This window comes from Aristolochia californica, unplaced genomic scaffold (assembly GCF_029961685.1).
Source record: "Aristolochia californica isolate CCGP_79_NKW_82.1479 unplaced genomic scaffold, dmAriCali1.0.hap1 SCAF_12, whole genome shotgun sequence".
In the NCBI taxonomy this organism is placed as follows: Eukaryota; Viridiplantae; Streptophyta; class Magnoliopsida; order Piperales; family Aristolochiaceae; genus Aristolochia; species Aristolochia californica.
In genome coordinates this window covers 17990417-18110449 of record NW_027181793.1, presented here as the reverse complement: position 1 = coordinate 18110449, position 120033 = coordinate 17990417, and the positions used below count along the sequence as shown (strand labels likewise).

General features: G+C 40.0%; 2 protein-coding genes across 2 annotated transcripts; both read left to right on the top strand.

Annotated features, from left to right (window-relative positions):
* Positions 1 to 861: 861 nt before the first annotated feature.
* LOC137946116 (uncharacterized) lies at positions 862 to 30896 on the top strand. The gene is made up of 6 exons (XM_068792305.1): positions 862 to 964; positions 1495 to 1864; positions 13879 to 14075; positions 14233 to 14381; positions 14742 to 14800; positions 30040 to 30896. Exons 1-6 carry the CDS (start codon positions 957 to 959, stop codon positions 30661 to 30663), a joined length of 1407 nt encoding a protein of 468 aa, XP_068648406.1. The 5' UTR covers positions 862 to 956; the 3' UTR covers positions 30664 to 30896.
* Positions 30897 to 42178: 11282 nt separating this feature from the next.
* LOC137945749 (splicing factor SF3a60 homolog) lies at positions 42179 to 112481 on the top strand. Its single transcript, XM_068791747.1, has 12 exons — positions 42179 to 42435; positions 42565 to 42678; positions 55277 to 55381; positions 68529 to 68671; positions 68801 to 68897; positions 79019 to 79183; positions 81141 to 81212; positions 89966 to 90124; positions 93970 to 94047; positions 102245 to 102373; positions 107841 to 107987; positions 111936 to 112481. Exons 1-12 carry the CDS (start codon positions 42262 to 42264, stop codon positions 112080 to 112082), a joined length of 1530 nt encoding a protein of 509 aa, XP_068647848.1. The 5' UTR covers positions 42179 to 42261; the 3' UTR covers positions 112083 to 112481.
* The last annotated feature ends 7552 nt before the right edge of the window (positions 112482 to 120033 follow it).

The following is a 120033-nucleotide window of genomic DNA, read 5'->3' as shown; positions in this document are numbered from 1 at the left end:
ATTAGGTTTAGAAAAAAAAAATTTTATCCTTATACAAATATGCTAAGATCCTTGATAAAATTACAAAAAATAATTAAAATTCTTATTTTAAGTTGTTAATCACAATGATTGATCACTTAAAAAGTTTGATAGCCTATCTTGATCGGATTGAGACTCAAAAGTCAATTCTGTTGTGTTTCAGGGGTTGCACTATTTGAATGTCAAGCCACCATTCAAATGCTTAGGGCTTCTGTTTTTTGGCATTCAAATGGCAAAACAATGACCTTTAGATACCAGGCTATGGGGCATTTGAATACCGCTTTGGGTATTCGAACGTTGTCTTTCTAGGCAGCATTAGGCATTCAAATGTTATCTTAAAGAACACCTTTTGCAACATTTTCTCTTCCTCGATTCAAGTATTCATTCATTCAAATGCTCTAAGTTTGTGAGGCATAGAAGTTATTTGAAACATGTCTAAGCTTCACTAAAAATACATGGTTAGTGCCAAATATTTATTATCATAAATAGTTTGGTTGAAATAGGCTAGGTCTACACATTTGATATGAGATCCACTAACTCTACACTTTAGTGGGCTTATAATCTTGCTTTTAAATTTATTATATAATCTATTATATTTATTATATTATAAAACTTATAGAACGGTTTTTTATTAATTTATATTTTAAATTATTTTATTTTTTACATTTATTTTATTATAAATTTATAAATCTAGCACATAAGTTTTTTTTTAATATAATACACTATAAAATAGTTGTTACCCATGAAACGTCTTTACAAGAATATCTATTCGTGAAGGCCTGGTTAAAGGGTGAAGCCAGGCTTCTGTGAACAAAAAATCAATTTTTTCGAGTTGGTGACGAATGCCCTAATACTTTTCAGGCGTTTGCACCTTGCAGGCGGAAAGGTTAACTGAAGCTGAAGACGAACATCATTCGCTTGTCAATTTGATTGAAGCAATGACCCGGTAATCCATTTGGCTCTCTGTAGTTTGTATTGTGTATTTTCTTACTGTATCACAGAAATTTGAGGTCTGAGTAACTGAATTTGAACATCATTTCGTCATCTCCATCAGCTTAAGTGGCAACTGTTCATCTCCTCAAACATCAGTTTGTGGTTTTGAGAATTAGGATTGTTGTTTAAAATATCTGCCGCTCGGCGTTGAGGAGTTTGACTTACATCGATGCAGCGCCCTCATCGCTTGGCATTTCTCTACTGAATCGAATCATGCATTATTTTATAAATTTTCTAATTTTCGTGAGCCCTTGAGTTGCATACTTTAGTTCATGCAACAGTTGTACTGCTATAGTTAAAAGCTTTCCTACTTTGGAAGTGAAACAGTCCATCTTGGGTTATATTCCTGGAGAAGTCATCGTCTAGATTTTGGTTCATACATAAATTTTCGGTGTGTGCGGATGACCAAATTACTTTCTCTTAGTGTGAAAGAATAAGCTCGTAAATGATGTGGACATTGATTTCATGTTTCCATCTACGCAGGAGTTTGAGAGCTTTTAAGCGTTGGATGAGATCTCAAGAGATAGATTGTAGTGATACCCTTGCATTCAAGGAAGACGACCAAGGGATATTGGTCCAAGCTGTTTGCGATTTGAAAGAAGGGGATCTGGTGGCCACTATACCCAAGCAAGCTTGCTTGACTATTAAGACCTCTGTTGCCAAAGAACTGATTGAAGAAACTGGTTTAGATGGTTCTTTGGGTCTTTCTCTGGCATTAATGTTTGAGGGAAGCTTGGGTCAGGAGTCTGCCTGGTATGGCTATCTTCAAGTTTTGCCTGACAGAGAGTGTATCCCTCTAGTATGGTCGTTGGAGGAAGTTGACGCACTTCTTATGGGTACTGAGCTTCACAAGGTAGCTAAAGTTGATCCTTTGAATCTTAGCGATTACCTGTCGTTATTTGTTGTACATATTTATTTATTTGTTAATGTTGTTATGGATAACATGTTTCTTTTTATACAAATGGGTGAAACGTGAATGCGAACATTGCACTTTCTATCGGAATATTTTGGTCAAAATTATTGGAGAACTTGGGAATATGACATCATTATTGGGATTTTATGCATTTGGTGGCCAACTGCATATGGTCGGATCCATGTCTTCAATGATCGGAAATATTAAAAAAAATAATCTTTCATAATTTGAGGAAAGTTGTTGCTGAGTGATGCAGCAGCATTTCTCCGTTTTTTGGGTTGAAAGAGTTGGAACAAATTTAGGCCCTTTCAGTTTTTCTTTTTTTTTTTTTTTGAAAATTTTGAAAAACCTCTCTGTTATTTGACATCCTTCTAAATATAATATTTTATAGGGGTTTATTACACTCTCCTCTATTGGACCCCAAAAACTCAGCTCAGTTCACCACCATTCTGTGTAATCTGCTGCTGTGCAGTTTCTCTCGTGCCTGGCTGCCCTTGCATTGAATCTAAGGGTGCCTGATTGGGTACTTCACTTTGTATGAACAGCTAATGAGAAGATCTCCATGTGTGACAAGCTTTACCACGGGCCTGCAAAAAATAATTTTTTCTTGAAGTTTTTGTGGCGAAACTTCAGAGTAAGCACATTGTATTGCACTATCTCTTCAAATCAACATGGAAAGCTATCCTAAAAAAATCATCATCTGTACACGTTTTTCATTCTTCATATCATATTTTATTTGCCAGCACCAAACAGGTCCTAATTGGGTAGACCTAGCTTTTGCATCTGTCTTGTTGCACCTTTGGGAGGAACACTACTCAAGGACCTTTAGTGCCACATAGAGATCAGTTTGACATGCACTTGGATTGTTCCTCTCTCTTCCAAGCAGTCATTGGCACCTACATGCGAACAATATAAACCATGTTCCTCCCTCCCTCTTGGTCTTGATGGAACCATCTACCTTGTCTTCTCTGATGCAGGAAGAGAAATGTTTGACTGCACATCTTACAGTCTGCTAATAGTGTTTTGGACTTCCTTACTAAGGAAGGTGTTTCTCTCTTATTTTATTTTTGTTTTTATTTATTTTTAATTGTAAAAGACTTTCTCCCCCTTCCCTCGAGTCTTGAGGAGTTGACTCTCTCTCCAAAAGTTGTGGTATTCTATATCATTTTTTTTTACAAATGATGTTGATTTTTATTAAGACAAAAGCTCAAAAGAGCAACTTACAAAGGGGGGAAGCCTTCCCAAACAATGAGAGATTGTTGGGAAGTTCTGAATTTTGCCAATTTATCAGCCAAAGAGTTGGCTGATCTAGTAATGAGATTCCAATTACAATGGATAGATGATACAATGTCATCAATACAATCTGTGATAGGCCAGTGGTGCCAAGGTGGGGAGATATCTTTGGAATACCAACTGATGACAATCTTCGAGTCTCCTTCAATGATTAACTTGCCATGGAGACGCCCTTGAAAATTTGGAGGCCGAATAGAAGAGCACTAACTTCAGCAGTATTAGAATCAACAATGCCCATTAGTCCAACATAAGAAATAATAGAGTCTCCATTGTGACCTCTGAAAACACCACCTGCTATAGCCGGCCCAGTATAGCCAATAGTACTACCATCAAAATTGAGTTTGATGCAGTCCCAAGGGGGAGAATCCCAGATGGCCATAATCGGAGTCCTGCAAGGGCCAGTCATATGTGCGATCAAGCTCCAATTTTTCCAAAGGGAAACACTTGATAGAGCGGCAAATTCCTTCCTCGTATGAAGCCAGCTCGAGATAAGGCCAACGACATGTGAAGCCGTGTTGTCTGGGGTGCAAGCTTTAGAGTTAAATCTCTGGTTATTTTGCTCGAGCCAAATGCATGATGGAACATGCGCAAGACAGGCCAAAAGTATTAACTTGCCCAACTGAGGAAGGCGAATCCCTCTAACCATCTCAAAGGTGCCGAAGAGGTCCTGATGTAGCCCCATTGGGAGCCCAATCTTCTTAAAAACTTCATCCATACATGCCAAGAAAATCCACAGTGTAAGAGGACATGCTGGACTGTCTCATTGTACTCACCACAAAGGGGACAAGAAAGATTAGGGGGGTGAAGCCTCTTCTATGAAGGTTGTCAGAAGTAAGGATATGTTCTTTGATAGCCGACCACACGAAAAATTTGATTTTGCTTGGCGTTGATAGTTTTCAAGCCAGATTTGCCTTGTGCTCATGTATACTGTAGTCTTGCTTTTTGATATGAGAGTAAGCAGAAACAACAGTGAATCAGCCATTAATACTGGGCTTCCAAGTCAATATTCTGTATCATTGAAAGACCCTCAAGATTAAATATATATATTTGAAGAAGGATGTATAAACTATACAAACCTAACTAAGTGGACCTTCCTCCACAACAAGGTGTTGGAGTGAAACGCCCAGCTTAGCTTGAGTGTCTGCCAAATGATTGGCAGACTTAGGGATGTGGTTCCAATTACAATTTAAAAGAGAAATTAAATTACATATTTCAAAATACTTATCCCAATGCCGCTAGGGAGGAGAGGTTGACTTTGCACACCAGTCAATGACAATCTTGGAGTCGCCTTAAATAAGGAGGGGGCACATGAGATGGCCTTGGAAGATCTGAAGCCCATTGAGTAATCTGGAGATTTTTGCAATGGTAGAGTCGGAGACTCCCAGTGGAGAAAAGCAGACGACAGTTTTCGTCATGGATTACCCCGCCAAATCCAGCAGGACTTGGAAATATATTACCCCTCAACCTAAGAAAAATTAGACAGACCATGTTCCTCCCTATCTCTCAAACAGATCCCCTCCCCCTTCTTTCCTCAAATCGGTTGGTTAAAATTAAATTTGACAAGAGCTATTTCTGGACCCCCAAGCCTATGGATATCAGTGGGATCATTAGGGATCAAGAAGGAATCATCTACTTGCCTTCTTTGGCCCAGTAAAAAAAATGTGTATTATCAGAACTTGTAATCTGCTAATAAATATGGATTGTCTTGCTAAGGAAGTTGTTTCTTTTCTCTTTCTAACTGTGGAGGACTCTCTCCCTTTTCCTTCTGTGTCTTGAGGCTTCAATTCTTGCTACAAGGGGGTAATATTCTTTATCAATAAAAAAACGTAAGTTTAAAAAAAAATTACACTTACCCCTTAGAAAATTGTGAAATTACATGCATTCCTTCAAACTCAGTAGTTATATACATCTTGTCAATTTTGAAATTTTTTATGTTGACTTTCTTACCCTCATTTTCTATTAGAAGAAGATAAAATACCTTTTTAAAGGACACTATCATATCAGTTAGGGGGAACAATCCACATGAGTTGGAAAAATCCTCCTAGCTTTACATAAATATTTTAGGATGGACCTAAACCCAAATTTGGCATGGTATCAAATGAGGGATTCTATTCAATTGGGTGTAGCTTGTGCCTATTTAATTTGTATCATGTTCAGTTATCACCAATTGTTTGTTTGTTTAGGCTCAGACCTTAGATGGATTGTTAGTAGAATAATCTTATATAGGTTAAGGTCTGAAATAATCTTGTGGACTTTCTAACTTCGATTAGTTCGTATGGAATGGATCTCATTTAGTTCATTTGGAAAGGATTTGGACCCAACTTTTTATGGGAATTAAAGCAAGGTGACCATTTTGTTCGACCTAGTTTATATCCTATTTAGTTTGAATCCCATTATGTTGCCCATTTTGTTTTTTTAATGTTCAGATGTGAGTGGAAGTGCTAGAAGGAATAGTTCCTAGGTTAGTGTTGAGAAAAAAATTGATAATTATTAGTGGAGAAAAGGTCTCTTATCTTCGGCCAGTCATTTTGGGATGGACCTCGACCTAACTTTAGCAATATCTCTTCTGTAATATGTGTGAAATTTGGGTTTAAGGCTTATCCCAAAATGATTAGCCAAGTTAAGAGGCCTTTTAAGTAATAACATAAGATCTTTCTGCTCATTCATTCATGTGGGACTGTTCTTTAACGATATGAATGGAGAGAACATAATTGGAAACCTAACTAACAAGTATTGCATTGATATAGTAAGGCCATCTTTTGAAATATGCACTCTTTTTGTGGGATTTGTTTAGAGTTCCCTTCAATCATTTTTTTTTTTTTTTTGAAAAGGATGAGATTTTATTGTAGCAAACAAGATAAGTGCTCCCTTAACAACAAGAGATTGGAGGGAGGCTCCCTGCTTAACCATCACATCAACAAAGGAATTTGCTGATTTACGAACATGGGACCAGTTAAAATACTAGTTTGAGGGTATTTTGGTCATTTCATACATTACATTTTTCTCTTAAATTACGGCTGTTAGATAGACAATTTCTTATTTATCTATGTTTCAATTTTCATTCAATTTAGACTTGTATTTTAGGAGATATGTAATTATGAGTATCGAGGGGCATATTTGGCCTTTTGTAAAATATCACTTAAACCCTGATTAAAAAGAGGGAGAACATGCTTTTTTGGCACGTTCTCGAAGGCAGCAAAGCTGCTCTTCTCCCAAGTCTCCTATTCTCCTCTTTTCCCTTCTATTTTCTCCCCAAGTCTCATATTTTTCATGGTGTCAGAGCAGTAACACACATCTTGGGCTGATTTCTTTCAATTTTGTGGACCTTCTCTCCATTTTCAGTAATCTTCTTGAAGGATTTTCCTAGATTTCTTGACTGGTAGGGTAAATTTTTTAATTTTTGCCTTTTTTCTACTTGTCTTAACCTCTTGGCTAATGACTAATGTTCTATCTGATTGATTATTGGGATTTAGAGGTGTTTGATGATCCCAATTTGAAGAAATTCTTCAAATTTGCTTGAATTAACCCTAATACTTGCATCATCATTCATATGTCCTACATCATCTTGGTTTCTTGCAATTAGGTCATTCTTTCATTGATTTATGGTTCAATTGCTGACGTTGATCACTGTTGCTTTGAAATTAAATGAATTGGGTATTGAATTGCCCTAATTGACTTCGTTGTGGGACCGATCCACTTGAATGTGGAAGTATAGACATTTGGGGTTGTCGCTCTAGTGTACTGAATTGTGGTGGTTTGTGATATTTAATGCCTGAATCCAGCACATCAGTTGCTATCCAGATGACTACTGACAGCTCAGATGTGAAATTCTCTCAACCTATTTAGATAACTACGATCCAATTGAATAGATCGAATTATGTTAACTGGTCTAGATCAGTTTTGATGTATTTGAGGGTTAGAAGAATGGTCAAATATATAACAGATGATTCCCCTATGCCTATTACTGAAGATTGGGTGGCAAAAGATAACTTAGTAATGACCTGATTAGTCAACAGTATGGAGTCTAGATTTAGTGACCAGATTTTGAGCTACAGTACTGCTAAGGCAATGTGGATTTCCTTGGCTTCCATTTTATCTCAAGAAAATAATTTGTCAATGATCTATGAGTTATATGTGAAATATTTCAATATGAAGCGTGGAGGTAGATCAGTGACGGATTATTTCACTGAGATGAGAGGGGTTTTATAGGAGATCATTACATTTCATCATTTTACTACAAATGTTGAAGACATTTGTAAGAAAGAAAATTATATTTAAGTAGGTCGGTTTTTGGATGGTTTGGAGTTTTGAGTACTATGAGGAAACTCTATAGTCACAGATAAGGATGTCTCTTCATACACTGGATCCTATGAGGAAATTCATTAATTAGTACAACGACAAGGTCTACTGACTACTCCATATACTACTTCTCAGACTACTGAGACTCCTCCTTCCTCAGCGAGTGCCATGATGACTAGTACAAGTATGACTGCATTGAATGTCCCATTCCTCCTCTTGGATGATTGATTTATGAGCCTCTACACACATGTCAGATATACCCTCCTTATTTTAGTCCATTAATCCATCTCATTCATATCATCAAGTTACTTTAGCTAATCGATCCACCTCTCCCATTTAGGGGGAGGGTATAGTACACATTACTCCACAAATGTCCTTAGACTCTGTTTTATTTGTACCAAAGTTTCTAGTTAATCACTTGTCTATGAGTCATATTACTAAATCCTTAAACTGTTCAATAACCTTTTATTGTACTTCCTGTGTTTTCCAAGACATGCAGACGAAGAGGACGATTGGCTCAGGACATGAGAAGGGAGGGATCTACATGTTGGATAATGTATTGGTTTCTCGAGCTATGGCTACCACTATTGTAGATTCTTCTTACTTGTGGCATGAGTTTGGGACATTCATCACTAGTTAAGTTGTGTCAGTTTTTTCCTTCTTTGTCAGCAGATATTTCATTTGATTGCGAGTTCTGTCAGTTGGAAAAATTTCGTTGCTCCAGTTTCCCAGTTAGTTCTAGTCGAAGTACCAAATTGTTTGAATTAGTTCACTCTGATGTATGGGGTCTGTGTTGGATTCCTAGTCCATTTGGTTTTAAGTATTTTGTGTCATTTATTGATGATTTCAATCGAGTAACTTGGGTGCATCTCCTATGGAAGAAGTCCGAAGTATTTGATGTATTCTTCAATTTTTTCAATGAAATAAAGAATCAATTTAGTACTTGTGTTAATGTGCTTCGTACTGACAATGGTTTGGAATATCTTAATCATAAATTTTCAGTGTTTTGTGCTTCTCATGGTATGACCCATCAAACGTCCTGCCCTTATACACCACAACAAAATGAGGTGGTTGAACGTAAAAGCAAACAATTCCTTGAGGTTATAAGGACATTATTACTGCATATGAATGTTCCTAAATCTTTTTGAGGCGATGCAATTTTAGCTTCATGCTACGTAATTATTCATATGCCCTCATCTGTTTTGAGTGGTCAAGTTCTTCTTCATGTTTTAAAGTTGAATTGTAAATTGTTTAATGTGGTTCCTCGTGTTTTTGGATATATTTGTTTTGTTCATATATTTGGAACTTCGGTTGATAAGTTGTCACCTCAGTCTGTCAAATGTGTCTTTCTGGGATATTCTCGTCAACAAAAAGGGTATATGATCCTATTCGACGGAAGACATGTGTCAGCTGATGTATTTTTTTTAACATACTTCATATTTTGCATCCTCTACAAATCTTCTTGTCTCACCTGAGTCTCCTTCAATCATTCTTGTTCCTATTGCAGTTTTGGATGTACCACCTTATCGAGTTCTTCATCACGTCTTTGTGTTTACAGTCGTCATTCTCGTGCTCCTATAGTGCCTCTAGCAGTTACCTCTACAGAGTTTTTTTCTCATGATCCACCAGCTTCCTCATTTGCTTGTAGATCCTATTGTCTTTGATTTGGACTTGCCAGGTACACGATCTTGTATTTCTCATCCAATATCCAAATATGTGTCTCTTGATTTTTTGTCTCCATTCTTCAAGTCCTTTGCTATGTCATTATCTACTTCCTATGTACCTCGTTTAGTGTAGAACACCTTGTGTTCTTCGGAATGGAAACAAGCTATGGATGATGAGATGAGTGCTTTGGTGTCTTGGGGAACTTGGCGTCTCAGGAAACATGGTGTCTATGTGATCCACCTACTGGAACAACTATTGTGGGGTGTTGTTGGGTTTATACTATCAAATATAATGTTGATGGTTCTATTGAATGGTATAAAGCACGGTTGGTGGCAAAGGGGTATACACAGACTTTTGGTATTGATGTCTTTGAGTCATTCTCTCTTGTGGCCTGACTTACTTACATTCTCTACCGGTTTAGCACCTAATAAACCATACTCCTGTAACATATCCAATATATATTTTCTCTGAGAAAGAACAATACCTTGCTTGCTACAAGCGACTTCAATGCCAAGGAAGTACTTGAGAGAGCCCAAATCCTTTATCTGAAAATGTGTGGCCAGATATTGTTTTTCTGTAATACCATCAAGATCATCACCAACTAACACATTGTAATCTACATATACAACCAAAACCACCATACCAGTCTTCTTTTTAAGTAGGAACATAGAATGATCACAATGACTCCTATAAAACCCAAACTGTAGTACCACATCACTAAACTTTTCAAACTAGGCCCATGGATTCTGTTTAAGTCCATAAATAGCCCTCTGCAGCTTACACACCTTTCTTGTCTCCCCCTGAGCAACATACCAAGGAGGTTGCTCCATATATACTTCCTCATGTAGATCACCATATAGAAATCCATTCTTCACATCGAATTGAAAGAGAGGCCAACCCTTATTAACAACCACAAATATTAAGATACGTACGGAAGTAAGTCGGGCTACAGGAGAGAATGTCTCAAAGACATCAACTCCAATTCGAGTTTTGTATCGTTCAATAGAGCCATCAACATTATATTTGATAGTATAAACCCAACGACACCCCACAATAACCGCTTCTGCAAGTGGATCACATAGACGCTATGTTCTCTGAGACACAAACACTCATCTCATCATCCATAGTTGTTTCCATTCTGGAGAGCACAAGACTTCCTGCACTGAACAAGGTATGGGAAGTAGATAATGACATAACAAAGGACTTGAAGGATGGGGACAAAAAGTCAAGAGACATATTTGGATATCGGATGAGAAGTAAAAGATCGTTTACCTTTTCGTAGACTAATAGGTAGGTCCAAATTAGAGACAACAGGATTTACAGGCAATGAGGAAGTTGGTAGATCATGAGAAGAGAGCTCTGTAGAGGTAACTACTGGAGGCACTACAGGAGTATAAGAGCGACGACTGTAAACGCAAAGAGGCAATGAAGAACTCGATGACGCTGGTACATCCAAAACTACAACAGGAACAAGACTGTCTAAAAGAGATTCAGGTGATACAGAAAGCTCTGTAGATGATGAAAAATATGGAGTATGTTCAAAGAAGGTCACATCGGCTGACACATGTTTTTCATCGAATAGGATCATAACATTTGTACCCTTTTTGTTGACGAGAATATCTCAGAAAAACTCATTTGATAGATCAAGGTGACAACTTATTGACCGAAGTTCCCAACATATGAACAAAATAGGTACATCCAAAAATATGAGGAACCACACTAAACAATTTACAATTGGGTTTTAAAACTTGAAGAGGAACTTGACCACTCAAAACAGATGAGGGAATACGATTAACCAAGTAGCACAAAGCTAAAACCGCATCTCCCCAAAAAGATTTAGGAACATTCAAATGCAGTAATAGTGTCCTTGTAACCTTAAGGAGATGCCTATTTTTATGTTCAACCACCCCATTTTGTTGTGGTGTATAAGGGCAAGATGTTTGATGGGTAATACCATGAGAAGCTCAAAATACTAAAAATTTATGGTTAAGATATTCCAAACCATTGTCAATACGAAGTACATACAAACACCAAATTGTTTTTTTATTTTATTGAAAAAATTGAGGAATACATCAAGTACTTCAAACTTCTCTTGTAGGAGATACACCCAAGTGACTCTACTAAAATCATCAATCATGACACAAAATACTTAAACCAAATGGGCTAGGAACCCGACTTGGACCACATACATCAGAGTGCACTAATTCAAACAACTTGGTGTTTTGACTAGAATTAACTGGGAAATTGGAGCGACAATGCTTTCCCGACTGACATGATTCGCAATCAAATGAAATATTAGCTGGTAGAGAAGGAAAAGACTGACACAACATAGCGGGTGAGGGATGTCCCAAGCGCAGATGCCACAAGTAAGAAGAATCTACAGTAGTGAGAGCTACAACTCGAGAATGGATACATCATCTAGCATGTATTGCCCTCCTTTCTCATGTCCTGAACTAATCGTCCTCTTTGTCTGCAAGTGCTGGAAAACACAAGAAGTAGGATAAAAGGTTACTAAACAATTTAAGGATTTAATTATATAATTCACAGACAAGAGATTAACTAGAAACTTTGGTACCAATAAAATAGAATCTAAGGATATTTGTGGAGTACTGTGAACTATACCTTCCCCCTGAATGGGAGGGGTGGATCCATCAGCTAAAGTAACTCGGCGATATGAATGAGATGGACTAATGGACTGAAATAGGGATGGTAGACTTAACATCTGTAGAGGCTCTTGAATCAATAATCCAAGAGGGGGAATGAGACAAATTCAGTGCATTCATACCTATACTAGCCATCGTGGCACTCACTAAGGAAGGAGTAGTCTCGATAGTTTGAGAAGCAGTCAGTTGACCCAGTCACTGTAATAACTGCTGAATTTCCTCATAGGATCCAGTGTGTGAGGTGTCCTTATCTATGACTATAGAGTTGGCCTAAGTAGGTTTACCAAAGTTTTTCCAACATTTCTCAGAAATATGATCAGTCCTACCACAATAAACACATTTCCGATCTCCCCAAACATTTCGGCCACGACCACAGGCTGTGTAAGAGCGACCTCTACCTCTATTATTACCACCATGAAATTGATCATCAAGTTTACCAGTAGAAGATTGAAAGTTAGAGCAGCTACTTTTGAGAGGGTTCCACCTGACTCATTCTTATTTACAACTGCACATTCAGCTCGAAGAACTCTGTTAAAGGCTTGTTCAAGAGTGGTCACATCTTCATTGACCAACAATTGGGCTCTAATCTGGTTTTCTTTCTTACGAATGTCTTCAACATTCGTAGTAAAAGGATGGAATGTACTAATCTCCTATAATACTCCCCTCATCTCCGTGAAATAATCTGTCAGTGATCTACCTCCACTCTTCATATTAAAGAACTTTACATATAACTCATAGATCCTTGACAAATTACTTTCTAAAGACAACATGGAAGCCAGTCCACGTTGCCTTAGCAGTATTGCAACTCAAAATCTGATCACTAAATTTTGATTCCATATTGTTGACCAACCAGGTCATTACTAAATTATCTTCTGCTACCCAATCTTCAGTAACAGGTACTAAGGATCATCATTTATATATTTTGCCATTCTCTTGGCTCTCAAATATATCAAAATTGATTTATACCAGTTTACATAATTCGATACATTCAACCGGATCGTAGTTATCTGTATAGATTGAGAAAAATTTTCATCTAAGCTCTCAGCAATCCTTTGGACTGCAACCCGTGTGTTGGAATCAGCCATTAAATATCACCAAACACCACAATTCAGTACACTAGAGCGTCAATTAACCAAAGGGAAGCACTTTCCCCAAATTTCTATGCTTGCATAGTCAAGTGGACCCCACACCGAATTCAGTTAGGGCAATTCAGCACCCAATTCATTCAATTTAGAACCAATAGTGATCAATTCCAGCAATTGAGACCATAAATTGATGAAATAATGGCCTAATTGCAAGAAACCAGGATGACATAGGCTATATGGATGATGACGCAAGTATTGGGTTGATGACACAGGCAGATTTGAGAAATTTCCTCAAATTGGGATCATCAAACACTTCTAAATCCCAACAATCAATCAAATAGAAGCAGTAATGATTAGCCAATAGGCTAAGATCGGCAGAAAAAGGGAAAAAATGGAAGTTTTACCCTACCTGTCCGGAAATCTGGGAAAAACCTTCAAAGAGATTGCTGAAAATGGGAGAAAATCCACAAAATCAAAAGAAACTTGCCCAAGACTTACAAATCTAGCTCTAATACCATGAAAAATAGGTGATTTGGGGAGAAAATAGAAGAGGAAAAAGATTTCTGGAAGAGGATCAGCTTTACTGCCTTGGAATCCAAGTTAGAAAGGTCTTGCTTGCTTCTTTATAATCAGGGTTTAAGTGAAAATTTACAAAAGGATAAAAATGCCCTTCAATACTCAAAATTACATATCTCCTAAAATACATGTCTAAATTGAATGAAAATTTAACTAGAGATAAATTAAGATATTCTCTATCTAATAGCCATACTATAAGGGAAAATTGTAATATGGAAAATATAGGAAATAACCAAAATACCCCTGAACTTGTATTTTTACAATATGAGTTTTCTTCGGCTGATATATGTGCACATTTTAACAGTTATATATTGGAAGTTTTATTGCTCTAATTCTTAACTGTATCTCATTTCTTGGATGTCTCTCTAGGCAGATAGTAAAAGAGGATAAGGCACTTCTTTATGAGGATTGGAAAGAGTGTATTCTGCCCCTTATCACTTCTGGTTCTTCAAAGCTGGATCCTAGTAGTTTTGGAGTTGAACAGTATTTTGCTGCCAAAAGTCTTGTTACATCTCGAGCCTTTGAGATAGATGACTTTCATGGTTCTGGAATGGTGCCATTAGCAGATCTGTGAGTACTGCATGACATCAGCTGTGGTTTTGTGTCATTGGAAAATCTCTGAGTGGTACATAACCTTAATTTAAGTAATCATCCAGAGATGATAGGAACAAAATAATTAGAAACTCTTCCAACTAATGAGCTTAGAGTTACTTCATTGTCTGTTCAGGTTCAATCACAAGACAGGAGCAGAGAATGTTCATTTCTCAGTGTCTTCCAGTTCTCATTCTGATGTGGAGAATGAAGATGGAAATAATGATGTGCCAGAGAATAATAATCATAAAGCATCAAGTGAAGATGCAATAACTGACAGTTCAGGTAAATTCTGAGGACTGACCTGGTTGTGGACATTAGTAGGGGCCAAAAGTGATTGAGATACTGTTTCTTGTTCAGTTCACATGTTCTCCATCCTACCTTCTTGATTTAGGCTTCAAAGCTTTCTTTTTGTTTAAGTGTAAAAGCTTTGTTGTTTGAAGATGTTACCTATACCATTGTTTGCTGAACATCAATAGGCGATCTTTACAGCCTTCTTGTGCAGTTCTGCATTATGTTCCTTCAAAGCAATTATCCAGTAGTTAGGGGTCGCACATTAATGTATCTAGACAGCACATTCGTAGAGAAGTATAAAATCTGTTCTCTATCTGATATTTAATCCTCTATATCATTCTTTGTCTTCAGATGATGATCAAACTCCTCTTGAAATGATAATTGTAAGAGAAGTGGAAGCAGGTTCTGAGGTCAGTGGTTTGATCAGTTATTTCCAAAAAACGTTATCTGGTTTGCTTTTGTTAATTTAGTTGTTTGCTAATCAATGCCATTGCTGTTTCAGTTGGAAAAGAGATGTTTTTGTTTAATCTCTCACTCAAGTGATTTCATTTTATTGGATCCTCCAAAGGAGAGTATTTCTCCTTGTATTATTGTGGTGATAGTGGCTTTTCCTGCTTTATATTTTTGTACATTCTTCTTCTTAATGCATTTCTTGCTACTCTCACAAAATAAAAAAGAGAGTATCCTCCTCGTCATGCCAAATTAAGGCAACGGAAATTCAATTTTGGCATCTCACAAAAGAGATGTCATCAAGCGGTTGAAATGTATCATTGTGTTAAAGTCTAGGAAAATTTGTGGCTTATATCTTATGTATTCAGTTGGCTTTTTAAAACCTCTTACAATGGCAAGATTTAGAAATAAGAACTGCTGTTTGTGCCCAAATCGCAGACACGGCATTTTATGTCTGCTCTATTTTACAGCTGGAAGGAATTTCTGGAGGGTAAGAGATGAAACCTTCATATTTCCCAGAGTCAGTTGACCTATAACTGAACTCATAGACGAAGTCTTAGGCATTAATCAGATTTAGAAAACACTTCAGAGTCATGTAGATAATAATAATCTCAAATCTTTTTGTTGAAAATTCCTTCAAAATTGACTTCCTAAATGGTAATTATTGTCCTTTGAAAAAAGCAAATTTTTTAAATTGGTTCCTGTTTTGACTTTTAAAAAATAAGTGACTTCTACAAGTCCTAATTCTCCACAGAGCTTTGATGAAGTTGTGTGCTGGTGAATTAGTGAATAAACATATAGAGGATGTTCTTTTGAATGATGTGACAATCAAGGTTTATGTGTTATATCTGTTATATCTTAATCTTCTGCTTTTGCAGTTTTGTTTCTCTTTGAATTAAAAAATCCAACAAGAAGAAATTTTTAAGTGCATCCAAGCCATGGCAGTGTAAAATACAGCTACAGTGAAAAGCACTTAAAAGAAAAATTATAATAATGGGTATAAATTCTGATGTAAAATAAAGGAAGAGGTGAGATCAGGTGAAAAAGGAAAGCAATGTTTGAAACAAAAATATTCAAGGATGATCTTGTACTTTCTCAAAAAAAAGGGATGATCTTGTGTCGGTCTAATAAAGACTGACTTGGTAAAGTGACCGGTCTAGTTCAATCGGGTTAGACTACTAGATCATAGTTGCTAGAGTAATTTCTTGAGAGATTACTATGAGAGAAAGAGGGTGAGGGCAAGAGTAAGTGAGAGGAGGAAGAGAGCGAGAGCAAGGAGGAAGTGTTAGAAAATCTATTGAAGGGCAATTTTGTCATTTTACACTTCCTACAAAGTCCAACACCTGCACTATCCTATTCTATTCTATGTTTAGTTTCATCTCTATTAATATTTCATGTAATTTGAATAACCATGTAAGGAGATATAAGGGTTTTTAAGTGCTTTTAAGTGACTAGGGGCATTTTTATAAATGTTTTTCAAGACTCTATAAAGGCCCTGTAAACTTGACCCCCACATAGAGACATTCCAGAACTCTAATTTCTTTCTCATTTTTCTCTCTCCTTCTCCAAAATCCTAAAGTTCACTCTTTTTCATGGTATCAGAGCTAGTTAAAGTCTTTTAACTCTCTCAGTACCTTTCATCAAAGCTTGCGGCTTCAGAAAAGAGGATTTCACAAAATCTGGCTTGACTGGTTGGTAAAAATCTGTACTTTTTCTTTCCTATCCTGCCATAACCCTAGGGTTGATGGCTTCTACTGTCTGCTGAGTGGTTCTGAACTACTTGCTGGCCTATGGTTGATTGTTGAACAATAAAAATCACTTTTTTGGACTGTGCAAGCCGAACATTGTGTCCTCAGCCCTATTTTGTGTTGCATTGATTTGTGTCGCTAAGTTCTTAATCCTGGAATTATACATTAAAAGAGAGTTCTTTACTTGAATTCTCTCTTTTTTCCTTGTCGAGCGGCCCATTACTGGGCCGAACTGCCTACGTCATCACAGGGTTAGGTTATGTCAGCCTGAAAAAGGTGAAATTACCAAAGGATTACCTGCAACAGCAAGAATTGAGTGTTAGGGTGAGATGGGTCTTCCAATTTCTGGAAAGCCAAATTTTTCCTTGCAAGGTGGGGCCCACAACACCTTTGCACATTGACTTGTGTGCTGTTTTTGAGACCATTTAGGGGTCATAATGGCTGATTCAAGGGAATTTTTTACTCCTTCAAGGGGATCTGTAAGTTCAGAAGGAAGGGATACTATTGTGTTAATTACTGAGAGACTGAATGGCCATAATTACTTAAGCTGGTCACGATCAGTTCTTTTATTTTTGAAGGGTCAGAAAATGACAAAATTCATTAGAGATGACCCTCCTGTTCCATTGAATGAAGATTAGGAAGCTGAAGATAGTTTGGTTTGGATACTTAACGTTCTTGAGTCTGACTTGAGAAATCAGGTTATGAATTTTGGAACTGCTAAGGAAATGTGGAATTCCTTAGAATCTGTTTATGGACAAGAGAGGTTAGTGTATTATGCTAAGGAAATGTGGAATTCCTTAGATTCTTGTCCCGTGTTTTTGAATCATACGCCAAGATGGTTAACCTCAAGAGAGGTCAATGGTCTGTCACTGCATACTACAATGAGCTTGTTGGTATATTATAGGAGATCAGTGTTTTCCATCCCATCACCATGAGTGAAAGGGAAATAAGGAAATAAAATGGACAAGTTCACATAGCTAAGTTCCTGGATAGGTTAAGACCTGAATTTGACTCTATTAGGGCTCAATTATTGGCATCGGAGGATGTTTAGTCATTGTCAATAGTATATAGCCGAGTGTTGCATGCAGAAAAAGTTGTTGTAGCACCAGGAAATGTTGATGTGATCGGCACCCCCAACATCAGCCCTAAACACTCTGGGTTCCTTAGAATCATCTAAGGGCAGAATTGGAAACATTCGAGGAAAGGGTGAAGATGTTCAAGGAAGAGAAAAAGGCAGAGGTGACACTAAGCCAAACAGAAAATGCATTCACTGTGGCCGCACAAACCACTTCTCTGAAAAATGCTAGGAGAAGTTTGGGAGACCTGCTTGGGCCAACTCTCTAGTTCATGAGAGTATTGACTCATCCACTAAATCTCCTATTCAAGTTGTAACAGGTGCCTCTGATGAAATGCAACAACTTACTCAATGCATGGCACAATTAAATGTTGCCCCCTCATCGATATTTTTTACTCAATCTTCCACTCCTATAGCCACATTGGCCAATTCAGGTATGCCAACTTTTCATGTGCGTCCATCCTCCACTTGGGTTCTTGACTCACAGGTGTCCTTTCACATGTTAGGTATGTTTACATTGTTTTCTGATTTGGAGTCCACTTCCATTAAACAAGTCACCTTAGCGGATGGATCTATTTCCCCAGTACAAGGAATGGGTACATTAACTCAATCCACTCTTATGTCACTGCAATTTTGTTTGTCCCTAAATTTTCTCTCAACTTGGTGTCAGAAAGTCAACTCACTAAATCCATGAATTGTTCTATAACTTTTTATCCTTCAAATTGTGTTTCTTAAAGGTCTTATGACGACGAGGATGATTGGTTCGACGTGTGAGAGAGGCAGACTATACTATGTGGAGGACGATTCACAAAACTCTCCACAGGCATTACACATTGTGGTTTCTCCTCTACAGTGGCATCTACAGTTAGGCATCCGTCTCCTTCAAAGTTGATTCAGTTATTTCCTACATTTCCATCAAGTCTATCCTTCCAATGTGACTCGTGTTAGTTGGGCAAGCATCACCGAACATCCTTCCCTCCAAGTCAATCTCGAAGCGGTTGGTCTTTTGATATTGTTCATTTCGATGTTTGGGGCCCTTGTCTGATGCTTAATAGTTTTGGTTTTAAGTATTTTGTGTCTTTTATAGATGATTACAGTTGATGTACTTGTGTGTATCTCCTATAGGAGAAATTTGAAGTATGTGATGTGCTCAAACGTTTTTATAGTGAAATAAAAAATCAGTTCAATACTTCTATTCGTGTACTTGCATCTAATAATGGTCTTGAATTTATGAATAAAAAACTTAACTTCTTTTGTAAAGATCATGACAGTATGAACAAGTCTTCATGTGTTTTTATGCTACAACAGAATGGTGTTGTTGAACGTAAAAACCGCCATCTGTTAGAAGTGTCTTGTACTATGCTTCTTTATATGCATGTACCAAAATCATCCTGGGGCAATGTTGTCCTTATTAATCGAATGTCTTCTTTTGTTATTGATGAAAAAAAATTCCGATCTAGACATTACTACCATCACTCACCTTGTTTTCGATCACCCCTCGAGTTTTCGGATGTGTTTGTTTTGCACATGTATTTGGAGCCTCTAGAGACAAGTTGTCACCTCATGCTGTCAAGTGTATTTTTTTGGGCTACTCACGCACACAAAAAGGATATAAATGCTACTATCCTTCTACTAAGAAAACGTTTATCTCTACTGATGTGACCTTTTTTTACGATACTCCTTTCTTCTCTTTGTCCTTCATTGAGGTCCCCCCACCTATCTCTATGCCTGAAGTTGTTGCCCCAGTTTCTGTGGATGATATCTGAGTCCACTTCTTGATGCTACTACAGAGAAACCAATACAGGTATATCATAGACAGAAAGCTAATCAAGATGAACTTGTTCCTTCTCTCCCGTTAAACCAAGAACCCCCATGTCGACGGATCCTGAGGTAAGTAACTTACACCTACCCATTGCTCTTCAGAAAGGTGTTAGAAAAGGTACACGTTATCCACTGTCTCACTTTGTATCATTTGAGTCTTTTTTTTACCGATACAAACAATTTGCCTTGTCCCTATTCTCCCGTATTGTTCCTTCATCTAAGCAAGATTCTCTTTCCTCTCCCTGGTGAAAAAAAGCTATGGATGTTGAGCTGGAGGCACTATTGGATAGGGGCACTTGGTAGCTATGTGATCTACCCGCTGGTGCCACGGTTGTGGGTTGTAGATGGGTATACATAGTGAAGTATAAACTAGACGGTTCTATTGAAAGGTACAAAGCTAGGTTGATTGCCAAAGGCTATAGCTAAACATCTGAGATTGATGTCTTCGACACTTTTTCTCCTATGGCACGGCTATCTTCAGTTCGGATTTTAACGTCTGTTGTGTTAGCCAGGAGTGGCCATTGTATCAATTTGATATTAAAAATGTTTTTCTGTATGGTGATCTGGCTGAGGAGGTATATATGGAGCAACCTCCTGAGTATGTTGTTGAGGGGGAGAATGATAAGGTATGCCGACTGAAGAAAGCTATATATGGTTTTAAACAAAGCCCCCGGGTATGGTTTGAGAAGTTTACTCAAGTGGCCATGTCAATTGGTTTTGTCAGGAGCCATTGTGACCATTCACTGTTTTTTATGAAGAGGTCATCTAGCATTGTTGTGATATTGGTATATGTGGACGACATCATTTTATCTGGCAATGATGCCCAAGGCATTGAGAGGACAAAAGCCCATCTAGCACAACACTTTCAGAAAAACCTCAACTCTCTAAAATACTTTCTCAGAATTGAAGTAGCTCGAAACAAGGCAGGTTTGGTACCGACTCAAAGGAAATATGCCACTGACATGTTACATGAGTACTATTGGGTGCAAAGCTGATGGAGACTCCTATAGAGGTTGGACACGACCTTCATGATAAACTCCGAGACAAGACAATGTATCGTCGGTTGGTTGGAAAACTCATATATGCTATTGTCACTAGTTTTAACATATCCTTTGTTGTGAGTGTTGTTAGTTAGTTCATTGAGTGTCCTCACAAGATTTATCTTGAAATTGCCCAACGAATCTTGAGATATCTGAAGGGGGCATCTAGAAAGGGACTATTCTTTAAACCTCACAATCACACGAAGATAAAGGCCCTCTCAGATGCTGACTATGTTAGATGCGAACTTGACCGAAAATCTACTATTGGATACTGCATCTTCTTGAGAGATAATTTGGTTAGCTAGAAAGAAACAAAACAAAATATTGTTGCTTGTTCCGGTTTTGAAGTTGCGTATAGAGCCATGGCTCAGACAGTCAGAGAACTAATGTGGTTAAGGTCTGTGGTCAGAGAATTGAAACTACAACAAGAAGGGCCGATGACTATGTACTGTGATAATCAAGCTGCTATATTCATTGCAGGAAACCCCGTGTTTCATAAACGGACGAAACACATTGAAGTTGATTGTCACTTCATTCGAGATGCTATGATGAAAAATGAAGCCATCACCCCCTACGTACGGTTTGGCGATCAGATTGGAGACATGTTGACTAAAGCACTAGGCAAACGTGAATTTAGTGTGTTTTGTGGCAAACTGGGCCTTATGGATATAGGTGCTCCAACTTGAGGGGGAGTGTTAGAAAATCTATCGAAGGGCAATTTTGTCATTTTATACTTCCTACAAAGTCCTGTTGCTACTCTATCTTATTATGTGTTTAGTTTTGTCTCTGGTTCAAGTTTCATGTAATTTAATATGTAAGGACCGCTTCTATCAGCCGGCGCATCGACATGATCAAGAGACATTTCCTGTGGCGTGGCACTGGAAGTGAGTTTCATTATCACCTTGTCAGTTGGGATGATGTGTGTATGCCAAAGTTGTTGGGTGGTCTCAAGATCAGACGCACCAAGGAAATGGGGCACGCTCTGTGACTCAAATGGTTTTGGAAATTCAACTCCTCCTCGTGGACTTTCTGGAAGCCAACGGTTGCCTTCAAGCTTCGGCGTCTCGGAGATAGATGGATTATTGACGGCAGTTGTCGTCACCTCTCCTCCATCTGGAAGGCCAAGTTCCATCTGCTCTCCACATTCCACACTGCCATTTGGTTCTTTGTTGGGGATGGCTTCAGCCTGTGTTTCTGGACAGATTGGTGGTCCGACAATGGCTCTCTTGCCTCATCATATCCACCGCTTCTTCAACTCACCACTTGCTGCGACATATTTGTCTCTAACGCTTGGGGAAATGGCTCATGGGATCTTCGTCTTAGGCGTAGCCTTATTGATGAGGAACCCATTTTTGTTTGCAGCCTGATTGATAGTCTTGGTAGTATTAAGGTACATCCCCAGACAGCTGACCGGTTGATTTGGCTCCCTGACGACAACGGGCGATTCTCGGTCTCCTCGGCCTACCACCATCTTATGGGATGGACCCGGCCTTCTACCCGTCACCCGGGCACCTTTGCTTGGCGCCTATTGGCCCCGACCAAGGTGAAAAATTTTCTTTGGAGTGCTTGCCGCAACAAGATCCTCAATATCGACAACCTTATTAGGCATGGCAATACTACTCCCGATCCTCTCTGCCCCTTCTGCAGGACGGAGGCCGAGATTATAGCCACCTTCTCCTCCAATGTGACTTTGCCTAGAAGGTCTGGACTTACATGATTGATAGTATGGGCCTCAACTTCTACATCCCGCTCGACCTGAGCACCATGTGCCGCTTCTCCTCTGGGACCCACCTTCCCAGCCTTGGCAAGTTTTTGTTAGTTGCTTGCCTTGCTTTCGTCCCTTGGTGTCTCTGGAAGAAGAGGAACTCCAGACAGTTTTGACTGTGCTTTCCGCTCTACTGCTGAGGTTTCCTGTACTGCCACGGGGCTCATCTCTACCTGGATCCACACTCGAAAAGAATTCACATGTCTCTCTTGTGCCCCTACCCGCACCAACTGGAAGCTTATTGCTCAGATGTCTATTCCCTCTGCTCCCCGTCGAGTTTCTGTTTGGGCTCCTCCCACCAGTTATTATAAGCTTAACTTGGACGGTAGTGCCTTTGGGAACTTGGGTTTGGCTGGTTTTGGCGGGGTGATTTTTTATCCTAGAGGCACTACCATTATCTCTTACTGACTCGACCACTGCAAAGCTCTTCGTCTTCTTCACGGCTTGCGCATATTTCTAAATCGCTTCAAAGGTCCTCTTATCGTGGAGGGAGACTCCATAGTCGTCATCAGATGGTGCTCCACCTCATCCTTCCCCCCTTGGCGTCATTGTCAGATTTTTCTTGATATTTTGGACATTGTTTCCACTATCTGTTGTATTTGGTCTCATGTACTTAGATTAGCCAATTCGCCTGCTGATTTGTGTGCTAAATTGGGCCCCCCTTCAATCTCTTGTTGTTAGGGGAGGCCTTCTTGATGTATCATCTTTCTCTTTGAAATAAAATTATCACCATTTCAAAACAAATAAGTATGTAAAGAGATATAAGGGTTTAAGTGCTTTTAAGTGACTAAGGGCCCCGCCATCCTACCTGTCATTCAAGCCATCTCCACTGAAACTACCATATCTAGCTTCATCTCCCCCTTTCTTAGCCCCACACCTCTTTCAATCATGAACCCGAATTCTACATTCCCAACTGAGATTACTAGTGATCAGCCAGATTTCCCCCCGCGCCGCCACGCCCCCCCCCCCCCCCCCCCCCCCCCGGCTTCAGCTCAAACAGCCACCTAAACATTCTACATGCATAGGGGAAAAGCTCACCAGTCTCGTCCTCTAGCTGGAGTACTTCTCTCCCCACCAACTACCTTTCCGAGTGATCTTGTCACTGGAAACCTTATTCTCCCCCCACTTGGAGAGCGCTCGCGGAAGTTTGTGGAAGCATTACAGTCCAAGAAGCGCACAAATACCGTGCTAATGACTGGGAGCAAATGATGGACCTTGCAGCCAGATTTGGAGCAGTTTATTCTGGACCCTTACCTGGATCGGATGAGGTTGCCGAAATCACTAAACCACCCTCTCAATGATCATCTTATCTTGGAACATTCGTGGACCCTGTGCTCGTTCCAAGCGAGTTATCATCCGATGAACACATGCTTCTTACCTCTATTACCATCCTTCAAGAAACTAAGGCTTAGTCCATCGATCTCGCTATCATCCACGAGCTCTGGTATTCTTCTGATTTTGAGTGGTCTATTGTTGATGCTATTGTGCACGCGGGAGGCCTCCTTATCATTTGGAACCCAAACCACATTGAAACCTTCCAGGTTGTGCTGGCTACATACTCCACTAGACTTCCACTGAAAGACCAGGTATCGGGCCACTGTTGGGCCATTGCTGGCATCTACGGTCACAATTTATCAGGACCGTGCCAAATTCTGGGATGAACTTCTGAGCATCTCTCAGCTATGGGACCTACCCTCGATCCTAGCTGGAGATTTCAATACTACTCGCCACTACCATGAAAAATTTCCCCCTGCCAGAAAGACAACCTTCACTATGAGAGTCTTCGCTGATCTCAATGGAAGCCTCGAGCTATCTGAAATTCCCCTCTGTGGGAAGACGTACACCTGGACCAACGGACAGCAGCCTCCCATCCTGTCAAAGATCAATCGGTTCCTTGCAAACTCCAGTTGGCTACACCTCTATCCCAGCACCACTGGTATGGTGCTTAATGAGATCTGTTCTGACCACTAGCCAATCCTCATTGATAAAAAATTCCAGCCATGGGGGCGCTCTCCTTTCCGCTTTGAGAACCACTGGCTCCAGGAAACCGAATTTGACTCCAAAATCAAGGACGTGGCTTTCTCTTCCGGCCAACCCCAACCCGGGATGGAACTTCCCGCCCAAACTCAAGTCTCTTAAGGCTCGCATTAAGGCCTGGTCTTCCGAACGCCGTTCCGCTGCTTCCTGTTTGAAGAATACCCTCCTCAGTCGAATCACCACTCTTAACCAGCTCGAGGAACAGAGGTATTTCTCAAACTCTTAATACTCTCTTCCTATTGATCTCACCTGTAATCTTCAAAACTTGACTTACAATGACACTATTATCTGGAAACAGTGTACCAGATTTCGCTAGCTGGCCAAGGGTAACCGAATCACCTCCCTCAACATTGAGGGACAAGTGAGTTCGGACAAACCCTCCATTACTAATGTTATGGTGAGATTCTTTGCAGACCTTTACATTGAGGACTGGTTTGACAAGCCTCTTCCAGCACCTCCAATTCCAGCGTATTAGCCCCAACTTGGCCACTCTTTTGGAACTTCCTTTTTCCCATGCAGAGATCGACACTGCAGCTCTTGGCATGCCTACTGATCACACCCCCGGGCTTGGTGGGTTTAACGGGGAATTCTACAGATATTGCTGGTTGGCAATCTGTGATGACGTCTACGCCTTTGCCAACAATTTCTAATACTGTGGTATTACATATCGGGTGCTTGGATCCTCCTTCATAGCCTTGGTCCCCACGAAAATCAATACCGAGCTCCCTCCGACTTCAGACCCATCAGCCTTACCACCAGCTCCTACAAAGTAATCGCACGGTTGCTGGATAACCGCCTCAGAAAGGTCCTCCCGCAGATCATCCAGCCGTGACAGAGTGACTTAATCAAAGGACAAAATATTCTTGACTCGGCTATGGCGGCCCATGAACTCCTTCACTCCTTCAAGTGCTCAAAAGCTCCCTCGATTTGCCCTTAAGTTAGATTTTGAGAAGGCCTTCGACTGCGTCAACTGGAAGCTCTTGGACCATCTGTTCAAGCATATGGGGTTCGATAACCGTTGGTGGTTTTGGATGCGCAGTTGCATCTCCTCTGTGTCTTATTCTATTCTAATCAATGGCATCCTGTGCTGGAATTTCCAAGGCACTCGTGGGATCTGACAGGGCACCCCTTGTCTCCCTTCCTCTTCACCATAACTGCAGAATCTTTGCCTATCATGATCCACAACGCTAAGGACATTTGCTGACTCTCTCCCATCTCTGACCAACCTAACCAAGACGTCTCTATTCTTCAATATGCAGATGGTACCATTCTATTTGGCATGGGTTCGATGGAGTAGATTATCCGATTCAAGGCACTGTTGAATCTCTTCGTGCTATCATCAGGTTAGAAAGTCAGTTGGGCCAAGTCTTCCATCTCGGGATATAATATTGAGCAAACCACTCTCAATTGTATGGCTAACTACCTCAAATGCAGAGTCACTAGTCTTCCTAGCACCTACCACGGCCTTTTACTGACTAATGGTAACCCGGGTAAGCATTGTTGGCAACCTGTCATTGATCAAATGGAGAGTCGGTTGGCTACTTGGTACGGGAAATTCTTTTCTAAGGCCGGCAAGCTCACTCTTATTAAATCCTCTCTACATGGAATTCCAAGTTATTACCTGTCACTATTCCAATGCCTTGTTGTTGTGGCCGGCAGACTAGAATTCCTCAAGCGGCGCTTCCTTTGGGTGGCCCCAATGGGGAGAGGAAGTATTTGTAAACCTATCGCTCTTGGCGGCCTTGACATCAGGAGCATTTCGGGCACCAATTCTGCATATCTTCTCAAATGACTTTGGCGATTCAACACCTCTTCTTCGCTGATCTGGCACTTGTTGGTGGCTGCCAAAGCTGGATAAATGCTCTGGTTTGTGGCTGGAGGGGGGAAGATGCTACATGCTCTCGCCTATCTAGAAGAAAAAATTTCTTCCTCTCCCACACTTCTCAGTTGTGGTCAAATGCTTCCAAGGAAATGGTCTCCGCACCAAATTTTGGTTGAACTGGTGGTTTGGAGACAAGCTGCTGCTGGAATCCTATTGCTTTCTCGAGCCTATCAAACCGTCCTGTTGCTTCGATTGCTGCCATCCGGCCGACTGGATCCTCCACTTCTGTAGAAATCTTATTGATGAGGAGGCTTTCGAGGCTTCCTGAATTCTCTCTGGAACAGTGAGGGATGCCAAGTATGTTATCCCACCTTTGCATAACTACAGCACCTGCCCACAATGCCAACAATACTACTAGGAAGTGAGCTACAATTAGAGATCTCCTTGCTACTTGTAAACCCTCCGTTGTAATTTTGCATGAAACTAAATGTCAATGCATGACTGACTCCCTTGCCCATGACCTTTGGGGTTGCAATAATCTTGAATAGGGTTTAAGCTTTCTCCGTGGCTGATAGATTAGCTAAACTTGGGACTTCGTTGCAATCTCCCATTGTTTGGGACAGTCTCCCACCATGTGATTCAGCTCTTTGTAGCTCTTTAATATAATTCAACACTATTTCAAAAAAAAAAAAAGAGAACAAAAGTAGTGTTCCGAAGTTTAATTCCAATTGAGTAGGTGCCAAATATGTAATCCACCACATCAATGACACTAGAGTTCCAAAGAATTAAGATGCCTAGGAACTCTATTGGTCAAATAACACTGCTTCTTCTTGGTAAGTTTTTGGGGGCATTCATCTTAAACTACATTGTCTGGGCCGCATTAACAAATGCCAATTTTTTCCTTTTTGCAATCCTATTTTGGTGAGGGGTATAATAAGCACATGTGGTTTGATGCACAACACCATTCATAGTACAAAAAGATTGTAAAGAGGAACTAAAAGTCACGAGCATTATTAGAATGAAACACACGAATCTTCAAGGGAAATTACACTTTTATTTCATTATAAAATATTTTAGATCTCCTTCAACAACAATAACAATGTGACTCACCTGTAATCAACAATAGTAATAACAAAACACTGATGATCCAATTAACTCTTGACACGAATTGGACCCTAAATATTTGAATGGACAATAGAAAAAGGATAGGGAACAGAGCAGCAAGTTGGGATAGGTTTTCAAAAACCAGCTCCAAACCCATCCCCTTCAATTAAGAGACTTTGTCAAGTGACTAACAGACAACAAACTTATTGGCACATATAAAATAGAATTCAAAGATAAAGATGGAGTCACTTTGACGAATCCTTGTCCACAAACTTTGGTCTCAACGTGGTCAACAAGAGAAATAAACCAAGGACTTCTCTATTAAACAATGAAGAAAAAAAGTTAAGATTTCCAGTCATGTGAGTAGATGGCTTCGGATCATTAAAAGAGAAATAGAGCCATAGAGCGAAAGACTTATTAGACAATGAAGAAAAGTAGTTAAGATATCCAGTCATGTGAGTGGATGTCTTTGGATCAATAACCCAAGGAAGAGATAGGGAAGTAAACAGAGTACTTTTATACCCAAATAGTAGCACTAGCAAAGGAAGATCTAGTAGATTGCAGTCCAGAAAACAAAGCAACTTCTGAAAAAAATTATGGATGTCATCTTTGTTGACCAAAATAACTCAACAGCTGAATTTACATGAGTGGATGTGACCACTTGTTGCATGATTTGATTTGCTCACTCAGGCTTCTCAAATTTGTCCTAACACTTCTCGGACATGTGATTTGTGCAGTCACAATGGAGACATGACTGAAATTACCTCTTTCTCAGCCAGGTCCTCCCTATTGATTCCTACCTCCTCTTCCCCTGTGACTATTTCTACTACATCAACCTGCCTGATTAGTATTCACATTTGTATTTAGAGGAAAGGAGTCTGATTTGGATGCAAGATCAGGAGAAGGCTTAACTGCTAGCTACCCCCAGTAGACTAGTACAAATCTCTTCGAAAGATTGGGAAACAGTCTTCGCTTGTAACTAGGCTGTAATTGGATCATACTTAGGCCAATAGCATGCAACAAATGTTCCACCTTCAGGGCCTCTCGTTGTAAAATCTCCTGCTAAACACTATCCAAATGACCAATGAATTCTGTAAGGAATTTGGACCCCCTTTGCATAGTAACAAATTATGTAGAGGTCATTAACTTGGGACATATTCCCATCCTTAAATAACCATTTATCTAGAGTATTCCAAATTCCTTTGGAAGTTTGATTGAAAATCACTGGAGTAATAAGCTGAGACTCCATATTTTTTAACTACCAGGACATTGTAGTATTATTGTCTGTCTCCCATTCCTCAGTCATAGGGCTGGGAGGATATCTGTAATAAACTTCATCCTTTTGGATTAGAGAGATCTTGGCTGCATGCTATCACATGTCATAATTCTTACCATTCAGTTTAACAGAAGCAATCTGTGTTGTAAAGATCTCCTCATCAAGCTTAGCTGGCTTAACCTCATCCTGCTTAGCCATGGATGACCATACACAAGAAAGACTACAAACCAGAGCTCTGATAGGCTGTTCAAGAAGCAAACTGACAGCAATAGAGACAGACTGTAATAAGATATAAGCTATGCAAAATGCAACACACCAAAAATATAGATTTCACTTTATGAAATATGGCCTCAGCAGACAAAGACAGACCTGGCTACACCAGATTGGGCAACAATAAACACCAGAGGGTCTACAAGGAGCATCAAGTACACGATGCCAAGAAAACAAGGCTACTGGTTCCCTAGGAAGTTTGCGCCAGTAATACAGGCAGTAGGCAAGTAATTTGAACCAATAACAGGCATTTTAGACCCTCTTTAGCTCACTTGAAACTCTGAGGGAGTGCAGATAGGCAGTATTTATCTTCTTAAGAGATATACCAGTCAGTTGTTGGCACTTTAGACCCTCTTTAGCACACTTGAAACTCAGAGAGTGTGCAGAAGGCAGTATTGATCTTCTAAAGAGAGATACGAGTCACTTACACTATTGCCCTAAAGCAAAGGCACAACCAGGAATAAAAACTGGGGACCTGCCATAGAGAAGAACTATATGGATGGTTCTCTGTCACAGGTCAAATAAGAAGGAAAATAGGTGGGAATTAGATAAAAAGAGGGAAGAACAACACCTGGAGTGATTATCTATTGTTCTGATACCATGAAGAAGCAGAAAATTGTGACATTGAGAAGTGTGCCAACTTGGACCACAGAGAAGAGGGTCATTAGTTGACCAGATTAGGGCACAAATTTCTTCGTAACTGGCTTAAATACAGATTACAAAGAAGTAAACACATAATAACCCTTTGTCTTACTAAGTAAAATATGTCTTTTTTAGTTAAGACACAAAAAGTACCTCTATGAACACGGAACATATATAATGAACGGTTTAAAAATTAAAAAAGAATTACAAGAATGCCTCCTGTATCCAATATATCTCTACAGGGAGAAATAAGAGTCTCAGGAAAAGTTGAGTATTGTGATTTAATTTCAGCATCCAGTGAGCATATACTATGCTCAATTTATTGCATAATTATGTACAGAATTTTTACATCAGCTAATGATTCTTTTGTTACTTCCTATCCATCTAAAATTACAAAGAAAACCATGTTTTGTCATATTTACAGTAAGTTCCTAACTCAACACTTAAACAGTTCTTAATATGCTTTTTAATTCTTTGAAAATGTGCATGAAATTATTTTTACAGGAGTACATATTTTGTAACAAGAATCATGTATAAATTCATGAAGGGAAATTATTGTTGCTCAGGTAGTCATATTTTTCTCCTTGTTTTCTGTTCAGGTTTTCAATACATACGGTTCTATGGGCAATGCTGCTTTGCTTCACAGATATGGATTCACAGAGCCAGATAATCCATTTGACATTGTAAATATTGACCTGGAATTGATAGTTCAGTGGAGTTCATCTTCATTTTCTAAGCGTTATAGCAGAGCAAGGTTGTCCACTTGGAGAAAACTTGATTGGTCAGGATGTGTCAGTCAGAACTCGGAGTATTTTGAAATTTCATCACAGGGCGAGCCTCAACTAGAGCTTCTTATTCTTCTACACATCATTTGCTTACCAGAAGAAACATATCATGTGCTGAATTGTACTCAAGGTTCCAGTGGAGAGTATGAGAAATCTAAAAACATTCTATTCGAAGGCACAATTGGTAATTTACCAGGAGCACAAGAAAAAAGGAGAGAGGTGCTGTTAACAAGAACCGTTTGCCGGGCCCTTGTGGCGCTTGCTGATATTAGGGAAAGTCTCTATGGGCCAAATTCGTTGCAAGATGACTTGAACGCATTGAGGAGTTGCTGCATACAAGAGAGGAAGTTATATCATTCACTGGTATTGCGAGTGAGTGAGAGGAGGATCCTTGAAAGGCTCAGAATATGTGCTTCTAGGTCCAACAATAGGAAGTGAAAACTGTGATGAACAATAGAGGAAGACTATGCATTTCCACTCCTCTGTTTGGCAGTTTTGGTGCTATTTTTGCTGAGTTAATTTTGATGTTCTACTTTTCACCATTTACAGTTGAGTGGTCTTTTTTTTCTTTCTTTCAGGTTTTGTATTTTGTACCTTGTTGCATGCACAACTCATTATCTGAAATATTCTGCTTTCCTAGATAGGGCAGCAAGTTTTGGAGAAAGAATAAATCTGGTTCTCACTTTGCTTCGACAGAAATTTGTGGCTTGTGATCAGAAAGCACTAATTGGAAATTTCCATGCCACTTACAATATGTTCTCAATTAAAAAAGTGACAACCCTTTCATTTGCTATATCCAAAATTAGTGTGATGTGGACAAAATGTATTAGTTTAATTGCTAGAATCAATTCTATATCGAATTTTGTATGTTTAGTTTATATATGAAGTCATATTCTTCAAAGAGTTATTCCACATCTATTCAGCCGTACCTTGGGAATTTGTGTTGATTCTAATTCTGAAATTGCATGTATGCCTTGCTAATCATTTGAGTTGAATACAAAATGGAGTGTTTGTAATTGATCTAGCATGGTAGAAATGTAAAGTAATTCTTCTTTTTCCTAATTATATGTTGATTTCAACAAGTATGATACCTTGAGAATTATTACAATTCCTCTCAAAGGTTTGTATAACTACTTGTGATAGTTGCAATTTGCCAAATATTTTCTGATTACTAGAGACCTTGTTGGATATATAAACAAACCACTTATGCATGTTGATGAATCTTCCTAGAACAAGTGGTTGACGGAAGATGCCTTATTTAACAATTGGCTAATAAATAGCATGGAAGAACAACTTGCAAATAATGTGTTCATTTGGAAATAACTAAGGAGATTTGGGACACAAGTCTTGAATTATATCCTAATTATAACAGTTTTAAAAATATCTATGATATAATTCAGAAGATGTGTATGACAAAGCATAAAGACGACCTTCATGAATACTTTGCTAGATTTAAAGGTCTATTATAGAAATGGAAGGTTGTTCAACCTTATTCAATAAATATTGCAACTCAAGAAGAGCAAAGAGAAGGACTCGTCTCATCCGTGTGCTTTGCAAATCTACACTTGGATGTTGCAAAGTCATAGGTACTTGGTTCTACAACCAGACCTTTTAATAATGTGTGTGCTACGATGCTTAGGATTCTAGTTAAGGCATCCTCAACTCAACAATAACAAGTAGAAAATTCAGCAATGTTTTCTTAAAGGAGGGGGAGTAACAATTATTGAAGAGAAAAAGGAAGAGAAGAAAAATCTTATTATAGGAGTCGAAGAACTATGAGTGAAACCACTTTTGACTCCCCAAACTTTACTCAAAACAAAAAATATACTTGTTGTGCTTTACATAATCATTTAATTGGCAAGTGCTTGAATTTACATAGCAAACCACCACTACAACTATAGTTGCTACTACTAGAATATTCTCCTTTGTTTCATGTTCTACTGGACTATTGACTCTAGTGCCTCTAAACATCTTACCGGCAAAATAGTTAACATATCTTCCTTGACCCCTTGTACTACGGACCAATATGTATCTATTGCAGATGGGTCTCAAAATAAAGTTTAGGATATTAATACATCCACTTTATCTCCCTCTCTTTCACTTTCTAATGTTTTATTTGTACCTCAATTCTTGTTTCATCTTATATCTGTTAGCTAGTTAACTAAAAAACTTAATTACTTTGTTACTTTTTTTTCTTTTTTAATGTATTTGTTTCAAAACATCAAGACAAAACAGGTAATTGGTGGTTTAGGGTTTAGGGTCTCTACTTTATTGATCCAACAATTCAAAAATGCTAATTATAGCTCTATCTCCTCTACCTAGCCGACCTAGCTAGCCTACATTGACACTGAGATGATCTCCTATATTTAATGTCCATATTGATGTACTCAACTCCATTTTATACTCAAATAGCAATTTATGAAATGAAAGGCCTTAAAGCCACTTTTGATTATAATTTGAATTCTTGATTATAATTTGAATTCTTTTTGCTTATTACAAAAAGGGGGTGCTAGAACAAATTAAGCAAAAAACTAAAAGTTGAAAATCAAACATGCATAGTTTTAGGGGGAGTTTATTCCCAAATTTGAATTCACTCAATTTTTCATGCTCATATGTCTGTTTTGGCATCATAAAAAAGGGAGAAATTGTTGATTGAGAGTTGACTCTCATCCATATTTTGATGATAACAAAACTTAATCGAATTAACAATTACAAATTTCATTTAAGAGATTTCCTTCAAGAGACACAAAAATCAAGGTTTGTGTAAAAGAATCGGCATATGCATCCCTCACAAGTGAGGAAATGAAGAATGAAATATTAGAGTCAAATTTGTTTAAAAAAATTCAAGAACTCTATCCATGTAAGAGAGCAACCCAAATCTTCAAAATTGAGGTACAAATCAAATTTTTGGAGTTATAAGACATTTTGCACTCATAACATATTTTACTGATGCATACTCAACTTTCAAACATATTTTAGAAAAAAAATTGATCATGCTTTGAAGCCTAGACTAGAAATCTACATTTGGCATGATTGATCATTATCTGCCAATGATCGATCATCCAGAATGTGCACTGGCTGAAAATATAAAGCATGATCGATCAATCAGGGTGATTGATCGATCAGACAAAACCTTACCAGAATGTGAAATAAAGCATGATTGACCAATCCTTGTGGTTTGATCGATCAATCTTGTCCAGCTATTTAAAAATTATAAAGCATCGTTGATCATACCAGTATTATTGATCGATCATACAAAAATATGCAATTGAGGGACATGATGCATGATCAATCGGACACTTGTCATTGATTGATCATTCATGTTACCAATAGGATCAGTCTAGGTGGACTGAATTATCAACTTAAAATGTCTAATTTGCTAGACATGCATTGATCGATCATTACATTAATCAAACAACCTAAACTCTGAAAAAAATATAGTTGTTACACAATATTGATTGATCATACCTTTACATTGATTGATATTTGACATCACAATTTTTTGCAAACCGGCAAAAAACAACTAGTTTAGCTTGGGAAAACTATAAATATCTCACAAAACATGCCTTAAGAGGTTAACAACCATCTATTAGCAAACCTACCCTATTCAAAGCATTCATCCATTGAGTTTCGTTTCAAAGTCCATTTTGAGAGAAAAATAGCCATCCACTTTGTAAAATTTCATCTCCCTCAAATTTTCTCAATACATTTCATTCAATCAAGCTCCAAATACATTTCTACTCGTGCTTCAAAGTTGGAGACTTGGAGATTCCCAAGGAGAAGGTTGTCTCTCCACTAAATACAAAGGGTGTATGCTTTTCTTCCTTTTTATTTTTATATTTTTATTCATAGGTTGATCTAGAACCTTTAATCTAAATAAAAGAGCTTGCTACAACTAGAATTTAGCTAAGTCTCAAAGGAGATTGTTGTAGTCGTGTATTTGAACATATACTTCGCTTAAAAGAGAGCCAAAATCTCTTTAGTATAAATTCGAGGTAACATAGCTAATTAGTGAAATTTTCCAAGTAGGGGTTATTGGGCAGTGAATACCATTAAGGGAATATCGATAACAATACATTTTTGTGTTAATTGAAAAGTGTGCATATTTTATTTTTCAATTGCTTCAATTTTCAAATTATCACACTAGTTTTAAATTGTAAAAACTCAATTCACCCTCCTCTTGAGAAGCCACCTGGACCAACATAGGAGTCTCAATAAGTATACCTATTTCTTTTAAGAGGTCTAGAACATATTTTCTTTGAGATAGAACTATACCATGTCTAGACTACAACATTTAAATTTAAAGGAAGTATACCAACAACCCAACATCTTTGGTTTTAAATTCCTTTATTAATTATTTTATCTACTGAATGCCACTTTTATAACTCCTTTTTATAATAATATCGTCAACATATATTGTCATAAGTAATACCCTAATTAATATGTTTAACAAAAATATAGTAGTCAACTCACATCTCTTAAAACAAAATCGAAGCACTTTGTTGAATTTATCAAAACCAAGCCCATGGCGTCTACTTCAACCTATAGATAAACTTAACAAGGTGACACACCTTCTCCCCTTCAACCACATATGAAGGTGCTTCCAACATATATACCTCCTTATTAAGATCACCATTATGAAAAAAATTGCAGCAAGAGAGATAATAACCAGAAAGGGATTGAGGTTAGCAATTGGAGAAAACTTACCTCAAAATAGATGATTATATGCCTTTACAACTAATCTGACCTTATAACGGACTATGCTTGGGATCAAGATTGTGCTGGAGGATGAACACCCACTTTCACCTCACCCAACAACCTTCACATGTGGTGGAAGAGATGTCAAGTCCCAAGTCTTGTTGCCATACATAGCCACCTTTTCTTTGTCCATGGCTTATTTCCACCTTAAATAAGTAAGAGCTGCCTAATAATTTTTGGGAACTAAAACAGAAGAGCTCACTACTAGATTGGATCAATAATTGGAAGACAATCTATGGTGAAAAATATAGTTGGAGATAAGATGTGCAGTAGAAGGCTACTGTTGAACAAGAACGAGGTTCTTTGTGCATAGCAATAGGTCGAGTACCATAAGGTGGACCAAACAAGACAGAAAAAAAAATAAGAAAAGGACACTTTGCCTTAGGTGAATCAAATTGAACATGTGATTGGTTTACCAATGGAGTTGAGGTGTCTAGTTTAATTTCTGATAATGGCTCATCTTAGGCCTACAAAAGTAGTTGGTCTTGTGACAAAAACTGAGGTATATGTAGAGGAAAATCTAGGAGGAGAGTCTCAAGATTAAAAGGTGTAGTCTTAAAAAATTTATATCATTTGAGATGAATGATTTATGTTGCAAGGCAGATAACAAACATAACTTGTTTGCGATTGAGAATACCTAGGAAAAATATGTTTTGACGATCATTGATCAAATTTCTTTTGGCCAAGAGTTTGCACAAAACAAACACAACCAAACATTCGTAGAGGAAGTAGAAAGGGGGTAGTGCCAAGAAACAATAGTGAAAAAGGTGATTTATTGTGAAAAACACTAGTTGACATTCGATTGATTAGAAATAAAGTTGTTAGGACTGCATATGGCCAATAAAACTATGGAACATTCATGGAGAGCATTAATATTTGTGCAAATTGTTAGAAATATGAATAAGTTGGAGTGTCGTTTATGTAATTAGTTTATGTTTTTTTATCTCTTCTTCACTCTTACTAGGTGAAGGGTATAATTATAATATTGGTACTTTTAACATCTATAAATAAAACTTAAGGGAGAAGGTTTGGACAAGACCACAACCCTAATTCTCTACCCTCTCTACTTCTCCAAATCCGTCACTCTTTTTCTACTCCTCCTAAACCTTATCTCCACAACTCTCCTTCTTCTTCTCACCCCTTAATCATCTTCTACTTTGATTATACATCATAGAATCTTAAGTTTTAATATGGTATCAGAGCGGGGAAAGATCTGAGATGGAAAAGGGGAAGACGATGGAGAAGAAGAGGAAGAAGAATAAGAAGAAAAAAAAAAGAGGAGTTCTCTCATTTTTTTTAATTATTCTTTCCAAATTCCTGTATTTCATTAGATGTTTTACTCTCTTACCATATGCTTCATATAGAAAATTAAATAACGTTGGAAAGATCTTTGAGTCTAGTTTCCAAATAAAAAAGAACCGTTGAAATCAGATTTTTTGAGAAAGAGAAATAGAAATCTGAAGTAGAAAAGGTCAAGCAGCATAAATGATTCTTGTTGCAACAGAAAGCTTCAACTTTTGAGTTATTTTATGCCATAAAGAATGAGACTTTATATGAAGAATTATATATCAAAATAAATATAATTAAGTATATTTTCTTACTTATTAACCAATTCTCAAACTGAGTTTTTTAGATGGAGATATTGATCTCGGAAGAGTCAATGGTCATACTGGCCAAAGCAGAAAGGGTATTTAATTCAACCAGATTACAGAGTTTGAAATCTATCAGATTTTTTATATCAATATAAGTATATTTTATGAATTGAAGTTATACTTAATGAAAAGTATTTAAGTTTAGTTTCAAAATGAGAAAAATTCATGTCAATTGGATCTATATTTTAGGAGATATTCACATTGAAAAAATCAAAAGTCATGCTGATATCCTATTGCATGCAAAGATCCAAATTTAAGCCAAAAATTTGACTTCATTTACATGCATTCATATTTGTCAAACTCCTACAATCACTCCATATTGTACAAAAAATAAGAGGAAGCTTGGATAGTGGAATTTCCCATGCAAGGGTTCTTGGGTGGTGAATACCAATAGGGGAATCGATAAAAAAATTCTCTTATCTCCTATGGTGTGTGCATGTTTGATTTTCATTGAAATTGCTTTGCTGTATGATTTTTTTTATTGCACACACTATTTAGTTTTAAATTTGATATTATCAATTTACCCCCTTCTTGAGAAGCCATATGGCCAACAAACCCTTCTCAAAGACATATTAAGAACTATGTATTTGTTCTATTTATTCCAGAGGACACCCCTTGTTAACTAACTCTTCGTCAACTTTATTTTCGTTTCGACCTTGTACATTGTATTCTCCATCATTGTAGTCTACCCATCTGGCTCACATTCACCTAGACCATCATTTAACTCGTCCTTTTCCATCTTTGATATCACTATTTCCTTAAGTTGTCGAACTTCATTCTTATGCTCAATGGCTTCACATCGTAGTGAGGTTTTTTCTTCACTAGGTCACCAAAATGAGCTTCAATGGCCATAATTCTTCTATCATGACCTTTGTTTGTCTTCTACAAAAAATATATCAATTCAAAACACCAAAAGAATGACAACTCAACCTAATAAATATGAAGTCATTACTAGGTATGATTGATGACTCTCCATCACATCTTCTAATACTTTGCATATATATTCCATCTCCTTCTGGCGTGTAGGTTGCAACTTCTCATATCCTACTAAAAAATCAAGTATAATATTAGCTAAAATATTTTTAAAAAAACTCTATTACATATGTTAGGTACATGTCAATGTACCCGTGTAATTACAAGTTGGTCACGTTCAAGAATATATGTCACATGACATGTAGACCCTTTTTCCCCCAACTTTAACATGTGAGGAATAGCAGGGAGGATCAGCCAACTTGCTTGATAAGGAAGGAGATGGAAAAAAATCCACCATATGTTCATAAAATCAAATCTACAAGAAAAGTTGTTTGAGTCAAAGACCAATGAAAAGATGACAATTACATAAGCATACGAAGTAACAAAGAACAAAACGTCATAGTGATTGTCAAAGCACAACCATGGAAATATCCACCATACAAGCCCCCCACCCCCCTCCTGCCTCTTCCTGTTATTGACTAGATATGATGATTTCCTTATTTGCTCCACAAAGTGTCAAAATAGGACAACTCCCCATGCGTATTGTCCTAAATTTTCACTGTTGTCCTATTGGAAGATAGACCCAAACCCATAAGAAGTAGGATCCACCATGATTACCAAGAGCTAACATCCTTATCACATAAGTTGGAAGAACAAGAAAGACTCACAAAGGCATCTTTATCTTATGATCACGTCCTAGAAGAGTTTTAGTTTAAGTTATGTTTGCCTTTTATCTATATTGAGTTATTTAATTATGTTAGGACTTATCTTTAAGTGTTAGAGTTTAGGTGTAATTAGGACAAAAGTAGTTTTATTGTAATTAGACTCTACTACCTCCCTCTATTATAAATAGAGGTTCATGTACTCTGATTATAGGAAATTAATGAAGTCTATGAAGTATTTATCTTTTCCATAAATTCGACATGTCCAAATATCTATAAGGAGCATTGGGGATTTTATAGCTAGGGAAATGGATTTTGTTAAAATTAATAGCCTTGTGAACCTAGCTATATCCTTTGTAGATTAATTTTTTTCTAACTAATGTAAAAAGAATGGCTTCACCTCATTGCCTATGCATAGGTGTCCCATCATTGTAATTTTGTAGGAATTTTGAATGACCAATTTTTTAGATTTGAAATCTATATGCTTCTCATACAATTTCAAACTCATTATCATGGCAATATCTTTATTAACAAACTTTATGTGTTCACTAGAAAAAAACAAAGGCGTTATTCTTTTCATTGTATCTACAATATAAGATCATCTAATAGGGGTAGACTCAATGTGTTGATCTTTGATGTCTAAAAAGTGACCAAAAGGTGTGTCCCTAATTGATCTTTGATGTCTCACGAAGTTTAATTGCTCAAGCTTTTTCAAAAATTTAGATAGACTATAACAAGATTGTCTCACCCTATGCTCATTTCCATGGTTAATATATGAATCTACCTACATGTAAAATCGCAACAAATTTCATTAAGTACTGATCTTAACCAAACTATAACAATAACATATACTTGTTAATGAAAGTAGAGCAATAATTTTTTGTAAGAGTTACGATGTCCTCTACTAGGCTACTTGTTTCTTGTTTCTTTGAAAGACCTATGACTTTCATAAGTACAATAAATAAATCTATAACATGAACTAATTAAATAATCTTAGTATCCTTAGCTACAAAAATAATAATTCAAAGGTGAAACTTTAGTATAGAATAGAAGAAATTGAAACCAAACCCTTATATGCAACACGTTAATACAATTTGAAATAAAAGAAAACAAATTCATCGGATATTAAAGTATATATAAAACGAGATTGAAATCCAACAACATGACTAGAATACAATGCAAAAGTAATTGGGAGCAATCCCTTAATCAAACAAGAAAACACATCTAAAGGACAAGAATAAACCTTCTATTAAATCTATTGATAGTTTTGTTAATGAAATTTTCAAATACACATACCATTGAGGTATAAAAAGAAATAAACAAGGACCCTATCAATGGAATAAGGTCATTCATTCATTTAAATCCCTATGAATGGATAATCTTGATTATGTCTAATGGTGATTTTTCCAGTAGGAAATAATATTTAAGAGCTTTAAAATAAAACGATAGTCATAGATCTTGGAACATGACAGTGATTAAGAGTTTCTTTATAGTGGCTGATGTCATGCTCTAGAGGCAAAGCAATGTGATAGTCGGAATTCTAGTTGCAACTCTTGTTGTTTGGTGTTGTTTGAGAAATCTAGTATGCTTTGTTGTCCCTTGTCTCAAATGTTCTACTCCTATTATTTATCATTCTCTTTTTCTAGGCAAAAGCTACGTCAATTTTGGATAGATAATTCATTATATAGTTTAGTCTATGAACCTGCACTAGTTAGTTTTTCCAGTTGTTGTCATTCCATACACAAAACTCTCTACATAGTCTTCTTCTTGTAAGACGTCTATAATATTTAGGTTGTGTAATGTCATTGTTTCTTGAATTGTGATTATCTTCTTAGGGCAAATACACATGAATAAACTAAGGAGATTTGTAGATGTAACAAAAAGGATGCACAAATGAAAGTGGCACCACCACTACTACAATGCAAATTTGTTGTTAAAAAGTAAAGAAAAAAGTTTGTAAACTCTTAAACCTTTTTTAATGTTGAATTTATGATCCCATGCTTAAACCTCGAGCAAGATGAGAGAAGGAGAAGAGAGGGGGGAGAAAATAGAAGAAAAAAACAAAGAGAGAGAGAACTCGAGTAGAGAGGAGATAAGAGAAAGGGAAGAAAATAGACTTTAGGTTTGGAGAGAGATTCTTCCACGAATTTGAGAAGAGGAGAGCTTGATTGAAGACTTCAACTAAGACTCCTATCTATACTCTTTCCATTACATATTTAGGAAAATTCGTCAATCAATTAGGATCCCTTATTACATCAATCATGATTAGCTAAATCACATCAATCAAAGGAAGATCAATCAATTATATTAATCAAGGAAAATTGTCAAATCTTCCAACTTATGTGATGAGGATTCCACCTTGTGTGATGACTCATCATGCTACCTCATATGGTGACTCATCATGCCACCTCGTGTGGGCATGGTGGGTTTGGTTCCACCTTCTAACACTTAATATTAGATTAAGTATTTTTTTTAAATAGAAAAAGAAAATCACATAGCAAATAATGTATTATATTTTCACTCCCAATACATTGTGGTGGACAAAGGAGGTCCCCACCTCAGCTAAATAGACCAAAAAAAAAAAAAATGAAAGCTATAAAGCTTAAAAGGGAAGAAAACCAATCACACACCTTGCAAGAGATCAAATCGATCTTTGAGGTGAGGTTTGAAGGTATCTCTAGAGGACTGTAGGTTTCTAAAAGAAATAGTATCTTTGGAGGACTTTGAACCATTCCCTTCAAGCTTCAATTCAGTATTTGGTTATTGATTTCTTCTCCTCTAAATTGGTGATGACTCTATAAAAAAGGCTTTAGGTTGAGAGCTATGAAAAGGGGTTATCTTTTAGTGGAATTTCAATTTCTTCTATAAAAATAGGGGTGGGTTTTTATTGGGATTTCTTCTATGATAATAGGAGAGAGTTTGAACTAGGATTGTAGTAAGGTTGAGGGTTTTGTTGGGACTTACGAAGAGGGTAAGTCTTTGGAATTCAAAAGGGAGGGAAACATAAACTTTGGCAAATCTTTGCAAGAATCTCTTTAGCCAACTTGTAGGATTTCCAAAAATACTTAGAAGGTTAATATACTCTATTTTTTGGTAGAGGATAAGAGAGGGAAGGAGAGGAGACGAATGTTAAATGAAAAGAAAAATAGAAACGTCCGTCTCCTCGGTTATGCCTAGAATGTTTGTGGACTACCCTAGAATGGAATCAATCATTGTCCCGAAAATCCCGTCTCTACACCGTCTTTGTAAGCCTGATCCAGCCTTGACTCGTCCCTACCTTATTTTATATCCCCGAACTCTACACTGTCTTTGTAAGCCTGATCCATCCCTGATTCGTCCCTACCCTATTTTATTTCTCCTCGCTTATGCCTAGAATGTTTGTGGACTACCCTAGAATGGAATCAATCATTGTTCCGAAAATCCCGTCTCTACACTGTCTTTGTAAGCATGATCCATCCCTGATTCGTCCCTACCCTGTTTTATATCTCCTCACTTATGGCTAGAATGTTTGTGGACTACCCTAGAATGGAATCAATCATTGTTTCGAAAATCCCGTCTCTAAACCGTCTTTGTAAGCCTGATCCAGCGTTGACTCATCCCTACCTTGTTTTATATCCCCGAACTCTACACTGTCTTTTTAAGCCTGATCCATCCCTGATTCGTCCCTACCCTGTTTTATATCCCCATCTAATCCATCCCTGACTCATCCCTACCCTATTTTATATCCCCATCTTATCCCAATAGTCAGGTTTGGAAAAACCGGTTCATGACCGACCCACGGGGTAAAACCCAAAATCCAAACCCAAAATTTTCAGTTCGGGTCAAGTATTTCCGTAAAACCCGACCCGATGCCCACTCCTAATCAGGCACTATCGAGGGACCCTGGAGAACTTCACCTCAGTCGTCCAAAACTTAAGCTGTAGGCTCTGAGAAAAAAGCAGCAGGAGTAATCCCATCAAACCTTGGACACGCGACCTCCACTCCGTTAGACAATGTCTTCCACCATTCTCGAAGTGGCGCGGTCGGCTCACGAGGAAGTGGAGCGGCTAGAGCGGCTCATCGTGAAAGATCTCCAACGGGAGCCGGCGGCCAACCGCGAGCGGCTGTTCCAAAACCATCGCGTTCGGAACATGATTGATTCCATTATAAACACTACAGATAAACTCGTCAGTCTCTCCTTCTCTGTGTTCGTTGTTGATTTCACGTCTTTTAAAGATTTGTTGATGGGTTTATTTATTTAGTTTGTTTTAGTCAATTATTTTTATTTTTAATTTATCTCCGAGGTTCATGTTCAGGTTGAGGTATACGAAGACAAAGATAATGCTCGGAAAGATGAAATTGCGGCTCTGGGAGGGCAGACATCAAGTGGGACCAACGTGTTTAGTGCATTTTACGACAGATTGAAAGAGGTATCGTTTTTATGGGTTTAACGTAGCATCGTATAGGTTTTTGTCTCTCTCCATTCTTTATTTCTATGTTCTTTTCTCTGGTTTTGGTATCTTGTTGGTTTGAATTTCTTTACGTTTTGTAATGAACATTGAGTTCTTGACATGGAGCTGCGGTGGCTATAGGTTTTATCATCGAATGTTTCTTTTTTGGGGTCCAAGAAGTACTCTTCTGCTTCTTTTGGATGTTTTTATTTGCTCCATGGTAGCATATGCTTCTTGGGCCTTTTTAGTACTTAGGGAATTTTGGGAGTGAGTGAATTCTCTATAGAATGTGTCTAAAATGTGTTAATATTCTGTGAAGTTTGGAGAGAGTGAAATTCCATTAGATTGGTATTCTCTCACTTGTGAATCAGAAAGGGTGGCTATTCATCTTTCATCTCCCTTAGATCTAAAAGGAAATGTTATTATGGGCCCCCACCATTTCTCTTCCACTTTCCATTTATACGCATTAGTGGAAAAACCACATCCTTTAGGAAAAAGTTGATTACTTTTTAATGAACTTTCACTTTCTAACCCTCCGTTAGGTAGTTTATGAACAGGTAGTAAGAGAAATAGGTGTATGAAATTATCCATATGCTGTGACCGATGGCTAAAGAATTTTCTACATTGAGGTGGAAAAAACTGCATTTATGAACAAAAGAATCCCCTGTTCTTGTTCCTAGTTGGACCATGTTTGGCAGCAAAGGGGTCAGCTAAGCAACACTTTACCCTAATTCAGAGGGTAGTAATTCAGATTTGGATTAACTTTTTCTACAATGGCGAGATTTTATTATAGAATATCTTCATCAAAGGGGAGAGGAAGCCTCAGGCCCTAGGGGGGGACAAAGTCCCCAACAAAGATACAATTTCTGGATACATCAGACTTTGCAAGACCATCAGCCAAAGAATTTGCAGACTGTGGAACATGGTGATACAAAATGTGAAAGTTAGCCAATGGTTGTTGAATCTCATCATGCCGATGGTGCCATGCTGGGATAGAAGCACCAGTAAGCCAGGATATAACAATAGAGGAATCACTTTCCACTAATAAAGGAGCTGTAAAATGTTGAACAGATAGTCTGATACCTTGAAGAAAAGCAGAACTCTCTGCAGGACGGACATCACTCCTACAAATAGGTCCTGGGAAAAGCAATTTGATGACATCACTATGATCTTTGATAACCCTCCAATACCTGCCACCCCAGGGTTACCTAGTGAGCTTCCATCGAAGTTAAACTTTTAATGGCCAGCTGGTGGAGGAGGTCATGATATTAAAGCTCTTGAAGGAGAGCCATGAGCTAGACAAGTCAAACCAATTCCTGTCCTTGGATATGCTGAAAAAAAGCCCAAAAGAGAAAGGCCAGGAAGGAGTAAGGTGGTCAGTCTGCTCAATAATACCTTCAGCTGTTGCCCACAGAAGTTCTGAAATTTGTCCTTCCACAATCCCCATTGGAGAGCTGCTACTGTGAGCTGCCAGAACTGATGCCCTTCCTTTGGAAAAGGAGCTGTGTAGAATTGAGAAAGAAAATCTGCTATAGAAAAAGGAAATCATAGTGAAACCCCAAACTTTCGACATATGTAACTCCAAACCTGCCTTCTAAAAGGGCAATGCACAAAGACATGATTGGCCGATTCCTCTACTACCCCACAAAATTTGTAAATTGTTTATTAACACATGTCTTCATTTTTTCAGTTCATCACAGGTCAAAAAATTTCCATGGGCTGCAGACAAAATAAAGTAATTGACTTTTGGTGGACTCTTAATCTTCCATACGTATGAACTTTCAAGTACCTGATGTCAGTACTGCCTTGGGCTAGGAAGTAATATAAACAAGATGTAGAGATGATGCCTGAGGACTCCAGACTCCATCTTTGCATATCAGATCTAACACCAGTAATAAAACGAGCTTCAAGACTTTGTAAAGGCTGAGATAACTTGAAAATTTCAGAATCTAAAGGGCTGCAACCAGAAAATCCAACTGATGGGGTTTGATCTCTCCACCACTGATCTTTATACTGAGATTTCCTTATCTTGAATGAGATTGCACAGCCAAGGGAAATCTGAACTAAAAGAAGACATGCCCTGCCAAGTGTCTGTCCAAAATTTTACCATGGCTTTACTGTGAACATGAAAGCGAAAATGCTACTGGAAAACCTGCTTATGCCTGCAGTTTTCTTTCCAAAGAAAGGAATAACAATAAGTGCCTGAATCAGAAGGGAACCATAAGGAATCCTTGTAATAGTATTTACAACAGATAACCCTTCTCCACAAAGAAGTCCTTTCGGTCTTAATATAGGAAAGCCATTTGGACAGAATAGATTGACGAGCCAACTTGATCTTCCTTATGCCCAGACCTACTGCTGCTTTACTTAGGCATACAATGTTCAAACATATAGAGACTATCTGAATTTGTCTTCTGCACCTCACCATATAAACTTCCTCTGAATTTTCTCCATATGAGAAACAACAGTGGAAGGCTAGGTATGAGTGACAGGAAATAATTCGGAATACCCCAGAGGACAGATTTAATAAGAACTCTTGTTGCGATGAGAAAGAGATCTTTCTTTGGTTCTCCAATCAGCTCAGTTTGAATTATCAACCACTCTGCTCTTACTGCCTTATGAATTGCTAATCGAGTTTCGTTCAATAAGCAACAAATTTGCAGCCACCAAATTATTGCCCAACCATGATTCCTTTCTATCCAGTATCTGATATTTGGAACCTTCTCTCCAGGAATTCTTTTGGACATTGGCTCCACATTTAGGGAATTTTTTTTTTTTTTTTTTGAGGGAAGTGTGTGAAATTTTATTCAAAGAGAGAAGAGATACAACCTAAAGAGATGGGTCATCCTCCACAAAAGTGTTGGAGGGAAGAACCTCTTTTTGCATGATAGTCTGCCAAATGATTGGTAGATCTTGGGGTGCAGGTCCATATACAATTTAGATAGGAAGTTATATTACATATTTCAAAATAAAGTATCCTAGTGCCTCTAGGGTGGGCGGATTTTCTTTGTGCACCAATCAATGACGACCTTTGGGTCACCTTCGATAATGAGGTGCCCAATGAGACGGTCCCGTAAGATCAAGAGGCCCTGTAGCAGCCCATTGAGCTCTGTGGTAGTAGAGTCAGAAATACCCTGAGGGCCTGCAAACGAGTAGAGGAGGCTGCTGTTATCATCATGAATTACCCCACCAAACCCAGCGGGACCAGGGCAACCAAAAACCAAAAGCACTATCATGCGCAGTTCATCTTGAAGTGACCAGAGGGGAGAGGGGACCACATAGTCATGATTGGGGGATGGGAGGGCCTCACCATTGTGGCCTCACCATTGTGGTGATTAGATGCTAGTTCCCTATGAAATCAGTTCTACTAAGATGGGTAAAGTCCTTTGTCAAGAAGCCAGGTAGAGACTTGACCAACAATGTTTTCCATAAACACCTCAATAGGAGAAGTTTTGAATTGGAATTTCTGGTTATTCCATTTTGTCCAAAGGGCGCTAGGGATGTGGCCCATAGAACTTGATATGAGCATCTTTCCAAGCTTCGGGAGCCGGGAGCTGGTGATGGAAAGGATCATGGATGGCAAGTTGTGGGAGACGCATAATTGTATTCCGATTCTATTCAGGAGATTGGCCCAAATGGTTTGAGCGAATTGGCAATGGAGGACATTTTTTTTTTTTTTTTTTTTGAGTAAAAGGTGTGAATGCTATTTAAAGAGTGAAGAGTACAATACCTGGCTAAAATGGTCCTTCCTCCACAACAAGGTGTTGGAGTGAAATGCCTAATTTAGCTTGAGTATCCGCTAGATGGTTAGCTGATCTAGGAATGTATTTCCAATTACATTGCAATTGAGAAATTAAATTAAAAATATAATAAAAAAGATCCCAGTGTCGCCATGGAGGTTTAGAGGACTTCTTACACCAGTTGATAACGATTTTTGAGTCGCCTTCGATGTAGAGAGGGCCCACCAGACATTGCTTGAAAAGTTTTAGTCCATTAAACAGTCCAAAAAGCTTCCCTCTGTATTGAAGGTGACTCAAAAGTTGTTATCAATTGGTGTGCAAATAATGAACGTCCTCCGTGGAGGCATTGGGATATGTTTTACGATATATGTAATTTAGTTTCTACTTTAAATTGTAAATGGAATTATATTCCTAGATCTGCTAATCATTTAGCGGATGCCCAGGCTAAACTAGGTGTCTCTCTCCAACACCTTGTTGTGGAAGGAGACCCAGAAAGCTCAACAGTGGTTGAGTCAGATAGTCCAATTGGCCCAGCGAAGGAGAAAAGAAGATTTCCATTTTCGTCATGGATAACTCCCCCATACCAAGTAGGGTCTGGGAATCCAAATGTCTTCCTTCAAAATTTAATTTGAAGTGTCCCATCGGAGGAGGGGACCAAGTTTCCATAGCCGGGGGGCGGGATGGGTATGACATGTTAGCTATTAGCCACCAGTTTCCTCGTCAGTTGGAGCCTTTTAAATTTCGAAATTCTTTACAATGAGTATCCACATGAAAACTTGACCCACAGTTTTTTCAATCATAATGTTACCAGGAAGAGATTTTATTTTGAATTTTCGGTTATTTCTTTCCTTCCATAAGGCCCAAATGATATGACCAACACAGCAAGAGGTAAGTAATTTTCTGAATTTTGGGAGCTGAGCATTAGTAATAGTGAGGATTGTGGATGAAAGATTTTGAGAAGGGCAATATTGTAGACCGATTTTGTTGAGTAGGCTGGTCCAGACAGTATGGGCATAGTTGCAGTGTAACAAGATGTGGGTGGCAGTTTCGGGACTGGTTTGGCAGAAGGGGCATAGGGGGTCCTGAACAGGGGTTCCTTGACGGATTAAGGAATCATATGTGAGGATTTTGTTTCGACGTGCGCTCCAGATAAAGAACTTTGCTCAAGGAGGTGCAAGTAAGGACCACACAATGGCTGCGGGTTGGTAGGTGTGAGGGGGGTGGGAGGAAAGTAAAAAGTTGTAAGCTGAGGCAGTAGAAAAAGGTACCTTGTCTGCATGAAGTCCAGATGAGTGAATCGGGTACATTTCTGAGCCGTGCCGAGGATAGACAGGTGATGAGGTTGGAAGCTTCTAGTGCTTCATCATTCGACAACGCTCTTCGGAGATTTAAGTTCCATTCACCGGAATTTGTCCTTTGGTCAGATATGGTCACATCCTTATTTCTTGCCAAGGAAAAGGTTTGACCGTGGCTGATATTGATGCAGCTCGGCCCCACCCACCAATCTAACCAAAATTTTGTCAGACATCCCATTCCGGTGTAGCATTTGACTTTTTTTTTTGAATTCAGGTAACATTTTTACAATCTCTTTTCCACATAGGGGATAACTTATTATATCTTCCATTTTCGGTCCACCAACCAGTAATTTTGTTTGCTTTAGCAGCAACAATAGTTCGCCAGATCAAATTAGGATGCATGTTAAATTTCCAGATCCACTTAAGTAACAAGGCTGAGTTAGTAGTTGCTGTATCCTGGATCCCAAGGCCTCCCATGGCTATTGGTTTACATACCTCAGCCCATTTCACGAGGCTGTACTTCCTTTCACCGTTTGTCCCACTCCATATAAATCTCCTTTTTAGGAATTTGATTCTTTTTCAAACGGAGGCAGGACAACAGTACAAGGAGAGAAAATAAGGAATACCGTGGAAGCTGGATTTACTAAGGACAAACTTACCCGCTTTGGACAAAAATCTTCCTCTCCAGGAAGCCAGACAGCCTTCCAAATGTTCAATGACAGGGTGCCAAACATTTTTGGAAGGTAGTACAGATGACAGTGGAAGTCCCAGATATGTACAAGGAGTTGCAATTTTGCATCCCAGATAACTAGCCATAGAATTTAGAATAGAAGGATCAATATTGAACTCAGTTATGGATGATTTTGTCCAACTTACCTTTTGCTCAGAAGAGAGTTCAAATAAGTTGACCTGAGCTTTAATATGAGAGATTTGGTTCATAATACGTTCGCCAAAGAGTATGGTGTCATCAACATACTGAATAAGTGCAATATCTTGATTGGGATAATCTGAGACGGGGCTTAGCCAGCCCGAACTTTTAGCAAAACGGACCATCGATGCTAGGTGTTCAGCATTGAGATTAAAGAGAAAGGGAGAAAGAGGGTCTCCTTGCCTTATTCCTCTTGATGCGTTGAAAAAACCACACGGTTTTCCATTAACATGGACAAAGTATGATATAGTAGATATGCAACTTCTCATTCAAAATTTCCACTGGGTCCCAAAACCCATTTTGTCAAAGTGGTAATCAATTAATTTCCAGTTTACACGGCCGAAGGCTTTTTCAAAGTCAAGTTTCAAGACAAATCTTGGTAGATTGGATTTTTTGAAAGAGTCTAGGAGTTCGTGAACGGCCATTGTGGAGTCCACGATATTTCTACCACGGATAAAAGCACTTTGACAAGGGTTAATGATTTTGGGAAGGAGGGATCTAAGACGGTTTGCAAGAAGTCGACCAATGATTTTGTAGTAGTTGTTGGTAAAGCTTATAGGTCTGAAATCTTGAGGAAGGGCAGAATTAGATTTTTTTGGAATTAAGGCAATGAAAGAGGCACCCACTGCTTTATGGGTGATACTGACTTGGTGAAAATTTTGGACAAAAGCATACACATCCGATTTGATTGTGTCCCAGAATTTGTAGTAAAACTCACCATTGAGACCATCAGGGCCAGGGGCTTTGTCCTTTGGAAGGCCAAGGGAAGCAAAATCAATTTCTTTAGGGTTGAAGGGCCGTTCGAATTCTTTCGCATCAGAAGGTGAGATGCGCTTATAGTGGAGTTGGAATAGAGTGGGCCGATTGAAATGCTCCTATGAATAGATATCTGAAAAGAACTTGGCAAGAAGATTAGATATAGAGGGACTATCCGTGATCACTTGATCTCCATGACAGAGAGAAGTGATACGGTTAGCCCTCCGCCTTTTTTGGGAAGCAGCAGTAGCATGATGATTTATAGACCAAGTGTGGATCTTCGCCTTCAGAGCTTTGAGTTTGAGAGGGAGCGCCCAACCCGGATTAGAGTTAAGAGCAAGTTCTTGCCACCAGACAACAAGATCAGAGTTGAAGGACTCATTGAGGATCCAAGAATTTTCAAAACGAAACGGAGAACGCCCCCATGCAGGGGGGTGAGTATTGTGTTGAATCAGCCAGTGATCGGAGCCAACTTTGTTTAGGACTTGGCCAGATGTGTTGGGGAATAATTGGAGCCACTCATTGTTAGCAAGGAATCTATCAAGCTTGGAAAGAATAGGAGAGGTTTGGCCATTTGACCAGGTGATTTTTTTTCCAGAGAGAGGAATTTTTGAGAGTTCAAGGCTTCCAATGAGATCGGAGAAGGCTCTCTTAGTAAAAGTGGTTATGATGGTGGGAGGGCTTTTTTTGGAGTAGAAAAGGATGGCGTTGAAATCCCCGGCTAGGAGCTGGGGTAAATCCCAAAGTTGAATAAGGAGAAAGATTTCTTCCCAAAAGGAGGCTCGGTCATTCTGACGAGTTGGGCCATAGACTCCAGCTAACGCCCAAGATGTCTCCAGAGACTGGTCATGAAAACGAATGCCAATGGAGAATTGGCTCGACTGAGAGAGAGTGGCATCTACTGAGTTTGGGTTCCAAATGACAAGGATGCCACCAGAGTGCCCAATCGCGTCGATCTTTGCCCATTAAGGGTCCGAATCATACCAAAGATCATGTCGAAAGATTGTAGCTTAGTTTCTACTAATACTACAATATTTGGCTTACATTCAACAAGGGCTGCTTTGATGATGGTGCGCTTGGACCGTGAGCCGAAGGATTATCATTTAGGAAAAGGGGGGGGGGGGGGGGGGGGGGGGTGGGGTGGGGTGGGGTGGGGTGATATCCTTTTCTGGGTAGAGAGAAGCTTCATGGTAATAGTTGTAGAAAATCCACGCAAGGTGTGTCATTTCCATGAATTCTTCGGGTGGGAAGTCTTGCTCTTGTTCTTGTAGGAATTGGATGAGGTCAGCTTGGGCCTTAGTCTGATTTATCTGGGCGAAGTTTGTCAGATAATCGGGTTTTGGAGGGGGGAGATATGGTGGGGGGCTTGGTTTTCGGGGGATTGGTTATTTTGGCTTTGCCCTTCTGCTTTTTCCTGGAGTAGGTGAAGGGGATATGGGAGGCCTTTTCTCCGTAGTGGCTGTGGAGGGAGTGGGGGAGAGGAGGGGTGCTGGGAGATTTGGTGGTTGAGCTTGAGGCTTCCATTGTGCAGTTTGGGTTAAAGGTCTTCAGGGGGTTGGGCATAGAACTTTTGTGCCATTCAATGAGAGGGTCCTTGGGATTTGTGTCCCATTGATCATCTTCCTCACAGAAGGATCCCGAGTTTGATGTGTTGTCAGCGGGGGAATTAATTTGTTCGGTGAGAGATAATGGGATGGGGGATTTCCAGGTGATGGTGCTAACAGGGCTCTTTGGGAGTCGGGGGATTGAGGGCTTGAGGGCTCGAGGCGGCTGAGATAGCAACAAAGTTTTGGATGAAAGGACAGATCTCCCATCCAACAACGGGGCAAGAGACTATTGGCTCAGGTGGATTGGATTGATTTTTTGAAGCATCGTTGGGAAGTGGAGAAGGGTCTTTTTGGAGCTTGGGGGAGGATTAATGATTCAGAGGGAAATATTTTTTGGGATCAGCACGGAAGGCAGGTGATTTGTCGAGTCGGGGATGGCAGCGTTTGATATCGACAGGGAAGGAGTTATGGTTGGGGCACGAGGTTGGGTTGATGTTTGATAAGTGTTTGGAGGGTAGGGGGATTTTGGGGAGGGGTTCGAGGGCGGTGTAGGAAGGAATTTTTGAGAGCAAATGGAGCGGAGCGGAAAAACCCCAACCCCCCTCTTGGGACTCCCCCAACACTCTCCCCACTCCATGACTCTCATCCCTGCCCCACCTCTTCGAGTAGGAGATCGCTCAGATAGACTGATGCAAATCGAACCATCGTAGAAGCAACAACAACAACAAGGAACCGAACCAACAACAGAGACATCCCGTTTGAAGACCCCAGTTGATGACCCAGGTTGGCAAACGGTCGTCAGTCGCACATCAAGAAGGAGAATCAGAGTTGAGGATCCGACAGTGCTCCACTTCCAAAACGGAATTGCTTCCATCTCCTTTCGGAGAGCAAAAGACAGAAATGGATCTTATATCCGAATCATTTCCTGATCAGGAGCAAAGAAGTCCTTCATCTCCATCCCTATCCAAGTTGTGGAAGCCTTCGGTATTATACTGGAAAAGGTATGGGGTGGCAAGACGGGTAGAAGTTACGGCAGGTCTCTCTTCGCCAGAGAACTGGAATTCCAGCTCCACACTCAGTACCATGGAGGAAACCTTGAATGCTCCATTACACAGAGACATAGAAATACAATCATGGGTATGGTATTCTTACCCCAAAACCCCAGCTCTGGACTGGGATGGAAGAAATTTTGGCTCTTGATTGATCAACTTTCCAGAAACCCGCCGCAGAAAACCTCACCACCCCTCACCAGGAAAAGTCTGTCCCCTCACTCCCCACCATCGCCCTCCAGAACAAAACCACTCCCCCACCCCCCACTTCTCCTCTCCACAAAAAAAACTGTTAGACTTGGCCCACTCCTTTATTTTACCTTCGATGAACTTTAGTTTTTTGGTGAATCTTATAGAACCTGACCCAGAAACAGTACAACTCCGCTATTGTTCCAGTAATTTAACAAAGGAATTCTCTTGTGTGCAAGAAACCTCGAATCTGAATAAGAGGGACCTCAAGATTGAATTCTTGATTCAAACAGAATGGGGAATGATTTGATGCAGGCCGTGCGAGTATGCGTGCCTGCCCCAAAGGAAACTGACTTAGCATTCTTGAGAAGTTAGAAAATGATCTAATTGGGACCATATTGGAACTCTTCTACCCTCTAACCAAGTATATAATCCTCCTGAGATTGATACATCTACCAATGCATTATCAGCGATGAAATCAGAAAAGGCATGCATTGCTGAACTGTACCTGTTTGAGGTACTGAGTCTTTCAGATGGAAATCTTACAACATTAAAATCACCCCCTATCAAGTGTGTGTAAAGGCCATTGAGTAAGATAAGGTTGGATTCTTTCCAGAAAATGTGTCTATTGTGATCACCTAATGGTTCATAAACAGAAACAGCAAGCCAAACAAATCCATGAACGTTTAACTTTAAGGTTGCAACAACTGAATGAATTCCCACTGCACTAGACATGACATCAAAGAAATTAGAATCCCATATCAAAAGAACTCCAGATATTCCTGTAGTATCCATTGTGGATTTGTTGTGTACCAAATATCGCAAATTATGCTGTTCACCACCATATCCATCTTATGTTGTTTAAGGAAATCACGCACGTTTACTCATCTATTAAGAGAACCAAGCCCTCTGACATTCTAGGAAAGCAAATTCACTTCATTATGTTACATGTTGGCTTAGCATGGGCAAACTTAACTGGAAAAGGACTTGTAACTTCATCTTATTCTACTTGTGGGAACACCCATATCCTAATGCTCTAGTCTTTGATGAATAGAAGCCTCAACCTTCCCTTTATAACTTTTTTTTTTGAAAAAGTTATGATTTTATTGCAAGCAAAGAGAGAACAGAGCAAACACTAAGGAAACCCTTCCTTGCAATAAGAGATTGCAGGGAGGCTCTTAATTTAGCACAAGAGCCAGCAACAGAGTTTGCTTGAGACCAAACATCTGTGCAATTGCATACCAATTGGTGCGGAGAGGGACATGCATGAGGCTGTCAAACTCCCTCCTAGTATGAAGCCAAGTAGATACGAGACCAACTCACTTTTTCTTTATAACTTAGATCAGTCTCTGCAATATTTCGTGAAATAGAAGGAAGCTCTAGCGTGCAGGCTTGAATACACACCTTTGATTGTCTTGTAGATTACGTGAACAGTAAGGTGATTGAGATATCTCAAAGTTCCATGCGAATAGATGAATTTTCTCTTGCAGTGTTGTGGGCTTTATAGTGTCAGAATACATGTGGGAGATAATGGATTAGAAGAAACTTCAGGAACCATAGGCAAATTCGCATGAAAGCATTCTGAAAGGCAAAAAACTTATCAATGGCATTTTCTTCGTAAGCTGGCCACTTTTCTTGTAATAATAGAATGGGCGAGGGATTTCATCTTTTTTTTTTTTTGAAAAGATTGACTAATAGATTGGGTGAGGGATTTCATCTCTTATTCTGAAGGAAAAGTTTTTGCAGGGGGGTGCAATCTCCTTTTCATGATTCTTGACATCAGATTGTCCAATGCCCAATGATTCGGGATTTTCCTCTAGAGAAGCATCATGTCATTGGAAAAACTTCCGTGTCATTGGAGGAGAAGAAATATTGTTTGCATGTGTTTATTGTTGATTTCAGTGCATTGCTCCTCTTCCAAATTGAACAACATATTGTCATCATCAAACTCCAAAGGTGTTATGAGATTGTTTAATGCTTCAAAATATCCCTCTTTTAAAAGATGCAAAGGTTTTGTTATAATTACCCATATTGGGGCTGTCTTAGAGATAGTACATGGTGCCCATTCAGCCACACGTAGAAAATGATCATGCAGAGATTCCTTTTCTATTTGGGGTATAAAAGATTTTGGATCTAGATATTTACCCGATTTTGGAAATCTCAATGGAAAAGACAAGAATAATTAAAAATATATTAGTATGTTCATTTGATAAACAGTTGAGGGTTGATGGAAAGGTCAATTTGAGCCGGTTCATGAGCCATTGCGGAGCTATGTAAAAGTAAGGTCTGTTTTGATTCGGCTAACAAGCCAAACTCACGTTTCGAGCTTGGCCCGAGCTCAGACTAAGCCAAGCCAAGCCAAAATTGAGCGAGGCCTGAGTTGGTCACAAGCTTTCTTGGCTCGGTGACACCTCTACTCTGATTCTACTTATCTTCTTCCATTTTATGTTTTAACATTTCTGTTGCTTGTATTGTCCCTTTATTGTGCATTTTTTTGTTTAGTAAAAGCATCTTATCAATGTTTTCATAAAAATGAAAAAGAAATTAAAAAAAAAACAATTGGATCTAACTTCTTGAATTGGTAGAAACATAAGACATCTAGTTGAAGTAAAATTCTTGACCACTTTAATTCTTCTTTATATCTTGCAGTCACAAAGATAAGTTCTTTAGTAGCACTTCAAGTTGATAAGTGTATGTATCCTCCTGTATGGATGAAGCTCTGGTGCTCTCATGAACATGGCCATCTCACCTACTTCATAATAAAAAGCAGTAGAAGTGGGAGGGAAACTTTGTTATAAATAAAATTCTTGACCACTTTAATTCTTCTTTATATCTAGCAGTCACAAAGATAAGTTCTTTAGTAGCACTTCAAGATGATAAGTGTATGTATCCTCCTGTATGGATGAAGCTCTTGTGCTCTCATGATCATGGCCATCTCACCTACTTCATAACAAAAAGCAGTAGAAGTGGGAGGGGCACTTTATTATAAATAAAAAACAAAGTGAACTAATTTTGGATTTACCTATTCATTTGATCTTTGACAGATTACTTAATCAAAGCTATGTTTTTGCAGATCCGTGAGTATCATAGACGCCATCCTGTTGCACGGGTTGTTGATCTTGCTGAGGAATATGAAGAACTACTCAAAGAAGAGCCACGAGTTGAATTCAGTGGCGAGGTCGGCCTCTTAATTTTGTCCAGATATCTTCTTGCATTTCCTCCTCTACTGCTTATTTAATTGATTTAGTTATTAATTTTGGGTATCTCTTGTATAAGATTTGTACATGCATCTCTTGCTGTTGAAGTGAGGCATTTTTTACCATTCAAAAGGAGAAGAAAAAAGACAAACATTTTACTTTTTTTTTTCATACACTTCAATGTGATGGATAGATGAACCACACTTCGCAAGTTGTTTTTTTTTTTTTTTTTTAAATGATACTGAATTTTATTAAAACAAAAGGCTCCAAAGAGCAAGATTACGGGGGGGGTTGCCTTCCCAAACAATGAGAGATTGCTGGGAGGTTCCAAATTTAGCCAATTTATCAACAAAAGAATTGGCTGATCTAGGAATATGATTCCAAGTACAATGAATTGTGGACACAATGTCAGCAATATAATCACACTTTGCAAGTTGTTAAAATTATTTCTTTGTTGCTATTTTTTTCTGAAAGCACTGAGAAGGGAGAATTCATTAAGAAGGCCCAAGAAAGAGCAAAAATACAAGAGGAGGGGTACAAAATCTATAACCACTAGGACAAATGACCCAGCCCTAATATTTTTGCCTTCCAGGATGGAGAAGACAATTTGCCTCTTAGGATTCTTCATCAGAAAGTGCTTTCCTAAGGTTAAGATTCCAAGAGAAGCCATCAAGAAGTTTCAAGTCTTAAGTCTTTGATGGTCACAAGCGAGTTTGTTGCCACACTAGAGACATTTGGGAAAGCACTAGCAAGGCAAGCCTCCTCAAGGGAGATACATACCAAAAGCAAGTGTGGTCACCGCTTCTAACGTCGATGCCCCCATTCTCATACGACGGTCTTAATTTGTAAATGCTTTTCCAAAGGCAAATTATGCTTTTCCATGTATTATCTCTGTCATTTCCAAACTGCCATAACCATTGATGGGAGGTGGATGAAGCCCATTGTTTTGATTGTCCTAATACCATGGCCGCCTTGTGGCTACGGTTTGCAACCTCATCCTAGTTGACTAGGTGTCACCCCTCCAAAGGAACATTGGGGAGTAAGCCCAACCGATACCAAGAAAGCTTGCTATGGAAGATACTGCATTATTATCTAGGTTACTGCCGAAGAGGGTGGATTTTGAGCTGTCACCTCCATGGAAAATGTTGATTTATTATCTAGGTAGATTTTGACCTAGTCAACTATGAGTTAGAGATAAGTTGATATATTGGCAAAAGAGATCTGGTACTAGTTCCCATTGGAGTAGCAAATCGTGTCATCTGCAAATTGGATTGAAAGGGCACCAATCATTAATGCATCAGAGATCAGGAAGATAATCCTACTCTTTTGTCTAACAAAGGTGAATAAAATAGAGAGGTTTCTCCCACAATTTTGAAGGGGAGGGGGGAAAGCAAGTTTCCTTGTCTAAGGCCTTGCGAGCAAAACCCATCATAAAAAGAACCAACTAGTTCTATCGAATGGCTTCTCCATGTCAAGTTTTCAGATGACACCAGATTGCTTGCTTCTATTAAATGAGTGTAAGAGCTCATGGGCTTAAATGGCCACATCATGGATTTGCCTACCTTTGAGCTATGCAAATTGGTTGTCACCTAGAATAGAAGGGGCAGACTCAACCCAAAAAAAATCCACATTTTTTTTTTGAAATAGTGTGATTTATTTCAAAGGAAACGAAAAACAACATACAACAAACTTAAGAGGGGTCCTCCCTTAAGTTTGCAAGTTTGTCAGCAAAAGTTTGCTGATCTAGGAACATGGGACTAAAAACTAGTGATTGCATAAGTGATATAAAAAATTGAATACAATTCATTCCAGTGTCTCCATGGGGTGATGTCGAGGGGAAGCACCAACCTCCCTCAATAAGCAAAGGGCTATTAAGGTGATCCTTAAAGATGATAAGCCCTTGGAGAAGGGCAAAAACTTCCGCCGATGTAGAATTAGCAATTCCCAAGGGTCTTGAGTAAGTGATAAGAGGAGAGCCATTGGAGTCCTGGAAAATACCACCAAAGCTCCTGGCACTAGGGTTGTCGAGGGTGTTACCATCAAAATTGAGTTTGATGATGCCCAAAGGAGGAGGCTTCCATTCTATCATGGCGGGAGGTCTGGGAGGGCCGAACATGTGGACAAGAGCACACCAATTAATCCGGAGGGGAACATTTGAGAGGGAAACAAATTCCTTCCTGGGATGAAGCCAAGAGGAAATGAGCCCAATGATGCTGCTGACAGTGTCATCCACACCCCCAAATTTACAGTTGAATATTCGGTTGTTTCGCTCAAGCCAAAGGCACCATGGGGTGTGGGCGAGGCATGTGGAAAAGGAGGAGCTAGCCAATATTTGGGATTGATGTCCCCAAGATGAGTTGGCAAGTCCCAATGAGGTCAATGTGGAGAAAAACTTGAACACCAACACTCTAAAGAATGGCCATCTAGACCCACCAGGAATATGGGCAGTGGAGGAGGAGGTGGCTGACATTCTCATCTTCAATGTTGTAGAGAGGGCAAAGTCTGCATGGGCTAAGACCGCCATGCCTATGAAGATTATCTACAGTGAGGATCTTATTCAGACAAGTGGCCCATATGAAGAATCTGATTTTATGAGGGGCTAAAAACTTCCAAGTAATAGTGGCTTCATGTTCAGCGCTGTTAGAGGTCCATCACCCAATGTGAGCATAAGCCAATGAGACCAAAAAGATACCATTGTTCATTGGGAGCCAAATCATCTTATTAGAGATGTGGTTTCTTATTTTGATGGTGTTGAGATCAAACAAAAGGCGACAAACATCTGAGGCTTCATCTTCATTAAGACCACGTCTGAGATTGAGATTCCAAGCATTAGAGTCCCAAGCGTCAGCAATGGATATGTCTTGGCATAAGGTGATCGGGAGTAGAGTGTTGTGTTGTTCCTTGATGGGCCTAGCTCCGACCAATCTTTCCAAAGCTGGATTCGGCACCCATTTCCTAAAAAAGAAGCGGATTGCTGATTCAAATATAGGGAGGAGGGCGAAGAAAGATCTCCATAGCATGGACATGCTCCAAATGGCGCCTTCCCCCCAAATCCACCAATCTTCATGTCACTGAAGTTTCGAGGCGACCATGAGACTCCATAGGCTACTTGTGAAATTGTTGAGCTTTCAAAATAATTTAAGCAATAGAGTATAATTCATGTCTTTGTTAAGTCGAATGACAAGGCTACCCAAGATCAAGGCGTGCAAACTTCCTTCCAATTAACAAGGTGATATCTGAAAGTGTCGTCTAAACCCCTCCAGAGGAACCACCTCATAATGGTTTCAATACGATTGCAGATTGTGATAGGACAAGACATGAAGGATAAGTAGTAGTTTGGAAGCCTTGGAATGCAAGAACTGGGTAAAGTGAGTCTTCCGGCATTGGAGAGAAGCCTCACTTGCCAAGTGGCAAGCCGCTGCTCTGCAGGTTACAATGTTTCATACCAAAAAAAGGGATTGAATTGGGCTGCAGGGATGGGATTCTCCTTCTTCGACTGGGCAAGTTAATACTTTAGGCCTTTCTTGCGCATGTTCCATGGTGCATTTGGCTCGAGCAGAACAATCGGAGATTCAACTATAAAGCTAGCACCTTAGACAACACGGCTTCTCATGTCGTTGGCCTCATCTCGAGCTGACTTCATACAAAGAAGGATTTTGCCACTTTATTAGGGGCTTCCCTTCGGGAAAATTGGAATTTGATCGCTCATATGTCTGGCCCCAGCAGAACTCCGAGTATGGCCATCTGGGATCCTCCCCCTTGTGACTGTATTAAGCTGAATTTTGATGGTAGTGCTGTTGGATGTCCTGGGCCGGCTGGAGTAGGTGGTGTGTTCAAAGGTCACAATGGAGACCCTATTCTTTCTTATGCTGGTCTAGTGGGCATTGCCGATTCTAATACTGCTGAAGTTAGTACTCTACTGTTCGGCTTCCAAATCTTCAGGGATTGTCTCCATGGCAAGTTAATCGTTGAAGGCGACTCGAAGATGGTTATTAGTTGGTGTTCCAAAGACAACTTCCCCCCTTGGCGCCACTGGCCCATCACTGATAGCATTGCTGACATTGTATCTTCTACTCATTGTAATTGGAATCTCATTCCTAGATCAGCCAACTCTTTGGCTGATAAATTGGCAAAATTCGGAACTTCCCATCAATCTCTCATTGTTTGGGAAGGCTTCCCTCCTTTGTAAATTGCTCTTTTCAGTTTTTGTCTTAATAAAAATCAGCATTATTTAAAAAAAAAAGGGTGGCATGACTTGGTTATTGTTAAGTTGTGGAGCCTAATCAACACCTTACGCTGAGTCGGTACGCGGATTGACCTTTGCGGTAAGGTTGCCGTGGGGGTTGGAAGGGGGCAGGGAGCCCCCCTCCCAGTGGTTCGGGGGCAGCGCCCCCGAAAGGTCCACGATATGTTAACTGCTGTTTCATTAAGGGCAGTTTGGGAATTTTACTCTTGTACTGCGGTTGTACTAATTTCCTCTTTATATTTGGGGCGCTGCCATTAGGGTTTTATTATCGTGGAGAATCATCTATTGCGGCCTGAGAGAGTTTAGAGAAAACACCTGTAAGTGTTTGCGATTTTTCTTGTAAACTATTTCCTCGTCATAGTGGATTACTGCAATAGCAGAAGACAGGGCGTAGTCTCACCTTGAGGCGAACCTGTATAAATCTTTTGTTGTATTTTCATGTTCGCTTTTCCTTTCTTCCCCGATGATTATTATTTCTCTAGGTAGTTTGGAATTAGGGCGTCGAATTTCTAACAATTATGACACAGTGAGTCGTAGCATTGGCTGTCGAGTTCAGAAAAGTTGCAACTCCCGTCTGAGTGTCGGATGTCGCCAAGGTTGTCAACAGTGACTTAGATCTAGATCCAAGCTTCATCGACAATGATCTTGAGGAAAGTGCCCCTACTAGTGTCTGCTCGGGTTCATGAGGAGCTTGGCAAAATCCATTCGATGCTGTTGGGTTGTAGCGTTGTCAAGGTTCATCAGTATGCCGAAGATAGTAGTGATGGTGTTGAAAATGTGGTCTGCCAAAATTCGTAGGAAGGCCCCACACGTGGATCCATTGCCCAAAGGTACTGGTAAGAGGTGATAGTGACAATATTTTGATATTGGACATGCTAGTGTAGGAGCAAGGAGAGATGTTAAGTGCCATGGATTTATCATCGGCTGAGCGGAAATGGACAAGCCATTCGAAGCGTCCCAGGAAAGAGAGGCGGGGTCGATGTTCGAGTTGCAGTTGGGTGGTGAGCTAGTTGGCAATTGTGGGTCCATTGCAACAGGGGTTACAATCAAAGATAGAGACAATTCGGCTCGCCCAGTGCAGAGAAACCGAGGAGGAAGGTTAATTCTGGGGTGATGTGGGGGGTCATCATCTGCAGGGGCAGTAAGAGTTGGGTGGCATGGGGAGAAAAGAGGTAAAGAAAGTGAAGGCGGGGGTAGAGGTGAAGGTTGCTCTAAGTATCACGATGAGGGATGGGGGGGGTTGGGTATTTGCTTTATCAGGAGGTTGGTTGGTGGTGAGAGATCCTGTAGACAATTGAGGAAGAGGTGCCCCCCATAGTGAGATACAATATGCTCAGGGATGTAAAGACGTGCCATGATTAGATCTCCAAGGCACTAAATGATTTTGCATTCCCTCTTACCATGATATTCCATAGTAGAAGGGTAGAAGATGAAGTAGCTTGTCCCGAGCTCCTTCGCGTGTCTGTGACCCTGAACCAGAGGTTACATAGTTGAATAGTGCCCCTTGAGAGGATGATAGCGCTATTCTCAGGACGAAGATGAAGGAGTACTTGTCTTCGTTTCTTATTGTAATTTGGATGATCGTTCCTTGTTCCTGTTCCAATGCAGCCATGGTGAGTATGGTGCTTCCGTAGAACTTGAAGCCATTTCGATTAGTGATGCAATTCTTTTTTTGTTGAACAGTCGTTCAGTCACTATTGCCGTCGTCGTCTTCTTCGGTCCTCTGAACATCACTTTGGCGGGTCCTCGTCTCTAGCTCAGGTGAGCCACCCCGAGTGTTATTGTCCGAGCAAGGATGCCTAGAGTCCACTGTTTTCCCTTTGACACAATCCCAACTACTCGCTCTGATTCTGTTCTACCAGGCATCATGTCTCACCTGCCGTTGATCATTGGCTCTTGTCTTTCCTTGCTCTTCCTCTACTCTTCATCACACTCGCTCTTCCATTTTCCTCCAACGAGTTTTAATCTTGCAAAGAAAAATTTATATTATTGCATGATATTTAAAAATGTTCTTAAAAAACAAAAACTCCACACTTAGCAAAGGAGTTAGCCAAAGAATTGGCTGATCTCAAAACATGATTCATACACAAGAAAGAAAAGAAGAGATGTCCTTGACATTGTAAAGGGTATTCTAGTGGCGCCAAGGGGACTCGGAAATGGGGGAGGAGCACCAAGAGATCACCACTTTGGAGTCACCTTTAATGATGAGAAGTCCCATCGTATAGTCTCAAAAGAGAATGAGACCTTGGAGGAAGGCCATGAGTTGTGCAGAAGTAGAGTTCGAGGTTCCCAAAGACTTGAATAGGAGAAGAGGGTGGTACCATCTGGATTGTGGATAACCCCTCCAAAGGTGGCTGGTCTTGGATTGCCAAGAGCACTACTATCAAAGTTGAGCTTGAGAAAGCCCGGTGGTTGGGGGCTCAATTTATGCATGGGTGGGGTGAGGCACGGGGCGAACATCTGGGCAACAAAATGTCAATTGCTGTAGAGGGACATTTTCATGCGGAGATCTGGCTAATAATGCTAATAGCAACTTCATCTGCACTGGCAAATTTGAAGCTGAAACGATGATTGTTCCTTTCCCTCTAGAGCCCCCAAGAGATGTGGCTTAGGCAAGCTGAAAGAAGAATTTTCCCTAGGTGTGGGAGGGGGATCCTGGGGAGCTGATGACAAGTGGAGATGAAATTCCTTAAGAGTTAGAGTTAGAGGTCGATGAGGTTGAGCAACTGAGTCAAGACTCTCCAAGCAAAAGGGCAGTGAAGAAGCATGTGGGAGACACTTTCTCACCAAGGCCGCAAAGGGCAATGGATAGTGGGTCCCATATTGTCATGTTTTCGTAGGTTCTCAACAGTCAACATTTTGTTGAGAAGTGCGCTCTAAATCAAGAATCTAATCTTGGGAAGGGTTGAGAGTGCCATGCAATTGCTGCATGGTGCTGCCCTAGATCTTACACCCAACCAAAAAGGTAGAGGTCGACTGAAGCAATCACGAATTTACCACTATTGGTGTGTTTCTAGACAAGCTTGTCCTCAGGATAGCTTTGTATCGTGGTTGAGCAAAGGTCACCCAGGAGGGAGCAAACGCCATTTGCTTTGGCATCATTAAGACCTCCTCTTAGGCGAAGGTTCCAACAAGCATTGGGCCCCCACAAATCAGCCACATAAATGGATGGGTTGCGGCTAAGGCTGACAATGAGGGGTAGGGGTCTTTGAGAGGCATGGATCCTCTCCACCAATCGATCTAGAATTGCATGTGACGGCCATTCCCAACAAAGTTGCTCCCTCATGGCTGTTGCAAAAGTAGGCAGCAAAAGGAATATAGAGCGCCATATGGGAGAGTTTATGGCACGACCTCCCACTAGTCCACCATTGCGTCCCCTAGTTGAGTCTTAAAACAACCATGGGTCTCCAAATGGCATGTAGGGAGGTGTTGAACTTCCAAAGTCACTAGAGGAGGAGGGTCAGGTTGATGTTTTTGGTGAGACGGATGCCCTGACCTCCAAGAGCCTTCAGTTGGTAAACCTCCTTCCAGTTCATGAGGTGGTATTTGAAGCCGTCGTCTGCTCCCCTCCAAAGAAATCTTCTTTTGATGTGATCGAAGTGATGGCAAATGGAAATCGGACATGGGAGGAAGGAGAGGTCGTACTGTTGGGAAGCCCAACAATACCATGAATTGAGGAGAGTGAGGTGGCCTGCTTTCGATAGGAGCCTTCCTCGTGATGTTGCAAGTCTATGTTTCATCATCTTGACCAAAGGCGCCCATAAATTTTTATGAGGGCGGTTGTCGAAAAGTGGAAGTCCTAGATACGTGGTGGGCAGAGCAGCAGTGGAACATGCAACACAAGTAGCAATTGACTGAAGAGCCCCCGTGGTGGTATGGTATCCCATAATACTAGTTTTTTGCTAGTTAATTTTATGTTTAGTTGTGACTTCAAATAGCCCGAGGAGAACCTTAATTTGTTTGACTTGGTTGAGGGTGTCATCGCCAAACTAGAGATTGTCATTAGCGAACTGTAGTATGGGGACATCAAACTCCTACTACTCATCAACCGGGGAGAGCCAACCAGCAGTCTTGGCTGAGTAGGTCAAGGAGGAGAGGTCTTCAACAATAAGGTTGAAGACAAGGAGGGAGAGGGGGGGTCTCCCAGGTGGCTACCTCTGGTGCCTCGGAAGTAGCTAGTTCTATTGAGGAGAATGAAATAAGAGGCTAGGAAATGTGGCTTCTTATATAAAATTGCTAGCGCTCTTCTAATTTGATGCGATCAAGGATGTCATGCAACAATTGCCAAGTGACCTGGTCAAAAACCTTCTTGAGATAAAGCTTGATAATGATTTTAGGCCTTCTTGAACGCTTAAAGTGGTCAACGAGCTCATGTGCTGCCATAGCCGAGTCAAGGATGGATTGGCCTTTTATAAAAGCACTTTGCCCTTGGATGACAGTGGGGAGGGTGGTCTTGAGAGAATGGGCAAGGATTTCAGAAATTATCTTGTAGGGGCTGGAGACAAGACTGATGGGCCTGAAGTCTCGGGGGGTGTTCCATGACGGATTTTTTGGGGATGAGGGCAATATTGAAGGCTCTCATCGCCCGACAGGTGATCCCCTTGTGGATCATGGAGACAATATCGTCCTTGAGAGCCACTCTACATCTATGATAGAATTCCCCACTAAATCCATCTAGGCTAGGGGCATGGTGGGTTGGCATTCCCAATAAAAAATCTTCAATTTACTTAGTGGAGAAGGGGAGCTCTAGGGGTGAGGTGACACATTGAGATTTTGGATAATTGAAGTCCTTGAATGGTGGGCTGAATGAGGCGTTCTTCGGTATTTAAATATGGAAAAAACTAATAATGTTGTTTGTAATGGTGGCCCTGTCTGAGATTACTTCGTTGTTGATGCATAATGAAGTCACTTTGTCGGGCTGAAGCAACAATATGGAAAAACTTGGTATTTCCGTTTCCTTTAGCCAACCATCCCTAAACCCTAAATTCGACAAGGGAGAGGGGTCGTTGCTGTTCCATTTCATCAAGTCGAGTTATCAAGGATAAGAGCGAAGATCTTTCGTCAGCAGTAGCAGTACGGTGGTCTGAAGACCAGGCCTTGAGTTTTTGGGGGAGGTTCCACCCAAAGGCGCCGATGTGGAGGCGTTGGACCACCGACCAGAAAGGAGGCAGTCAAATTCCTTATCTAGGAGCCAAGAATTCCAAACTTGAATGGCTTGGCTCTCCATTTGCTGGCCTTGGTGTCCAGCTGAATAGGCCACTTGATTTGGACCAACGTGGTTGAGGTTGAGGACACGACTGAAATCATTCTCATATAGTCAATCACCATTAGCATGGAGGTGATCGGGCTTGGAGTATCGGTTGCGAAAATCCATTGGACTAGGTGAAGGATTTGCTACAAGTGCTAATCTCGTCGAACTCACAACTTGTAATGAAATCAGTGAAAGCCACTCATAGAGGAGGAGATGTGTGGGGTTGGAGGTGATCTCTCGTTGCAATATCGAACGACATTGAAATCACCTGTAAATAGCCAGGGGTGACTCCATTGCTATGTGAGAGATGAAAGGTCATCCCGGAAGGCTTGTCTTTCACAGAATCTTGTAGGGCCTTAGACACCGCGAGTAGGGGTGGGCACGGGTTAGTTGGGGTCGGGTTTTCTGGAACCCTAACTTGACCCTAGATCCCAACCCCGAAAGCTAAATCCAAAAAATCCCCAAAAAACTCAAAATATCAAAGCTTATCTGACCTGATCACCGTCCTTGCCTTGTCCCTGTAAACCCGATTTAAACCTGACTCATTCCCGCCCCGTCCCTGTAAACCCGACACATCCCTGCTCCATCCCTGTAACCTGACTCATCCTCAACCTGTCCCTACCGCGTTTTATATCCCCGTCTTGTCCCTGCTGGTACGGTTTGGAAAAACCCATCCCCGATCTGAAACTTGACAGGTTATTTTCTCTGCCCCGTCCCCGGTCCGTGGAGTGAAACCCGAAACTTTAACCTGAGGTTTTTGGGTTGGGTCAGGTCTGGTCGGGTTCCCCGTGAAACCCAACCCGATGCCAAGCCTACCTGTGAGGCACCAAACATTCCTGGAGCAACGATCACAAAGAGTGAGGGTGATGGAAAATGAATCATGTTTAGTGTCAAGGACATCAATTAGGTTGGAGTCCCAAAGAATTAACATACCCCCAAGTGTTCCATTGCATTCTGCACTATCCAGTTGAGGGAGGTGCAGCTCCAGAGGTCATGCGCAATCGAGTTGCTCATAGATTGAGCTTGGGCTCTTGGAGGATGACATTGGTGGATCTGTTGGAGGCTAGAAGATTTCTGATTGTGGCCTTCTTCCATTGGGACCAACTTCATGGACATTTCATGAGGAGATGATCACTTCTTTTTGGGTTTGTTTTTGGTGACCTCTTTGTCGTAAGCGTCTCCAAGTAACTTGCCTTTGTAGATGATCCCCATAATCTCAGCCAACTCCATCATTTGGCGCTCAGTATCATCATCATACTTATGTTTTTCAGATTGAAGTTCAACCACAAGGTTGTGGTATCTTTCATCTGGTGGCGGGAAAAGAAAGTCAGATGTGGCGTCGACTTGGAATTGGTTGGGGTTGCTAGACTCCCCATGGAGGTGTTAGGAATTAGACATCCTAATTCAATACTATTGAGAGCAATAATAATTACAAAGGAAGAAATAATCAAGCACGAATACACAATGTGTATATAGGTTCGCCTCAAGGTGGGATTACGTTCTGTCCTTCCGTTGCTGCAATCATTCACTATGATGAAGAAGTTTACACGAGAAAATCGCACTCCCTATACTTTTCTCCAACCTCTCTCACTACCTCATGATCATCAATAACCCTAATGACGGTGCCCCCCAAATATTAAGAAAAAACTAGGGCAATCGAAATACAAGTGTGAAATCCCAAAATTACCCTTAATGAAACAACAATCAATATATCGTGGAGTGATCCGCGTGCTGACTCTACGTAAGGCGTTAATTAGACTCCACAACTTAATAGGAGGAACCTTATTTGAACTCCTTTTCCTTTCTTCTGGTGGGTAGCAAGGAGAGGGGGAGAGGCATTTTCTTGGTAGTCCGAGTAGGCGGCCACTGCTGCACTTTGGTTAGGAAACTTAGTTTTTGTGGTAGTGGCGGATTCAGAATGAGAGTGTGGATTAGAGTGTAAATTAGAAAGGTGGCTGAGGTGGGGTGGTGAAGATGGGAGGTCTTCCATACCTGAAGTGGGAAGGCCGAGAGGGCTATGGCAGGGAGCTTGGGCATTCTTTGGGTTAGACAGGGAAAAGGTTGGAGAGATGGTAGTGTGTGTAGTGGTACGGTGGACTTGCTAGGTGTCCAAAGAAACATTAATTGGGTTGGCAGGGAGTTTGAAGCATTGATGGGAGAGTGACTTCTCATGCGACTCTTGATCAGAGTATGCATCGATGGTTGGCTGGGTGGCTGGGCATTGGAATCTTGGTCAGGTGAGCACCAGCTTTTGTTTGGTTGACTGTCTGGGAAGATAAGACCGCCATTAAGTTCTGACCCACCATTGGGTTGGGGGACTGGGAAAGTCAGCAGTAGCAGTGTAAGGTGGTTGAGGGGCTTGCAAGGTATGTCACAATTTTTGGAAGTTGGCGTGAGGGGTCATTGCTGGCTGGTCTGATGAGTGCCTGTCAGCATGGTCAGAAGGTTAGGTGGTGATAGGGGTACGGATGGGAAGATAGTGACTTGAATTCGAATTTGAGTGAAAAGTAGGGAGGGAATTGGGCGAGTCACTGGTTTCCGAGTCATGTGAATCAGGGTTAACTTGGTGGTTGGTTGGCAGAGTTGAGCTGCTCAGTCGGACTCCGACTTGTCGTTTTGGAAGATCAGGAGCATTGGCTGGACTCCAGCCAGAGCTGAAGTCCGTAAATGTAATCCTGATCCAGAAGAAGAGATCGCCCATGGTGATTTTGAGAAGGTTGTGCCCAATCTAGTGTTGGGCATAATGTAGACTCTGCTAAGTCCATTCTTGCCATGATAGACGTATTCTAATCTTGATTGATCACCTTTCTGAAGACAGTTGTGTTGGTATTAATTACCTGACCGTGCCATAGTTCAGCTGGGAGTTCCCAGATGGAGACCAGGAATCTCACTTCCAATTTCTTTTCCTTCTGCTTGGGACTGCCTCTTGGTGGATCCCTTTATCGGGCCTGTGATTGCCTTCTCACACTTTCCCCTCCTCTTGCTCTTCCCCACACACAGCTCTTCATCTTATCTCCAACTGGACCGCCAAAATGGAACTCCACTTTTCAATCCCAGTTATTGTTGAAGGCACTAACTGCATAAGGAAGCACATTTTCAAACCAAACTGCTTGATATTAGACTACTTATATGTATAGAATTAGCTGGGTACTCCACTCCCTCTTTTTAGGCAGGAAGGATGTGGCCAGGCTTTTTGCATACAAAATAGAAGATACAAAGATAATTAATCACAAGAAGTTGTTTCCTCCTTGCCTATGAGTGGAGTCCCCAAAAAATAACTTGTAGTGATATCCTTGCCTATACGTTTCAAAAAAAAAGTGATATCCTTACCTATAGGAGTCCCTAAATAACAATTTGTTGTGATACACAGATAATCATAGTAGTTTATTGTTGGGGTCTCCACTCATATGAAAGGAGGCAACAAGGTAAATATGTCTCAGAGATGGTAATTAATCATTATAAGTTCTTGATCTCATTAATATATCTGAAAGGCAGCTCCTTGGGGGAAAGGAACTTAGGACAGATTGATTGATTAGAAGAATTAGATTGTTATCCTACTTGTATTTGTTTGCCGTTTTTATTGTCTATAAAATCGTTGTGTAGTGATTTCCATCCTGATCTGTTTTTTTAGGAAGCCTTTGGTCGGTATCTTGACTTGCATGAACTGTACAATGAGTACATTAATTCCAAGTTTGGAGAGCCCATTGAGTACTCAGCTTTCTTAGATGTGTTCCCGAAGACATATGAGATTCAGCGCAATCTGAAATTTTCAAGGTCAGCTTAAAGTTTAGTTGATTGATGAGAAAAGTTGGTTCTCTATATGTTTGTGTTTCAAAATCAAGGGGAAAGGTGCTTCTTATACCATCTTTATTAATGGACATTCTCAATAAAATGTTTCTGCAGGCAATACAGGGAATACTTGGATCATCTTCTAGAGTATCTAGTATCCTTTTTCCAGAAAACAGAGCCCTTGCAGGATGTTCACAGAATGTTTTCAAAGGTATTACTCTGTTACTGACACGTGGTCACTGTAACCCAAGGTGTATCTCCAATTTACAAAATTCACTTTCCTGGTCAACTAATTTTGTGGGTGCTGTTCATTTTAATTTGAAGCACTGGGACAGCGTAGAAGCTAAAGTTGGATTATGAATCAATTTTGAACTAAACTTAATAACTGAAGATAAAGAAAACTGAGCTAAAATTGCTTTAATTTTGTACTAAACCAATCTGAATTGAAGTTATCGTTACCTTCTTCAACCTCTTATATGAATGCTCTGCTTCTTTTAGCCACCTAAACATGACTCATTACTTGCTATCAATGCTTCAATCTGCTTCTCTTAACCACTGAATCAAGGTTGATTCAAGTGAATCTCGTTGATAGATCATTAGAGAGAGGTCTGTGCTGTTCCAAGGTGTTGTGGTTTGTATCTGAGACGGTGTCTCAACTTTGTTATCGTTAACACTTCCTACAGTCTCTCTTTTCCAGTATTGGTCTCCCATTAATGTTTTATAACTTGAAAGTGAACTTGAGCATTGGAGCAGTGACAATGGGTGCCATGCCCTCCATTCATGAAGAAGCTGACAAGAACAATTTTTGCAGATCACATTTTTTGAATAGAGAAGGCACCTAAGGATCAAAGGTCACAATTGAGATAAATTGGCGAAAGGAATAAGGTAAAAACATAGAAAGGCTATGATCAGCAGCTACTGAATAGAGATCGAACCAATCCAGAGTGACAAAATGCTTATCAAGCTTAGAATTAGTTAGGTGTGACTGACCATTGGCCAAATCAATGGCACCAGATAATGGGATATCTACCAGACTGCAAGGTTGTGAACATCATCAAAATCAGCTGAAGCTCACATCTTGGGGGTTATGGACAGTGAAGGTGAAGATTTATGACAATTGAAGAGGATAACATTGAAGTCCTTATCGTCAACCCAAGGAGTATCTCATTGCATCACGTGATTAGTCAATTCAGCCAACATTAGAGCTATGAATTTCTCTACAATATTTTCAATTGGCTTAAATAGCACCTGTGGATTTAATCTTTAGAGGCATAACTAGCAATACTAGTCTTTCTAGTTTGCTATAGTTCAGCAATATCACAATCTAACATTAGTAGACCTCTCTAGTCACCTATCCACTATATCACACCCAATATGATTGTCCAACCCAATATGTTTTGGCATAATTATCTATTTAGGATTTTATGTGGGGATATTTCACTGCTCAGTACGAAATTTCTAGCAACCATCTTTGGCTTTTCTATTCTTTTAATCAAGAAAGCCTTGACTTTTTTTTTTTTTTTTTTTTTTGAATGATGTGCGAATTTATTTTAAAAATTGAGAGAATACAAAAGCAAGCTAAAGGAGCACTCCCCTAACAACAAGGGATTATAGGGAGGCTCCTTGCATGGCCAAAGAGTCAGCAACATCATTAGCTGATTTAGGTAAATGAAACCAATCACAATTATGAAGAGATACAATGTCAAGAATTTTACGAAGGACTGCCCAGTGTCACCAAAGGGGATCTGCGATCTTGGAACATCATTCGATAACAACTTTGGAATCGCCTTCAAAGGTAATAGGATCACTGAAATGGTCAAGAAATCAATGAGCCCTTGAAGAAGGGCAAGTAGCTCTCCTGAGGTTGAGTCCAAGATTCCCATTTGGACCGGTGTAAGTGATCAGCATGGAACCAGTAGAGTCACGAACAACACCTTCAAAACCAGCTAACCCTGGATTCCCACTTGCACTACCATCAAAATTAAGATTAAGAGATCCAATGGAAGGAGGAGTCCAAGCTTCCATGAGGAGAGGGCAAGGGGAGGCAGACATGCAGGCGAGGATACTCCAGATGAGGCGAAGAGGGGAAATTCTCATGCTGGCAAACTCAGACTGAGATGAATCCACGAGGGGACATGGCCGATGATGATGCAAACGACTTCGTCAGCGTTTCTGAATTTGCAACTGAATCTTCTGTTGCTCCTTTCCTTCCAAATACCCCATGGAATATGAGCTAAATAGGCTGAAAGGATGACTTCACCAAGTTTTATTACGTTGGTGGCGAGTATCATTCTGCACAAGGCAAGAAGATCCATTGGAAGGCAGAGTTGGAGCCCAATGTGATTGAGGAAGTGCGTCCCCACTCTCCAAGAAAAAGGACAGTGCAACAAGAGGTGATTGACAGTTTCATTAGTCCCATTGCATAGGGGGCTAAGTGTGTAATGTGCTTGATTTCCTCTTCATCTCAGATTGTCCACGTAAGGATTTTGTTGAGGAGTGCACAAGAAAGGAAGAAACGACTTTTAAGGGCCCAAAGAGTCACCATACAGAGCAGCATTAGTCATCTAACCATTGAGAACATTGTAGGCATAAGTGACCGAAAACAAACTACTATCATTGTGCATCAAAATAATCCTCTCTTTGTTGTGCCTACGGATTTCGACTGATTGAAGCTCATTGAGGAGATTAGAGGCTAGCTGGGTTTTAGTCTCGTTTAATCCCCTTTTGAATTGAATATTCCAGAAGGCATTTTCTGTCCAAGATTCCTCAACAGTGGAAACATGGCAGGTGCTCAATCTCATCAGAGCTTAATATCCACATAACGGTCAATTATCTGTCCACCAATCATTCCAAAACGAAGTTTGACCCCGCTGCCAGCATAGTATCCAAATCCCTTTTCGAAGATTGGGAAGGGATAAAGTGAGTGCCAAAGAGCTGAAAGTTTTTAACGTCTACCACCAGGAGTTCATCAATCATCGGTCCACCCAATCTTGACAGCGACCAGAGGCCTCCAGATAAGAGTGTGGAGAGAAGTTGAACCTCCAGAGTGATTTGAGAAGAGTGCCTTGTTCATATCTCGAATAAGCTGAATTCCTAAGCCTTGTTGAGATTTAGGCTCACAAACTTCATTCCATCCCTCTAGGTGGTACTTAAAGTCTCCACAAGACCCACAGCACAAAAAATCTTTTACGTAATGATTCAATCCTTTGGCAAATAGTAGTGGGACAAGGTATGAAGGATAGGAAGGAGTTCGGGATTCTTGCAATGCACTGGTTGAGAAGTATCAGTCTTCCAGTCTTAGACAAAAGTCACCCTCTCCATGTAGATAGATGCTGTTCCAATTTTTCAATCACTGGAGTCCTGAGTTGGTGCCTTGGTCTGGATTCAAATAGAGGTAATCCAAGATATGAAGTAGGCAACGCAGAAACTGAACAACCAAGTTGAAGGGCCATGCTGCAAAGAGTGTCGTCTTTTACCAAATTATTTTCTGGCCAGAAGATAACTTGAATTGCCCGAGTGTTTTAGTTTTCTGAATTTCTTCCATCATACCAATTCCAAAGAGGAGTGTGTCATCAACAAATTGCACGATGAGTATGTCATATTCCGGTTGGGCTGATACGGGTCTAAGCCATCCAACATTCTTTGCTTGATATATCAGAGATGAGAAAATATTGAAAAGCTAAGGAGATAGGGGGTTGCCTTGTCTGATCTCTCAAGAGCAGCAAAACAATTCCATTGATGAGCAAGAAGTGGGATGCTGAAGATACATAGCTCCAGATCCAAGATCTCCATTTTCTGCTGAATCCCATTCTAGCAAACATATCAAGAAGATCCCAATTAACTTAATCAAAAGCTTTCTCAAAGTCAAATTTAAAAATGAAGCTTGGTTTCCTTGATTGTTTGAAGTGATCCAACATGGACTGCCATGGCTGAGTCAAGAATGTTTCTTCGTTTTCTTTTTTTTTTTTTTTTTTTTTGTGAAATGAGGAATGGTTCTTCCTTTGATGAATGCCGATTGTCCCTTGTGGATCACCATCGTTAAGTCTACCTTAAGCATATTACTCAAGTGGTTCTAGAAGCTCAACTCTTCCTAGAGGGTTTCGTGGAAGCCAATGGTTGCCTTCAGGCTTCGGCGTCTTGGAGATAGATGGATCACTGACGGCAATTGTTGTAATCTCTCCCCCATCTGGAAGGCCATGTTTCATCTATTTTCCACTTTCTGTACTACCATTCGGTTCTTTGTTGGGGATGGCTCTAGTCTGCGTTTCTAAACAGATTGGTGGTTGAGCGGTGGCTCTCTAACCTTGTATTATCCACCTCTACTTCAGCTCACCACTAGCCACGACTTATTTGTTTTTGACGCTTGGGGGAATGGTTATTGGAATCTTTGCCTTAGACGCGTCCTTACTGATGAGGAAGCCATTTCTATTTTTGGCTTGATTGATAGTCTTGGCAGTGTTATTATCCACCCTCAGATGGTTAATCGGATGATCTGGCTCCCTGACAACAGCGGGCGATTCTCGGTCTCCTCGGCCTACCCCCATCTTATGGAATGGACTCGGCCGGCCGCCCTCCACCCGGTAGCTTTTGTTTGGCACCTCTCGACCTTCCCAAGGTGAAGTTTTTTCTCTGGAGTGCCCGCCGCAACAAGATCCTCATTGCCGACAACTTTATCAGGCGCGGTAATAGCACTCCTGATCCTCTCTGCCCTTTTGTGGAATGGAGGCTAAAACTGTGTGTCATCTTCTACTCCATTATGGCTTCGCCTAGAAGGTGTAGACTTACATGATTGACAATATGGGTCTCAACTTCTGCATCTCACTTGACCTGAGAACAATGTGTCGTTTCTCTTTTGGGACCTGCTTTCCCAGCCTGGGCAAGCTTCTGTTGGCTGACTACATTTCTTTCGTCCCTTTGTGCCTTTGGAAGGAGAGGAACACCAAATGGTTTGACTGTACTTTCCACTCTACTGCTGAGGTCTCCTACACCACTACAAGGCTCATCTCTACATGGATCCACTCCCTGAAAGAATTCGCCTACCTCTCTTGTTCCCCAGTCCGCACCAACTGGAAGATTACTGCTCGGATGTCCGTCCCCTCTACCCCCTGCCGAGTTGCTCCAGATGGTTTGATTGTACTTTCCGCTCTGCTGCTAAGGTCTCTTACACCGTCACAGGGCTCATCTCTACATGGATCTGCTCCCGGAAAGAATTCGCTTGCCTCTCTTGTTCCCCAGTCTGCACCAACTAGAAGATTATTGCTCGGATGTCCGTCCCCTCTACCCCCTACCGAGTTGTTTTTTGGGAGCCTCCTCCCACCGAACTTTATAAGCTAAATTTTGATGGTAACGCCTTTGGGAACTTGGGTTTGGCTGGCTTTGGTGGGGTGATTTTTTATCCGGGTTCCACTGCCATACTCTTTTATTTTGGCCCTCTCGAAATTGCTGATTCGACCACTGCTGAGCTCTTTGGTCTCCTTCACAGCTTGCATATTTTTTAGGACCGCTTCAGTGGTCCCCTTATTGTGAAGGTAGATTCCAAGGTCGTCAGCGGATGGTGCTCCACCTCATCCTTCCCCCCATGGTGTCACTGGCAGATTTTTCTTGATATTTTGGACATTGTATCCACCATTTCTTGTACTTGATCTCATGTACTTAGATCAACCAGTTTCCCTTGATGTTTCTTTGAAATAAAATTATCATCATTTAAAAAAAAAGGTGATGGGCAATGACTTTATAAGGGCTGGAAACGAGATAGATAGGTCGAAAGTCACGAGGATGTCCACTTTTTCCTTCTTAGGGATTAGAGCAATAAAGGATGCGTTGATGCTTCTGTATGTGATGTTGTGATGGTAGGAGTAGAACATAGAGGTGACATCTTCTTTAATAGTAGGCCAACAACTTTTATAAAATTTTCCATTGAATCCGTTAGGGCTGGGTGCCCTGTCATTCGTAATACCCAAGGTTAGGAGTTCAAGAAGAGAGGCAACCGTGGGAGTAATTTTGGATAACCAAGATTACCAGTCGGTCTTATCTCCATGTATAGACTTGTAAAAAAGCTAATAAGAGAGCAAGAAGAAGAGAGCGAGTGTCTGAGAGCAAGAGAAAGCGAGAAGGGAGTTTGTGAGATTGGTGCGAGTCCCACCGCAATGAGGTGAGAGAGATGATCGACCAGGAGCTCCATTGGATCATCGGCAAGCCTGTCGTACGACGAAACATCGGGAGGAGCAAACAACAACACTTCGGGAAATTGCAGATCACCCATTGGCCGAAGCCTGGGCCTTGATCGATCTTCAGAGGTACGTCAAACAACGTACTGGGAGATTTCTTCCTCACTGGAGCATCCACATTCAGATCGGGATGATACTGGCTGGACACTTGTTCATGGAAGAAAAAGAAAGAATTTGCAACCTGGAGACAAGCATCTTCTTCTGGTGAACTTCAGATCTGTAGCATCCATTTTCTCCTTCCTTAGAACCAGCAATGACATCAGAATAACCTCACAATCCGGCGACAAAAGATCCTTCATCACCATCCCTGTAAGGGCGATCACTACCTTTGTGAATCTCTTTGGTAGGGTCATTGCTGATCGAATGGCAGAAAGGCAAACACAAGAGCTATGGACAGGTAGTATCGTCTTCTACCTTTTGACTTTCGTCTCTTTGGGTGACCTTGAGTGTAAAATCAGCTAATGACAGTCTTTGAGTCTCCTTCGATAAGCAGTTTGCCATGGAGATGCTCTTTGAATATTTGGAGGCCGAATAGAAGAGCACTCACTTCAGCAGGATTTGAATCAGTAGTACCCACCGGCCCAGCGTAGGATAGAATAGGGTCTCCACTGCTGTCTCTGAAAATACCACCAGCTCTAGCCGGCCCAGAACAGCCTAGAGCACTGCCATCAAAATCCAAACTTGATGTTGCATATCACACCCAACAGGCCCCTCGTTAGATCCAAACTTCTGAAACTGTTGGTCAATGGCCTTTCCTTCTGGATCAACATCGTCTTAACTTAGCCCCCCCCCCCCCCCCTCGACCCGATACCATTCTTAACCTGGTGGACAACTCGCCTTGTCACCAAGTTACTGTTGGTTGTTGTAGTACAATCCGAATTCAAATTTGAACCCTCTTGACCACATGACAGCCCCTACCCACCTTGCCAGCCTTATCATTGACAACCCTTACCCCATATTGGAAAGATTGCCTCCATACACAGAAGTCACTGAGACAACCCGTGACCCCACCTGCAATCCCCCTCTAGGTGTCCACCTTTGCATGACACGAATGCCATCATACCAACCTTTCCGTCCTACTTGAAACTTGACCACGACCCACGCACTTTGCCATGTCAGACCTTGATCCCCACAAATCCACCTTTTTTCTGTCCCCCAAACCGTAAAGAATAACCAACTCACAAACGTTGCCGTGGTCTGAACACCTCCCCCCCCTTTTCATCCCCCTTTAAATACCCCTGTTTCAGCTATCTCTCCCATCACCCTGAACCCTCCCCAAATTTGGAAACTGCCACCCCTGCTGATTGACACCATTGCCGCCACCACTAACCCCCCATCCACCACAACACACACACACACACACACACACTCCTAGGAAATGTCCAAACTAACCTCTTCCACCCCATCTTCCACCTCCCACCTCCCCAACTCATATTGAAGAGTCAGATACAACTTCTAGCATTCACACCCCACTCTGTCATCGAGCAAGTCTTCAACCCACAAAACTTCTACCCTCTTTCAGTCCCCCTCCCCCCAAGCTCTTACCGCATACCGAAGGAAAGGCAAAGCCCCTATCCACCAGACTCACAATGGTGAACCAAGCTGCCGCTCCCAATTTCCGGTGGATCCAGAAACAGGCAGAATCATCTCCCCCAACCCACCCATTGAGAATTCCTGGAAATTTGTGGCAGAATTGCAATTCGAGAAACATAAATACGACGAAGAAACTTGGGGCACAAATAATGCGCCTCATAGAATTGATGGGAGCCATTGCCCAAGACGCCATCATTACCTCCAAATCCAAATCGGGAGTCTCTAAAAGCAGAAAGTGATCACGTCCCTCCATAAAAGATGGCAAATTGTGTGGCTTTTCATGGGAGACTTTAACACTACCAGATTCTTCAATGAGAAGATGCCCCTCAGTCCCAGAATCACCTCTTCCCTGCTCAAATTTGCTGATTTAACGGGGGCTTGCTAGCTCGAGGATGTACCCTTTTCGGTAAAAACTTTACTTGGACCAATTGCTAGCAAAGCAGACCCATCCTCTCCAAGCTAGATCACTTCCTAGCCAATGGAGAATGGCTTCAACTCCAACCCAATTCCTCAAGCAAAGTAATTAACCGCATCTGCTCAGACCATTGACCTATTCTGATGGACACCAAATTTGACCAATGGGACGCAAGCCATTCAGGTTCGAAAACACATGGCTACTGGAAGAGGATTTTGATTTTGTCTTCTCAAACTTTTGGTCCTCCATCCCGTCAATTGGCTACACTGCCTGGGCCCTCTCTCTGAAGCTTAAGCAGCTTATACCTCACCTTCGGAAATAGGCGTCTGATAAGCGAAAGGCTATTACCGTTGAGAAATGTGACCTCCTTTCCAAAATTGCCACTTTGGATAGAATTGAAGATATTGATGAACAACTCTCTTTCTTTATTTTCGAGGCTAGACTCGCCCTTCAAGTTTGCTCCCTCTCACTATCCCATCGTGAGCGTCTTCACTGGAAGCAACGAGCCAAATCTATACAATGAGGAATGCGTTTATTGCCCTAAGCTTATCGGAGTGCTGCTCCCGACCATCTCAAGTGCTCTCGCTAATATCCTTGAGCTGCCTTTTTCAGCAAAAGAAATTGAGCGAGCCACCCTCAGCCTTCCCACTGATTGTGCCCCAGGGCCCGATGGCTTCAAAGGGGATTTTTCAAGCACTGCTGGCCCACTCTCAAGAACGATGTCACCAGCACGGTTAATTCCTTCTACCACCGAGGAATCACCTTTAAGAGTTTGGGAGCCACTTTCATTACCTTCATTATAAATTGGCTAAGCTTGGAACCTCCCTGCAATCTCTTATTGTTTGGGAAGGCTTCCCCCCTTGTAATCTTGCTTTTCTGAGTTTTTGATTTAATACAATTCAGCATCATTTCAAAAAAGGAAAAAGAAAAAAGAAATCCAACTCTGAACACCCAAGAGATTATCATCCCATTAGCCTTGTCACCAGCAGCTACAAAATCATTACAAAGGATCCTATCTCATGGATTAAAGGCACCCCTTCCTGCAGTCATTAGCCAAAACCAGTGCGCTTTTCTCCATCACTTTAAGATCGGCCACCAGACTCGATTCGTTCTCAAAATTGATCTAGAAAAGGCATTTGGCCATGTTAATTGGTGCTTGCTTGATGACCTTCTTCTCCAAATGGGTTTTGGCATGAAATGACGGTTCTGGATCAGAAGTTGAATCACTTCTCCCTCCTCCCTCATCCTAAATGGCACAACCTGTGGTTATTTCAAGAGCAGCCGAGGCCTCCTGCAAGGGGACTCCTTGTCTCCTCTCATTTTCAATATTATGGCTGAGTTTCTCTCTGCCATGGTCCATCACGTGCAGCAAACTGGATACCTCCAACCTGTTTCCAATCAACAGGCCTTTAACATCCCTCTCCTGCAATTTGCATACGACACTATCTTCTTCGGAGAGGGAACAATTGAGGAAGTGAACAAGCTGAAACCTCTCATTGGTCTTTTTGAGATCACCACTGAGCAGAAATTCAAATGGCGCAATCCTCAATCACCGGTTATTACATTGAGGCGGACACTCTTCAAGTTATGGCTAATTCCTTGGGTTATAAACACTTAATTATGAAAATAAACAGAAATTAAAAAAATTAGATATCCTAAATGATATGAGCTTCTGCTTCATTTCTGGTTATTTCTTTTAGGTTAGAACTGTTAAGTTGATTCAAGAAACCTTTTGCCTGCTCCTTTATATCATGCTCTGTGGATGTTGCTGTAGGGGAGATTGGAACGGTGCTTAGATGGCAAAAACTTTGTTTAAGAAAAAAAAAAGATATTTTGTATCTGCTTTCTTCCTTTTATTTGGATATGTTGTTTTGTAGACTTATCTTCTACATGCTCATGTCAATCACTTGGTTCTTATAAACAGAGAACTCAATATTAGTGCTAAGCTCTTTTAAAAGCAAATCGTTATAATGGTATGCATCTTATAGAATTCTGGGTTTTTTCCTTGATGCTAGTGGCTCCGTCAAAACATGTTTTGAAATTTGTGGATGGTTTTCATTCTTATTTTTAATTAAAATTTTGGCTCATTGGTTGCAGATTGAGACAGAGTTTGAAGAGCAATGGGCTGAGGGTAGGGTACATGGATGGGAAAACAAAGGTTTGGAGAATGGACATGTCTCATCTAGTGGGCCAGTAATTGACCTTGACTATTTCAGCAGTGTGGAAGAGCTCATGTCAGTAGGATCAGAAAAATTAAAAGAGGTGGATTTTTTTTTTTTAAATTACTTTTACCTGGTTTGATTTTCTGTTTCCAATAACTGCATATTCTCTGCTTTCTATCCTCATCTTTCTTATCCTGTATATATTGTAGCCATTGTTGAACAAGAGTTTTCTTTTTATTCTTCATTTTCATCAATGGGGTTTCCTAACAATCCCTTGTTGTATCTGGGATGCTCCTGTAATTTTGTTTGTGCTCTTTGTGCTTTTCAATAAAGCTCATCTTCTTCTTCTTCTTAAAAAAATATCAACATCAATGATCCAGCTTGATGGGAAGTTCAGAGGGTGGCATTATAGTAATATCTTATTCAGTTTTTTTTTTGTTTTTTATGTTTGTAGTGCTGTGTCACTAAGGGTATTTTTTTCACTTAAAGTGAGTTTTTTTATTACGTAACCTAGGGCTTTTCAGTCTTTGGTTATTCTATAGATGTTATAAAGATTAATACGACGAGATTTGCCCTAATTTTTTCAGTTATATTTCATCTCTTCAACAAGTTCCGTAATGTGCATAACGGCCCTATGATTAGCTTTTGGGAAATTCGGTCTTTTCATCTTCTCATGTTCTTTACTTTTACAATATTAATGTGATAACATTCGTATAGATAAAAAGCTTAGATAACTTCTGGTGGGTGTCTAAGAAAGATGAATAATTTTTTGAAAAAAGAAGAGCAAAGAACCCAAAAAGCGCAAAAGCTAGCCAAATTGGTTTCATTTTTTTAACTTTCAAATTTAGCTACATTTTTTTTTTTTAATGTTGAGACCCTTTACCGTAGTGACACTTGAACCTGCGACCTCATACTAGAAAACCTGCCATGTGACCACTGAGCCAAAGCTTGAACCCACGACCTCACACTAGAAAAAACCCCATGTGATCATTGAGGCAAAGGCCCCAGTCATGAACTTGGGCTACATTAACAACTGGATGTTGAAGAATTGTTCCTGCCTTTGCTAAAGAGTCCGCCAATGCATTTACTAAGTGAAGAACATGCTTCTAAGAGACTTGAAGAGAACATGATAAGTCAGCAATCTGAAGAAAAAGTCTGTCAAAATGCCAAGAAGGTTTTTCTTTGCCCCAAGTAATAACTACATAAAGTCAAATACAATTATAAGGGCTGTGTGAGATGCTGGGAATATAAGATGAGACCTTGAAGAGCTGTTTGAACCTTTGCCTCAGTTGAGTCAACTTACCCAAGTGAACTGGAGTAAGATAATAGGGTAGTATCCTCATGTTTTCCAGCTGTTACACCAATACCCCTAAACCGTGCTTGCTTTCGAACTACCATCAAAATTTAACTCAGCTATTGTCTATTCTTTAATTCTATAACATTGTTTTGTTCTGGGGCGTATGCAAATGAAATTTCGTGTAACATTATAAAAAATGTATTAATAGATGAGAAAAAATACTCCTTTGCATTACCTGACCTGAAGTTTTAATGTTAGCATCATACTAACTGAAAAGATTACATAAAAGGACATAAAAGCTGCAAACAGCACTAATGCATCTTTCATTAAATATTACCATGTGATACCATGTTAAACATGATATATCCTAGGGCTTCATATTTGAACTTAAAACTAGAGGAAGAAAGATATGAGAAAGAGGAAGCCAGAGATTGAGAAGTTTACAAGAAGAAGGGAAGTAAACAGTCCGATTGCAGAAAGCAAGTAAGAGGAGAGAGCCATCAAGAGAGAGAAAAAAAGGGTTATGGAGATTCGGAGTCTCAATCCCTTGCTTGATTTGTGAAAAAAGCTCATGTAGCAGGACTTGAATATAATTAACAAGGGTATAATTGTATAAAAAAGAAAAAAGAAATTTCTGTATTTGATAATTGAAACATTGGAAGGCAGAAGTCACATTTCTGCCTCTTGACTTAGAGCATGGCCTAATGTTTTACTCTTAATTCTACAAATAGGCTACTGATATAATAATGATTTTTTTCAGGCATTAGCAGTTCATGGCTTAAAAACAGGTGGAACTCTTCAACAACGTGCAGAGAGGCTTTTCCTATTGAAGGTAAGCTGAACGCAATTTTCATTTACTGGCTAGAGATGTTCCTATTTTAGTTTACATTATATATGATATTATCATTTGTTTTAAATAGTTCTTCCTCTGATCATTAAGTACATCATCTCATCTCTGCTTTTCATATAGGGTAAAGATGTGAATCTCCTATTTCAAAAAAAAAAAAAAAGATGAGAATCTCAAAACTTCTAAATTTCCAGAATTGCTATGTAAAACTAGTTGGTTTTCCTACATTAGTGCACTTCTGCATGGTTCCACGCTTATGTTGACGAACTGGTGCAAAATGATGATTCTTCCCTGGAACTGGAAAACTTATGCGTTCTGGTGTTCTCTTCCATCTTATTTTTATTTTATTTTTTATGACACTTTTAGGTGGATTCCACATGTTGTATTTGGAGGGGCAGTGATGTGGCACTGGATGCGTATTCTAGTGTAAGGTTGTATAACTGGATTAATGCAGAGTTAGCTCTTTCAGACTAATGATGTCTGTTTGGTATGCTATCAGGATCTTGGTGGGCTTGTAGGTGAAGACTATATTTGTGCCATGGGCACCCTTCACTAACTTCTTTCTAGGGTATGAAAGAAGATCTATTTGGCATCAAATTCTTATCTCCAATACAATTTGGTTAAGCATTTTTTTTTTTGGTTTGGCCCTATAACATCCCTGTCCACAGGCTGTTTCCTCAGTGGAGGTTTCTTATTAATTTTAAGTCTCATCTTGTAAGTGGCATCCTTTTCATAGTTTAGTATTGTCCACGGTGAGGTTTTGGCATGGTTGCTGGGTGGATGGCAAACCTTTCATCTGTTTCTTCTTATCTAGACCTTCATATTTGCTTGTGGACCGGAGATCTTGGTTTTAGTGTGAAAAGCTAAGTGTTGGAGTAGAATAGGCAATTACAAAGCTTCATGTGAAATTATTTGGAGGTGATCTTTTTTTTTTTTTTTTTTTGAAATGTGATGATTTTATTACAAAGCAAAGCAAGAAAATACTTCAAGGGAGGTCTCCCCTTACAACAAGAGATTGCAAGGAGGGACCCAATTTAGCACACAAATCAGCAGCCGAATTGGTTGATCTAAGAACATGAGACCAAGTACAAGAGGTAGTGGAAACAATGTCCATAATATCATGAAAAAGCTGTCAGTGATGCCACGGGGGGAAAGAGGCAGTGGAGCACCAACCAATGACGGTTTTGGAGTCTCCCTCCACAATAAGCGGACCTCTGAAGTGATCCTAGAAAATGCGAAGCCCGTGGAGGAGACCAGAGAGCTCATTAGTGGTCGAGTCCGCAACGCCGAGAGGACCAAAGTAAGAAATGTTAAGGAATAGTCCCACATAGATTAGTGAGTACAAAGATCTTGAGTTTATTAGTTGGTAAAGAGGTTTCCTAAGTTGGCTAGTCATTTTGGGATGGGCCTTGGACCCAACTTAACATGGTATCAGAGCAGGTACTCATATGTGGGCCTACACCTAAACTATCTACTTGTAGAGCCACAAAAAAAGTCCTACACCGAAAACTATCCACTTGTAGAGCCACAAAAAGGGTCTACACGTGAGGGGGAGTGTTAAAGAATAGTCCCACATAGATTAGTGAACAAAGATCTTGAGTTTATTAGTTGGTAAAGAGGTTTCCTATGTTGGCTAGTCATTTTGGGATAGGCCTTGGACCTAACTTAACAAGAAATAATAGTCATGCTCCATGATAAAAAATATCACCCCACTAAAGCCAGCCAATCCCGGATTCCCAAAAGCACTACCGTCAAAGTTAAAAGCTTATAATAGCCGGTGGGGGAGGCTCCCAAACAGCTACCCGACGGGGCGCAGAGGGAATGGACATCTGAGCCATAATCTTCCAGTTAATGTGGGAAGTGGCACAGGAGAGATAGGCAAATTCTTTCCAAGTGCGAATCCATGTGGAGATGAGGCCCGTAGTAGTGCAGATCACCTCAGTAGCAAAGCGTGAAGCATGGTTAAACTGTCTGGAGTTCCTCTCTGTCCAAAGGCATAAAGGGATGTAAGTGACGCAAACAGCTAACATGAGCTTACCGAGTCTGGGGAAATGAGTAGCGGCACATGGTGCTCAGGTCAGGGGGGATGCAAAAATTGAGGCCCATGCTGTCAATTGTAGAAGTCCATGTCTGCTAGGCGAAAGCACAGTGGAGGAAAAGGTGGTTGATAGTCTTGGCTTTCACTCCGCAAAAGAGGCAGAGAGGATCAACAATAGTGTTTCCACACCTAATAAGATTGTCAGCAGTGAGAATTCTGTTGCGGTAGGCACTCCAGAGAGGAGCCAAGAGCTGCCAAACAAAGGCGGCCGAGTCAAGAGCGGGAGGCTGGGTCCAACCCATAAGATGACGATAGGCCGAGTAGACCGAGAAGCGCCTGTTGTCATTTGGAAGCCAGATCAGCCGGTCATTCACCAGAGGGCGGACCTTTACATTGCCAAGACCATCAATCATGTCACACGCAGATTTGGCCCCCACGTCAATAAGGCCACGTCTCAAATGGAGATCCCAGGAGCCATTCCCCCACGCATCGGAAACCGAGAGGTTATGACAGGAGGTGATCTGAAGAAGAACCGGGTAGGAAGAGGCAAGAGGCCCTTCACCCGGCCACCGATCCGTCCAAAAATGAAGGTTGGAGCCATCCCCAACAAAGAACCGAATAGCATCAAGAAATGTGGAAAACAAATGGAACATGGCCTTCCAGATGGATGAGAGATGACGTCTGCTGCTGTCAGAGATCCATCTATCACCAAGTCGCTGAAGCTTGGAGGGCATCATTGGTTTCAAGGAGGCTCCTGAGGGGGAGTTGAGTTTCCAAAACCACTTGAATAACAAGGCCGTTCCCATCTCCTTGGTGTGTTTGATCCCAAGACCGCCCAAGGACTTTGGCATACAAACATCGTCCCAACTGACAAGATGGTAACGGAATTCGTTCCCAATGCCATGCCACAGGAAGTGTCTCTTGATCATGTCAATGTGCCGATTGATGGAGGCGGGGTAGGGCAGGAATGAGAGAAAATAGTTGGGGAGAATCAGTCTGCTCGCCTTTGAGAGCATCCTACCCTTCCAAGTGGAGAGTCGACACTCTAGCCACTCAGTGACCGGGGCTGACAATCAGTAAGAGGAAGGCCCAGGTAGTGAGAGGGGGTAACTGCAACCAAGCATCCCAGAGTATCTGCCATGTGCTGAAGCAAGGGGGTGTCAATATGATATCCCATGATGGTCGTCTTTCCCCATTTAACCTTCTGACTAGAAGTGATCTCAAATAGGCCAAAAACAGCCTTACTGTTGCGGACTTGATCAAGCATGCCAGCACCGAAGCAGTTAGTGTCGTCCACAAATTGGAGCAGGGGAATATCAAAGCAACTCTGGTCAAAAACAACTTCAAGCCAACTAATACTACGAGCAAAGTAGAACATAGATGGCATGTACTAAACAATAATATTGAAGAGAAGCGGGGAGCGGGGGTCTCCTTGACAAATGCCACGAGAACCTTGGAAGAAACCGCAGACCGTGCCATTAAGGAGCAGAGAGTAAGAAGTCGAGGAAATGCAACTGCTAATCCAAAATCTCCATCTGTCCCCGAAACCCATGTGTTGTATAATGTCGTCTAGAAGGGACCAGCTCACCCGGTCAAAGGCCTTCTCAAGACCAAGCTTGATGACAAACCTCGGTAGACCCATCTTGACAAAGTCATCGATAATCTCGTGCGTGGCCATAGCTGAATCGAAGATGTCCCGACCTCTAATGAAAGCACTCTTGATTCCTGTGGATGATGGTGGGAAGAATAACCTTGAGCCGATGAGCTAGGATACAAGCAATGATTTTGTACGGGCTTGATACAAGGCTGATCGGTCTGAAATCATGAGGACGCTCAACACTAGCTTTCTTAGGCACCAAGGCAATAAGAGAGGCACCAACACTCTTGAAGGTGATCCTTCAGTCATAAAAACTGCGGACCATGAAAATGACGTCCGATCTCATAGTAGGCCAGCAAGCTCTGTAAACTTACCCGTTGTACCCATCAGGTCCTGAGGCCTTATCTCGAGGAAGACCCAAGACTGCATCCTCGACCTCCAAGTTTGAGAAGGGACGCTCAATGAAAACCGCCAAGGTGGGAGAAATCGAAGTGAAATGGAGCCTAGTCATGCGGGGGCGATGGTGGCATTCCTCTCTGTAAAGATCTGCAAAAAAAATGAGAAGAGCGTTAGTAATAGAAGCCCTGTCCGAGGTAACTTCATTGCCGATAGACAAGGAAGTAACCGGGTTAGTCCTCCAGCAGGCCGAGACGATAACATGGAAGAACTTTGTGTGTAGGTGTCACCTCGGCCACCCACTTGAAGTTGGCCTTTTGCTTCCACCGAATCTGTTCAGTGAGAAGAAGGCTCTGGAAGTTGCATTGCAGGGAGATGCGGCTGGAGAATTCCGAATAAGTAAGGCCCCTTTGCTCCTCAATCACATCAAGGGCAGCGATCTGAGACTGAAGAGAGAACTTGTGAGAGGTGCCATTGAGGCGGCGCTCTGAGGACCGATTTGAGTTTTTTTTTGAGACGCTTCAGCTTGCATGAGAGGGACCAGTCGTCGTAGTTGGGGTCTCCAAGAGCCCGCCACCAAGAGGTGATGCTATCAGCAAATTGCTTGTTTGCCAGCCTAGAATTATCAAACCTGAACGGGGCAGGGCCCCAATTGTCAAGCTTGGTGTCAATCTGAATGGGCTAGTGGTCGGGGCCTGCGCGGCCCAAAACCGAATTGCAATTTTTCCCATAGAACTAGAGCCAATCACCGGTGGCAAGGAAGCGATCAATCTTGAACAAGATGGGAGGCCTCTATCTGTTTGACCATGTGAACTTCTTGCCAGAGAGGTTGATTTCTTCAATTCAAAGCTGCCAATAAAATCTAAACTGCCTCATGGTGGTGGAAATTCTGGTAGCAGGGGGGACTTCTAATAGCAGAAACAAATAGCGTTAAAAGTCCCTAGGAAGGAGCCATGGAATGGCCAGTGGGGCAAAAGGTCGGTGAGCTCTTCACAAAAAGAGCGGCACTCCCAATAACAGGTGGGACTGTAAACACCAACCATCCCCCAAGTGAACTTAGTGCATCTGTCGCGAAGCTTGATTCCCTATAGAGTAGGAACCAATCAGATGATCTAAAACCTCAACCACACAGGAGTTCCAAAGCAGAAGAAGGCTTTCGGAGGAGCTATTTGCATGAATAGCAAGCCATTCCAAGTTATAACAACCCCAGAGTATTAGGAATTAGACGCCTCTAATTCCAAACTAACAAAAGCAAGAATAATAAACGCAGAAGAAGGAAAAAGCAAGCACGAGAACAGGAGGAAAGTCATCCCATAGTGGATGCAACTGGTACAGATGAAGAGTCGGGCTCAGACTAATCGCCAAGGTTCAGAGGTGCTTCTGTCCAGCTTGATTAAAGTACCGAAGTGGCTGGTGATGAGGCCAAAGATGCTTTCCTCCCAAAGCTCGGGTGGGAGGCCCGTAATTTGGACCCATTGATTGAGGCCCCGTTGATGCAAGGAGGGATTCCAAACTTGAACATAAGTGATAGTGGTGGATGCAAGGAGCCGGGTTGCCATCCGTCTATCCCTGATCGTGCAGAACGTAACAATCCACTCGCCCAGGCACAAATAAGATGCTAGTGGGGAGTAGTCCAGACGCATGTGACATGTGAACCAATCTGAGATGCATTGACCCTCTATTGGTGGAGTGCCGGAGGTGACCAAGGCCGTGCAGAGGACGATTGAGGTCGGGTAGATCAGGTTTGGCGGGATTGAAATGGTCTGGTGATTTGGTTCTGAGGGGGGTTGGGATTTTGCAAGGCTAGGGATGGAGAGACAAAGGCTGAAGCTGGGGCTGATTTTTGGGTTGGGGGGTCTACTAGGATGAGGGTTGGGCAGGGGGTAGTGGAGCCTGTTTTCTAGGCTGTTGGGGTCGGAAGTAGAGGGGCTAATTAGGTGGATGGGGAGATCTGGTGTTGGGCAGCGGTGGGGGCGGGAGGAAATGCCGGATGGCACGTGCAAGTTGTGTCCAGTCAAAGCCGGAGTTGGTGGCCTCGGGGATGGTTATGTGGGCCATCGTCGTGAGATCTTTGTGCTATGAATGCGGCACTTTGCGCATTATCCCTGTCAAACATTGCGGAAATAGAACCTCCAGGGATCCGAGCAAAGCTCCCTAGTCCGAGGTGAGGAGTTGGAATCCTCAACAGTTTCTGCAGAGAGCATTGTGAGGAAGGAGGATCCAGTCGAAACGGGAATAGTGATTGAACCACTGTGCGCGCCAGTCTTCACGGTAATGCACACACATGGGGCATCATGGAAGGCCAACCAAGCAATCAATGCTGAGGTGGGACCATCAGAGATGATTGACGGGGTTGTCAAAGGCGTCTTAGCTCCCCGGGGACGTCGTTGCCTTTTATATCGGCAATATATGGTGGTCCAACTGGGGTGATCTTCCTCTTCATCTGTTCTCAAAGCGTCGTGCAATCTGTCAGACTCGCTTGTCCTCTCTGCATCGTCGAAATCATTGCTTTGAGGTGAGTGCGGAATGTCAGGAAGCCTCGAAACATCTTCATCTGCAGTCGCAGGGTGTCGTCCCCTATGGGAAGGGAGAAAGACCACTTGACTCTGTCCATGGGAACGGCATTGAGGCTGATCTTCCCAATCGGGAACGGCGGTCCTTCCCCCACTCCGCCACCGCTGGAGCCTCTTCCCACCGTCTGGTCTTTCTCGACGAAGATCTCGCTTGCCACTCGTCAATCCTTCCTCTCACGTCGCACCTCTCTCTCTCCCTCTCTCTCTCTCTCTCTCATGTCGCATCTTTTGCTCTCTTCGCTCGTCGCACCTCTCTCTCTCTCTCTCTCTCTCTCTCTCTCGTGTCGCATCTTTTGCTCTCTTCGCTCGTCGCACCTCTCTCTCGACTCTTGCATCGTCAGTCTCTTTATTCAAAGGTGATCTTACTAGCAAATTTTGAATTGGGTAGGCTTATGTTGCTCTGTTGTTGCAATCACACAACCCATCATGTTGCAAACAATCTGGTATTTGATGAAAGAACCAAGTTTACAAAGATAGATTGCCATTTTGTTTGTAGCCTTCTCCTCCACTTTTCAGACAAAAATAAAAATAAAAAAGTTCAGTCCAGAGAAATTATCACAACATATATTGTTCCCAATGATCAAATGGCCAATATGTTTACCAATATAATATTGAACATTTTTGGCAAGCTGGGAATAATCGATATTGATTCTCCTACTTGAGGGGGAGAGTTAACATTTAAGTACTTTTTACATAGTTTTTCCAAGAGTTTAGGGGCTGTAGGACATATATCTTAGGTAGGTTTAAGTTTTAGTAAACTGTATAAACTGAGTATTTCTCTCTTGGAGCAAGAATGTGTAGTCCTTTAGTTGGAAAGAATTTTATATCTGCTAAATCAATTAGATGAGCTTGGAAAATAATGACATATGAGTCTGCTTTCTAAAATTGCTTATATGAAATTCCTTTCAATTTTCAAATTCTCCCTCTGCCAAACTGTGAAACATGTTATTGTACAATTTTACCTTGCAACTGCTTAAGCATGTAAAGAGCTTCGTACAGTGCTACCAATCAAGGTTCTAGTGCCAAAACTTTAAGGTGAAGGGGAAAATCTTGTTTCTCAAATGCACCTGCTCAAGAGTGGCAGGTTGGAGGGCCCCAATGTGTTGCATTTGCAGTCAACTAGGATTTCTTGTTTTAACACATGCTGAGGGAGACACAAGTGTTGGAGTTAGCAATATCACACAACCAATTGAGAGTCGCAAGTAATTGACCATGCATTGGTGATGTGGTAGATGGTGCAATTGTGAAAGAATAAGCTCAAGAATATGTTAATAGAGAAGTCATCCAAAACTTTTGAAACTCTATGAAAGAAGGAAGAAGGAAAGAAAGAAGAAGACTGAAAGATAGTAGCGTGTGTTTTTTGGAAAGTTAAGAGTTTGGTGAAAGAACTCACTTTTAGTACTTTCTATCTAGGGATCAGCTGGTTTCCACTTTGAGTGGTTTCCTAGTTTGTCAACAGTTCCAATTTGGAGAGCTTTCTTTTGGAAAATCTTTGGTTAGTATGTTTCCTTTATTAGAATTCTGTATAGGAAAGTATTAAAGATAATAAGTCAATTATTAGTAGTTTTCATGTAAGTTAGATGCTGGAATCCTTTCTTAACAGGTGGTTTTGAATTTGGCAAGTCACAAATTCCATTGTAACTAGGAAGTGTAGTTCTAGCAAGTTCTATTAAGGTGATATAACTTATTTTGCTATGTCCCTGTCAGTTGTTGAACGAGGTATGTTCCACTATGCTCATTTTAAATCTATCAAGTATTTGCATTTGATAAATGGACAAGTATGCGTCTTACATGACTCGTGACTATACCCAAGTATACTTAGAGCACATTTACTTTTCATAACTGAGCAGCTTTGGAAGAAGAATAATAATAATATGAAGGAAAGCAGTTTTAGAAATTGAGCCATTTAATCCTGATTTGTTGGTTTATAATGAATTCACTTACTGAGTGTTTCTAACTGGGTTCAATTCCCTTTGTGTCTCTTAATCCCTCTTGTACTCGAACAGCCTTTTTATCTAATGGATCTAGTTTTAGTTTTGGTACATGATTTCGATATTCAATAGTTATGATATATAATGAAGCTTGTGCATTGTCATTAATTCCATGTTCATTTTGTTTATGTTTCTTGTTACAGAACACAACCATTGAGAAAATTGACAGAAAACATTTAGCAAAAGGTTCACATGGATTAGAGCAAAATGGTGATGCAAAAGCATCACAACAAAGTGGTATTGCAAAAAGAAGTGCATTATTGGAGGTTAAGATTCAACGTCTTTGTGCTCTGTTGAATGAGGTACGTTCCCTTGAACATGCTAGATTAAAATCTATCAAGTATTTGTATTTATGGAATATAGAGATTTTAATGTTTTGCATGCTGACTAATAATATAGTAATCTCATCATAGGGCTGCATACTTTAATAAGTATCAGTAACATATTTGGAAGATTAAAGCAATGGAGTAGAGAAAGGTTAGGTAATGGTAGTGAGATAGAGAGTTTGAAATTGACTTGTGTTGAATTTCTGTAGAAGAAAATAATTCATTGTCTGTTGTTATTTAAATACACTGGGTTTCTATTTATAATATAGGAAATACATAAAATCATAATGAAATTAAACTACAAGAGCCCTAGTTATACCCAAAATAGAATTCCTAATCAAATTCAAAGTAAACAACAACTTAAAGAAACATAGAACCAAAAGATCTTTGAACTTGAACAACTCTGTGAGATTTCTTCCCATAAGACACTTGTTAGACTGCCATATTAATTGTTTTTTTATGAGAGTCATGTAAGGTTTTTCCATGTATGCTTTTGAACACTCCCCCTCTAGTTGGAGCTGCTAACTCCAGCTTGCAAAGAAAAAGATCTTGTTTGACTGGGAGCAAAATCTTCATATTGTACTCTCCCTGACTTAGATATTGTGGTCACATAATTTGATTGCCACAACACATGGAATTTTCCATTATTAGTAATGAAAGAGTAATGGAAGTGACCGGGTTGTTCAACTTGTAGAATTCTTTATGGTAGGTTTTGTCACCAACCTCATTGTTCTTACTTCTCCTTCTATTCTCCCCTCATGCTGGGAGGTAACAATAGTGATCCTAGTTTGAAGATAAAAAAGGAAAAGGACTATAGTAATCATATCATCCATCAAGGTGTCCCAAGGATAAGTACTAATGCGGACATAGACTCTCAAAAAAGTAGAAAATATTAGTGATAAAATAAAAGGAGTTGAAACCAACAAAAAGGATTTCGAACACAAAGTAATGATGATAATCATTAAACAGGGTAATGTTTGTCACTCAAAGGACGGCTGTAAAAAACCCACTTAAGGACAGTAGTAAAAAAACCTCAATGGACTAAAAAAACACCCGTATGTAGTTTTAAAAAAAAAGAATGAATGCAACAAACTCAACAAAGGATTGGTCTGAAAAGGAAAACGAATGTAAAAAAAGATGGTAAGAGAAAGGTAAATAAAGTGAAAAGTTGTGGGGGATGAAAATAAACAAAAAAATGATAAAAATAGAAGGAAAGACCAATAATAGAAAATGGTGTTCCATTGAATGATAAGGGAAGTTTAAAATTGGAAACTCACAATCTTGATAGGAGCAGTGGCATCTTCATACAGAAGCCTTGGAAAGTTACTCAAACTGGTAACTTGAGTCCAACTTGAAGTAGGACTGCAAGAAAGGATGTCTTGGTGTTGGTGCTATTCTCCTTCTAGGAGTCCTCCACAAGCTGCACTTCTAGTTTGACCGAAATATGAACTGAATATCTAATCATATACAAAACAGCTTGAAGCTCCAAAACAGCATGAAGAGTCATCTGTTATTTCCATACGCAAAACAACTTTGTCAAGCTCCAAAGGTTCGTGTGTCTGTGGCATCGACTGATATTTCATGGCGAAACAACTTCTTACTCTAGATCTTCATCATTGGCAAGGTCTCACAAAAGACACCGTTCCAACAGAAACAATAGAAACTTTCTGATCAGAGATTCCAGCAGGACAGAGAGGTGGCTGTAACTTGTAAAAATAGAAACAAAGACCTCCAACCAGGAGAAGGATTTTAGAAGAAGGTGAAATCCTATTCAACCTCTGATTCCTTGGCAGAGTTATCAAACTCACGTCTTTGGGTTCCACTAGCTCGTCTGAATCTGGAAATCTCATGAGATGATGGTGCAGTCGGATGCTTCAATTGCAATATTGGAATTTCATATTGGAGGTTGTTTGTGGAAGGAATCCTTGAGGATGAAGAGTTAGAAAATCCGTAGAAAGATGGACTTTGTTGGAATTGGTCTTCGAAAATTCTGCTCGTGTGCTCACTGGGAGATTGAGAAAAGTAGAAAAGATTGAAGAATCATGGGTGGGAGAACAAGCATCTTCACCTTTACCACCGAGACTCTTCATGCCATCATTGCCATCTCTATTGTGTTCTCATGCCTTACTATCCTGAATTGATTCACCTCCTTGACAGTGAAAGTGGTAGTCCGCATGCAGTATCGAACTTCAATGTGCCCATCAAAATGTATGCCAATTGCATTTTATTGAAGGGCTCTGGATTTTTCTGTTTCTGGGTTGGCATGGATGACAATCGACCGTGCCAGAACTATACGCCCATCACGAAAGAGGTTTGGGGGAAGATGGATTTCTGGGATTTCAGCAGGGAGGGTTTATTTTTTTTTTCTGGTTCAGGGCTTTTCCGGGGGGGTGTCGGGTCCAGCTACTGGGCTAGGAAGGAGTGGATGAGGATGCTGCTGGTGGAGCTCAGGGAGTAGAGTGGGATGTGGGATGTATAGTTGTCCTCTTCCATCCGAACTCAGTGTTTGTTCGCTCTGGTATGTATAGTCTGGCCAGAATGGTGTCTCCCTGGCAATGAGTAATCCGGCAGTCGCGGCGATCACGGAATGTGGTCACCGAGAAGAAGAAGGCTGAGTTCCCTGACCAGAGTTCGTAAGACTTGCCCTGCGCCTCTTTGGTGCTGTGTGCAAACTGCTGGCCGAACGTCGATATGGCGATTAAAGGCACACGGACGAATGACATTTTCGACCTGCTCGCCTAACTGATGCGGATGACTGGTCCAGACGATCATGTGACTTTTTCGACAGTCACTGTGTTTCTGCAATAGGGGAAGCGGAAAGGAACTGTTGCCTCCGATGACAGGAAACAGTGTTCCATTCCACACTGTTTCCTTCTGTCGTGAGGTTTTGATGCTTTATGGCAGGGTTACTGGAAAGATCTGACCTCCAGCCCGAGTCCTGGTCATCTCTGGAGGAGACGGTCTTCTTTCTTCTGGGTGACGCTCTGAGCACGGGCCCGAATCGTCGATGGCCGGCAAGGTGGGGTTGGGTGTGGGGCCGGTGACCAGCAGGACCACCCCCATATGCTTGGCCGCTCGCCGGCACACTCGGGCGCGCTCACAGACATTTCAAAGATATTTTGTTGATTGAAGTTCCCAAAACCAGCACTCTTAACATGTGCAAGTGGGAGAATCACAAAATTTAACCAAACAAGGTGTCTTTTAAAGACCTGTAAGGTCTTCACAGGCAGTTACTAGGTTCTTATACTCTTAATTCTACCCACTTTAGGGCACAGACATGTTAATACTGTTTTAAGCAGCAGCACAGGCCATTAACCGGGTGGTTAAAGGACAACAAAGAAGAAAAGCGCTGACCTGGAGATTCATTGAGAACAAAAAAATCAAATTTTGATCTTCTCCAGGTTGTCACCGATCCAAGAATTTGATATGGAGTGAAAAATATCTTTTTTATGTGACCACGCTGATACCATGTAGAAATCCCAGGAACTGAAGTTGAATGAAGGGAATTGAAAGAAGAGAAAATGGAGAGCAGTAGGGGAGAGAGTATTTGTCGTAGACAAGAAAGCCTTTTGTATTAAGCAATAATTTCACCAAATAACTAAGCTGCCCATTATCCTATATTACATCTTACAATCTCTTTTATATAGAACGATTACTTGGTGTTTACATTAGTTGACAATAGAGGGGGGCAACTTACCGCAAATATCTAGGAGTGAAAACACCAAAATACCCTTTAAGATTATATCATTTAACAAGAGATATTCATGCAACTCGTTGAACTCCTTTTAGTACCTAACTTTCTTTTTTGGAATAAAATGCAGACAATTTCCCAAACAAAAGAAAACATTGAAAAGAAGCAAGCGTTGACATATGAGGAAATGGAAGCAGAGCGAGAAGAGGTGATGTTTCTAACTTGCTTTGGTCTTGTAATTGCAATTTCTTTAATACCTTTACTGTTGCTTACATATATACCTGTATATTTTTCTTTTGCATTATTTTGTGTTCAATAGCTTATTTTTTTATGCTCCAAATTGATATCTTTATCTTATTTTATGAATAATAGCTTATTTGTGGCCAAGTTCGGTGTAGAAGAGAAATAACTCCAGGTTGAAGGAGATCGAAGAAGAGTGGCAGTTACAGGTTGCCGCATCTCTTAATTGTTCATTAACTGGGTTGTAAACTGGTCTTTAAAATCAACTAGAAGAGGGCTTTGACTATTATCCCCTTAATGACTTGACTCATCATCAAAACTGATAAGAAAGACAAATACATCGCTGATGAAATTAAAACTTGGCATTGGTCTTAATGACAAAGACACTTCTGCACTCTACTACCTTTGGGCACTCACCTTGAGTTGGGGCATCTATGTCTAATAACTCCATCTTGTTACATGATATAGTTATCTCCTTTCTATGTAGTGGCTTGATGAAAACATCTCCCAATTGTGCAAACGGCATTAGATGTGGAGTTGGAATCTTCCCATATAGCACTTCTTTGATAAAATGACTGCCAAGCTCTATACGTTTGATTATTTCATTGAATACAGGGTTACTGACAATTAAGATGACTACTTTGTTGTTCCAAAATATTTCCACATGTTTGTGAATGATAAACCCAAATTTGACCGTAAGTCCTATGATCCACATGAATTCACAAATTGTATGGGCGATTTCCCTACATTTGCAACCTAGCTGGAAAGTGTTATTGCCTCTATCGTTAGCACGGGTTTAATTGTTGCTTAAAGAGTTTTGCTTTCTACACGTCTCAAGTTCCTCTCTACCTCTCCGTGTATAGAGATGTCATCCTTCTGCTACTACAATGCCTCCAATAAGCCTACAAAGTTACCTTCTCATGCTCCGCTATCTTCCTCTTTTCCTATAGGTTTTGTTCTATCAAATTTGGACTTTCCTATTATTCTGCGGAAAGGTAAACGATCTTGCACTTCCCATCCTATCTCTAAATATGTTTCTTTTGACTTTTGTCCCTTTCCTTTAAATCTTTTGCTACGTCCTTGTCTATTTCTACTATACCCCGTTCTGTGCAGGATGCTTTGTGTTATCCAAAGTGAAAACGAGCTATGGATGATGAGATTAGTGCTTTGCTATCTCAGGGAACTTGGTGTCTATGTGATCTTCCAGGAGGAGCTACTATTATGGGGTGTCGTTGGGTTATACTATAAAATATAATATTGATGGATCTATTGAACGGCATAAGGCCCGACTGGTAGCAAAAGGATTTATACAAACCTTCGAGGTTGATGTGTTTGAGACATTCTCTCCAGTGGCCCGACTTACTTCAGTACGTATCTTAATCTCTGTAACAATTAATAAAGGTTGGCCTCTTTTTCAGCATGTGAAAAATGCCTTCTTGTTTGGAAATTTACATGAAGAAGTTTATATGGAGCAATCTTCTGGGTATATTGCTTAGGGGGAGATAGAGAAGGTATGTAAGCTACATAAAGTCATTTATGGACTTAAATAGAGTCCCAGGGCGTGGTTTCAGAAATTTAGCCTGTAATAATGCGGTTTGGGTTCCATTGGAGCCATTGTGATCATTCTATATTCATACTTAAGAGGAAGACTGGTATAGTTGTTTTGATAATCTATGTGGATGATATTGTATTGTTTGGGGATAATCTTGAAGCCATTACTGAAGTTAAACAGTACTACTCCACACATTTTTAGACGAAACGTTTGAAAGATTTGGGCCCCCTCAAGTACTTTCTTAGAATTGAAAGTTACCTGCAGTGAACAATGTATTTTTCTCTCCCAAAGAAAATATATATTAGATATGTTGTAGGAGTATGGTTTGTTGGGTGATAAACTAGTAGATACTCCCATAGAAATCAACCATAATCTTCCTGACATACAGGGTCCTGCTCTCAAGGATAAAATTCAGTATCAATGCTTGGTAGTAAATTGATTTATGTATCGATATGTTGTGGGAGTTGTGAGTCATTTCATGGAAAATCCACAAAAAGTACATTTAGAAGCTGCTCAACAGATTTTAAAGTATTTGAAGGGTGCACCTGGAAAATGTCTGTTGTATACTCAGAACGGACAAATTGATGTACTTGAATATTTTGATGCTGATTATGTTGGGTGTAAGATGGACCAACGGTCTACATCAGGCTACTATTGTTTTGTTGGAGGTAACCTGGTAAGCTGGAAAAGTAAAAAACAGATTGTTGTGGTTAGATTTGGTGCAAAGACTGAATATCGAGCAATGGTTCACACGGTTAGTGAGCTTATCTAGATTAAGTCTGTTCTTCTTAAATTTTGTTTTCAATTACCAGGTCCTATGGTCATGAAGTGTGATAATCAGTTGGCCATCTTTATTGCAATAAACCCTGTATTTAACAAGAGAACTAAACGTATAGAGGTTGATTGTCATTTTATTAGAGATACAGTTATGCAAGGAAAGGTGGTAACTTCATATGTGATGTCTTTAGACCAGTTGGGGGATGTGTTTACCAAACCATTGGGAAGACGTGAATGTGTATCCTTCTATGACAAGCTGGGGTTATTTGATCTCTACACTCCAGCTTGAGGTAGAGTGTTGAAATATCAATTCAGGGGTATTTTGGTTATTTTATATTTTTTTAATCTTATATGATGTTTGTTAGGTAGGCAATGCCTTCAAATGCCTATGGTTCAATTTTCATTCATTTTAGAGGTTTATTTTAGGAGATATGTAAGTTTATGTTTTGAGTGGCATTTTCGTTTTATGCAAAAATCTCTTTAACCTTGAATAAAACAAGAGGGGCATCCTTTTTGAGGTACGCATTCCAAGGCAGTAGTTGTTGCTCCATCCAAGCTCTTCTTCTCCTTATTTCTCTTCTTTTTTACCCAAATCTCAAAATTTTCAAGCCACGTTCATCATGAATCCAAATAATTGTCTTGCTTAACCTATAAATCTGGACCAAACGAAGTCCCTCAAGAAGATTAGAAACTAAATTAGTTTCAGTCCCATATTATCCCCATCTGATATGAAAATTCCAAGAATCATTATCTGCCCAGAATTCTCAATGGTAGAATTACAAGTACTTAACCTCCTTAGAATATCATATCTATCGCAGTCCACAATTGAATTTTATTTCCACAACCCACATGGAATCTAGTGCCTTTTTCAAAGATTGAGAGGAGATAAAAGGATCTCCGAAGGGGAGAAATATTATATCTTCTACCACCCACAGTCCAATTGTCTGTCCAACCCATCTTAGCCGCAACCATAGGCCTCTAATTAATTGGAGGGTATTATTAAAATTCCATAACCACTTAAGGAGAAATGCCTTGTTCATACTTTTGAGTTAGGCGAAGCCCCAAGCCTCCATGAGACTTAGGATTGTAACCATTCCAGCCATGATATTTATAATTTCCATTTGAACCTCTCCATATAAAATCTTTTCTTTGAAACTTCAATCTTTTGACAAATAGCCACTGGACATGACAAAGAAGATAAGAAATAATTCACTATACCAGCAATACACAAATTAAGTTGTATAAATCTGCCAACCTTGGATAAAAGCCAACCCCTTCATGTGGATAATCTTTTTTTCTAACTTTTCAAGAACCGGAGCCCATAAGTGATGGCCTGGTCTGGAATCAAATAATAGAAGCCAAGATACGAGGAAGGTAATATATCTATTGAACACCCATATGATATCCCGTACATGTCGTTTTCTGCCAATTAATTTTTTGACCATAGGTTAACTCAGAAAGGTCAAGAAGATGTTTGATTCTTTGAACTTCTTCCATCGTACTAGTACCAAAAAATAAGGGTGTCGTCTACAAACTGTAATATAAGTATATCATGCTCCTGATTTGCTGGAGCTTGTCTTAACCAACTAGTACTCCTTTCTGAATAAATCGTAGAAGATAAAAATATTCAGCAATGATGTTAAATAGAAGTGGCGATAAAGGATCACCTGGTCGTATTCCTCTTGTGCACAAGAAATATCCACATGTTGTTCCATTGATAAGTAAGGAATGTGATGCAGAGGAGATACAACTCCTGATCCAAATTCTCCATTTGTTAACAAACCCCATCCTATCCAGCAAGTTATCAAGAAGATCCTACTTTATTCTATCAAAAGCTTTCTCAAGGTCCAACTTGAGTATAAAATTTGGTTTTCTTGATTTCTTGAAATGGTCCATCAATTCATGTGCTGCCATTATTGAATCAAGAAAAGGGAGCACAAACTAGGCCTTAGCCCATACATACAACCTGCTCTAATACCATATTGGATTTTTGGTTGAGCTCGGTTTCATCCCAAAATGATTAACCACTTAGAAGTCCTATTGCTCAATTGTGTATCCCATTAAATTTTCTTCTCATTTTTTGAACTGGGACTTTTCCTCTCAAGAAACGTTAAGGTTGTCATTGTGCAGTGGTTACCGTGAGCAATAGTTTATTAGACATTTGGAGTTCCCTTGACGTGGATAAGCCTTGAAATCTGTCTTTGAAAGATTTTGAGACCGTGTCTTAAAGCGAGGAGCTTGACCAAGGTGGAATCTGCAATACCCAAAGACCCTACAAAGGAGGCAATGATATAACCTGAGGAATCTATGAAAACACCCCCCAACTCCGGGAGTTCTTGGGGTCCCCAAATACGAGCTATCAAAGTTTAATTTGATGATATTTGGCTCCAAGGGGATCCAGAATAAGGTCAGCTTTGACATAAGCCAGAGGGGTGTGGGGTGGGGTGGGAAGGGGGGGAGGAAGTGGGAGGGATAGAACTGAGTCAAGATACCACATGAGAGAGGCGATTTCAGCATCTCTTTGCAAAGAGGAAGTCTTCTAAAAGATCCTCTTGTTTCTCTTGTTCCAAATGGCCCAAAGAATAATTGCAAGGCAGGCAGGCCTGCAACATGAGGTCGCCAAGAGCGGGGCGCATAAGACCAAAGTTGTTCTGCATGAGGCCCAAGAGAGTGCTTTAAATTAAAAGCTTAAGACTCTAAATATCAAAATGAACTACAATAAAAGCTTTAAGACTCTTTTTACGAACTCTGTTAGAAAATGGCAAACTCTAATGATCGAAAAAGCTAATGGAGCTTGAAATGATGGATGGCTGAGCTTCAAATGCAACCGGTATATGCTTGAATCTGTTTGCACAACCTTCAATCCATGATCCTCTCCATGATGTAGATAACGTAGTCCATTCCTTTCATGTCCTTTGCCAATTGTCCTCCTCATCCGAAGGTCTTGAAAAAACACATTCATAGAAAAAAGGTTATGGAACACTTAAGAGATAGAATCAATTAATTGACTGAAAAAAATTTAATAGGAAATTTAGGTAGATATAGCACATGGGAAAGAGACATTGTAGGAGACACCTGAACATGAGGTGAATCACAAAGTGTCCATGTTCCCCTAGTCGAGCTTTGTACGTCACGCTCTCATTAGCCCTATATTTGATAGTATACACCCAATATCATCCTACAATGGAAGCTCCATCAGGTGGATCACAATGTCCATGTTCCCGTAGAAACCATGGCCTCCATCTCCTCATCCAAAACTTGTTTCCACTTAGGCAATACCAAAGCATCTTGCATCGTGTGAGGAAGAGAAGAAGTAGACCAAAACAATGCAAAAGATTTATAGAAAGGTGACAAACAATCAAAGGACAATATTTGGATACTGGTCAAGAATCACTTGATCTTATAGTTTTTCAGAGTGTAATGGGCAGATCTAAATCAGAAAATTGAAGCTCTGCCAATAAAGAAGACGAAACTAGACTTGAGGGGGCTCTTGTTTATTTAGCTCATGTATACATGGTACCTTTCTTGTTTGGAGGCTACATGGCAATGTTTTACACCTGCAGTAGCTTTGAAGGTAAGGGTGTGGTGCTTGCACTTGAAATATCCTTAACAGATATATGAACTAGATTGTCAACAATTGGCCTATCCTTGACTAGGCTCACTCCAACTGATGGAGACTCATTGGGACACAACATAAAGAGTACACTAAAAAAAGGTAACATCAACAAAAATATAAGTTTTCTTTGTTATAGGATTGTGGAGTTCATCTAGATTTGTAGTAAAAGAGGGAAATGCACTAATCTCCTAAACAACACCTAATATTTCAGTAAAGTCATTAACAAAACAATCACCTCGTTGTATGCTGAAATATTTGGCATACAAATCATAAAATTTGGATAGATTCCTCTCTTGAGATGAAATGAATTCAAGTGTAATTCATATTTCCTTAGAAGCTTTACAACTCATAACTTGTTCACTAAACCTAGATTCCATACTAATAACAAGCCAAATCATTCCTTGATGGTCTTCTGCCTCCCAGTCCTCTGACATAAAATTTGTTGGATCATCTCTAAGGTTTAGCCTTTCTTTTGGCTTTCAAAAACACAGGTATGGGTATGGACCAGTTCCATTAATTCTTTCTATTTAGTTTCACTGAATTTTGATGGTAGCGCTCGGGGTAGTCCAAGACCTGTAGGATTTGGGGGAGTTATCAGGGATGCCTTGGGTAACATCCTTTTTTCATACGCAAGGCCAATGGGAATTTCAGGTTCCACTGCTGCAGAGCTCCGAGCCTTATATCATGGTTTAGCCACTTTCAGAGACCATCTCCACGGCCCTCTCATTGCTGAAGAAGATTCCAATGTTATTATTCATTAGTGCTCCGCTACTTCCACCCATCTCCCCCTTGGAGACACTGGCCTATTTATCATCATGGCCAACCTTTCTTGTACATGGTCTCATATTCCCTGTGCCGCCAATTCCTTGGCAAACGGGCTTGCTAAACATGGGACCTCCCTTCCCGCAATGGTTGTAACGGGAAGCCCCCTTAGTTTGTAACTTTCTTCTCTGTTATATATTATCACTTTTATCAAAAAAAAAGTTTCACTGAGGTAATCTGAATGGAGTGGGAATCGTTACTTTCATAATCGTTGGAGGGTTTAGTTGGAGTAATAACTTCAAGAATCAACCAATTTTTTTTTATAAAGATGTATTTATATTAACAAGAGAAAATTACAAAGGAAGATGAAGTAGATCCCTCACAACAAGAGATTGTAGGGACGCTCCCTGTTTGGCTAGCACATCTGCAATTTTACCACAACTTAAAAGGACAACAAGCAATAATCAAGCACAATGTCTAAATAACAGTAAAATATTGACTCTATCTCTACAAACACAACTTGCGCACATACTAGGCAGACCCTACAACCAGAATCTGACCTAGGTATATATAACAAACCCTAGAAACCCAATCCAGTACTTGACCCACAATTTGAACCAATTTCAGACCAAAAACGGGCCAGTACTTCCAAATAATTATATTGCATAGGGCACTATACAGACAGATTAGTCTGCACAGGCACAGGTCTACTCCAGACCAGAGAGAAACCCTCTAGGGGTATAATAATGCATTTAACTGCTCAATCTGTACAATCTATCAACCAAAGAGTTGTGACGCAAGAAAAGAGGAATGATCTGATCTTGTAGCACTCAGAAGAACAAACCTGTGGAAATCTTCCCTGTAGAAGTTGCTGGGCTTGAAAAGAGAAGGATAAAGACTGTAGAAAACATCCCAAGCTTGATCTTTATTGCTCAGATATTATTTAGAATGTATAATTGAAGAAGTAAAGAGAGGAAGAATAACGAAAAAGAGAAGAGAGAGTGAAGTGTTGAAAGAGTAACAGCTGGCAAGGATCAAAATCAATCCCTAATCTGTTTTTATATCACTTAAAGTAAAATTCAACATAAAAGAACAATGTAGCCCTTAACATGCCGCAACTATAAACAGCAATATAGAGCGTAAAACAAACATCAGAGGGACCAGACTGATAGACAAGACCTTTTTAACTGATAGAAAGCATGTGCATGTAAAATGACAACAATACCCCAGATTCCATATTTTCTAACACATTTACACTGCTGTGTGTTATGTTTTTCCATTAAATTGCTGAGATTGTAGAACACTAGATCATGTCAAATATTAAATTTTCTGGTTTTTAATGGGTTTCCTAGGTATTTTGTTACTTTGAATTTGGAATCATCTTCAATACGTTATTATAAATGTGATTTCTGTAGTAGTGGAGCATGATATCTGACATTGGTTTCAATGCCCAAGCAGGAAGAAGTGCAAGCTGATACTGAAAGTGATGATGAAGAGCAGCAAATTTATAATCCTCTTAAGCTGCCAATGGGTTGGGATGGCAAACCCATTCCTTACTGGCTGTATAAACTTCATGGTCTCGGACAGGTGCATTTGCGAATAAGTAGATTATTTTTTTTTCCTATAGTACTTTGCAGAAAGTTCTTTTGTTGTTTCTGGTTCATTTTCTTGAAGGGTAGCCTTTAAATGAATCCATGGTTCAGAAAATGCTTAACCTAGTTATCAGAAGGAAAGAAAAAATAAAAAAATAAAATCTTAAACCTACTTTCTGGATTCATGCAAGGTGGTGAAATAGAAACTCCTGTTGTAACAGTGTACTAGTTGAGGGTGGAATAGTTTTGGACATTTATGGAGCAGTAAAATCTGTGGCTTCAGGTTGCAGCATCAAGCTCTGAACAGAAAATCAACAAATTCACACTTCCATTTGACTCTGGATTAGAAAGAATTTCAGTACTTGTAGTCTAGAATTTAGTAAATTTAAGAGTTAAGGATTAAAATGACGTACTGTGATTTCATTTTCTTTGACAAAGATGCGAATTTCATTATCAGAAAGAAGAAATTACAGAAGAAACAAGAGTTACAAATGAAAGGCTAGCTTAATACAGAAAACTAAAAGGATTTGTTCTTGAAAAATATCCCAGAATCCTGGCACAGTCCTAAAAAAAATCTGGCAGCAGGTAATTCTTTTGAGCAGTGTAAAACCCACTTTTATGGCCCCTCAGGTGGCCCCTCCATTTCGATGGATGAAGCTAAACTTTGCTGGTGCATCTTTTGGCAACCCAGGCACTGCTGAGATTGGGGGCAGATTGTTCTTGGGTCCTGCTGGCTCGTATGACTCTTCTGAAGCAAAATGTAAAGCCTTGTTAGCAGGAATCAGAATATTCGAACAGCATTGCTCAGGCCTGTCCTTTGATAGTTGAAAGTGTGTTATGATCTTGGGGTTAAAGTGTTTGGTTTTCCGCTACCTACCAGGCCGGTCTTTTGGGTAGTATTGGTTAGGTGTTTAATATTTGGTATCAAAGTTATACCACGGTTGCGAGTTCGAATCCCGGAGAGGGCGACTTAGAGACCTGTGTAGCGCAAAAAGGCAATCCGGGTCCTAGAGTGGGCCGTGGTGGACGTCGGCTCATAACGGTGAGAGTATTGTTATGATCTTGGGGTTAAGTGTTTGGCTTTCCGCTACCTACCAGGCCAGTCTTTTGGGTAGTATTGGTTAGTTGCTTAACAAAGTGATTCAGCCATTATTATCTACTGGATGGCTAGGAAATAGACACACATTGGAGATTGAGGCAACTATTCGATGAAATTATTAGGATCACAAGGACATGGCTGATAAAATGGAACGATGTCCTCAGATCAGCTCACTCACTTGCAGACCAGCTCACAAAAGAAGGGTTCCTTGGGAGTCCTCAGTTCACGGCTCTTCCTTCCCCCTTTAGCCGTTAAAGAAAATTGTTTTCTATGTTGTATTCTAGCATTGTAAACTACCTCATTTGAAGTTTTCTATTAATAAAAGCATCACCATTTAAAAAAAAAAAATGACCTAGAAAGAATAACAGCAAAAGGTCGACTTGCAGGGTTGTTTAATCTGTATCATTTCTCTATATAAAATGACAAAATGCTCTTTGTTTAACCTCTATTGTTAGGTTACATGTGAAGGTGTTTAGGTTAATAGGGGATTTACCGTCTTTTAGTATCATTTTTATATTAATTATATTTCCATAGAATTAGGTGCAGTTTTCATAAATTTTATAACTATAAATAGAAAAGGGTGTTCCATAGAGTTTTGTGTGGTTTTGTATATTTCAGACTATGTCTATGCATTTATTTCCTTTATATTTTCCACTACCATTGAAAAAGTTCAAGTTTTTTTATCAACTTGTATGAGATCTGAAATGTCTTGGCCATTCCATCATCCAAACACCATTCTTGTTTAAAATGTTCTGTGGACCAAGATTTTTTTTGGAAGTAGAACTAAATATTTATATGCATCACTTAGATAGCAATATGTATTTTAGTTAAAATTTTCAATTAGGCTGCTTCAAGACGATGAAACTCCCCTGGTTTGTCCTTAAACTGGACTTCGGAAAGGCTTTCGATAGGGTCAACTGGAGGCTTCTTGATTACCTCCTCACCAAAATGGGTTTCGGCCAAAGATGGAGCTTCTGGATCAACAACTTCATATCCTCCGCTTCTTATTCCCTACTCATCAATCGTACTGTTTGTGGTCTCTTCAAGAGGTCTCGTGGCATCTGGCAAAGCGTTCCCCTATCTCTGTTGCTCTTCAACATCATTGCTGAATTTCTTTCTTTGGTTTACTTGGCCAAAGAGAAGGGATGGCTGCTGCCAACTGCTGATCATGCTGATTTTGACGTCCCAATCCTTCAGTTCGCGGACGGCATGATATGTTTTGGTGTTGGTACTATGGACCCAGTTAGAAAACTTCGGGCCCTTCTTGGTTTATTCGAGGTCTCTTCGGGACAACTGATCAACTAGAGGAAAACTACCCTCTTCAGATATCACATCAACCCCGAGACCTTGAGGCTTATGGCTGATTTTCTAGGATGTTCTTTGGGTACTACTGCATCAACTTTCCAAATTGCAGTCAGGTTCTTTGTTGGCAATAGCTAGAAATTCAGTTCTGGAATGACTAGTTGACAGGGCGTGGGTCGTTGTGCAAGCATTTCAGCTCCTTAATGCAAGTCACCACACACCGTGAGATCACTGTGGCTGATGCTTAGGACTGCTACGCATGGAACTTCCATTTCCAACATGGTCTCAATGATAGTGAAGCGTCTAATATGTGCTGCCTGCTCAATGACATTGAAAGGATCAAAATTCGGAGACATATTCAGGATAAGATAATTTGGAAGCCTGCGAAAAATGAGAAGTTTTCTGCCTCTTTTGTGTTCAGACACATTTAGAGCTGGTCTGAGAGAGTTGTGGAGCATGAGGTAGCTATTGCTAGGCACCTATATGCCCCCAATAAGATCTGCTTTTTTCTTTGGAGCACAAGATCCTCTCTTTTGATAACCTGTAAGAGGGACAGCCCTCCTTGCAGCCTTTGTCCCCTTTGCAGCATTGAAGAAGAGTGGGTCTCACATATCCTTCTTCATTTCCCTTTCGCATGACAACTATGGTCTCCTCTACTTTACCGCATCGGCCTGTAGATCTGTCTCTCTAAGGACCTCATCACTAGATGTAGAATGCCCCTGGGGACCGCGATCCCCAAACTTGCGAATCTGCTTCTTTCTGCTTGCATAGCCCATGTTCCTTGGTGTTTATGGATAGAAAGAAACAACAAAAGGTTCAATTGCAAGTTTGAAACCATGGATGAAGTCATTAGCCACACCACTTGTCTTATTTCCTACTGGCTTCACTCGGAGTTCGCTTGCCTATCTGATGTTCCCCTTCGTATTAACTTGCACATTGTGGCTCAGATATCTGCCCCCTCCAAGCCGCCTTCCATGTAAGAATGGCAACCTCCTCTCGTTGGCACCCTCAAACTTAACTTTGATGGGAGTGCTTTTGGTAACCCTAAGGCATAAGGTTGTGCACAAATCTTCCTATATCTCACTCTGTGTCTTATCATAGATTGACCTCAAGCTTTAAAGCCTTTCTTTCTAACTTGTCCAAAACAGAAATTCCTAAGTCCATACAGGAAGCTCTTACTGTACCCGAGTAGAAAGAGGCTGTTCTTGAGGAGATGAAGGCATTAGAGAAGAATTAGACATGGGAATTGGTATGTCTTCCCAAAAGAAAAGTTCCAATTGTTTGTAAGAGGGTATTCACGGTGAAATATAAGGCTGATAGGTCAATAGAAAGGTACAAAGCAATGCTGGTAGCAAAAGAATATACTTAGACGTATGAAATAGATTATTTGGAGACCTTTGCTTCTATAGCAAAAATGAATAGTGTTAGAATCTTGTTGTCTTATGGACTGGCCATTGCAACAATGGGATGTGAAGAATGTTTTTCTTAATAGTGAATTGGAGGAAGAAGTGTATATGCATCTACCACAAAGATTTGAAGGCTTTCTTGGTTCAAAAAAAGTTTGTAAACTCAAGAGGTCATTCTATGATCTTAAACAGTCTCCTAGAGCATAGTTTGATCAGTTCACTAAAGTTTTAAAGAACTTTGGGTACCTTCAGAGCCAAACAGATCACACTATGTTTTTCAAACACACTAATGGCGGGAAGATCGCTATACTTATTGTGTATGTGGATAATATTATCATAACCGGTGATGATCTTGTTGAACTAAGAAAAGCTAAAGTGGTTTCTTACCAAAGCATTTGAAATCAAAGATCTTGGATCTTTGAGGTTTTTTTTGGGCATGGAGGTTCCAAGAACTAAGGAAGGAATCTTCTAAGAAAATATATCTTGGATCTTCTCAATGAAATCGTATGCTATGTGCTATCCAGCTAAAACACCCATGGATGCAAATTGCAAGTTGAGTTCAAATGACAGTGTTAAGGGACAACATCAACAATTAATTGGAAATTGATTTACCTATCCCATACTTGAGCTGACATTGCTTTTGCAGTAAGTGTAGTGAGTCAATTCATGCCCTCCCCTCATGAAGAGTACTTAAATGCACTTTATTGGATTCTCAGATATCATAAACGGACTCTAGGAAAGGGATTATTTTTCAAGAAGAGTGACAATGTATGTGCTGAAATATTCACTAATGTTGATTGGGCTGGAAGTATAGATGATAGGAGGTCTACATCTTGATATTGCACCTTTATAGGAAAAAATCTAGTTACATGGAGAATTTAAAAGCAAAATGTGGTGTCTAGAAGCAATGCTGAAGCTAAGTTTTGGACTGTTGCACAAGGGTGCACTCCCCTATCTAGTTTATAATGCAGCCATTGTAGTTGTTTTTTTTTTTAATGATGTGTAGCCATTGTAGTTGTGATTAAATGAAATTGAATAAGAATGTCATATTCTTCATTTTCATCATATGCTTATAAAAGGGTTTGATGTGTGAGACAAAATTCATCTTTTGCTTTTTGATTAAAGTTTAGGTTGGTGTTCTCTGATAAATAAACTCATCATTTTTTTTTTTGTTTTCTATTTTCTGTTGTCCTGTCCTTCAAGTTTTATGCATCAAACTTGAATTCAGATGGTAGTTTTCTATGTTGTCGCTGTAATCTAGGTTCCACACACTCTATAGGAAGCTTTTAACTTAAATATTCATTAAATCTAAACTACTGTTTTATGTCAAGTGTTTAAAATAATTAACAAGAATTTGTGTCACTATTTAAAAAAAAATGTCTGTATTGAACCAATGACTTGAATTTTTAAAAGTCAAATGATATACAGGTCAACCTTTAGTCTGCCGTACCTCATGTGTCCATTTGAAAAAAGTACCCCAGGGTAACTCCAGACCTTTATGAATGGCACAAAATCAACCTCCTCTCTGGTTATTTAGATGATTCCCTAATCTAATTCTTATTTCAAGCTGCTAACCTTGCACCAGTTATGTAGGTGGACCATACTAATACTATTTTTCTTTTCTTTTTTTCTGTACTGTCTCATTTGGTGTTCAGGAATTCAAATGCGAGATATGTGGGAACCACAGCTATTGGGGACGTAGGGCTTTTGAGAGACACTTTAAAGAATGGCGTCACCAGCATGGAATGCGTTGCCTTGGTATTCCCAATACCAAGAACTTCAACGAAATCACATCGATTAAGGTAGTTTCTCATCTTTGGTGGAAATGCATCTAATACAATCATGAGCTTTTTACCCTTCAAATTGCAATTTGATGAAAGAATTTATGAGCAATAGAGATATGTGGAGCATACAAGGATAATTTCTTCACCTGATTACAAATCATTCTACCTTCAACTAATTTTTGACTCACTCTTGACTGACCATCATAAGTAATTTCAACCTCTTTGATTACCATCAAAATTTTATTTGAACAATCTATCTTTTGGAGGTATCTAAATTTTAACATTGCCATTACATGAACTTGCAAAGTCTGCTATTAATCCCCAAAAAGTCCCTAGTTTTGGGCCATTGAAAAAGTGCAACATGTGTGATGAAAAACGTGTTCTGCCATGCCCCCTTATTGCCTTATTTTTTCCTTCAAAGTTATCTATTTCTTTCTTCCTAAAAGCATGTGGACCTTGGGAATTCAATCTATTAGATTAATGAATCTACTATATCAGTAGCTATGGCTATTGGGTATGTAGAAGTGCTATGAAGAGAAATATGATCTCTATAATATCTTTAACCTTATGCATTTGTTCGTCCACATCAAACCCCATGTTTGGTTGAAGCTTTCTTTTGTCAATAGTCTTCATTTACATGTGTGATGGCTCTGTCAAAAATTTATTTGATAGCTGGATTGGGACTGTCCTTTAGCTACGATGCTCCTTTTGTTATCCAATCTTCTGCCTGATCAGCTTGTTACAATTCAAGCAACAATTAAGGTTACAGATCTCTCTCGTTTTGGCTGTCGAGGTGAAGACTGCTGGTTTGGAACTATAATGCCATATATCTTTGCCAGTTTCACAAAACGAGACCTGACTATTTAATTAAGATGAAACCAGGTCTTTAACAAAGAGATTATTCTTCTTCCATCTCCTTGGATTCTAGATACATCATTACAGCATGTGACCACAATTGGTAATTTTGACCTTTGAACTTATCAGTGGTAATGAATATGTGAGAACTTGCTGTACCATTGCTGGAATAAGCCATAGGAAGATACACAGCACGCACCAACCAGCACTAACTTGTGTCAAACTAACACACCGGACCACCTTAGATATAATGGGCACTAACTGTGAAAAGTATCTCAGCGCAACACTTCCATCTCCACGTGCAATTTACTACCAACCAGTATTCAATGTTTTCCAGAAACTTGACCAAGCAAGCAGCTACCAAAACATATATCAGTCCTGCCTATTTGTGCAAACCAGTACTGATTCTCAGATCATGAAAAAAAATCACTTCTTTCTAATTAACAGCCATAAACTGACAAGCATTAGTAGCTGCATAATACAAGCATCTCCCAGCTGTGAAACTCTCAACAGAAACATCTTTTTCCTTTTTCTTGAGTCTGCCACAAACAGAGAACGGGACAAGCAACACCTTGATCCACAATAAGGCACAAAAAACTCACTCCAAGGCTACAAAACCGTTCTAAACCACCAATCCTGGGGTTGTGGCTCAAAATAACAGTAAATGAAGACTTTTAAAATTGTAAGAAGAGGAAGAGGAAAAGAGAATTGAGAGATTAGAGCAGAAAAAAAGTTGTTGCAGAAAAGGCACTCTCGAGGTTAGTGATCATGACCTCTAACTCCTTTATGCTACATAGAAAAAGCACGCTAATCATAATGCCTCTCTCTCTACTTGTGCAATAACCCATGCTGGAAAAAAAGAAGAGAAGAAACTGAGAGAACCAACTGACAAGATGAAAAAACAAAATTATCCTCTAAGGTAACATCTAACACTCATTAGTTTCAGAAAAGAAAAAGTCCTTTTAAAAAAAAATGGTTTTAAAATAGAAAAAGATCAAACTGCTGCTTCAAACGATAGGTGCCACAAAATTTCTCCAGTTTTTATTATTGGACCAGCTGAAAATTTGAATTAAATTATTTAAAAAATCATCAGAAAATAACAACTAAATCCATATTTTTAAAAAATGCAACCCAAATGTTGAAGCTTTATGAACAATGAATTAAAAGATAACCCAATGGCTTTTGTCAGTGACCACATATGTTACATTGACTATGTTGTTCAATGTGAACCTCTCTGAAGCAAATTGTCATAGTTAAAATTTTCTCTTTCATCACATGGCCAGAAAAAGAATGATTTTGGGTGGCACCGGAATTTTTCAGATGAGAATCCTAGAGGACAAATTATTAAGGTTTTAATATTCAAGTCCCTTATATTAAATAAATTAGTGAAAATTATGATGTTAACTTTGACAATTTCCTACCAGTTGGCCATAGATATTAATCATTACCAGCTTGTCACTAATGTCACGGTGCTGGTGTAGAGAGTGTTAGTGAAGCTGTGAACATTTGTTAGACTTGTCTGAGAATGTCAAAAAATGTAATTTTCTGTTTTTATGGGTATTTTAGTCTCTGATATTGATGACTTATCTCCAAGTGTAATAGGGCATAAGGCTACTCTTGCAATTTTTACGAAATTTTATGTGTGATACGAAATTTTATGTTTGATGAAAGGAGAGGTATTCCATCAATCCTAATCTCTGCCACTCTTCATGTCGAAGGCTTTTCTTCTGACCTTCTCACCTCTTGTTCTATCTTTCTCATCTTCTCTTCTCTCTCTTACATCCTTACAAACCGGCAGAGAATTATGGATGCCTTTGCACTATGAGCTACTTGAGTTTTGGCAGAAAAATTACTTAGTTTCTGCTTGTACTTCAGGTTTACTTGATTGGCTCTAATTAATTAGTTTAGGTGAGGAGCATCTTTGTACACATTTTGATACTTGAGTTTAGTTGCAGTAATGCTTGAGTAATATTATAATTAAGAGGTGGAGCGAGTCAGGGCATACTCTAAGAACCTCTTGTTCTGCTTTTCACATGTCTCCGTCCATCTCTTCCTTTTTCCTCCCTCAACATAAAACCCTCTCTTTTTTGTGTCAACCTCCCCTGTCTTTCTTTCTACTGATTGCACTTGACATATGAGGCCCTATGGTTATCATTGAGATCTGTGGCCTGAAAAATTCCTCAATGCTCCAGTAAAGAAAAAAGAAATATTTTCGTGTGTAATTTTCTATTTCTAACATTGTGACAAAAAATTATATTTTTTCATTCTAAGGACTATGTGATCAAGTATTAGAGTAGGGTTGCAAGTGCAACTATAGAAAGATGTGGTCTATGACTAATTTTTAATGTGGAATAAGGGCACAAAACTCTTCTAGAGCATTGGAGAGATACAGGTGGACCCCCTCTTTCTTTCATTAATTCTCTTGAGAAATTCACAATTTCATAACTACCTTGGTACTTGAGTTGTACTCAAGAGGTTATTACTTTGATCACTAAAATACCCTTATTGTATAGTATAACTACATTGTAGGACAAAACTAAACTTAGCAAACAGTAAGAATGATGTACCATTTAATGTCACACATATTTATTTTTAAGTCTTTTATGAGTACCGCAATTATATTTAAGTCACTTGTACTAAATAATTTACACAAAAATACAACATGAACTTCAACATAGGAGATCAGAATCTGTGGAAGCTGAAAATCTTGGTAGTTGATAGCACAGTTACTGATTTTCAACAAAACCAACTATTGTTCTTAATTTTACAATGCTGCCATGTTTGTTATCTGGACAATAGCAAACCTTTGTATTCAAGTTGCTATACAGTTTTATTTGGTCATCTGTTTGCCTCAGGTAATTGGTAAGAGTCAAATCCTGTGCAAGTTATACTCAATTTGCAGGTTTGTTGTATTTATGCATGCATGACGTAAGAGCTATGAGCTCTTGCTTGCACAAATGCACTTCAGTGTGCGGACTCTGTGGGGAGATTCTGTTGTCATTCTACCCAATTCATCAAAGTTGCCTTCGTGTGCCATCTTCTATTGCTGAAATTGGAAGACCTGCTATTTCCTATTTACTATTCTCAGCTAGTTGGGCTTGTTTGTTTCAGGAAGCTAAGTTTCTGTGGGAGAAGATACAAGAAAAGCAAGGACTAAACAAGTGGAGACCGGACCTTGAAGAAGAATATGAGGACAAGGAAGGTAACATCTACAACAAGAAGACATTTACAGACCTGCAACGCCAGGGCCTCATCTGAAGTCAAGCTCCATAGAACATCAACGACTTGTTTGGTCTCAATCGTCGTTAGCATTTAGGCAAGCAATCAAGAAGTATGGATTGGTTGTCTAATGCTTAAGAGAATCTTGCCATGAAGGAATTTTAGTAGTTCAATCTACCTTAATGTTTTATCCACTCAAGAAATATTGGATAGTTCGCTATAGAAGTAGCTGCCTCATTGTCGCAGTGCAGTACCATAGGTTTTTCCACCATCGAGTGCATTTCTTTCAGTAAGATTTTAACCTTTTTAATTTTTTGTATTTTTTATGTTTAAATAGAGAATTGAGAGAAAAGGTTTGTAACATATATGCTCCAATTTAATGGAGTGTTTTAAGGTATGATCAGGTTATATTTAGTTTACTTTGTTTCATTCATTAGGGTATAGAATATGCTAGAGGCAGTTGTTAACCCAAAGGACACAACCACAAATTCAAATGTACCTTTGTCACACAAGTTATTTTCGTCTCATCTTCGTTGGCAATCTGCACTTAGTTAAGAGGGTGAAGGTTTACTAGAAAAGCTCTGCAATAAGAGGGATGGGATAATAGTTCAAAACTGTCTTCTTCAACACTTTAGTTAATTCTCATGTTTCTGAAGGAACAGGACGGGCTAAGAAAGAGCTTTTGATGCCCATATGAAACCTGCCTTTAGCAGCTCATATAGAGCTTCTACAGTTTGGCCAACTCTAGACTATGGATAAATAACCCAATTACAACCACTGGCAACAAATGCCTTACAAAAGGGTCTATGGATGTGCTTAGACAAAACTCACTCTGTGCATATAGCAATAAAAGTTTTACTTGAGTTTACAATCAAGCTCTAGGTGGATCTTTTATAAACTGCAATGAAGCATAAAACAAAATACACCCCAATTCTGTGCTCTTGAATTGAGATAGTAGCAGCTTAAGAGAATGTAAGTTTAAAAGTATGAAACACAATGATTTTAAAATAAAGTTCTCACTTGAAACTGCCAATTTGAAAGATAGATTTGAAATTCTAAGGAGGCTCTTATTGATTTGCAGAATCGTATCTAGTGATTTGAAAATATAATAACTTAATAGTAGAAAATCATCAACTACTATAAAAGGATTTGAAAATAAAGGTTCTCTTACACCTGGGTCTCACAAATGTATCTCAATTGTGTTTGAAAATTCAAGCTCAAGATGATTTATTGAACACTGTTTAATGATTTGAAAATCCAATCACACAGTTCAGTCAGGAATCAAGTGCATACAAGGGAGTAAAATTAAGAGTTCATGTGTACCCTTAGTTTTGGCTTCAAAAGAACTGAGGTGGATCACTCAATATTTGTTAAACATACTGCTTGTGGTATAGTTCTCTGATTGAGACCTAAAAGTTGACCCTAAGGAAGAAGATAAAAAGCAAAGAAAAGAAGAAATAAGAAAAATAAAAAGTGGCACCGCCCAAAAAATTAGAAATTGGCGCCAACTCGTAGAAAAGAGGAGTTCAATCGCCAGTTTTGAAGAAGATCGAATCTTGCTAGAATAAGAAAGAATTCCCTATGATTTATGTAACTTTTAAATTCCTAAAAACTCTCCTAGATTAATGTTGTTGAAGAACATGAATAAAAGTCTTACATGACTCTCATAACAAGAAGTCTTATAAAGCCTAAATTAATATGGTGGAGACTTACAGGAGTCTCACAGGAAGAGGTCTCACAAAAAAGTCTTTATTTAAAGGTGTTTTAGTTATATTACTCTTCTATTTACATTTAATTGTTTAAATGTGTTATGACTTATCTTTTTGTGTTTGAAATATGGATGCTCAAAGAAGCTTGATGGATACTTGCAAACGATTTAACAAACAAAACTTAGTTGGGTGTCAAGCTTGGGATCAAACTCAGGATGCTTCGTCTAATTAAAGTTTAAGTTTGAGTGAAAAGTTAAGATGTGAAGGAATTTATGGGCCACTATACTTTAAACAATTTTATGTTGAGGAGGCCAAACTAATCTTCAAATAGACTTTTCCCCATCTCATGAGAGAGATTTACATCAAGAACCAATCACCTAAAGAGGATAGGCGGACCTCAAGTATTGGAAAAATTTCTTCAAATAGGTAAGTGCTCCAATTATTTTATTTTTAATATAAAATTAAATTAATTTATAAATTCAAATTTATTTTTTGGATAACAATTGGTATCAGAGCAAGACTTCAATGAAAAAATCATAATTAAGGGGAAATTAGACCCCCAAACATTGCTTCCACATTGATTCTAAAAAGTGTACAAAAAATATTTGCTTAAAGATTTATTTTTTGAGATCAATTATGATTATTTTTTTAGCCTGTTTATTTTGACTAGAAAAAATATGGATTGTTCTATAAAAAGGGCTATTTCGTAACCAAAATTTGGCTCTTCAATTCAATTATAGATCCAAATTTTTAATTAATTTTTTTGGGTTAGTTAATTAAAAGATGATTAACTCAAAATAAACATTGATGGATAAATATGATTTGAAAGTTTGTTTTATTAAATGTTTATTTTTTAATCTAATTATTCACCATATATTTCTATCTAGTGGATTGTTTGATGGCATAATTTAATATTTATTTTAGGCTTGAATTTTACAATCATTTATTTAACTCTTTATAAATCGATGTTAGAAGCCCTATACAATGTGAGTAATACATTAAATTCTTAATGAATGAACAAGACATTAGATATAGCCCAAAGGATAATTTGTGTTTTAACCGATTTAAAAACATAGGTTGATTCAGTGGCATAACATTTTTGTGTCAATGATTTGGATCTTAGTTTGGATAAACCAAACTATGTTTAAGTAGCCCAAATTTACATTGGCTTAGAATTTTGTCCAATAAAATAAAGTAAAAAAATGATTTAGTTGCCTAAGGTTGGCTCAAATTTTTGCTTATGTATCCACTTCTACTGGAGTTTGTTAAACTTGATTAGGGCAACTGTCCATTATGAAAATGTTGATTTTAAGATGTGCTTGTGACATAGTGAAACCAAATGAAAAAGGTATCCGATTAAGAAGACTGTTTGGGTCACATCTGTCCAAAATGGTGTATTCCAAAAAAAATTATGAAACAAGATTTGAGGCTTCAATTTAGCTAAGATATGTTTCTGAAATATGTAAGTAACTTACCAATATGATGAGAAGTGGTTTTATTGTATTCTATTGTGATTTTTAATCGAGGTTTCATTGAAATTTAGAAAGGATAAAAAAATTCTTTTGAACTCAACAATTCTATTTTTGAACAATGAAACTCAGCTATTTAAGTCAATTTTGCCTCAAGATTTACTAAGCTTGACTCCTAAGACAAAATGAGTCAATGCTGTGTTCTTACACTTAAAAATAAATTTTGAAAAATGATTTGGGGTTTTTAAAAAAGCATTCCTCTATAGAGCTATGTATTTTCGAGTTTATATTTTAAATTTTTTTTTATTTAGCATATATCATGCTAGAATATTTGTTTTTATACTTTGAAATTACTATGCATTCTAGCATATTAATTCGTTGGGGCATTTGAAGGAGCTTTTAAATGTCATTTTATTTAGTGGTTTGAATTTTAAAAAATCCAAGTATCAATGTCCTCATAGTTTGAAATAATTGATTGATCTTGGTCAAACTTGAATGTGAGCTCTTTTACTCTTAGATTTTGTTATTCATATCATTGCTTTTGACCTTGTTATGTGAAATCATTTTTAAGTTGAGTTACTTTTTGTATTGTCCCCCAATTTAAAAATCAATTTGTTGTTATTGAGTGCCTACAAACACTTTGTTAGATTCTTCCCAAGCCATGGATCAAATCACCCTTCTTTCCTCTCTTCCCTCCATATTGGTTCTTGACGCTCGAAGAGGATTCTTGTTTCTTGAATGTGGAATGATGGAAATAGGAGTGGAATGATTGAGCTTTGAAGGAAGCTCAACCTGGACCTCAGAGGGAGAATCCGACCTAGACCTCTGAGGGAGAATCTGACCTGTTTAATTCTAGTTTCTCAATACTTGATTTTCCTTCCCTTGATGTCCCCCTAAATAGGGTTGAGGACGGAATTACAAAATAGACCCATAGGTCAAGTGGTTCACGCCACATTACATCTAAACCAAACCAAACCAAACTAAACCAAACTAAACCAAACTAAACCAAACCAAACCAAGTGAAATTACATTAAAAGTAAATTGACATAATTTAATTCATATGCATGTGGATAACTCGTGATGCTATGGAGTCCATAACATCATCCCCCTCCTGGAGAAAGAGCTTGTCCTCAAGCTCGAAGTAGGGGTAAAGGGTGCGGAACGCAGCTAATGGCTCCCATGTTGTGTCACTGGGATCAGCATTAGCCCATTGCACTAGGATCTCCCAATCACCCTGAATGCGATGAGCCTGTAATACCTGTGTTGGAGTAGAAAGGACACGTCCCTCATGTAGTGGGTGCAGAGGTGTGTGCAGCAAGGGAGAGTCACCTTGGAAGGCCTTCAGTTGGGAGACATGAAACACATTGTGAATCCTGGCCTCTGGTGGAAGCTGCAAGCGGTAGGCAACTCTACCAATGCGGTCCATAACCTAAAAGGGACCATAATACTTCGGAGAGAGCTTGTCGCGTTTAGAGGCTGTCAGTGACAACTACCTATAGTGTTGGAGACGCAGCCATACATAATCTCCTGGAGAAAAGAAGACTTCCCGGTGCTTCTTGTCATAATACAACTTCATAGTATGTTGTGCCACTTGGAAATGAGTGCTCACCTCAGTGAGCAAGGTGTCTCTTTCTGCTAATGCTTGGTCCAAAATGGCGACCTTGGAGGCACCCAGTTCATATGATAAAAGGTTGGGCAGGTCTCTACCATATACTACCTTGAATGGGGTTGTTCCGAGTGCGCTGTGGTAGGTGTTGTAACAGAATTCAGCCCGGGCGAGCCACTTAACCCACCGTTTAGGTGAGTCCCCCACGAAACAACGAAGATACATCTCAATTGTCCTATTGACGACCTCTGTCTGACCATCTATCTGCGGATGGTAGGCTGAAGAGAATGCTAACGTTGTGCCCTACAGCTTGAATAGTTCTTTCCATAATGTACTGGTAAAGATGGCATCCCTATCACTGGTAATGGAATTAGGCATCTCATGTAAGCGTACAATATTATCCACAAAAAGCTGAGCGACGTGAGTTGCAGTGTAAGGATACGCCAGAGGTATGAAATGGTCATACTTGGAGAAACGATCAACCACTACAAAGATAACGGATTTGCCTGACGATGAGGGAAGTCCATCTATGAAGTCCATGGAAATATCATACCAGACTTGTGACGGCAGCTGCTGGACTTAATGATTCAGCTTTATTCCGTTGACAAATCTGACAAGCCGCCACATAATCGGCTATACTGCGCTTCATACCCCTCCAATAAAATTCCCGACTTATCCAGAAATATGTTTTTTGTCGGCCCTCATGTGTACTGTCATGGAAGGAGGCTAAAATGTTGTGAATCAGTGGTGACGTGTGGTGTAAAAAGATCCTGTTTTTGAAGAGAACCAGATTATCCTGAACAGTCCAATGGGTTGCCGCTGTCCCCTGCTGGATCTCATGATATAAAGCAATAATTTATGGGTACTGTTTTGTTTCTTCCCGTATAGAATCCAACAAGAGAGCTCTGGGCTGACTTATGGCATGTAATTGCGAGTCTGGAATGTCCCGGCGAGATAAAGCATTAGCCCCCACATTCAAACTCCTAGATTTATACTTCACAGTAAAGTCAAACCCCATAAGTTTACTTAACCAATGCTGGTGCAGTGAGGTAGTGAGGCGCTACTCAAGCATATACTTGAGGCTGCAATGATCAGTGTGAATCATAAATGGGCGTCCCCAAAGATAACGCCGCCAATGTTGTATGGTTTTTGCTAATCCGATCAGTTCCCTCTCATAAGTTGCTAACTTGTGGTGGTGTTGGCCAAATTGGCGGCTAAAATAAGCAATCGGGTGTCCCTGTTGGTGTAACACTGCACCAATACTGCCCCCCGAAGCATCACATTCCACCACAAATGACTCATCAAAGTCTGGTAGCTGTAAAACTGGGGAGGATGATAAGGCCTCTTTCAACTGCTGAAAGGAATGAGTCGCTGTCTAAGACTAGTAAAGGCATTTTTCTTTAGTAGGTTGTTGAGCGGAGCTGCAATCTAGCCATAGTTGCAAATAAATTTCCTGTAATACCCAGCTAGGCCCAAAAATTCCCTTAATGCTGTAATGGATGTGGGAGGAGGCCAATCTATGACGGCTTGTATCTTACTCTGGTCTACTTTCACCCCAACTGCTGAAATAACGTGGCCCAAGTATGCCACTTTTGAGGTTCCCATAGAACATTTGGATTGATTTAAAACCAAATGATGTGAGCAAATAAGAGTAAATACCTTGTGAAGGTGCTGAAAATGCTCTTCCCAACTATTACTATAGACCAAAATATCGTCGAAAAATACCAAAACGTATTTCCTTAAGAGAGAGGAAAATACCTCATTCATGAGGGCTTGGAATGTGGAAGGCGCATTTGAGAGACCAAATGGCATTACAAGGAACTCAAAATGCCTGTGGTGCGTGCGGAACGCTGTTTTCTCCACATCTGATGGATGAACTCGGATTTCATGATAGCCAGATTTCAAATTGAGCTTGGTAAAAATAGTAGCACTATGTAACTCATCTAGCAACTCGTCCACCACTAGGATGGAAAATTTATCTTTAATGGTATGCGCATTGAGTTGCCTTTAATCCACACAAAATCTCCACGACTTATCATGCTTGAGGACCAGTAATACCGGTGAGGAAAAAGGAGACATGCTGGGCTGAATAATACCCTGGGCTAGTATCTTCTGGCACTGCCTTTCAATCTCATCCTTCTGTAAGTGGGGGTAACAAAAAGGACGCACCACTACAGGTTCAGTGCTCGTTTTCAAACAGATACGGTGATCACAGTGCCTAATTTGCGGTAGGATAGTAGGTTCATGAAAGATATCCTCAAAGTCTCTAAGTAATTGAGATAACTTACAGTTTGCAGTGATCTGGACCTGAACAACCTGAAGTCCGCAGGGCACTGGTGTTTGGGTGCCATGCAATGTAATCTGACGGTGGTCCTCTGTAAAGGACATGGTCAAAGCCTGAAAATCCCATAATATTGGCCCCAACAGTTGTGGCCATTTAATTCCCAATACCAAATCAAAGCCTGACTGTGGAATCACTAGGGAATCTGCAATAAATGTGTGTCCCTCAATATCAAAGTGTGTGGCTAGACAGATGCCCACACTGGTAATTTTAGCCCCATTGGCTACTGATACAGAAAGTCCAGTCTGTCGTTGGACTACTAACCCAAGTTGTTATGCCGTTGGCTGACTGATGAAATTATGTGTACTGCCAGAATCAACTAAAGCAAGTAACTTTAGATGATGTAACTGTGCTTTAACCTGCATGGTACTGGAACTGCGCAGACCAGTCATGGCATGAAGGGAAATCTCTGGACCCTCTTGGTCTGTCTCCACGATCTCCTCCTCTGGTAGTATGTCATCACCATCCTCCCACAGACATATACAGAATAATCTTTTACATTGGTGACCTTGTACATATTGTTCATCATAGTTAAAACAAAGGCCCTTGGCCTTTCTCTGATCCATTTCCTGTCCATTCAGTTTTTTGAAGTAAGGAGCAGGTGGAGTCGAGTTAGAGTTGTCTGGGCATGGGGCTACACTAGCTCCAGAACGTGGAGGTCCATAGTAAGGAGTTGGCACAGTGGCATTGTGCCTTCCTGGTCAAGCTCGTTTTCTGACCAGTGAATCCTTTAGAACACGCTGCTTATGCTCAATTGACCTGGCTAAATTCAGAGCATGGTCCAAATCTGTAGTACCATGTAATTCAACTTCCAGCCACAGAGCTTCTGTCAAACCAGCAGTAACAATATGAACATACTAGGTGT

What these genes read in the sequence shown, in the direction of transcription:
- LOC137945749 (XM_068791747.1), top strand. Translation starts at nt 42,262, where the DNA reads ATGTCTTCCACCATTCTCGAAGTGGCGCGGTCGGCTCACGAGGAAGTG. An exon ending in GAGTTGAATTCAGTGGCGAG is followed by an intron (nt 55,382 to 68,528) that starts GTCGGCCTCTTA and finishes CTGTTTTTTTAG; the next exon opens with GAAGCCTTTGGTCGGTATCT. An exon ending in TTCACAGAATGTTTTCAAAG is followed by an intron (nt 68,898 to 79,018) that starts GTATTACTCTGT and finishes CATTGGTTGCAG; the next exon opens with ATTGAGACAGAGTTTGAAGA.
- LOC137946116 (XM_068792305.1), top strand. An exon ending in TGGGTACTGAGCTTCACAAG is followed by an intron (nt 1,865 to 13,878) that starts GTAGCTAAAGTT and finishes CTCTCTAGGCAG; the next exon opens with ATAGTAAAAGAGGATAAGGC. An exon ending in TGCAATAACTGACAGTTCAG is followed by an intron (nt 14,382 to 14,741) that starts GTAAATTCTGAG and finishes CTTTGTCTTCAG; the next exon opens with ATGATGATCAAACTCCTCTT.